Genomic DNA, 115,682 nt, shown 5'->3' on the forward strand with positions numbered 1-115,682 from the left:
GGTCTATTCCGTCCTCAGCAACTCCTGCCTTAGCCCAAGCTGGGGCCTACCTGGTAAACACAGACCCATTAGTCAGCTCCCCTAGGCACCTTCTGAGGGTCCCTGAACTCTGGCTGGACTCACAGCTGAAGACCCCAGAGGGGGCAATCGCCAGCTGTGCCCAGGCTTCTGCCCATGGAAGTTAGAAAGAAATCAATATGTATGCAGCTCAGATGGGTGTTACCAAGATGCTGCCGCACTACATCTCTCTAACGCGGAGGTGTGAGCTAAGCCCAGCCCTCCGACGTGGCCTGGCCTGCCGAGAGTTCCCTACATCTCTCTAACGCGGAGATGTGAGCTAAGCCCAGCCCTCCGACGTGGCCTGGCCTGCCGAGAGTTCCCATAGCTCCAAGACTGGAAAGTGGGACGATTCATCCTCCCCAGTGCTGGAAGGAGGTGCGGGGAACAAGAGGGGGCTTTCCTGGCCTGGCTTCAACCCTGGTGTGAACCGGGCTGGACCCTGGCATCACTAGGGGAGCTGTCAAAGGTATGCTAATGTCCAGGACCAAGCACAGAGATCCTGCATCGAATTGGCCTGGAGAACAACCTGAGCACAGAGACTTCTGCAGTCTCGCCAAGTGGTTCTGAAGTGTAGCAGGGCTGAAACCCACTGGAGCGGGTTCAGTCTTTATGCCTGATGTGCCGCTCTAATCAGAATCCCTTGCCCAGATCTAGAAGAAGACGGTTTTCTTCCCGATGTACTGAGTCTGACAGAGAAGTCACACTTGGGCCAGTCTAAGCTCCAGGAGGTAGAGACTGTGTTTTGTTTACCAGCGTGTCCCTTATGGGTGCCAGTGGTTCTGTCGTGGATCCGTAGGTCTCCGACTTCACGGTATATGGAAATCACCCCTTAGAGCATAAAACTGCCCCATTCCCTATCATGGGTGCTTGTGAAATGCATGTGCTCCACACCCCCTATGATTCTGATATGCAGCTCAGGCTCAGAAGCTACTGCAGCGCATACGCAGGGCTAACCTCAGCTTTGGCCCACCTGAGAGCTCCTCTCTCTGACCATCCTGCCCCCTTTGAGGATAAAGTTAACTGCTGGGAAAATGAAGTTTTCTACTCACCCTTCAGCCTGTGACCAGCACTACTCACTTAGCTTTATATGCAAATCTGTCTGGAGTAGGGCTATCAGATTTAGCAAATAAAAATATATATTACATGGGACACACCTATACTAAAAAAGTATTCATTGTTATTCGGAAATTCAAATTTAACTGGGTATCCAGTATTTTATCTGGCAGTCCTGGTCTGGAGAAGAAGGAGGCTTCAGACGGAGCTGATGTGCAGGCTTGGGGGTGGGGGTGGGCAAGGGGGCTAGGGGGTGTTGGGGATCACAACTCATCTCCCCAGTTCCAAGGAGGAAGGCAGCCCTTCCATGGCCAGGTGGCTGGGTGGCGTATTCCAGAACACATATGTCCAGGTGGCACCCCTTCCAGACCATGACAAAACCATCCAATCTACACAACAAACGTTTTCCACGGCTGGACACCTTCAGGTTTATCATATCATTAAACCTCCTAACAGCCCAGTGAGATATTTTATGGTTATTCACTTTTCATTGAAGAGCCAAGATGAGTTCGAGTGACTTGCTCAAAATCACACCCAAAAGGGATCTGAACCCACATCTCCCGGCTCCAGGTGAATTTTCTCACCAAGACAACTCACCCAACCCACAACCCTGCCTTCACGTCTGGCCTAACCAACCGGTGTGAAAGAGGCCATACGTCTTAGAAGATGCTCTAGTTCCGGGCTGAGGGGCGGAGACCTTGGGCCCAGTCTGCCAAGGTTCGAATCCCACCTCTGCCACTTCCGACTGGGTACCTCTGAACCCCTCAAGCCCTCCAGGCCTCAGTCTTTCCATCTGCACAGTGGAGCCCATCAAAACAAAACCTATTTCCTAGGTCTGTGTGAGGATTAAATGCTCAACCAGCTAAGGCACTGAGAACAGGGAGTTTTCTTGTCTCCATAACAGGCTTTCTAATAAAAGAACTTAGATGAAGAGAGACTGCCTTAAAGCGTCTATCTCGGAAACTCTGGTTCCACAAAGCAGGCAAAAGAAAAGTAAAGATGGTCACAGTGGAAGATTCCTTTTGGGAAAATCAAGGCGAAATGAAGAGACTCTGAGGTCTTCCCTTTTTCTTTTCATTTTCGGGAAGTAAAATCAGCAGCACAGTCTCCTTGGAGAGAGGCCCCTAATCCGGCACCAGAGCATTAAGAGGAAGGAATGAGTTTGCCAGGGTCAGTCGCACAGAACGCTCCCCACGTGAGGAGCACAGGCCTGGCCCACTGTGCCAAGGACAGAGGCAGCCGCACTGCTTCTCAGTAGAGTGACATCCCTCGGTGGATTCCCTCTTACCCTCTGCAGGACTTCCAGGTCCCTACCATTGCGCGCCAGCCCGGGGTGTGTGTGTGTGTGTGTGTGTGTGTGTGTGCGCGCGCGCGCGCGGGTGCGGGTGTGGCGAGGGAGCGACACCCGCCAGTTCTGTGCTAAAAGATGGTGTCCTTCCTTCTCCCGAGGGCTGCGCGGCCGCCCACCCCGCCGCCCCGGGGCTGAGCGAGGCGGCTGTGCTCTGCGGCAGACGGCGGTGCGCGCTCCCCGCCCTGGCTCCGCGGCTCTGCGAGCGGCCCGCGCGTCCTCCGGGTGCAGCATGCGGGCGCTGTGACGTTCTCGGATAAATGCCGTGTAACTGTGTAGGCGAATGGAGGCTAAAAATAAGAACGGAAAATCTATCATTAAGGTATCATTGCGCCAGCGCAGCTATTTGAAGCCCGCCTTCACAGGCTTTGGGGGAGGGGGGGTATTTGCAGAAAACTCCCAGCCGCGGCTCGCCAGGCAGACCTGAGAGCGCAGGGGCTGGCGGCAATTCTGCCAACGCTCAAAACAGTATGCAATAAGCCCTCACCTTCCTCCGCCCCATTTCACCCCCCCCGCCCCCTGCTGTGCCGTAAGGTTGCTGGGGAAGCGGCCGGGGGTGCGGCTGGATGCTGAAAAGAAACGTGACCCGGTCGACTACGCCAAGATTAGCTCTCTCAAATCTATTTAGCGATCTCCCTTCCTCGGTCCACTCCGAATTAGAAAAAAAATAAAGTCCCGAAAGGAGGGTGGGGAGCCGCCGGAAGAGGAAAAAATGACAACTGGGACTTAACCCCGGGTTGACAGCGCGGCGCCAAGACGCAAACTCCCCGGGCTGGCGACTCTCTGGAGTTCCATCGGGTTAAACGAAAATTGATCTGATTTGTTTTTAAACACCCGAAGGAGAGATTAGCAGGGAGGGAGAGGGTGGGCAGGATTTGGGTTTGTGTCGGTGCGCGCGCGCGCGCGCATCTGTGTGTGTGTGTGTGTGTGTGTGTGTGTGAGTGTGCGTGCGTGCCCAGGAGGGGGGAGGGGGCGCCAAGGTGCAGCCTGCGCGCTGCTCTGCGCCTCGGCGGGGCTGCGTGCGTGTGTCCCTATCCGCGCTGCCGAAACGGGGCCCTTCGAGGGATCGGCGTCACATGACTCCGCCTGCCCCTCGCCAGCGCGCAGCTTGCCAGTCTGTCCCTCAGTTTGCCCGGCGCTCGGGGAGGGTCGGGCCGTCATCTCCCGGGGCCCCGGGCCCCTGCGGAGCGGAGGAGAGGTCCCGGCGGGGAATGGCACACCTGGATACAGAAAGCCGAGGCTCGGCGCCCGATCCCGAAGTGTAGACCTCGAGGGGTGGGGGTGGGGTGGGGGTGGGGCAGAGCGAGAGGGAGCGAGCGAGAGAGCGCCAGAGGGAGGCAGCGCGCGGCGCACACGGACGCGGGGTCGCGGGCCGCCGCGCGGGGAAAATGTAAGCGCGCGTGGGGTCTCGCCGGCCTCCGAGCACCATGCAGAAGGGGATCCGGCTCAACGATGGCCACGTCGCGTCCCTGGGGCTGCTGGCGCGCAAGGACGGCACGCGCAAAGGCTACCTGAGCAAGAGGAGTTCGGACAACACAAAATGGCAAACCAAGTGGTTTGCCCTGCTGCAGAACCTGCTCTTCTACTTCGAGAGCGACTCGAGCTCGCGGCCCTCGGGACTCTACCTACTGGAGGGCTGCGTCTGCGACCGCGCGCCCTCCCCCAAGCCGACGCTGTCGGCGAAGGAGCCGCTGGAGAAACAGGTGAGACGAGCTCGGCGGCCGGAGCCCCCCCCCCCCACCCTGGCGCCGCCCGGACCGCGGCCCCCGGGGCGCAAGGGCCATCGGCCGGCCGCTGGCGCCCAAACTTCGGTCCCTACGCGCTCGGCGCCCTGGGCGGAGGAGAGGGCTGGCCCCAGCCAGGCGGGTGTACCCCCCACCCCCACCCTGGGCGAGCATCGGGAGCAGGCACTGCGGGCCAGGATTAGGAGCAGGCGGCTGAGTCCAGTGGGAGGTGGGCGCAGTGGGACCGAGACCCGAGATGGGCAGGGAGACCCGGTCCGAGAGCGCAGACGCAGAGTATACATCGGGACCCAGGTCTAGTAAAACACAAAACTGCGTCCGTGTCCTCTCTCCCCGTGTTCCCGATCCCTGAGAGCCCCGGCCGTCGGCCCCGCGTGGGGGAGGTGTAATTCCCGGCGCCCAAGAGTGGGAAGGATGAGACCGAGGCGTCCGCTCGCAGCGGCCCCCTGCCTCGCAGCAGCTGCGGGCGAAAAGGAGCCTGCGCTCGCTCGGTGGAGCTGGGGGCTGCGTGGCCTCAGGGGTCTGTCTGTTCAGCGCCACCGAGCGGTGTTGGGCGGCCAACAGACCCCGGTCCCGAATGACCCGTTGAGGGGTTCCGAAGACCCCTCTGATGCGCTGTGGCTAGGCCAGGTCTGCTGCGGAGGCCGCGGGACAAGCAGGCGCGTCCGTCCTCCCCCGCCCCCTGCGCCGCCGCCGCCCCCGCCGCAGTCGCGGCCACGGCGCTGCCCGCGCGTTTGCGGAGCTGCAAGGCTGGGGGGCCAGGCCTGGACCTGCGGGGGCCCGGGTGAGCCCGGCCTTGGTGGGGAAGTGGCGAAAGGGGCACCAGCAACGGCCGGTCGGGACGAGAAAGCGAATTTTTTCAGCTTGATTAGCTCTCCGAAGGCATCTGGTCCCGCTTCCTGCCTCTGCCGAGATAAAAGTAAATGACAGTGGATCTTGAAAATGGCACTGCTGGGAGAGACCTAAGATCTGTGGGGCCCAAATCAGCCGGTTATTGCCTAGATGGGGGCACAGAGGCCTGCAGAGAGGGATTCACGTGCTCGGTGTCATACCAGTAGTTACCGCCAACCCAAGGTTCTGAGAAGGCAGCTGAGGTCTCAGAAGCTATTGCTGCAGGCAGACTGGTCATGATCAAACCGGCTGAAGTGAAAGCGTGGCTTGAAGTCACTCTCCTAATTGTCAGGAGAGAGCTCAAAACCAGCACACCTGTGCTCCATTGCCCTCAGCTTATGGGTGTTGGGAGATGTTTTCTGGCAGCTTGGGAATTTCCAAAGGTGGGTCTTTAGGAATGACCAGCCACATATATGCAGGGGGTCCCCAATGGCAAAACCCAGAAAAGAAAAAACTGCACCTTAGGCTTAGAGCACAGGTGGGGCCTACAGGACTCACCTGAGCGAGCCAGACCAGTCCAGCCCAAGATGCTAGGCTCAGCCCTTGATAACTTGCCCCTGACCAGCCTTCTAGAACATGGCCAGCTCTCACCACCTCAGTCCACTTGGACCTACCAGTGACCTCCAGCCAGAGATACCCCACCATCTTCATCCCTCAGTTCCCTACACCAGAGCCCAGAGCAGAACACCTGGGCGGGAAGGGAGAGGGGATTTAAGGAAGCCAGGCTGGCACTGGGCTCACTAGATATGAAGTCAGTCTGGCCTGTGGTCAGCCACAGCCCTGAATCTCAGCATTGCCACTTCCTGGCTGTGCAACCTCCCTTAACACATTAAGTTTCTCTGAGCCTCGGTTTTATAATCGACAAAATGGTGATAATAGCATCTACCTTCATGGAGTTTTGAGAACACCAGATTAAGTAATGTTTGTATGAAGCGTGCTCATGACACATTTTAGTTGAAGATAGAAAAAATTGGGTTGCATCTAAATTATACTCCCAAGGGCAGGGAATGAAGGCCTACTATTTAGGTCCAGGAATGTCAGAGCTGAAAAGAACTTCAAAGATTGTTCAGCCCTTCCCTCCCATTTTACAGATGGGACAATTGAGAACTAGAGAAGGGAAGGGAGTTACACAAAGACAGGATAAGTCAGACCTAGAATTCATCCAATGGCTAAGAATTTCTGAAAACAAGATTCCGCATTGATTCCAAAACATTTAACTCTTGGTGCAGGTATTAAATCATTGTGGGAGAGGCAGGAGTGCAAAACCATATTCACCCGTATTCAGAGCCATCAAAGATCCTCAAACAAGTCTGCAAGCCCTCCAGGCCCCAAGAGCAGAATGGGGTTGTCAGTCTAGGGCTGCCCAGCTCAGGTGCAAATTTCTGTCAAGAACTCACGTTTTGTTTCATGTGCATGGATGTTACTTTCGACTCTAGCGCAAGGGCATTGCTCACGTGGAAAAGCAGATCCTTCTCCTTTGGCCTTTGGTTTTAGGATACATTTTCACCCTGATCCCAGCAGACAGCTTCCTGCTCGAAAGTCCAGGGATGTTTTCTGAAGGAAGAGAAACAAGTCTTGGCTGGGAACCCCCATGGCAGGGTCCAAGCACGTAGTAGATGCCCAGGAAATGCTTCCAGTGCTGAGCTCACTGGTGGGTCATGTGTACATTCTACATTTCAAGTCCTGAGGACTGACGAGGTGCCATGTCCTGGGCTAGTTCCCAGGTGAAGAAGTTGCACCATCACAGTCCAGGAGACACCCCCCGCTGGAAGACAAAGGCAGGTAACGATGAGCTTGGTGCACGGCGAAGATGCTTCACTAGAGGGGCAGGCAGGGTGTCCCAGGGGCCCAGGAACTGAGCAGCAGACCCATGCCAGCATGGTACGTTCTCAGCTGGCTGCTGCTAGATTGGTCTGACTGCCTCTGGTGTGGCTCCAACATCCCGAAGCCCTGCCTGGGTTCCCAAGACCTCATGAGCTCAGGCTGGCACAGCCGTGCCCCGTGTGCCCACTGGCGGCTGGACATCATCTCCCTGACGTCCCCACTCCTCGCCCCTGACGTCCTGTCCTCCAGTCCTACAGCCCACACATTGAAGGCCTGGGAGCCTTGCACTGAGAGTTTGGGTCCAGCTCACCTAGAGGTTGGCCCTTGGTGTTTCGTACTCTGCTTTAGCATGGAATCACACCACACTGGCTTTTCCCACCCTCATACCAGGGACCCAGGAACCAGCCAAAGCGACCCCAGCGTCACTCTCCACACCCACCCTGGAGTGGTCAAAATGTGAGCGCTGGGCTGATTCACTTAGGACAGAGATAGGACCAGCCCGAAGGGATGCAGACCTCCCCGCTGATGTGAGCAGAGGCTCCGGAAGCTGGAGACCACCAGCCAGTTGCCCAGCGGTGGCCTTTTCCTAGAGTCAAGACTAAACCCAGCTCTTGGCCGTCCTTTACAGAACACATGACCAGTGAGCCTGGTGAATTTAGATCAGTCATGGCCCTGAAGCTATGCGTGTGGCCACCTTACACATGAGAAAACAGTCTCCTCTGGGGTCACCCAGCAGGGTGGTGACAGAAAGGAGACTGGGTCTCTGGTTTTGTCTCTCTGCGGCCATGCTCTCTGCACCACACAGCCCAGCCTCCTGATACATCACTTGTGTAGCACATCCAGCCTCGAACCCATCAGCAAAACATAAACCTGAACTGTGGGAGAACAGGTTGGGCTAAAAGCACCACCTGCCAGACAGAGGCGCTGGTTTCAGCGTGGCACTGACAGCTCTCATTATGCAGTCCTCGCACCTACGGGAAGGCCACCGAGGCTGCTCATGGGCCCCAGAGCCCAGCCCAGCCCCAGCAGGCATGAGATCTCAGATTAACCACGTGGGGTGCACACCTCCCCACCTGTCCCCCAAATGTTCCTAGAGCTGATGTGAGATTAAAGAGGCTCAGTTATTTTTCCTTGAATGGGACAAGTCAGAACCAGGTCTTTGGCCCTTTGCTTGGTGCCAAGTGGGGTGAGGGTCCGAGACAGCTCACATGTGCACCAGCCTCCACTAAAACTTCAGTCAGTTCTCTGTGCAGTGAATCGGTTGGCTCTCTGTGCCAGGCCTGTGCTAGGTTCTGTGGATGCAGAGAAGAATAAAATTTAACGCTTGTCTTCAGAGTACTCACAACTGAGCGGGGAGCTCTCCTCTAGATCCATTTCCCCAGTAGTCACCAAGTCCTGGAAACTTTCCTTCTGCCCCCGGAACTAGCATTTTCATTTACAGCACTCTTGTTTTCATAGCACGTATCGCTTTCATAGCACTTAAGTTGTCTGTGATTGCTTTGTGTGTCTGGCTTGTAGTTTGTGAGCAGTCCTCTTCCTCCACTGGAAAGAAAGCACCAGGAGAGCAGGCAGCAAGCCGAGGCAGGAGGCAGGAGACTGAGCAAGGGGCAGTTGTAATTAAAGGTGCTGGTGAGAGATGAAGGGTGACAGCCTGAAAGGATGAAGGAACTGGGTCTTTATGGTAAAGACTTTACCAAGAGATTCTCAGGGGAAGACTTGGCAGGACTTGCCATCCAATCGGATGTGGCAGAGGAGCAGAAGGGCACAAACCTGGAGTCCGCATTTTGGCCTTAAGCCATGGGGCAGATGCAGCACTGCAGCTGAGAGAGGAGAGGAGAGGAGAGGAGGAGGAGGAGAAAGCATGGAAGCAGTGGAAAATGATGAGTCCCATTTGGGGGAAGTCAATTTGAGATGCTGGAGGGCAGAAAAGAGTTTTAGGCTCTCCCAAGGTAGAGTGAAGATATTTATTCCAGACACAAATAAAGCCCCACAGGGGAAGCTGGAGGTGTGTGCTGAAGGGAGTGGGGGCTGATTGAAAGGACATGTACAGAGGCTTGGCAAGTAAATGTCCTACTGCCCAGGGACTTGATGGGAGTCCAAAAGCTGCCAACACCCAAATGCTTCTGTGAGGGTGATTGTCGTGCAGGGAGGGAATGAAATGACGTGGCAGCCAGGTAAACCGCAGGGACCGAGTGGGCTGGCCCAGGACAGTGCCAGCTGGCCAGAGCCTTCCTGTAGTTCTGGAACCTGCCTGCTTTAGGCACGGCCTGGCTTGGCGTGTCAGCCTTTGCTTTCTCATCTCCAAGTGCGGCCACTGATGCGAAGGTCAGTTCCTGATTCGGGGGACTCCGGCTTTGCAGGGCGGGTCCGCACTCATTCTATCATTTCAGTTTCCCAGAACACTGCCAAGCAGGTGCTGCCATTTTTATTTGCAGCACGCTTTCACGGACAAAGGGAAGCAAGTCCAGAGGGGTTCCCGAGGCTGCTCAGCAGAAGTAGCCTTTGAGTTGTCTCTCCTTCCTGGGACTGTGGACGATCCATTCCACTCCCCTAATCACCAGTTTTCCTGCCTCCTTCTGGGGAGCCCTGGCAGTTCTGCCACCATCACAAGTGGGGAGGCCCAGAGATAGAGCCCACATCAGTCGGAGCAGCTCCACTGTTCAGTGCTTTGTAATTAGAGCTCCACATAAGATGTCATCTCCATTGATGCTTTCAGAAGTTTAGCACTCTCCAAAGTTGTTGCTAAATGCCCTTCCGTTTTGACATGCTATGAAAGCAGATTCATATGCACATATAATCTTGTAGCAGGATGCTTCAAAACACTAGGCGAAAAACAGTGGACAGCAGCGCACACCATTTGCCGTGCATCTACATCTGTGCGTTTCTGACATACGGCACCTCCTGTAACCATCCCAGCAGCCCTATGAGGTCATTGCTGTCATCCCTGCTTTAGAGATGACCAAACTGAGGCTCAGAGATGCTAAGTAACTTTAACAAGGCTGCAGAGTGAGTCCGAGGCAGAGCTGGCCCGTGCACCCAGGTCTCACTCCAACACCTGAGCTCGTCAACCACAAACACACAACGTAGAGGCTCGGGGTCGGTGGACTGTTGGCTCTCACCACCCTCTAGCAATGCAGATGGAGGAAAAGAGCAAGTGGAAACTGGCAGCATCACTCAGGTGACTCTTGTGAAGGTGGCTTTTGCTTTGTGTAGGGGAACCCTTGCAACTCTGAACCCCACGTACGTCAAGGAGAAGAGCACCTCACGCCCCGTGGTCCGGTTTCCCTGGAATCGTGGGAGTCTGGAGCCAGAGCCGAGGCTGGCATTTCAGCCGTCGCCTGCGCACACACAGCCAAGAACAAGGCTGAGCCCCCTGGTGTCTCTGCAGGAGCACTGGTGACGTTGGGACTTGACAGGAGTCCAAAAGCTGCCAACGCCCAAATGCTTCTGTGAGGGTGACTGTCGTGCAGGGAGCAGCTGGGAGGCTTGGACAGCCCCACCCGCGGTCCCCCACTCGGAGAGGGGGGCACAGCCCCTGCGATGCGCGGCCTCCCTTCCCAGCCTGCCACCTCGTTCGCTGATGGAATTGCTTTGCCTCCAGGATGAGGCAGCGTTCGGTAAAAACCAGGGGTTTTGAGCAACACTGATCTGGCTTTGAATCCTGGCTCTGTCCCTTCCTCGCCTGGGAAGGTCTCCGTGCCCCTCGGAGCCTCAGTTTCCTCGCCTGTGAAATGGAGGCCGCTCCGGAGCCCAGGGCATGGCAGTGCCCCAAGGGTTAAACTAAGTGTGGTCTGGAATGCCCAACCCCGAGGGGCTGTTGGTGAACTGTGGCCTTCACGCTCCTGGTGACACACTCCCCCAGGTCACCCGGGGCTCTGGCAGTTTCTACCCACTGGCCCCTGACGCTGGACAGAAAGAGAAGATGGTAAATCCTAACTCTAAGGCCCTGTGGATTCCCAAAAAAGAGTCTGAGCAAGTATGCACCTAAAAGAGGAAAAGCGATTGCACGAGCCTCGCTCTCCTGCTTCCCTGAAAGCCAAACCACACTGGAGCCCTGTCAATCTCACCTCCCGAATAGCTCTCGGATCCAGCTCTCCCTCCACCCCTCCAGGCTAGGCTGCCATAAGCTCGCATCTGAACTTAGACAGCGGCCTCCAAACGAGTGTGCCAGTCAGGACAGACTGGGTTATGCCGCAATAACAACCTCCAAAATTTAAATTAACCCGCCAGAGGTGTATTTCTTGCTTTATATCCCACAGGGTCAGCAGAAGGGTTCTGCCCGTTCTGATCACTCAGGAGTCAGGTGTGGTAGAGGCTTCACCCAGATGCCAGCAGAGGGGAAGGGATGTGACAAAACTCTCTCCCTGGCTCTTTAAGTTTCTGCCCAGGGGTGATCCACTGTCAAGCACAGTTCGCTGCACAAAGCACATCCCATGGCCTCCTTTCAGAGGATGTGGGGGACGCACATACCTGAAAGGCAGAGAGCCAGAAATGTTGGGTGACCAGCACTGACATCCACTGTCTCCCCACAGTCACTGGGCCCCCCAACCCATTCACCTCACTAGAACCCGAGCGATCTTTCCAAAATGTGAACCTGCCACATCTCACACACACGCACGCACACGTGCACACACACACAGCAGCCAGGGAGCAAAGTTAGTGGCAGGCGGCAGAGGACCCCCGCTTACCTTTCTTTATGAATGGTAACTTCTCGGTGACTCGGTCATCCTTGTCCAGGGGGCACAAGGAGAACTTGAGCCCCTGGGCTTCCCCCGAACCCGCCAGGAGGACAGTTTGAAGCCTGGAGCAGCATTCTGAGAGGGTCGACGCTCCATTGATAGCATTTCGCTCAGCTCAGGTTCACGCTGGTTTCCCAGGGGCCGGTGCCCTCTTCGGGGCGCAGTGGGGACAGGGCGAAGAAGGTAAGCACCTGCGTCCACTGGGTCTGGAGAAAAGACAGCTGGTAAATGGACAGTGACAGCCTAGTGCGGTCAGTGCTGGGACAGGGGGAAGCCTGCAGCAGCTGTGGGGCCCAGGGAGGGCCCCTCGCCCCGCCGGAGGCGTCAGGGAAGGCTCCACAAAGGAAGGGACATTTTAACCAGGGTGTGTAGGTTGCGAGGGAGCCATGGCGGCAGCCTGGGGTTCGAGGGCGGGAAGCCTCGCCTCGCAGCCCATGGGTGCCCCCATTGTCCACCCTTCTTATCCAGCCCTCACTCGGATAGAGCACTCTTTCAGTTTGCAAGGGCCTTTCCATGCTTAGCATTTAATTTCCCCACGCGATAACCCTGCGGTCACTGGGGATCGAGGGTGGGGCTGTGCAATCCTTGTCGCGCAGATGAGACCCCGATGGATGAGTGTCACACTTTCAGCACATCCTTTCCAAGTGCCCACTTTGTCGCAGACTCTGAGCTCTCGCTGCTCATCCACATCAGGGTCAGAACTTGAGTCAAACTGCTCTGTCCTCAAGATCAGTGGACATCCAAGCCAATCATTAAATTGGGCAATTTATACCGTAAAGACTAGATCTTACTCGTCTAGACCCTAAAATAAAAACCTTCTAAAACTAATATTAAAAAGACAAAAACAGAAACGTAGTATTAGAAGAGTGAATGAATGAGTGAATGGTTGAATTTTTAGAAACATTCCTAGCCAGAATTCCAAAAACCCATCTAGAAATTCAGAGAACCCAGATTAGACTGACTTTTTCTCTATCAAACTCTATGAGTGAAATACAATCCACTTTGCTGAAATACCTCTTGGCTCTCCCCGAAACTGGAGAGGTCAGTGAGCTAGCCTGAAGAGTCCTGGTCAGTGTGTAGCGCTCGCCCTTGTCGCCCTCCCACTAGCCACACTGCTTTCCACTCCAGTGACCGTTCCCTCCTGATCACACCTGCAGGTGGGGGTCGAGGGGAGGGAGAGGCAGCTGGAGTCTCAGGAGGAGGTGCCGGGTGGGCAGAGGTGAGGAGACACCATGTCTGCAAAGCTCCCCGTTAGCCTGCTTACAGGACACTCACGGGCCTGTGGAAAGACCCAGGCCGATTCACCACTTGTGTCCAGGGGCTGGTTTAGAGAGACCAGCACACTGGTGATGGCCTAGAGGGCAGGGTCCCCACCAGGGGCTCCCGTGCGCTCTCCTTGGAACCTGGATGGGTTCAGTGAGGCCCCCTCTCCAGGAGGCCGGAGGGGCGGGGCCTGAGGGGGCACACGTCCTGGTCATCGGACCATGCAGGACGCAGCTTGGAGAAGTCTGGGGAATGGGTGGTCGGCAAACTCCTCAGCGGTCACTCTCAAATGCCACTGTCGTCTTTTATTCTAAAATTGTAGAATCAGTAATGCATTTGCAGCGTTCAGCATTCAGAAGAACTGTCGTTCCCAGTTTTCTATGTAACTCTTCCAGAGAGCTTGTATATACATATATGCAGATGAGCGCTATGCAAATATATGCATTTTATATATGATGCTTATACAAATTGTAACATAAACAGTATCCTGCACTGATTTCCTTGCTGTATTGTGGCCGTAGCTGTCTGTGAATATAATAGCTGTCTCTTTTCTACAGCTGTGTTGTATTCCAGCATATGGAAAGTTGTTTATTTTACTAGTCTCCTCTCTAGGGACATTCGGGTGGCTTTCAGTCTTTGCTATTAGAAAGAGGATAGCAGTAATAAAATGCCTTTGTGCCTGGATCATTTCTAAAAAGATTTTTGGCGGAAACTGAAAGGACAGACACGTCCGTCCTGAATGTCATACGCTCATTCAACAAACCTCTGCAGAAGAGGCTGCTAGGAAAGCGAAGGGCAGGCTGACTGAGGTGTGAGGAGGGGAGTGGTTGAAAGATGTTCCGACTGCACCAGCAAGCTGTGACGGTCACCAGGGCCTCTTTTGCCCCATGGCCACAGCTTCCAGGTTCTGGGATAATGTGCATTAAAACAGGGGCTGTGTGGCGGGAAGCTTTGGGCAGGCAGAGGCCCCAAGCTAGGGGCCGGCTGGCTCAAGGCTGATTCTGAGAGGGAGGTGCTCTCACGGGACTTTCCAGTCCTGGCACTGCGGTCACTTCCTGGGTCCCCTCCCCACCACCCCATCCAGGCAGGGGTGCAGGAGGGCAGGCAGTGTCGCCTCCAGGGGGCCAGTGCCAGGCTGGGTGCAGAGCAGAGCAACGCGTGGCCCGGACCCCAGACAGCCCTCGCATCTGGACAGGCCTGAGACAGGCACCCAGCCTGGGGACAAAGCAGTGACCGGGGCTCCGGGAAGCCTCAGGCTCAGGAACACAGAGGCAGAGGTTGGTGGGGATGAGGCGCCTCGGAGTAATTAGAGGGCCACAAAGGGGGTGCGGACTCTGTGAGAAGCCACATCAAGTGAGGGGGGTGGGGCGGGGTAGCAGGTCCTTCCTGGACTGGTCAGGAGCTCCAGAGGGGCTAGTAGAGGCCGACATTTCCATCGAGCCAGGCCACCCTGGGAAATCCTATGCCTAGTGGAGCCCTCCATGCCCACCCCATGTGCCAGACCCTAGGGGAGGCTGCCAGGGCTGGAGAAGGCACCGGCACTGTGGGGCTGCTCTGGGTCTCCGAGGCTTCAGAGAGGTCAGGTTGGCACTCAGAGCTGTCGTGGTGGGCACGACGCAGGTCAGGTTGGCACTCAGAGCTGTCGTAGTGGGCACGACGCGGGTCAGGTTGGCACTCAGAGCTGTCGTGGTGGGCACGACGCGGGTCAGGTTGGCACTCAGAGCTGTCGTGGTGGGCACGACGCGGGTCAGGTTGGCACTCAGAGCTGTCGTAGTGGGCACGACGCGGGTCAGGTTGGCACTCAGAGCTGTCGTGGTGGGCACGACGCGGGTCAGGTTGGCACTCAGAGCTGTCGTGGTGGGCACGACGCGGGTCAGGTTGGCACTCAGAGCTGTCGTAGTGGGCACGACGCGGGTCAGGTTGGCACTCAGAGCTGTCGTAGTGGGCACGACGCGGGTCAGGTTGGCACTCAGAGCTGTCGTGGTGGGCACGATGCAGGTCAGGTTGGCACTCAGAGCTGTCGTGGTGACGCAGGTCAGATTGGCACTCAGAGCTGTCATGGTGGGCACGACGCAGGTCAGATTAGCACTCAGAGCTGTCGTGGTGGGCACGACGCAGGTCAGATTAGCACTCAGAGCTGTTGTGGTGGGCACGACGCGGGTCAGAGAGAGCCTTCTGCAGAAGTCCAGAGATCAGAGCGGCTTCCCCTGGGATCTCCTTTTTTGTTGTTTTTTTTGCATGGGCAGGCACCAGGAATCGAACCCGGGTCTCCAGCACAGCAGGAGAGAACTCTGCCTGCTGAGCCACCGTGGCCCGTCCTTCCTCTGGGATCTTGAGAGTAAGAGAAAGAAACAGGTTCTGGGGAGCCCAGGAGGCCGTTGAGGGGAAGCATGGATGGATGACCTGAGAGAAGGGAGGGAAGACATGGCCAAATCGCTGGGGTCCAGGCCAGCGCACGCACACACACACACACCTCACACACATATGCGCATACATGCCCCCCCACGTGCACACGTGCAAACACAGCTGGGCCCCCCCAGGCCCCTCAAGCACAAGCCCTTCTCTGAGTTGGGACAGCAGGCAGCAATGGCAGAGTGGCCTGGCTGAGGCACAGTCTGCTGGGACCTCAGCCCCCAAGATGAGCCAGAAGGGAAGGAGCCAGGGCCCCGAGGGACGAGAAGCTGGCTCTGCATGGCTGGGGCAGCAGAGTGGCCCCCGGCGAAGGGTGGGAGCTGCCCAAGAGTGATGGCATCCATCCCTCGGCTGGCCCCAGTCCTCCTGGGAGTAGGCAGTGAGCAGCGGCCATGCAGTGGGTCTGAATCTCGGCCACTCGGGATGAACCGGAGGGGACGGGACTGGAGCGTGGGGACCAGAAAGGGGGGACCTCTGCACAACTATTCCTGTGCAGTGGCCACACCCGTTCGGCAGATGAGGGCCACTCTATGCCCAGGCCAAGGCACAGTGCCAGGCTCCAGGGATGTTTCTTGGTCAGGAATCGTATTTGGAAGGTACAAAGCAGCTTAAACACAAATAAGGACTATCTTGGAATAATTACAGGGGCATTAATGGGATCCCAGGAGATGACATATGTCCGGTCTCCAAGGCCTGGACCGAGGTCCTCTCTCTCCCCCTCCCTTGCCCTGCCTCCTCTCTCTGCCCCTCCCTTGCCCTGCCTCCTCTCTCTGGTCGCGTGTGGTCTACCATCTCTGCTGCTCTGAGAGACACTTTTGCTTCCCTCTTTGTCTCTTTACATGCACTTGCAATTCAGCATGCACAGCTAGTTGAACTTGTCCCCCCGTCACAATTCCACGTTCCTGGGAGCCCCTGGAGGGGTGTCTGCTGGGATACACACTCCCAGCTTCCCCAGGCAGCTTGCCCAGGACCCCGGGTTATAAGGAGGATGTCTGATGCGCAGGGGGGTCGGTGCCTGGGCTGCCAGTGCAGGGGAACCCCTCTAGCCTGGGTGAGCATTAGAAGCAGCCGGGGAGCTCCCGAAAACACCAGTGCCCAAATCCTGCCCCCTCCACTCTCCAGGTTCTGTTTTAGTGGATCTGAGGAGAGCCTTGAACATCAATATTTTTGTTAAGTGTCCAGATACTTCTAATATGCAGCCTGGATTGAGAACCTTCGCTGTAGGAGGAAAGACAGAAAGTCATTACAATGCGATTTGATGATGGTTTTGATGGAGAAGGACAGGGACTGTGGAAATACATGACAGCGTGCCTGAGAGCCTAGAGAAGGACCAGGAAAGAGGGAGTTCAGCCAAGTCCTGAAATACGCAGAATCCTTCCCGAAAGGACTCGGCTTGGCTGGCTTTGGTGGCGGTCACCAATAGCCATTCAGTCATGGTGTCTGGTCATAGTAGGGACTTAGGAAATATTTGTTGAATTAATGAGGAGGAAATCGATCAGGAAGCAAAAGGTAGCAAGACCTTTCTTTTCCATTACTGACAGTACACATCTTGGGTTTTCCAAGGCAAGTATTGTTGCTGTGCCTGTTTGCCAGGGAGGTACCTCGGCCTTGGGGTAACAGAGCAGCTGCCCTAAGTCCCTCAGCTCTTGGGACGTCACCTGCTCCATCCAGTGGTAAGGTCAGAAGTCTATATTCTTGATAACTCATGGAATGTGGGTTCTGATCCTAGTCGGCGTCTCAGGATGTGGCTCTGCATTTCGCCAGGGAGTCCTAGGGGTCCCTCGGGCTGACTCCAGAGCAGGGCTTCTTCTGATCAGCAGAGGGAACCAGTCGGGACCCAGGTGGGCTGTGTGGTCACATCGCCATCCAGATGGGGCTCGGTGCTGTCCTGTGGTCACCCTGAGTCCCACATGTGGCTTCGCGTGCATCTCCTCGACACTGATAAGCTCCGAGGCGGTTCTCTTTGGTCTCTGCATCACTCTGGGGTGCCTCAAGATGTGGTGGTTTCATAGCAGCATCCTCGTGGCCCCCAGTGCAAGTCTGCTTCATACTCGGCAACCTGGAGGAACCTCGCTGGCCTCTGCCCAGCCGTATAACTCTGGGGAGTCCCCAGGGGTGGTACAGCTTCCTGGGGTGGCCTGGTGTCTCTCTTTCGGATTGGATCTGACCCCAGCTGGGGTTGTAGGACCATCCCAGGAGCTCTGATAATATCCAGGGTCACTGCCCCTCTCTGGAAGAGGCTCATATCAAAATTATGACTTATCCAGGAGCCCCCAGGAACACCCAAATCCCATCCTGGACCACCACTCTTGGGAGGTCGTCAGGCAGGAGGCAATCGCTGGTGATTGCACACTCATTGATTGCCGTGCTTGGGCTCCCAGGCGGAGCTGTGGTGAGCTAGGTGGGCCCATCGAGGCTGCAGAGCTTGCGGCCAGTGCCAAAGCAGGCGGGTACCCCCATCCTCCTGCCCCGCCCTGAGTCCACGCCCCAGGTGCAGCTTTTACTGCTCCTGCATCAAGAGAGCCTGTCCCCAGTCATGCCGGAACCAGGCAGGAGGGAGCACAGGGCAAGGAGAGTGAGCTTCGGGGCCAGAGGACATGGGTCCTGGGCTTCTGGGGGCGGGCAGGGGGGTGGGGAGAGGTGTCGGAGACCCTGGAGCAAACCAGTCACAGCTAGGGGAAGAGAAGAGAACCAAGAAGGCAGAGCCAGAAGGTGCGGTGTCAGGGCTGCTTCTGAGACGGGTGCAGCAGCCCTGCCCAGCTCACCTCGGCTGCGCTGTGGAAGGGGGCTGGGGGAAGGGGGCAGAGAAGACATGCTGGTGGGGAGCAGGCCAGAGAGGCGAAAAGCAGGACCAGAGAGACCCAGAGGGAGAGAGGCGCACAGGAAAAGAAGATAGAGTGTAAAGAAAGGACAAGCGAAAAGAAAGGAGAAATGACACGTTTCCAAGACCAAAGGAGCAACAAGTGGACTCCTCAGAGCAGCAGACCATGCTCTGAAACTTTGTCCCCACAAGCACTTCCATCCCAATCCGTCCAGAGGCAGCCCGGCTCCCTCTTGAGGATGCAGTGGTGGGATACAGTCTCATCCTAAGGCCCTGGGAGGAGCTTTCCTTGGGACCACAGCTTCAGTTTCAGGTATCTCCAGGCTGTCATCCACCTGCCTTGCATCCTATCTCCCTGCGGACACCACACATGCATCATCAGCTTGGCCTGACTGGGGTGGCTGCTCTGGGTGTGCAAGGGGGGAGGGGGCTGGGAGGGTGGAGACCAGCTGCAGGTGAGAGGTCCTGAGTCTCCCTTGGGGAGAGCCAGCCCTGACCCTTGGCACGTACCTGTGCAGCCACCAGTGGCCAACAAGGTGGACAATTCAGACCTTCGGCAGCTTTACAACTGTTCTTTTGATGTAGCTTGTCCCCTACTTCTGAAATGGATCAAGGCCTGGGCACAAATCATATTTTTGCCCTGAGCCCACAGCAGCACAAAGCAGCCAAGAAGCTACCTCCCTTTTGCAACTGGGCTCAGCTGTACTGTCCAACGAGGCTCACCAGGGAGAATTGTGTTATAAACACATTGATAAATGACAATGACAGCTGGCATTTGTTGGCTGCCCACTTGTTGTCAGGTGCTATGCTACCTGCTTTGCTGGCTTAAGGTCACTTGACCCTCAGGCCAGTTCTAATAGGAAGGGGCTCTTCCTGTCCCTGCTTTAAGATGAAGAAACTGAAATGAAAGCAATTAAGCAACCTGCCCAAGGTTCCATGGCTAGTAAGTCATACCAGTAATAACATTCCCCCAAAGAAACACGCTGCTGATGCCTTCCAATTGTTTCACCCAAAACATTTAGGAATAGGAACCACCATCCTCCTTCCCCACCCCTTATTATCAAAGCCATTTCTTACTCCCAAAATGGAAATAAAGTTACCCCAAATGGAGTTTTGCCTTTCTTGGCCTCACATAGAAATTAAGGCTGAACTAAAGCATCTCTGCTCCCTTTTTCTCCATACCTACTCAGTCTCCGCTGTCTGGGGGCTGGGTGGACTATGGGCTCCTTGGCCCAAAGTGGGACACAAAACTGGATGATTCCATCGCTCATGTGCTTTCCATCTCCAAAGTTCCAGATCAGCCGAGCACAGAGAAGACCACAGACCCGGCTTCACCAAATCTTTCTCAGTCCAGGGAACATAAAGGGCCCATTTAGAAGCAATAGAAAGTCCCTTCTCAGCCATCAGCTGAATGAGGAAACCCAGACATTGGTGGAAAGATGTTTGTTCATTGTGGATCACATGCGGTTTGGGAGGTGTGCTGGTTTGAAGCTATTATGTATCCCAGAAGAGCCATGTCCTTTAATGTTCATTCAGTGTTGCTAGGTGGGACCTTTCTGATTGTTTCCATAGAGCTATGACCCACCCAATTACCACCCGTTACCAATTACCAATTGGGTGGTAATTTTTGATTAGATGGTTTACATGGAGATGTGTCTTCACCCATTCAAGGTGGAATGGAGCCCTTTAAGAGGGAACCATTTTGGAAAAAGCTAGCAGATGTCGCCATTGTGCCGTCCCAGCTGAGAATCCCAAATGTCATCAACCTTCTTGAACCAAGGTACCTTTCTCTGGAAGCTTTAATTTGGACATTTTACAGCCTTGCCTTAATTGGAACATTTTCACAGCCTTAGAACTGTAAACTTGCAACTTAATAAATTCCCCTTTTTAAAAGCAAAAAAAAAAGTCCCTTCTCCACCCCATTGGCCCCTAACTCGCTTTTTAAAATCCCTGGGAATTTACAACCTTTGCTATTTTCACACCATCACAAAAAACTTCCTTTTCTCTCTGATCTTACTGCTGCAATAGAACCTGCTTCCCTGGAGAAGTCCACCCAAGCCCTCAGTCCTGGCTAGGAATGGGGAGGAAGGTGGGCCCCACCTGGGCACAGAGAAAAACGTCTCACCAGCTGTGCCAGCCCCTGGGATCTGTTTGCTTGGGGTGAGCCTGCCCTGGGGCTACGACAATAAGCAACACCGGTCCCGGATCCCATTCCCCAGGGCTAACTAGCTCGGGGTCTCGCCCTCCCCATGTGGCCCCCTGTCCCTGAGAGATGCAGCCACACTCGGTGCCCAGCAGGGCTCAGGATGGCTGTGGGCAGTGGTATTGCTCATCCTTTCTTTTTTCCTCTTTTGCATGGTCAGGGACCGGAAATCGAACCCGGGTCTCTGGCATGGCAGGTGAGAACTCTGCCACCAAACCACCGTGGCCTGCCCAGTATTACTGTTATTATGTGCCCAGTGAAGATCCCCATGTGTCACGGGGCTGGGCAGCCATGTCCCCTTCTTTCATTCTCCAACCATTTATTGCCACTTCCTAGACCCCAAGCATTTTGCGTGGGGTTCTGGGGTCCCCTACGGAAGCAGACCCAGGCCCTGGCTCCAGCATTCCAAGGCCTGGGGGGTGCCCACGGGACTCCAAGGAAGGTGAGGCCTTAGGGAGAAGGCTAGCGGATAGAAAAAAGGGGGCCACAGACACCCCATGCCCCAGGCTGAGATCTGGACAGGCTTCTCCAGGGCTCAGGATCCCTCAGGCTTCCTGAGACCAAGGGGACAAGGAAGCACCCAAGCCCACCCAGAACTCCAGGGAGAGAGCCAGTACTCACCTTTCCCCACCGCATGACTCTCCCCCTCCCTCTCTCTTCCTTTCCCCTCTTCTCCCAAGCCCTGCTCCCCCCACACAGCCAAGTTTCATTCACTCGGCAGCCAGGGTTTGTTATGACTCAGAATCACTGGGTGGAATTTGACTTAGCCAATACCATCTCCTAGTCAGTTGGCCAATGAGGCTGCACGAACCCGATGTCCCAGGAAGGTTCACGGTCACCCGGGAACAAGGCACTTACCCCCAGCACAGGTGGCCGGGGCAGGAGAAGCTCTCGGGGGCTGAGCGTTGCTGAGCTTGGGACTTTGTAGTGCTGTCCCCTGGCCAGGCGTCCCCCATTAAATAGGGATAATAGGTTTCACCCCTGCAGAGGTGTGTTTGCATCCAGGCAACATCTCACAGCGCCTGGGTGGGGCAGCCCTGGCATTTCCCCTTCCCTCCCTCTGGAGCTCCCCAAGCTGCCCTGACATCCAGCCCTTTGGCCCCTGCTCTTCACATGCTTAGGGCATTGCCTAGAGCTCAGCTGGCCATGCGCAAATGCCCCCCACGCCCTCCCCTCCACCTGACAGCACCGCACCCCAACCTCCAGCCCTTCAGCCACTCAGGCTCCAGGCACTGTCCCCAAGGAGGATGGCAGGTAGGAACCTGTTAGCAGCCCAGGAGAGGCGCTGAGGCCACAGAGCGGTCAGGTGGATGGACTCAGGGGCGGGCTGGCACCTGGCAGGGGAGCGGAGGGGAGGGAGTAGAGTAGCCTGCGACAAGCTCTCCACAGCCTCCGGGAGCCGCATTCCTGGTCTGAGGGACAGAGAGCTGACTGCCCCCACCCCACCCCCCCCCACCCCCCGGCGCCAGAGGTCCCTGATGGCTGGGTTCAGGCCCGGGGGATCTCCTGGCTTCTTACCTCACCGTTAGATTTCCAGCCAGAGGTAGGATTGCACTTGCAGTGCGAAGGGTGGCCCGGAACCATCTTCTCTGCAAAGTAGGGCAGGCTGGGAAGGAGCCTCATTTAGGAGTGCGGGGCCGTGCCAAGCCCACCATCACTCCTGCAGCTCCCAGAGCGCCCTGCTGGCCTGGGAATGCTCCAGAGCAGCCCCTTGGGGTCCTCCCTGACCCCACCCCAAGCCCAGCAGCTCAGGGACCCTGGCAGCCAGTGGGGAAGGAAACCACCCCTGTCCCCCAAACTTGACCTGGTCTACAAACGGGCCTCTCCAGCTCTGGGGCATCCCCCAGTGTGCCCCACAAAGGCCCTTGTGGAGCCAAGAGTGCCTTGTGTCTGAGTTGGGGCCCGAGTCTCGCCTGACTGTGGGTCCCTTGAGGTAAGGACCTTGCTTCTTCCTCGTCACATCCCAGTGCCAAGCCCAGGGCTGAGAGCAGGTAGGTACCTGGGTCCTCTACTAGCTTATGCTGTGTGACCGTAGGCAAGTGGCTCACCTTCTCTGAGCAGCAGATAATAATACCTATTCCACTTGGTTCATGTGGGAATAAATTAGATCATGGAAGACAAGTGTTTGTATGTTCATCGTCTCTCAAAAGATGGGGAACAGTGCTAGGGAGCCATAGTATGAGTTAAATAGCTAAAATAGTCCTGCTTTTAACCTGCTTGCTTCTCAGAGGGGAAAGGGGTATCCACTGGAGCTGTCCAAATTCAGTTATTTGAGGCTGCAGCTGACATTTCATTCTATAGCCCCAGTTATCTGTTTCCTAGGAAACAAGCGAGAGACATTGACTCTGCAACATATCTCCCCCCTTACACACACACACACACACACACACACACTGGGTGCCACCTCAACTGACAATTAATAGAAATACAGTAAATGTCAGTAGAAGCTAAAAATAGTTTACGTGCTGCTGCTCCCTGCCGCTGGGCACCCGGGCACAGAGGGCTGGCCCTGTGGCAGGCCTGTCGCTGCATCTTCCAAATTCTCAGGCCTGAGGCCCCTCTCTGCACCCCCATCCTGCCCCTTTCTCCCTGGCTTCATCAGACCAGACTCAGGACGCCCTCGTAGGCCGACCCCGCATCTTGCTCGTGGACCCTCGCTCTGAGTGGTCTCTCTCCAAGCTTCACTCTCTGCCCTGAGCCTGGTGTGTGTGACCTTCGGCTGAGGCTTGATCCACCCTCCCACCCCACTTCTGACCCCCTAAAACCTGCCCTTTTCCCTGCCAGTGTCCCACCCCAGTCTCTGTCCTCACACCCACCCGCTGCTCAATCCAGAAACCTGGGGGTTTCCCAACCACCCATCCCACTCTCCTGCCACCCCATCAGTCCACCCAGGCCCCACCCAGCTGCCCAGCTCCATCTCTGGCCATCACCCACCCCGCCCCCATCATCCCTCATCCCTTCTGCACCACCCACCTCCCACCCCTGAAACATGCCATGAGCCTTAGACCCCTGTGTCGCGTCCTCCATACACTTGTGTTCACCTGAAATAAAAGCCAGAACAGTGCTGCATCCTCTGGGAAGCCCTTCCTGATTTCCCTGATTCCAACTAGCAGTTTTCACGTGCCCCCACAGCCCTTTTTGCTGACTTCCATTACAGTAGTGATCACACTGCATTAATTATAGCAAACGCTTACACAGTGCTTACTTGGTGCCAAGCATTGTTCTAAGGGCTTCATGTGTATTTAATTCATATAACAGCATTGCAGGTATGTGTGTGTTGCCTTGCTTCTCCACTTCCCTGGGAGCTGTGGGGGAGGGGAGCGGGCAGGCAGCACAGGTGACTCAGCTGTACATCACCTGCACCAAACCCAGAGGTGGCACACGGTGGCACCTCATAGCGACCGGGCCTGTTCCCTCATCGCTGTAACCCCAGGACCTGGAAGAGTGCACGGTGTTTGTAGAACGAATTAAATGGATGCTGGATGAACTGGCACCCAATTCCCAATGGAAATGTTCTCTTGCTATGTTTTTTTCTGCCTTCCTTCCAGCATACCTGATGGTTTAAAGCTGTTTTCGTCATAATTTGTTGGCAAATCGGGCTTGGTGGGCTTTACTTCCTTACAATATCCTAAGCATGGGTGCTGTTAGATCGTGCAAAGCCTGTTTTAATCAACTGCTAAATAGAATGGCATCCCAGTGATCACAGACCGCAACTCTGTACCTCGCTGCTGCAGCCACGAGAGCTTTGCAAGCAGCCAGCTTGATGGCAGGAGAGGATGCTGGTCCCACCAACACCCTAGTAATCAGAGCTCTTTTCTTCTCGGTGCAGCATTATTTCACGGTTAACTTCAGCCATGAGAACCAGAAACCCCTGGAGCTGCGGACAGAGGGTGCCAAGGACTGTGACGAGTGGGTAGCGGCCATCGCACACGCCAGGTATGGTCCCCTCCCCAGGGCAGGAAGCCCCCCCAAGCCGCAGTCCAGGCAGAACTCGCCAAACCCATGGGCCCTACTCTTGAGCAACTCCAAGCCTCAGGAAAGGGGAAGATAGGGAAAGAAGGAGAGGAGGAGAGATGGACAATTTTAAGGAGGACGTCTTGAAAGAGTCCACCCTAGCTCCCTGAAGTTCTGGGTTAGTGCCGTCCTGGACTGCACCAGAGAATGAGAGGCCCTGAGGAAGCACTGCAGCTTCCCACCACTGTGTCAGCCAGATCAATCTTCTTTTTATAAAATGGGACATTTGTAGGAGTTGGCTGGATCAAAGAGTTTTATAGTGCACCAAAGTCTAAGGCCTCCAGGATTTTAACCCAGATACAGCCACCACTTGGCTGTGCAACCATGGATCAGTCCAGTCCCCTCTCTGGGGCTCGGTTTTCTCCTCTGTTAGCTGAAGTTCCCTAAGCACCTCCAAATGCTGATGTTCAGGGATTCTAGATCTGCTCCTTGCCACATCCCCAGCAGTGCATGAGCTTCTCTGGAGGAAAGTCATTGGGCCAAGTGGGGAGTATAGCAAAAGGAGCATATATGCTGCAGGGAAACTGGGGACTCAAGATGAACTGGGTCTCCTTTAGATCCTGGAGAGACTGTGGACTTGTGGCGTGAGGTTCGGCCCCAGAGCTAACATTGCCTTGGCAGAGCTGAGGATTGTCTGGGAGCAGGGCACCCACGCTCACCCTCCTGAGCGGTGAGACCGTATGGTCAGGGTGGATGATGGTATGTTTCTCCCCACTAAAACATGGACTCCTGAGGGCAGCCCCAGGTGTGACTCTCTGCATCCCCAGGACTTTATAAAAGCATAGACAAGCTGCTCGGCAAATGTGGGTTGTAGGAAGGCAAAGATGAGTGGAAAGATGGAGAACAGATGTTGAATTTATGCATGGATGATGAATGGGTGATGAATGCTGAAGGATGGATGGGTGGGTGGATGGATGGGTGGATGGATGGGTGGATGGATGGGTGAGTGGATGGATGGATGGATGGATGGATGGATGGATGGATGGATGGGTGGATGGATGGGTGATGAATGCTGAAGGATGGGTGGGTGGAAGGATGGATGGGTGGATGGATGGGTGAGTGGATGGATGGGTGGATGGATGGGTGGGTGGATGGATGGGTGAGTGGATGGATGGGTGGATGGATGGGTGGATGGATGGGTGATGAATGCTGAAGGATGGGTGGGTGGAAGGATGGATGGGTGGATGGATGGGTGGGTGGATGGGTGGGTGGATGGATGGGTGGGTGGATGGCTGGGTGGATGGATGGGTGAGTGGATGGATGGATGGATGGATGGGTGGATGGATGGGTGATGAATGCTGAAGGATGGATGGGTGAGGGATGGATGGTGGATGGATGGGTGGGTGATGGAGGGTGATGGATGGAGTGGATGGATGGGTGGAGGATGGGTGGATGGATGGGTGAGTGGATGGATGGGTGGATGGATGAATGCTGAAGGATGGATGGGTGAGTGGATGGATGGGTGGATGGATGGGGGTGGATGGCTGGGTGGATGGATGGGTGGGTGATGGATGGGTGGGTGGATGGATGGGTGAGTGGATGGATGGGTGGATGGATGGGTGGATGGATGGGTGATGAATGCTGAAGGATGGGTGGGTGGAAGGATGGATGGGTGGATGGATGGGTGGGTGGATGGGTGGGTGGATGGATGGGTGGGTGGATGGCTGGGTGGATGGATGGGTGAGTGGATGGATGGATGGATGGATGGGTGGATGGATGGGTGATGAATGCTGAAGGATGGATGGGTGAGTGGATGGATGGGTGGATGGATGGGTGGGTGGATGGCTGGGTGGATGGATGGGTGAGTGGATGGATGGATGGATGGATGGGTGGGTGGATGGATGGATGGATGGATGGATGGATGATGAACACCAGGACCCTCCCTTGAGCCTTGGAACAGGCTAACTGGCTAGAAACCCTTACTCTGTTCATAGCACTGACCTTGGCTCCAAGGTCAGTCCATCTCCATCTCTGTCTTCAAAGTATATCCAGTCTAGCTATGGGGACCAGGTTCTCACACATGAACCAATAGAGTCAGACTCTGTGTGTGAAACTGTTGAGAGAGAAAAGAATTTAACACAAGTATTCCCCCTGGGATATCACAATGTCATCAGGGAGACATTAGACACATGCACAAAACACTCTGGTGTATGAAGGCTGGAAATGCAAAGCACCATAGAGACGTTACTTCCATCTGCAGGGAACAAGGGACACCTGGGGAAGCTGGAAATGGGGTGACATTTGACCTGAGTAGGGAAGGTAGGGTACAGATATAATGAGTGTAGATTAGAGCATTTCAGCTTCCACCCGCCCCCCTCAAAACCAAAACAAAATACTGTAGAAAGGCACTGATACAGGAAAGAGATTTTCAAGGATAACAAAGGGAGCAAGTGCTTAATGTAGAAACAATTGGACACTGGGCTGGGACCAGCTCATCGTCGGTCCCAAACACCCCGCTGAGATGTTCACCCTTTCCAGGGAGCCATCGAAGGTTTTACGTGGGGAAAATGACATGGTCAGAGGGAATGGAAGTTGCTGGTGCTATAGAGGATGGACTCATGTGGACCCCAGCCAGATTCAGTGTCCCCAGCAGCAAGGCCGAGAGAATAGTAGGGTTGCTCTGAGGACCACATGAAATTATTCATGTGAAGGAACTTTGTAAGCTGCAAAGCATTCCAGAGTTCTAATTTTTTGTACATTCTGATAACCAGGGCTAGATTGCTTTAGAAAGCCAATTAACACAAAATTTTCTAGCCACCATGTGATAGCATGCCATACACATTAAAAATGGCTAAAATGATACAGACTGACAATAGCAACTACTGGAGAGGAGGTGGGAACTGTCATACATTGCTGGTGGCGGTGTAAACTGGTACAACTGCTTTGGAAATTTGTTAGACAGTTTCATAAGAAGTTGAACACACACCTTACTCCATGTCCCAGCAATTCCACTTCTTGGTAATTATTCAGGAGAGATGGAAACGTGTCCACAAAAATCCTTGTATGAAAATGTTCTCAGCAGCTTTATGCACAATAGCCAAAAAGCAGAAGTAGCCAAGATGCCCCTCAACAGGCAAATGTATAAACAAATGCTAGTTCATCCAAGCAATAAAATACCACTTGGCCATAATAAGCTACAGCTACATGCAATAAGATGGGTGGGTCTCAGAACCAACATGCTGAGTGAAGGGGGTCAGACACAAAGTAGTACATGCTGTGTGATTTCAATTATATGAAATTCTAAAACAGGAGAAACTAACCTGTGATGATAGAAATCAGAACAGTGGTTGCTCCTGAGGTGAGGGATTGGCTGGGAAGGGGCATTAAGGAACTTCCTGGGGTGATGGAAAATTTTTATATTTTGATCAGGATATAAGCATTTGTCAAAATGGATCAAACTATACACTTTAGGTCTCAGCTTTCTACTATACGTACATGAAACCTCAAATGTAGGTGCAGAGTTTCTGTTTGGGGTGACGGAAGAGTTTCGGTGGTGATGGTGGCACAACATTGTGATGTAATTAACACCACTGAATTGGGTCCTTGGAAGTGGTTAAAATGGGAAATCTTAGGGGGTGCGAGGATAGCTCAGTGGCAGAATTCTCACCTGCCATGCGGGAGACCCGGGTTGGATTCCCGGCCCATGCAGTTCCCAAAACAAATAAGCAAGTGAAGAAACAAACAAAATGTGCTCTGTGACCCCTGGTAATGCAGATTCAGCTCCGACCAGGAGCCCACCCACCCCGGAAGGGGAGCAGCCAGGGGAGTAGAGACCCCTTACCTTTGGACAAAAACCTTGCTATGCTCATCGTCCCTCTGGAAGCCAGGGGGACATCCTCATGGGTTGTCCTTTCCTGCCAAGCTCTAGGGTCTGAGTCACCCCCCTGGCTTCAGAGAAGTCTCCCCTCTTCAGACCGTGCTGGGGGCATGTTGGTGGTGGCCATTAAGGGAAAGGAGTGAATTGCCTCCAAATAATCCCTGGCAGCTGATGTGGCTCTGCTGGAGCCTGTCGGACCAGCACCAGGAGTCACCAGTTACTGGCCATTGGACTCTTTTCTGGGGAGCCAGTTATGGGACTAAAAGGGGAAACTGTGCATCGTTCTTAACTGTGCCACGAGTTTTATTTAACCTCAAACTTCACACATCGTGTGTGTGTGTGTGTGTGTGTGTGTTGGGAGAGATTGGCTCTCTTCCACAGCCATACTGAGTATTAAGTATTTTTACATATTCCTAATTTAGTTTGTATTTACATATACATAATAGATACATTCTAGATGCAGAAATGAACACTGCTGTATTAGCATCATGAACAGATAATGTGCTCTCACACGGTATGTATTCTAGTATTACGGGTGTAGATGCAGCCGTGTATAAAATGTAATGTGGGGGTGCAAGGGTGGCTCAGTGGTAGAATTCTCACCTGCCATGCGGGAGACCCAGGTTCGATCCCCAGCCCATGCACTTTCCAAAAACAAAACAAAACAAACAAGCAAATGGACAGGGGCTGGGGGCGGGCAGGGCCTGTGACCACGGAGGGAGAAGGGCAACCATCGTTAGAGCTCGCTGTCTGCAGCACCCTCTCGGCGGGCCCTATACTTCCGGGGGGGAAGTATAGGGCCGAATCTCACAGGAAGGAACTAACATTATCCCTGAATTACGGACGAAGAAAGGGCTCAGCCAGGACACCATGTGCAACTCAGAGCGAGTGTGGACAGGGCTGGGCCGGAGAAGGGCCCGAGGGTCCCAGCCCCCAGCCCCCGTTCCAGAGGGGCCTAGAGACCTCTAAGCATTCCCTTCAGCTTCGTGCCTGCCTTTCCCATTCCCCGTCCCTGCCCCAACCCAGGCCGGGCGCTCCCCTGGGATCCCGGGATCCCCTTCCCAGATCCTCTTTGCCCGCTGGGGCTGGAAGGAAGGGAGGCAGGCAGTTTCTCCCCATCTCTGGCACCTTCAAATGGCCGCTCTGTGGTGTGAGTTGTCAGCAGGGGGCCAGGCCTGCAACACAGGACACAGGGCAAGTCATTCCCCCTGCCCAGCCTTGGTAATCTGAGGACCTATCTCTGCTGGCGCTCTGCAAAGCTGAGCTGTCCCTTTACGTCCATCCTGGGCCCACTTCTTCCACCCTCTGCCTGTCCTTGGAGACCTTCTCCCCACCTAACGATCCAGTCCATCGCCCGTTACGTCCCTCCCTGCCCCCACCCAAGGCTTCTCTTTGATGAACCTGTGCTCAGAGCACCAATCAGGGGTCCTCCACCTCCAGGAAGTCTTCCCTGATTACAAGTCCTCGCTGCTGGCCCTCTCCACAATCCTACAGTACTACCAGGCCATGATACCGCATTTGGCCCTCAAATATACTGCACAGGATCTGCAAACGGCCCCAGACTGTGAAATGTATGTGCCCAAATCCTTTGTTGATCCCAAAGGACGTGACACATCTCTTCACCCAGTTATCTATCCACACAGCAAATGTTTACCAAGCGCCTTCTAGTACCAGCCATTGTGCCAGGCAGACCCAGGGGGCACAGGAGGGGGCAACGCAGACATGGCTTTGCCTGCACAGAATGCAGAGTCCAGTGGAGAGGCAGACAGTAACTGGTATTAGAAGCCCAGGTGCTGAGGGGACACAGCATGCAGTGTGGAGCGGGCAGAGCCAAGGAAAGAAAGAAGATGGGGCTCGCCCAGGGTAAAAGGGAGGAAGGAGACACATTCCAGGCAGATGATCTACTTGTGCAAAATCCTAGAGAGACAGACACAGGAGCAGGGGTGGGGGGAGAAACAGACATATGACAAGCTGGAGGAAGTGGAGCTCAGAGTGGGAGCCAGGGTCTGGGGAGGAGGCTGGAGCAACCAGGGGCCCCCACAGAGGCTACGCCGAGCGCCCATGCCGCACGCCTGGGAGTTGGGACTGTGTCCTAATTGCAGGTAGGTCGGTGAGCCCCTCTTCCGGTCGGGTCTTCAGCATGAGGAGAGTGTCCTAGGCAGCATGTCCCTCTGTCCCTCCGCAGCTATAGGACCCTGGCCACGGAGCACGAAGCACTGATGCAGAAGTACCTGCACCTGCTGCAGATTGTGGAGACAGAGAAAACGGTGGCCAAGCAGTTACGGCAGCAGATCGAGGACGGCGAGATTGAGATTGAGCGGCTGAAAGCAGAGGTGACCGTGGGCTGGGCGCGGGGAGGGGCTGGATGCAGGGCCTGAGCCCCGGGCCTGACGCCTCAAACCCTGGGCTCCTGCAGGGTCTGGGGGGGGGGCTGGACCTTCAGGGGTCAAGGCCCCTACGCAGGACCTTCCTGCCACCTCGTAACTGCTACCTGCAGCAAGGCCCGTCAGCCACTCTGTGCCTCAGTTTCTTCACCTGTAGAAGGAGACTTTTAAAACTTACTGATGAGACCCACAGCCGCATTGACTAGGGGTTCCCTGGGCATCCACCTGAGCCCCCAAAGGGCACAAGGTCCTTGGGAGGCCATTAGGGTGCTGGCTCCCAGCTCAGTGCCAGGGCAGCCCCTTCCCTCTGCCTACCACAAGGAAAGCCCCACGCAGCTGTTTAGAGGCCCTGCTGTTGCTAGGTTAAGTCTCCGAGAGCCTGGCTAGCAAAGCACAGTCCACGGAGTGATGCTTTAGAAGCCTGTTAGAAATGCAGGCTCTCAGGCCCCATCCCAGACCTTCTCAATTAGAAGCTGTAGTTTAACAGCATCCCAGGTGACTCCCATTTACAGTAAAGTGTAAAGAAGCCCTGGTCTGCTGGTCCCTTAGGGGCCCCGACCATCTGTCCTCTCCCACCACAGGGTGATGCCATCACTTCCCAGCTCCTCACCTCACCACCTGCTGGGATCCAGCTGGCCACTTCCTACAAGTACCAGGGACTCTAAGCTGAGAAGAGAAAAATGCAAACAGATTCCTGGGATCAGGGCTGGCTGATGGCATAAATCTGCATAATTTATGCCATAAATAAATGGCATAATCTGCAGCCATTGCCTCAACCTACCCTGAGACAATGGGGTGCTGGCCGGGCTGACTGTTTCCACCCCTACACTGAGGCCCCTGTGGAGGGTGGAGGGTGATGGTGCAGTGCAGTCTCCTCCTGCTGATTGACTGGTCACAGCCCCAGGCAGTGGGCAGCAGAGGGCAGGGGGCAGGGCCAGGGAGGGGGAAGTTTGGGGGAGGTCCAGGTGTGGCGAGCAGGCAGCCGAGCACCTGTTCTGGGGGGGCAGGTCCACACAGGAATGGAGGCTCAAACCCCTGTGTGTTCTGTCAACCTTCACTTACAAAATACAAGTTTAAGGAGAAAATTTAAGAATTTCAAGATGGCAATCCCAGAGCTTTCCACCCCAGGCACGGGGCCCTCCTAAGCATGAGACTCTGTCACAAGTCGGTGAAACCAGCTGTGTTTAGAACGTTCAGAGGTCTCAAGCCACCCTCGTCCCATAGCAGAAAAGCTCTGAATTGTTCATAGTAGCATCAGCTTGGAACTTGAGGTTCAACAAAAATTTCCGGTTCAACACACCTCTTCCAGCCCAGCACTAGGCACCTTCTGACGTCCTGGCAGGACCCATCACCCTCGTTTTGCTTGAGGAACCAGGCCCAGAGACCTCAAGTAACCTGCCGAAGCCCATGGCAGCTGGAAAGCAGCAGATCTGGGATTGGAACCCAGGTCTGACCATCTGCTTGCCCTTCCTTCTACTCTCCTCATGGCCCTGCTCCCAGCTGCCTCGCCTCTAAACTAGCTGACTCATTCTGGACCCAGTCCTGCTCTGGAGACAACTCCTTAGATCCGTTAGCCCACTGCCCATTCCCCAAATCCAAACCAAACCCCTGAGAGGGATCAGGGAAGGAGCCTGGCTCTAGTGCCAGACTGCAGGCTTCGTGACAGTGGATGTCAGGGGTCACTCATCATTCATTCACTCACTAACCACCTGACTACTGGCCTCATCCTCTTCCCCAAATGCCCTCCTCTCCCATCCCCCCAGACTCCAGCCAGCCTCCGACCGCTGTGCACAGCTCCACCTCGGCCTCTGCTCAGGCTTCGCTTCTGTTTGGAATATGCCCTTCTCATCCCCAGTCTTCCCCACCTCATGAAACCCTACCCAGCTCAAATGCCTCCTCCTTGGGGACTCCATCCCCTGAGTGAGCTCGCTGTGCTCTGCTCCCATGGCTTTCTGCTCCCACCCTCAGCACAGCTCAGGAGAGCCGTCTCCACTGCTGACTGTCCCCCGATCCAGCCTGGCCTTTATCCCTCCCCCTCGTGCCTGGCATATAACAGATGCTCAGTAAGGGCTTGGTGAACGAAGGGGCGTCAGGCTCCTGATATTCCGTATCAGACCTACTGTTAGGGCCTGATGGGCGGGCAGTGTGATCATTGCTATGCGGTGTGGACCCGAGTCAGGAAGTGGTCGCTTTATAGCCAAGAAGGATGTGTCCTTGAAGAGTTCCAGAGGTTTGTAAACTAGAGAAGGCACGGGTGCAAAGGGCGAAGCCCTCTCACTCTGGGGAGCAGAAAACGGCTCAAATGTGTGTCTTGAAGTGACTACAGAGGCCCACTTGGTGGGAATTTGAGCAGTGCGTCCAATCTTTTCCAAGGCAAAAGATTTCTTTTAAAGAAAGCATTGGAAGAAAGACCAGCTTGCTAAAGCTCTCTGACTGTGGTGTCTCTCTCTTGCCCCCCTCACTCTCACACACACATGCACACATCCTGCAGGTTAAAAACATACGTGTTTGCTCTACTTCTTAGGATATGAGCTCCAGGAAGGTGGAAATAGAGCTCATTTCTAGGAAGTACCATCAGGTACATAAGATTAGACGATGCATGTTAAGAAGTGATGGTGTCACCTGGATGGTACCAAGCTCTCACGGCCCACCTTTGTCTGGTATCCAAAAACAAAATCCCTCTAACCCCCATCCCACATATTCCTGAGGATTTCCAGGGAGGACTTACATTCCCCTGGCCACCACTCTTTCTCAAATTTGCTGTCCTTATTTGACACATTGTTCCCACCACAGCCTCTTCTCAGTCTTTACTGCTCTTTTCCACTTAAGTAGTTACTTCATGTGTCGGTCAGGGTGGGCTAAAGTATGCCACAGTGACAAACAGCCCCAAAATCTTAGCAACTACTGTAAGAAAGTCAATTTGTCATTCACATTGTATGCCCACTCTGGGGCTCAGCTCTGCAACATCCTCACACAGAGTCAAGGATATAGGCTCCCGGGGCCTCTACCATCAGGAAAGTTGCCAGTTGCATGGCCGGGGAAAGGAACAGAGCAAATGACACATGACATGTCTGTTCACAAGTTCAGGAGGTCTGGGAAACACAATCCCGTCCTGTCCAAAAGGGAAGAGAACCAGATATGAGCAAAAGCCCTTGTGTCTGCCAAGCTCTTACTCCACAAGCTCATGACACAGGCTGTCGCATGTAGCAGACCCTCCTAAAGGCTGGATGCAATGGAAGGATGTGCTCCCACAGAACACGAAATTGCTTTAAAATGAACTGAAGATGGCCCTGCCTTTCCTTCCATGAGGATTTCTTGCTGCCTCCTTGCCTCATATACCCACATGCTGTTCACTGTCATTGTGTATAATCTCTTTCTCTACCAGGCCCCTCACCCTGCACCCGGGGAGGTGCTGGAGCCAGCTCACACCAGCTTATAAGAGCCGAATGTCAGATTTTCAAGAATCTTGCAAACTGGTTATTAAACCTTTGGTAGCTTGAGGTAGGAGTGTTTACACCACAGAAATGGGCAAATGCTACAAGTCAGAGTGGTCTTTTCGTTTGTTTGTTTTTCCCCCAGAGTGCTGGTCAGGAAGCATTTACTAGCACACCACTGTCTACATCTCGTTTCAGACCCAGCTATATAATTTGCAGGGCCCGGTGCAAAATGAGAATGTGGGTCCCTTACGATGGCAACATTAAACCAAGCATTGGGCCCCTCTGAGCATGGGGATCTGTGCAAATGCACAGTTTGCAAACCCATAAAGCCAGTGCTGCTTCTCCTCCCTCTCACTCTTCCAGCCCTGTACCCTGCACCTCTTGCATCTCTCTACTTAGGTAATAGGAAATCATGCTCAGTGCCAGCAATTTTATTATGCAAAGAAATCCACCTCTGTCATCGTCTTTTCTTTCCCATCTAAATAATCCTATCAGCACCCACCTTTTATAACCAAAAACTCCATCGAGGACACATCTACCTCTGAGAAGAATCCTTCCCTCCCTTAGACTGCTCGATTTAGCACCATTCCATTGGCGTAAGAGCTATTTTCCTCCTTTTCATGATTGGAAGTATATTCGGAAAGCCGAGGCAGGCCTTAAAGGGCAGGATAGAGGTTTAGAAATGGACATTTTATGGGTTGGGAAGCAGTCACTCAGACTCCGAGAAGACTGACCCTGAAAGAATCTGCAAAGTTCTTTGGTTCAGGATTTAAAATAAACATTTAACCATGAAATCTATTTTGCAAACAAGCTTCAACATGGAATGCCAATATACAAAATAAAAAACCAGGGGACTGCTCTGAGGGAAGCAGGAGACGGCAACCCTGACCTGTCCCAAACAACACCTTCCCACCTCCCCTCGCCAGGGCCCCCTGTGCTTTGGCCCCTGCTTCCCATCTCCTCCTTCCATCCCCATACTCCTGCACCTCCTACCTAACACACACTGCCCTATCACACCCCTGTACCTTTGTTCACATCATCCCCTCCTATCCATAGACCGCCTGTTGGACTCCTATTTGTACTTCAAAACCTGTTCTGGGAAGCCCTGCCGCTTCCATGGGCAGTGCATGCGCGCGCTGTTCCTGCTCAGTCTTGGCTAGCTGGCCAGCTCTGTGGCTGCCTGGCCCTTCTTAGGCTGGAAGTTGCTCAGTGCAGGGATGTGACTTATCCATCCCCAGCCCTGTCTCCCCAGTGCCCAGCACAGACACACCCTCAGGACACACTAATGCTGCTGGCACTAAGGGAGACGTGGATGGCACCTGCTGGGCCTGGAAGGGGCCAGAGGAAACCAAAGAAGGCAGGAGAGAGCCCTGAGTTGTGCGGCAGCTGTTTGAAAAGCAAGAAATGCAGAGATCTTTCACAAAACCTTGGCTGTTAACGAAATGGAAAAAAAAAAAAAAAGCCGTGGATTAATTCCACCGTCAATTACCGCACTTAGTAAACGCGTTCTGCATTAAAGAAAGAATCTTGGAGAGGGAAGCAGGTTGGGGCAGGAGCCACTGTGCAGTGCCCAGAAAGGGTGAGGCAGAGCGGGACTTGCCTCTGACAGTCAAGGAAAGCTGTTCTGCAGGCGGCAGGTGGGCAGGGACCGGCCGAGGCCCTGGGCACAGAGCCAGGCAGGGAGTTTGAAAGGCCAGCCTGACTCCAGCCTTTGGGTTGGGGGGGTGAGGCAAAGGTCTACCTCTCCATGGCCCCGGTGACTAGGGTCAGCTGAGCAGAGCCTGGAAGTCCACCTGCCAAACAAGTGTCCAGAGCAATTCATGGCACGCCCCCACCCCAGGGCAAGACCTCGGCAGGGCCACCCATCCCCCACCCCCTACCCCCCGCAGGCACATAACTCTCTGGACCTTTGCCCCCACCCAGACCGATCTTTAAATAAAGGCTCCAGGGCCACCGGTGTGGCCTGTGCATGTAACAAAGCGGCTGACCTAATTACATCTACTTTTCTCCCGTGGTCCCTGCTGAGCCCGTGTCCTGGAATGCCTCTCTCTGAGAAGAGTGCCATCAGTTTTAAATACAGACTCCTTCCGCCACCTCCACCTCCCCCTGCGCACACCCTGCCGCCCTAAAGAGAAAGAGGGTGTGACGTGCAAATTCCAAACCTGGTAAAGAAAGCAGCCTGGCGTGGAGGTGAGAATCAGCCAGCAGCCCCAGAGGGAGGACTTGATTGGGCATCTTGTCTGCGCTTTCCACTTGAGTGTGAATGAGTGTGTGAGTGTGTGTGTGTGTGTGTGTGTGTGTCCCTCCACCCTGCCCTTTAGTTACAGATCAAAGAATCAGCCTTTATTTCCATGTGCAAATGTCCCCAGAGGATGAGAGAGAGAGAGAGAGAGAGAGAGAAAGAAAAGCCCTTCTCCACGCTGAATATTTCTCAGGGAGATATTTTCAGCCACTCTTCAAGCCTAGGCTGGGGTAATTTTAGCAACCGGGGAGTGGAGAGCCCGGAACTGTTCCGCTTTGCTTTCAAAGTGCTCGATTCGCTCAATTGTGCGAGCCCATTCATCCTGCAGTTCAAGTGGCCTTGAGGGGACAAAGCCACGTGTGCTGGGGAGAGACGCACCAGCTTTCAGGCGGTGTTTGTAGAATCCCCCAAGCTCCTATCTTTAGATGCGTGGGGCTCCGCGACTGCAGTGTTTTCCTTTGGTTGAGGTTTCTGTGGCTGCTGCGGTTCTGATGTTTTTTTTTTAATGCACTTGTTTGTGTATCCACCAAGTATGTGCTGAGTGCCAGTCTCCACGCTAAGGCACGGGGACAAGAGCGTGAAACCCACAGGGGTCACAGCAGAAGTGAAAAGGTAGATGGGTGACCCCAGCACTTTAATGGAGAAGTCCACGCTACTTGGGGGGAGCCCAGGTGAAGGGGTCCAACAAAGACTTGCAGGATAGGGGGGTGGGGGGAGGCTCCACCTGAGGAGTCCCAGGGGCCCCAGTCACAGTGCGGCTGGAGGCCCCCCTCTTCAGAGCACCACCCCTTTATTTTGTTCTTGCAGCAATGTCGACCTCTCAAACGTTCATTGCAAGGGCTGCCTCAAGTTTTTCTAGGCTTGCAGTTTCCAGGTTGTGTTGCAAAGATCCCTCTAGTTCAGGAAAGTGATTTGGGGCTGCCCAGCCCACCTGACTTCACCTGGAGCTACGTGCCTTTATCTAATTCATATGTTGGGGTTCCGGTAAAGGGATGAATGCTTGGGGGGAAAAGAGGCGACAGAAAGGAGGAAAATCACAGATTTCAGCCAAACGCTCTCAGCTGCCGAACGCGGTGCCTGCAGCCCAGAGAGGGGAAGGGCCTCCACGGGGGTCACTCAGCAAGTCAGAGCACTGGCCCAGTCCCTGTGCACGCAGGGTCACCCATATCTGAATGAGACGGAGCTGGAGACACAGGGTGTGGCATCATCGGTTGGGGGGAGAAGAGGCAGGGTGCTGTCTCACCACGGGTGGGCGTGCTGGAGGCCGGCGGGGCTCGGCCGCTGGCGCCCTCCCAGCAGCTGACAAGTGTTTCTGTTGCAGATCGCAGCCCTGCTGAAGGACCGCGAGCGCACCCAGTCCACCCAGACGGCACCCTCCCAGCAGCTGACAAGGGTTTCTGTTGCAGATCGCAGCCCTGCTGAAGGACCACCCGGACGGCGCCCTCCTGACAAGGGTTTCTGTTGCAGATCGCAGCCCTGCTCAAGGACCGCGAGCGCACCCAGTCCACCCAGACGGCGCCCTCCTGACAAGGGTTTCTGTTGCAGATCGCGTCCCTGCTCAAGGACCGCGAGCGCACCCAGTCCATCCGGATGGCGCCCTCCTGACAAGGGTTTCTGTTGCAGATCGCAGCCCTGCTCAAGGACAGTGAGCGCACCCAGTCCACCCAGACGGCGCCCTCCTGACAAGGGTTTCTGTTGCAGACCGCGTCCCTGCTCAAGGACCACGAGCGCACCCAGTCCATCCGGACGGCGCCCTCCTGACAAGGGTTTCTGTTGCAGATCGCGTCCCTGCTCAAGGACCACGAGCGCACCCAGTCCATCCGGACGGCGCCCTCCTGACAAGGGTTTCTGTTGCAGATCGCGTCCCTGCTCAAGGACCACGAGCGCACCCAGTCCACCCAGACGGCGCCCTCCAATGACGAAGACAGTGACATCAGGAAGATTAAGAAGGTCTGTAGCATCCCTCTGGGCTGGCCCCCTCTAGGGAGCCGTCCACAGTCCACTCACTGTCCTACCCTCACAGCGGTGCCACCTACTCTCCTCAGCTCCATAGACGGAGCCAGCAACCCACTGTCCCCGAACAGCGTTCCTTCTGCTTGTCCCATGAGGTGGGATGATTCAGCCCCATTTTACAGATAAGACAATCAAGGTTCCACTAGAAGTGGTAGACGGAGCCGGGACAAGAGTCCGGGCCTTGAGACTCTCCACCGAGAGCTTCCCTCTCCGAATCACCAAACCCTCCGGTGCCGCCTCTGGCCCACCCCTCACTTGCACACACACACACCTTCCATGTCCGGCACCACCACCTCTCACAGCCGCCCTCACACACACACCTTCCATGTCCGGCACCACCACCTCTCACAGCCGCCCTCTTGCACACACACACACCTTCCATGTCCGGCACCACCACCTCTCACAGCTGCCCTCTTGCACACACACACACCTTCCATGTCTAGCACCACCACCTCTCACAGCCGCCCTCTTGCACACACACACACACCTTCCATGTCTGGCACCACCACCTCTCACAGCCGCCCTCTTGCACACACACACACCTTCCGTGTCCGGCACCACCACCTCTCACAGCCGCCCTCTTGCACACACACACACCTTCCATGTCCGGCACCACCACCTCTCACAGCCGCCCTCTTGCACACACACACACCTTCCATGTCCGGCACCACCACCTCTCACAGCCGCCCTCTTGCACACCCACACACCTTCCATGTCTAGCACCACCACCTCTCACAGCCGCCCTCTTGCACACACACACACACCTTCCGTGTCCGGCACCACCACCTCTCACAACCACCCTCTATACACACACACACCTTCCATGTCTGGCACCACCACCTCTCACAGCCGCCCTCTTGCACACACACACACCTTCCATGTCCGGCACCACCACCTCTCACAACCACCCTCTTGCACAAACACACACCTTCCATGTCCGGCACCACCACCTATCACAGCCGCCCTCTTGCACACACACACACCTTCCATGTCCGGCACCACCACCTCTCACAGCCGCCCTCTTGCACACACACACACCTTCCATGTCCGGCACCACCACCTCTCACAACCACCCTCTTGCACAAACACACACCTTCCATGTCCGGCACCACCACCTCTCACAGCCGCCCTCTTGCACACACACACACCTTCCATGTCCGGCACCACCACCTCTCACAGCCGCCCTCTTGCACGCACACACACACCTTCCATGTCTGGCACCACCACCTCTCACAGCCGCCCTCTTGCACACACACACACCTTCCATGTCCGGCACCACCACCTCTCACAGCCGCCCTCTTGCACGCACACACACACCTTCCATGTCTGGCACCACCACCTCTCACAGCCGCCCTCTTGCACACACACACACCTTCCATGTCCGGCACCACCACCTCTCACAGCCGCCCTCTTGCACACACACACACCTTCCATGTCTAGCACCACCACCTCTCACAGCCGCCCTCTTGCACGCACACACACACCTTCCATGTCTGGCACCACCACCTCTCACAGCCGCCCTCTTGCACACACACACACCTTCCGTGTCCGGCACCACCACCTATCACAGCCGCCCTCTTGCACACACACACACCTTCCGTGTCCGGCACCACCACCTCTCACAACCACCCTCTTGCACAAACACACACCTTCCATGTCCGGCACCACCACCTCTCACAACCACCCTCTTGCACACACACACACCTTCCATGTCCGGCACCACCACCTCTCACAGCCGCCCTCTTGCACACACACACACACCTTCCATGTCCGGCACCACCACCTCTCACAGCCGCCCTCTATACACACATACACACACACCTTCCATGTCCGGCACCACCACCTCTCACAGCCGCCCTCTTGCACACACACACACACCTTCCATGTCCGGCACCACCACCTCTCACAGCCGCCCTCTTGGGCCCCCAGCAGACCCAGCATGGGAGTCCTATAGTCAGCCCAGCTGGTCTTGCCTACTTCAGAGACTAGAAAGGGCAGACATGCATCTCGGAAGGCACCAGGGGATCTACCCCGTGGCCAGGGTACTGACCAGCAGCAGGGGCCAACCCATAGCAGGGCTGGCAGAGGGAACGAGCATGCTGTGTGTTTACAGCTTTGCCAGGCTTGGAACTGGAGCCCGACTTACCCCAAGACAAACAAGTAAAACCAGCAGGTCCTTCCCATTGAGAGCATAAAGGGACCCCAAAGCCATCCAGACCAGAAACTGCAAACTGCTGTCCCGTGAGCCAAATTCTGCCTCCAATGGGTTTGGGAGTTTTGGCCCACCATGCTCTTTTGCTTTTTAATGTTGCCAGTGCTTTAAAATCCAAACATTTCACATAAAAATCTGGATCTCAGGTTTCTTGCAAATAGAAGGTGACGACATTCATTAAGCACTTTCCATGGGCCAGCCATTCTAGGAGCTTGAGTAGATTAATTGGAACCTCACTTAAAAACCCTCTGAGGTTTTATGAGCTCCATTTCACATATAGGGGAGCTGAGGCAAAGAGAGGCAAGATGACTTGCCCAGTGTCACACAGCTAAGTATTTGCAGAGTCACATCAAACCCTGGCTGCTTCGCTCCAGAGTCCATATCTTCAGTCACTGGGCTGTCTGCCTCCTGGAAAAAAAGAAAATCCAGCAACCCCAGGCTACCTCCCACCCATGAGGAAAGTCAGCCACTGTCAGAAGCAGCTGTCCCCTTCATTATGTCCCCACCCATTCAACTTTGCACATTTATTGGGCCTGTCCAGCCTCTGCAGGCATTTGAATTTGTCAACCAGGTCTAAACTAAGTCCCACCCAGGCAGGGACACCCGGGGTTTCCTTCTTTGCTTTGGCCCACTGGATGCTCACCCCTCCAATTTTAGCAGCTAATCTGGTTGGAACATTTTGTTAAAGACCCTCTGAAATCCACCTCCCATCACTTGTTTTCACCCTCCGAGAGCCTCAGAGCAAGGGCCTTCCTCTTTGAGAAAGCCTTTCAAACTTCAAAATAACTGCTTGTCCCAGGTGAGGCCCCTGGTTTGCGTATGTGGCAGTGCCCCTTTCAGGGGACAGTACTGTGATCGGTCCTTGGCCGGCCTGTCAGCAGGCGATCCTTGCCCCATCCCAGCTCCGTCCAGTTTCCACTGCTCACATCCCCGTATGGGCTCTGCTGGCACACCCCTCAGCAGTCAGATGGCAGGGAGCTAGGTGGCCCCGTAAATGAAGCGTGTCCATCTTATAAAATGACTGTACATGAGAGAGAGAGAATGAAAGCCCTTCCCCAAGTTGTTGCAAAATGAGGTCACTCCAAGCTGCCTGACTCCAAGACAACCGAGTGAAGTGTTTGTGTTCATTTTCCCACTGAGGCAGGAGAGGCTCTGGGCAGGCGCTGGTGCTCAGAAGCCCTGAGGAGGCTCAAGCATGAGATTAACTCATTTTCCACCTTCTGTTCTATTTGGTAATTGCCCTCTCTCCAGACGAGCCTCAATTGGAAACTTCTGGGCTTTCGGACCAGTCATTAGACAAGACAATGTGTGAACTGTGCCTGGCGCAGCCTGGCAACCCTCTAGCCCCAAGCCACCTCCCGTTATGGAGACTTGGAGCCACATTTTAACCCCGTCTGCAAATGCTTCCAAAGCCGCAGCCAGGGATCGGTTAAAAGGCAGAGTCTGACCCAGCCGCTCTGGGGTGGGGCCGGAGAACCGGCAGCTCTAACGGGCTCTCAGGAAAGGTTGGCGCGATGTGTCCACGGAGCCCATGGCCCCATTTTGCAGAGTGGAAAGTCAGCTCGCAGGGAGCCCATGGCTTGCCCTGCAACATGCCCTGCAAAATGTTCTAGGCTGGTCCAGGTCTGAGATCGCCGCCGCCCGCCCAGCGAGGAGGTGGGGGGACAGTGGTCCCTGCCCGCAGGGACCAGCCCAGCCCAGCGCGTCTAACAGGAGACTCCGCCCCCGCCCCTCCCCCGCCCCCGCTCCCCCCTCCCCCGTCCCCGCCTCCTCCTCCCCCTTCCCCGCCCCCGCCCCGCCCCCGCGGTCCCGGCGCCCAGGTGCAGAGCTTCCTGCGGGGCTGGCTGTGCCGGCGCAAGTGGAAAACCATCATCCAGGACTACATCCGCTCGCCGCACGCCGACAGCATGCGCAAGAGGAACCAGGTGGTGTTCAGCATGCTGGAGGCCGAGGCCGAGTACGTGCAGCAGCTGCACATCCTCGTCAACAACTTCCTGCGCCCGCTGCGCATGGCCGCCAGCTCCAAGAAGCCCCCCATCACGCACGACGATGTCAGCAGCATCTTCCTGAACAGGTGAGCCCGCGGCCCTCGGCTCCAGCCCTGGTCGCTCGGCTGCGCGTTGATGCGAGACCCCGTCGAGTTCCCGCGAAGGGCCCGTAGGGAAACTGAGGCCCAGAGAGGAAGGCAGGGTCGCAGAGCTGGACGTGCCAGGCCTGACCTTTAGGAGGTCTGAGGCGAGAGCGTGCACGGAGACCACACACTCACGTCGGAACCAGCCGTCCCTAAGCAAGGCGTCTTTGAGCCCTGGTCTGCAGGCAGTTGGGGTTGTCACAGCTGGGGGTGCGGTTGCTGCTGGCCTCTAGAGATGCTGTTAAACTTCCTGCGGTGCACAGGACAGCCCCCCACCCCCCAGGACAGAATCACTCTGCCCCAAACTGTTCACAGTGCTGAGGTTGAGAAACCCTGGTCTGAATGTCTAAAAGTTGTAAATCACACTGCAGAGTGCCAAAATGTGTTCTGTTCCTTTTCCTTGATGCTTTCATACTCGCCTGAAGGTCAGTTTTGAACTCAGGACCCTGGGACTCCTGAGGGGTCTGCACTGTGCCGTTCTCCCCGTGGGCTCTGTAAAAGGGTCGCTTTTCCCAGCTGCTGAGGCTCGACAGTAAGCTGGGGGGTGTGGAAGGGATTAGGCTCCTGGCTGGTCTTCACCACCCATCTCCTTTCCAAGGCTTTGCTTGGAGGATGGTTTAAAGGTGCTTCCTGGTGGGCAGTAGGATTATGGAAACTAGATGAAAGTCACGCAAATGAAAATAAATAAGCAGACGGCCCCTTACAGACGATTCGCATCTAGGAAACAGAGGAATCACCAGGCGTCCATAGATGTCCATTCAACTGCCTTTCTTTTCACATGTCCATCATTTGGTCATTTCACTCATTCCAACATGCCCTTCGCCAGGCACCCTGCATGGGTGTCCTTGACCCTGGGTCATCTGCCTTGTGCCTCCTCTTCTCCCATGTCTTGCCGATGTGGTGTGACAAGTCAGAGGACCTGGGGACTCCCCAGAGGAGATGGTAGAGGCAGCGACACGGACAGCAGAGGGATCTGATGCCCAGGTGTGATGTCAGGGTGGAAAGACTAAAATCATTGTGTGGGGCAGGGCTGACCTGTGGGCGTGGATACTACAGACAGAGAAGCAGATGGTGCAGGGGTAGACCCACAGGCAAAGAGAAGGGGGACAGTGGGGGGTGCAGAGAAAGAGAAAGCAGCGGCAGGCCGGGATAGGGAAGCAATTTCTGGCCTCACGAGAGCTTCTAGAAGCCCTGAACCACTGGGTCTGGCGATACTGCTTTGGATATACATGTTGAGCCCAATTTTTAAACATTAAATGTTTCTATTCATTTATTAAAATAAAGCTAATATTATCTTTTTATGAAATCAGAAAACATTTACCCCAGAAACAACTGGGATTTAAGACCCTGTGACCTGAACTTTGTCTAACAAGGGTGAAAAAACCTTGCTCCTTTCTGAGTAAGTCTAGACGGCCGGGCTGGGTTTGCAGATCCTGGCCTGGTTTTGGAGCAGAGGCTCTCAAGTGTGAGTGCACAGGGCTGGGCCTGAGCCCCGAGGTTCCTCGGGCTGGCGCCCTGGAGGCCCCTGCAGGGCCTGTTTCCCCTTCTCTGCACAGGGCCTAAGGTTGCCAGTTGTCTCTCTTAGTCTCGGTCGCAGCAGCCTAACTCTACAGACCTTCAGAGCGTGGTCTGGGCAGCACTTGAGCAGCACTACAGCAGGTCTTGGGAACGCCTTGCCCTGGAACGGTGCCTGCCTCTGAAGGGCATCGGACGTCAAAGGAGAACAGCCATGGAGAGTATTTAGCCTGCTGCCCGCACATGCCAAGGCTCTGTAAGAGCCGGACAGTATTATAACAGTAAAACTCATGGTAACACTCCCTGCACAAATTCACATCTAATGTAGAGGGAACACTTCCTGACTCGTTTTATAAAGCTGACGTTATTCTAGTACCAAAACCAGAAAAAGACATTAGAAGAAGAGGAAACTACAGACCCGTATCTCTCATGCGCACAGAAGCAAAATTTTATTGAATGGAAGCCAGCAGTATATAAAAAGGATAATACATCACGTCCAATCAGGGTCCATTCCTGGAATGCAAGGCTGGTTCAACATCAAAAAATCAACCAGTGTAATTTATTGTATTCTATTAATTGATTAAGTAAGAAAAACCAAATGGTCATATCAGTACTACACATGGAAATCTGATAGGGTTGTTTCTGTCCTCTGCCCTGGCTCCCATCCTCTAACGGGGCAGACCAAAGTTCTTTCCTTCCCCTGGGGCACAGGAGTAGGGGTGTGAAAATGCCTGCTCCACGCTTCTTCTCATCTCAGTATATGACCAGTTGGGTACAGCAGAAACTTTGCCATCTTAACCTTCATGCTTTTTGTGAACATAAAGAAAGTTGAAATTATTGTTCCCTTGACCTTGTAATCACCACACCCAACATTTTGCAGAACTGAATGCTTTAGGCTAACCTTGCCGCATGACTGTGGTGCTTCCTTGTACCTGCTCTGTGCCAATTTCTCAGTAAGCTCTTGGCCTGCCAGGTTTCTCACCCTCCTAAACTTCCCCATAAGGCCAGTGCCAGGGCTCACAGAGGTGAAGCGACATGCTGAGGGCCACACAGCTCGTCAAGGGTGAGTGGTATTTCACATTAGAGCCTGTGCCTTCTTCTACTGCCTCATTAGATAATGAGCCAGAATCCTCTGCACTCCCTTTCCCCATTCCCAGAGTGGGGCTCACTACAGCATGTGTCTTCAAATGCACTGTCGCTCACTCGCAGGTTAGAAAACTTTCCCTTGTGTGTGAGCCCAGCCTTCCACTCACCCTAGGTGTTGGGGGCAGGACAGAACCTCCTGGTCTCCTGCCTCGGACCGCCACATAAGATCTGTGTAGCACAAGCCATGGGCAGAGGTCAGCCAGCTTATGAGAAAGCATTTCCGCACATAGTTTTTCCTGAATTTGCTTTTAGGCTGCAATGTACAACTGCATTAAATGCAGATCTGGTGAACTAGTTTTCTTGTTTTTACTAAAAGAGGTCCTTGGGAAGAGATAGGCCTGCCCCCATGTTGGCAGGTTCACGGAGGATTTGCAGAGCTGGGGAGGGTATTAATTGTGTGCTTTGCAAATAGGGGGAAAAAAGACCTTTGAGCTAAACATCTGCAGCAGGCTTTGTTTAGCCAAGACAATGAGCATACTGACTTTGGCTATTTACCCGTAATACAGATTACAATTTATTGCTGGGTTCTGGGAGCCACAGACTTTGCCCAAATGAGAAGCAGCCTGCCCTGGGGTGAGGGTAGGGGGTTGCTTTGTATGTCCATGCCTACTCTGATCGATTGGCAGTGGCTGCTTGGAGCACTGGGTTGAGGAGGTCAGTGAGGCCGCTATCAATTGGTCATGTCTGCCATGGACTGGGGCGTGAGGAAGGGCAGGTGCTTGACCCCAGCATGACTGGCTAAAGTGGCAAGGTGGGAGACACCTGGATTTTGGCCTGGCCGAGCCTCCTATTGCTTTAAACTGGCTTTGGACAAGGCCTGCCCTTTTCTTGGCTCAAGCAGGGAACAGAGTGAGACGAGCACTTCCAAGTATGTCCTGCACACACGCCACTCCCTCTCCCTGGAACGGGCCTCCCATCTCCTCTCCTTCGGACAGACAGCTCTCTCCTACCCTTTCAGACCCAACCCTGCTGTCATGTCCCTGACTACCTCCCATTTCCCCCTCCTCATGTGCCCTCGTGGAGTATGCCCAGGGCCCCTGTGCTGCCCCTTTTGTAACATTCGTCACACTTAAACAGTGATTTGTTTTGCCTGTAGATTCCCCAACTAGACTGTAAGCTTACTGTGGGTAAGGGCAGGGCTGTAGAATACAGCTGCACCGGTCCCTAACCATCCAGGTAAGCCAGAGATCAGCAAACTCCCTCTGTAAGGGACCAGAGAGTAAATATTCCCAGCTTCTTGGGTCATACAGTCTTATCACAGCTGCTCGGCTCTGCCAGTGGAGCCCAGAAGCAGCCATAGAAACAAATCCGAATGGGCGTGGCTGTGCACTTATTAAACTGCATTTATGGACACCAAAATTTGAATATCCTATAGTTTTTATATGCCACAAAATATTCTTTTGATGTTTTTTTCAACCATTTAAAAAATGTAAACACTGTTCTAAGGTCACACGCCACCCAAAAGCAGGGGTTGGGTTGAATTTGGCCCATAAGCCAGAGGACAGCAACCCCAACTAGGCTAGAGTATGGATGGTGGCCCCAGAATTGAAGGTCCAGCACCTCTGCCAGGGACTTTTTCTGTTCCTATCACTCTGGAGTTGGATGTTGAGATCCCCACATCTGGCCAAGTGCTTTACACCAAGTAGGAACTCAGCAACTCTGTGTTGAGTGAATGAATGAACGAACGGTCATTCTGAAGTGTGTCAGCGCGATTCCACCTGAAAGGTTCATGTAGTTTTAGGGGAGCTGAACGGCGCATTCCCCCTTACAGAGTCACATAAACAGCATTTTTAGGGTAAGTCATTGCTATTTAAACTGCTACAGAGGGCGAGCCACGATGGCTCAGCAGGCAGATTTTTCGCCTGTCATGCCAGGGACCCGGGTTCGATTCCTGGTGCCTGCCCATGCAAAAAATAAACAAGTAAACTGCTGCAGAACATAGGAAAAATGAAAAGCTTCCCGCTTATGTTTGCTGAACTTGAATTTTTAAAAATAGCACATTTGCACAAGTGTATACGCATACACACATCCCACAGATAATTCACTCTCGCTTAATGAAGAGAAGAGCTGTGCCAACAAGAGTGGAAGAAAGGGTGTTCTGAGCACCGGGAACAGCCTGTGCAAAGGCCCCGAGGCAGGAAAAAGCTTGGCAAGGTCAAGAAACAGAAGGACACCAGAGCAGTAGGTGGAGAGGGAGTGCTAGGGACAGGCAGGGGCAGTCCCTGCTGGGCTTTGAAGGCTAAATTGAGGACTGGGCCATTACCCCAGCCTGAGTCCGGTGGCCAAGTGGAGAATGGGTAGGCCGGGAGCAGGAGTGGAGGCAGGGACCAGCCGTCTGTTGGTGACAGTCCAGGCAGAGCTCCAGGGGGCTGGCAGGGGCGACGGAGAGAAGAGAACAGAATCAGCAGCATCTGAAGGACTGAATGTCAGGGTGAGGGAGTGGGTGGCCACAGATAATTCCACATTCTGAGTAGCCGATGGGATGAGAAACTGACCAGCTCTGTGGAGGAGCAGCTCTGTGGGGGCAGCCCCAGAGGTCAGAGTCAGCAAGGAAACTACGAAGCCATTAGGAATTCAGGTTGTTAAGAAATAAATCATAAAAATCAATATTTTACCTCGATATCTACAGTAGCCTCTTTGAACACATAATATGAAGCTAGGATCCTACTTAGAACAGCAGCGAAAACATAGAATAGCTAGGAATGAGCCCAGTCCTTAAGAGATGAGGGACTAAATGAAGACGTCAGGAAGGAGAGATCTGTCTGCACTTCCTGGGTGGAAAGATTCTATCCACACTTCACCCAAAATATTCTATAAATTTATTTTAATTCCAGTTGAAATATAGCTTAGCAAAATGATGTGAAAGTTCAACCCAAGGGAGAAATACTTAGAAAGAGACAAATCATGTTCTAGAGAAAAAAAATGAAACTTTCTCTCCCTATATATATATAATATAGAAATACATTATAAAAGTTAAATATAGGGCGGGCCACGGTGGCTCAGCAGGCAGAGTTCTCACCTGCCATTCCAGAGACCCAGGTTCGATTCCTGGTACCTGCCCATGCCAAAAAAAAAAAAAACGGAGGCATCATCAACTACACATATAGAATTTAGAGTCCAAAGATTCTCATGCTCCTGCTCACGTCTGTGCAGCGCTGGAATTTAAGGTTCCTTTCCTTCGGGATGCACCCTGAAGAGTGGTTTGCTGGAGCTGCCTGGGAGTCTCAGCTGCCTGAAGTTTGCTGTGGCAGTGTGCAGGGTCACCTCCATTCTGCTGGCCTTGAGAAGGATGAGGGCAGCTCCCCCAGCCCCATGCCACCTCCCACGGGGTACACGGGTCCCCTCTGTGCACCTTGCACGCTCACACACCCCTTGTTTGGTCCCTTGCTGTTGGACTTTTGAAGGGTCTTCCTGAGAGGGATCTCCCACTTAGATTTTTCTGTTAGGTTCCCGCTGGATTCAGTGTTTATGGAATTTACCTTCTCTCTGGAACACATGGTAAATATGGTCTGTGAAATATAATAGAGTTGCCAGCTTTGCTTTTTCACCTGATTGGCCTGGAGGCCTCTCTATCTCTATCTCTATCTCTATCTCTATCTCTATCTCTATCTCTATCTCTATCTCTGTATCTCTCCCCCACTCCCTCCATTCTCCTCCCCTTCTCTCTCTTACCTCTCTCACTTCTTTCTCTCTTGCAGCCTCCCCCTTTTCCTTTTCTCTCTCATGCCCTCTTTCTTCCTGCCTTGCCAATTTTGTCTCTGCCATCATCCCCTTCCCTGCAGAGTGGGGGGTGTACAGGGCATTTCAACCCCCCTGGGGCCACAGAGCTGGTCTCCCTGGAGCCCCTCTGTGTGCAGATGCCGTGCTTCCACCCAGGCCTCCTTGTGCAGCTCCTCAGGGAGGAACGAGCCGAGGTCTCCCAGCCCCCTGCTCTTGCTGTGCAAAGACAGTGAGAGCTCGGGCAGGTCCAGGAGGTCGCCCTCAGAGAAGGTACCGGCTCCTGGGAGAGGGGACAGCGCCACTGGGTGACAGCTCCTCACGGTGGAAAACAAACAGGCCCCGGAACAGCCCAGTAAAGCGCTGTGCAAGCACCAGAGTAGGGAAGGAGCAGAAATCAGGTCCGCCGAGGATGTCACCAAAGGAGCAAAGAAAGATAACATTCCTGGAAGAGGAAAAGAGGCTCAGAGGCTCAGGGACTGACCCTGTTTCCCAGAGAAACTCACTTCTTCTCTCTGGGCCTCGGTTTTCCTGGCTGCAGATGGAGTGAGCTACAAAATCCTTTCAGCTTATCATGTCTACTTCAAATGCAAGTCCCTAAACAGCTTGGGGAACATCCAGGTCCCCAGAGAGATATGAGTCAGGGCCGAGGAGCAGCGGCAGAATACAAGTGTTGGGAAGGCAGGCTGGGTCTGCAGGAAATAGCAGAGGCTGGCTGCCGTCTGTTTTCTCCGTGCTCTCCCAGCTTGTCTTGGGAGAGGAGGGACTCAGGCTGTGTTCTGAGACCAGCTGCTTGGGAAGCTGTGGGAGGCGAAGGAGGTGCTAGGAGCAGCCCAAGGTAAATGTGACTGCCTGGGGAGCGCTCGGAGCTCCAGTTTCCCAGCTCTGTGCTAAGCTGCTGATGAGAATAAGTGTCCTCCAGGCAGAGGCTTTGCAAGCAGGGAGGCATTGGGTCTTTTGGCTTCTCTGACTTAGATTCTTAGAAAATGGGGCAGTCACAGGGATAATGGGGGAAATGAGCATTTGCTGAACACCTGTTAGACACCAGGCACTGAAGTGGACACTTTAATTGATGAGTAAGGGCCTGAGGTTCAGAGACGTTAAGCAACTCATTCAAGGCCACACAGCTGGGAAGGGGCGGAAGGCGGATTTGAGCCCCACTCTGTGTGTGGGTCCCGAGGCCTGGCTCTTTTCGCATCATCAGTGTTTTTAGTCTGGCATTCTTCCAGGGTACCCCCTCAGGTGGGAACTTTGCCCAGGGGACCTCGTCGCCCATCAGACAGCACCGCTCCCCATCCCTGTGTCACCCACGGGTGGGGCCACCTTCACAGCGAGCGACCTGCACGGTCGCACAGGGCCCCACACCTGGCTCATTAATACTCCTAATAATTGCTTAACGAGGGCCCGGATTTTCATTCTTGCATGGCCCCCATAACTTAGGGAGCTGCTCCTGCTGACCAGGTTCACACACACTGCCCCCCTGGAGAAAGGGTTTGCTGAGGAGGTGGCAACCTCTGCCCTGTGCCCCCTCACCTCCAGCACTGCTGAAACCCACGCCCCAGGCGTGGCTCTCTCTTGGCCAGCGCTCACCCTGTGCGTTCTCTTCCAGTGAAACCATCATGTTCCTGCACCAGATCTTCTACCAAGGCCTGAAAGCGCGCATCTCCAGCTGGCCCACACTGGTCCTGGGTGAGTAACCCCAACCCCTCAGCGGCCCCAGCAGTCCTGTCCCATGAGCAGTGCCCCTCTGGGGGGGCTCCGGTCACCCTCAAGACTGGGCGGCCATTTAGTCCTTCCGGGGTGTGACAGAGTGGTCCCCTCTCTTTCCTGCAAAAGAAAGGCAAGTTGGCAAAAGCTGTATTTCTAGGAGGAAGTGGTTTGGTTTTTTCCTTGGTTTCTTATCTACATTTCCCTCTCCAAAATAATGCATACGTACTGATTTAAGAACATTTGAAAATCTACAAAAGTAGAGAAAGTTTAAAAATATCAACCATAATCCTGCTTCCCAAAGATAACTGCTATAAACAGTTTGTCTGTTTTCCTCCGAGTTCTCGTCTATGCACAGACCTCGGGTGGTGTGTGTTTCCATGTTCCGTAATTGCAGACATAGTGAATATAGAGTTTCAATCCCGCTGCTTTTTTTTTTTCACTTCGCATTGTAGTAGAAGTGCTTTCTCATGCTGAAAGCACCATTTTTGATGGCTACATAATGCTCTAACACCCAACAGTGGTCCCACCATTGATTTAGCCAGCTCCCATACAGCTCTTGAGATTGTTTCCAGCTTCAGCTTATTCTAAATAACCATCCCTGCACTCGAAATGTTCTCCATATTACAGATCATTGCCTCAAATAGGTTTCCCAAAGTAGAATTAATCAAATAATGGACAGTAACGTGCAAAAGGCTCTTGCTTCAAGCCTGTTGAAGCAATTGTCGAATTTCTCTCCAAGAATGCAGCATCAGAAAGCACAGCCATCCCAGCACCGGGTGTTTTCTGTTTTTCCTTCATTTAGCAATTAAAGGTGATTTTTTGTGTCACTGCCAAGGAGACAGGCTCGGGAGGTGAAGGGAAGGCTCAGACCGCAGAGCCAGACCCAGCCACACACCTGCCAGAGCTCCCCCACTCCGCACACCTGCCAGAGCTCCCCCACTCTGCACACCTGCCAGAGCTCCTCCATTCTGCAGCTGTGGAGTCTTCCCGGGTGGAAAGGGGGGGTTCTTGTTTGTGCCACATGGGCATGCTTTTTTCCGAGACGGTAAGAGCACCAGCAGGAAAGGGCCTGCGTTGTCTGCAGTAGCTGTATTGCCGAGGTCATCCACCACCAGTGCCCTTTCATGAGCGCTCCCATTTCTCGTTTATTATGAGGGAAGCTTTTTTTCTTTGGGTGGTTCCATCTACCCCGACGATTGTTGAAGGGCACATTTGGGGAGATGGGTCAGGCTTTTAGAAGGACAGCGTATTCCCAGAGGGACCTAAGGAAGGCAGGAGGACCCACCTGCCTAAATCAGAGGGCACAGGGCTGAGACCCTCTTAGCAGACGGGGGCAGAGACTCGTGGGGGAAGGGGCTTGGGGTGAGGAGAGCCCTAGGGCGGGATGGTCAGGGGACACAGCTCTGGTCCCCCACTGACTCACCTTGTGAGCTCAGAGGGTCACTGGCGGTCAAGGGGGAGATGCCGAGATGGAGGTCAGCTGGGGTGTGGGGACAGGGGACGGGGAGGGAGAGGGAGCTCTGGAGCTGGGATGGCCCTTCAGAGATGTCTGGGGTGAGGTGGGGCGGGGGCTGCCTCTGTACCTCCGCGTGGACCAGACGTCGGATGGGATGTAACTTGGGCGAGGCAGCTTCCTCCAGCCCCGCCGAGAGCATTCCAGGGTGGAGCCCCACGGGGAGCCAGCAGCCCACCTGGAAGCTGAGGAACGGGCACCGTCATCCCCGGGGGGGGCGGCCTGGGGGGCCCACCCCAGCCGCGGCCACACCTCCTCTCTCTCTCTCTGGCCCTCAATAAGAAGGCGTCGGGCTAAACAGGGCACCCTGTCTCTACCGATCGGTGGTTCTGATGGGGGCGCCGGGGCTGGAGCTCACCTCCAGGCGGGGGGACCTCTCGGGGGTCGGGGCTGTCCCCGGCGAGCCGGGGCCCAGAGGCCTGACCACCGCCGTCCCCGCAGCCGACCTGTTTGACATCCTGCTGCCCATGCTCAACATCTACCAGGAGTTCGTCCGCAACCACCAGTACAGCCTGCAGATCCTGGCCCACTGCAAGCAGAACCGCGACTTCGACAAGCTGCTCAAGCACTACGAGGCCAAGCCCGACTGCGAGGAGAGGACGCTGGAGACCTTCCTCACCTACCCCATGTTCCAGGTGTGGCCGCCGCGGCCCCACGGGGACGCCCACCCGGGGCGGGGGGGCTCGTGGCCGGCTGTGGCCCAGAGGACCTCGAGCAGGAGGACGCCGCCCCTGACACTCGCCCCACCCCGCGGCTGCCTGGAGAGTGGGGAGAAGCCAGCCCCTGCTACCCTGGCTGGTGTGGGACGAGTGACCTGTCCGGGTCCCCAGAGCAGGCCGTGTGGGAAGGTGGGGTGTCAGCTCCGAAATGCAGCCCCCCTGCAGCTGCTGAGCTGTACCCCCGATGGCCACCACACACACGCATGCACACGCACGCACACACACGCACGCACGCACACACGCATGCACACACGCGCAGGCACGCACGCGCGCGCACGCACACACATGCACACGCACACACACACACGCACACACCAGAGCCCGGCTGGACTCCTCCCCCAACTCTCCTCGTGAAGTTCAGGGATTAAACCACTGTTCTCTGCCTCTCTCTCTCTCTCTCTCTCTCTCTCTCTCTCTCTCTCTGCATCCCTTTATGACGCTGCTCCCTCTGTCTCTTTCTTGTTGCATCCATTCTCTCCCTGTGTCTGTCCCTCCTTTCCCCTCTGTCATGTCTCTTTCTCTGCCCCTCCCTCTGTCCCCGCCTCTGTCCTGTCTCCATCCCCCCCCGCCCCCGCAGATCCCCAGGTACATCCTGACGCTGCACGAGCTCCTGGCACACACACCCCACGAGCACGTGGAACGCAACAGCCTCGACTATGCCAAGTCCAAGCTGGAGGAGCTGTCCCGGTGAGCCTCGCCCCGCGCGGGCGAGGGCCGGGCTGCACGTGCCCCACGGAGCCACGAGTTTGCTGAGCCGCGCCAGAGAGGCTCAGGTTGGGGCTGGGACACTGAGACGGGGGCCCAGCCTCCCCACTCGAGTCCTGTAGAGCTTTCAGCTCAAGGCCCAGTGGGCACCGCGGGGTGGGGGTGGGGGGTTGGCACGGGTGGGTGCACGGTCCCGGGCACGCGTGGGGAAGGTGTGCGTGTGCAGTCCCTGGCACACGGGTGGTAGGCTGAGTGTGGAATCCCTGGCCCATGCGGGGATGGGGTGGGCGAATGTGCGGTCCTTGCACCACCCCCCCATGAGCCCACCTGTGGAGCTGGGCCCTGCCGACCCCCTGTGTTCTCCAGCGTCAGCGGGTCAGCACCTTGCCATGGGTGCCGGGAGGGGCTGCTGGGCTGAAGCCCATGTGTGCCCAGGCGTTGGCCAGGGGCTGCATGGGTGCTGGCCTGCCGGGCTTCAGAGGCCCCAGTCCCCTAGGCGAGGCCCTGCCCTGCCTTCTCCCCACCCCCAGAACTGCAGAGGGGACCTCCTTCCACACGCACACGAGAGCAGGCGGCCCCGACCACCCGGGCAGGGAAGATGCTGGCCCTCCGCCTGCGTTTGAAGGCAGAAGCAGCAGGACTCTGTGCTGGACTAGATGTGGCCAGTGAGAGAAAGGTTGGAGCCAAGGGTGGTGCTAGAGGTTGTGGCCGAGCTGCTGTCAACTGAGAGGGAGAGAACGGCAGCGGGGCAGGTTTGGAGGGGGCATTTAGGAGCTCTGGGGGTGGACATGTTAAACTTGAGAAGCTCAGACACTCAAGTAGAAACGACAAGAAGGGGCTAGGATATTGGAGTCTGGAGCTGAGGAGAGAGGAGTTCGGGAGCCTGGAGTTGGTATGTAAGGGCACTGGACCAGTGAAGTCACCTAGTGAGTGAGTGTGAAAAGGACCGAGCCCGTGTGCACGTCGTGGGGGGTGGGGGGCCTTCAGTTCAGAGACGGGCTGGCTGAAGCTGCGAAGGGGGTGGGGCTGCAACATGTGGGCTCCAGCCCCCAGCCCGCCAGCCTCGCAACTCCGGAACAGCTGCCTGGGTGTGGCGAGGGGCAGCCAGGCAGGCTGCAGCTCCCTGCCGGGCACAGGGAGAGCTGGGCCGGGCCAGGCCAGGATACTGGCTGTCCCCTCCGTTCCTTCTAAGGGCATGATTGCAGAGTCACCCAGCTCCCCTGGGGAGCCAAATCCCGCACCCTGACCCACGGGAGAGGGGTTGGGCCTCGTGCGAGGCATGGGATGGGCTGTAGGCGGCGGGTGGAGGCCAAGGCCCTGGTCCCCTTCGCCTGGGATTCTGGGTGGGCAGCCGGCTCCTCCTTTGCTCCATCTGACCACTGGCCCTGGGCCTGAGCCTGGCCCTGGCAGCACATTGGTTTCCTTATCTCTGACAATGGTGTGTTCACCGTCCTCATACCTGCCCAGGGGAACTGAGGTCAACTCCCCAGTCCTTGGGAAGCCATCAGATGGCCATGCCCCTCCCCTGGCCATGCTGCGTGCCCTCCTCTTCTTCGGGGACGGGTTCCCCCACCTCAGACCTCTGTCCCACCGTTCAGTCCTGAACCCCCATATCCCGGGGTCTCATCAGTGAGCCCAGCCTCACTTCTAGTTCTCCCAAGAACCTCGGGTTCTGGGGATGCATGTGCCCCCCAGCCGGGCATGTAGTGAGGGGCCCCAGCACAAAGCCTGGCATGGCGCCAGAGCCGCTGCTGAGCTTTTCACATGCCTGATGGGAAAACGAGTCTCGCTATTTTGGATTCATCCTCTTGTATTTTACCAAATACTGTGGCCCCCTGCAAAACCTCCACCCTAATCGAGAGGAGTGGTTCTGATTACCTCTGGCTGCTTCCAAAAGCACGTCGTGAGGAAACATGCATGGCCCCTCCCGGGTCCTTTCCAGAACAGGGCTGGGGCTTCTGAGGAGGGCGAGCGGAGAAACTGAGGCTCCTCTGCGAGAGATCCCCATCCAGATGCCCCGGTCTGCTTTATTAAAGCGCCGATTTTGTAAGTTAAAGCCTGAAATTCTTGTCCTAAAGCAAAAAAAATAGCGTTTTTGCGCGTTGTGCAATAGCGACAGTGATGGCCACTCCCTATGCTGGGCCAGCCGTGGACCAGGCACGTGAGATGCATCCCCTCCCGTCCTCTCCCCAGTAGTTCCCTGATAGGAGGCTCAGAGATGTCAAGTCCTTTCTCTTCGGTTAGTCACAGCTTCGGCTCCACCAGCGGGGTCCTTCATTGTTGTGGGTTTGAATGGGGTCGTGTGGTTGCGAGGACGGCTGCACGCATTGTCCCCTGCCCTCGTGGTGGTCTTAATTGTGGAATTTCAGGCATCAGCAGGCAAACAGGAGGTTTTCTGCTTGGCTTGGAGGAGGAAGGGTACTTTTGCCAAACAACCCCCCCAAAATCACTCACCATCTTCTTAAGAGTCCTGGAAACCCGTCAAGGCTCTTTCCAAAGTTGGCAGATAGCGCCACCCTTTCCACCCGGCGCTGTTTTTGAAAAGCAGTTAGATGGCGCCACCTTCAGTGTAAGAGGGTCATTGCAGTAGTCAGAGGAGGGCAAATACAGCCATTGGTACTCTCAGTTGGGGGCGGGGGTGTCCTGCGTCCCTCCCACACGTGCCAGAGCTTACCGAAATAAACTGAGGTCATCCTCCTCGAGGCAGCGGATGGGCAGGCGCTCCAAAAATAAGCCATTCCAGGGCCCAAAGGACAATAAAGGGAAAACCGCATGGAGAGCTGTGAAAAGAACAGGTGCAAAGGTCCTGAGGCAGGAGGGGGCTTTGGTTTGTTCTGTGGGTGGAAATAGGGCAGCTGTGGGATGGGGGCCAGGTCATAAACACAGGGTGTCTCCTGTACTCAGATTTCCCTCCCAGCGCTGGCACTGGCCCCTCTGTTCTGCATGGTTCAGACTTTAAATTCAGACACGTCTGCTTCCTACCTGCTACCCTTTGTCCCCTTTGCTCTGAAATAAGAACCCGTGCATCACGAATAGAATGAGGTCACACCTGTGAGGTGCCCCACTCGCAGTGGGCAGTCAGAGCATGCTCCCTTTCCCTTCCTGATGACAGGCGCCACCCAGAAATCCAGGGTGCCAGGCTTTCTTCTCGGGTGTAGCCAGAGATCCGGCATTCCCTCCTCCCTGGGAAATGGGGGCAGCTCGTCTTTAACTGTATTCTCACCTCTGCCTGCAGGATAATGCATGACGAAGTAAGCGAGACGGAGAATATCCGGAAGAACCTTGCCATTGAGCGCATGATCATCGAAGGTTGTGAGATCCTTTTGGACACCAGCCAGACGTTCGTGAGACAAGGTAAGGCCTCTGCACCTTACCTGTCCCCAAGGTGAGCACCACGGAGGCAGGGGGGCAGAATTAGGGAAAACTGCCTGTTGGCTTGGCTGCCACATGCCAAAACCTGCCAGCGTTTTTGCAGAGTATTTTGGGGTTGCTGGTGAATGTGATAGCTACATGTAGATGCAGATATTATTGGTTTCACAGTTTTCTCCTTTCCAGATATAAACGTAATTCTACCCAGATGGCCTTGGTTTGTCTATTGTATGTCATAGTAAATACCGACATGTCCTTTCAGGGGAGAAAATATGGGTTGGGGGATGGGAATCGGTAACAATGACTCAGAGGCCTTCTCAGCATCCGGGGGGCATCGGTATGGGGTCAGCCCATCTGTCCTTCCCTTATCTTCCTTGGCCTCTTGGGCAAGGCCATGCTCACAGTTGCTTTCACCGGGGCAAGGCCTCCCCCACCCCTTGGCCTCTCCTTACCTTGGGAGCACGTTTGAGAGGCAGGTGAGAGGTGAGGAAAGGCTCTTTGGGGCTCTACCAGATTCAATTCTGGGAGTTCAGAGCTGGGATGTACTGAGGGGTCGCCTCCTTTGAGTTTCTTGTCCCGTGGGACACTCAGCTCCAGCCCAGAATGTCCCAGGGATGACCTCCAACCTGAGAATGGACCTCCAGTGCCCCCTCCACCTAGCCCTGGGATTCTCAGAGCCAGTGGAAACTTCCAGCACCTCCCACTGGCCTGTGCAACTGACCCTGTCCCTGCTGCCCTTGGCAAGGGCGTCCCCCTTGGCATTTGTGTTTCATGCCACTGTGTACCAGCCCTGAGCCCTCCTTCACAGTTCAGCCTGAGGCTGCTGAGCCCACAGCCAGCCCGCCTGGCTCCCCCTGAGCTGCATGGGGTGCTGTCTGGGCCATTTGCAGGCCCCTGTGTAGAAACCCCATGCACAGTTGGCTTGGAAGTGGCCTAGCACTCACTCTTCCTGGGGTGGGAATTGTCCCCACAGACCAAGAATCTGCGCCATTGCCCTGACCCCCAGCATCTCCCCCCACCCCTCGCCCACCCACCGAGAGGGTGGGTGGGCCCTGGAGACAAGACCCCTTTTACTTGTTCAGTTGCATCACCAACACTGGTGCCTGCCCTCTCATGCCAGGGCCACCTCTGGAACACCTAGAGAGCCAGCTCCAGTCCCACCATCCAGAAGCAAAGAGTGCGGTGGGAGGGGGAGGTGTGAAGAAGGCAAGGCAGCAGCAGTTTCGGGGCAGGGGGTGGGTGTCGGCGGGGCTGGCATGGTGGCCTGGAACAGGGCTGAGGAGCGTCCGGGCAGGCTTTCCGAGGAGGTGGCAGTGGAACTGAGCCCTGAGGATAAGTAGAGTTTACTAGCTGTGGATGGAGTGAAGAAAGGGCTTTCCAGACCGAGGAGCAGCGTGCAGGGAGCCAAGGAGAATCCGGCTCGGGGCAGAGGAAGGAGAAGAGGTGGGAGGGGCCTTGGATGCGTGAGTCCTGGGAGCAACAAAAAGCTGCGAAAAGGGTTTGAGGTGGGGAAACCAGTCCTGCTGGGTGCGTATTAGGAATGGAGAGAGCAGAGCACGGAGGGCAGATGGGTTTCATCGTGGGCACCTCCTCTGCCCACGGATGTCAGGAAGGGTTGTGAGGCTCCGCCTGGGCTCTGCACGAGAGTGGTGGTTGGTTGGTAACATCTGCCGCGGGTGCGCCCGACAGCACGCGGACGTTTTATTGTGCTGATCGCTCTGGGCCTGTAGCCAGCTCCCTGCTTTTCCAGCCTGCTGCTGTCCCTAGAGCCTGACTCAGCTCTCGTTCCCAGCACGCAGGCCATGCGCTTTAGGGCTCTTTTGTTTGGATGGTCCTGGCCCCCAGCCGGGACCCTGCTGCAAGGGGTCCTGCACGCAGCTTCTCTGATCACCTTCCACCCCGGGTCAGCCCTCAGGAGGGGCTGGGAACGCCTTCCTGCACCGCCACTGCCGCTGGCATCTCCACCCCACATCCACCGTGGAAGGCGGGTCGGGGTCGAGGGGCCTCCTGACGACGGGCTCAGAGTCTCCCCCTTCCCCCGACAGGCTCTCTCATCCAGGTGCCCATGTCCGAGAAGGGCAAGATCACCAGAGGGCGTCTAGGGTCCCTGTCCCTAAAGAAAGAGGGCGAGCGACAGTGCTTCCTGTTTTCGAAGCACCTAATTATCTGTACCAGAGGCTCCGGTGGGAAACTTCACCTGACCAAGGTAAGGACCGCAGGAGAGGAGCTCCCAGGGGGGTTGGCTGGCCCTTGGCAGGGCATCCAGAGAGCAGGCAAGGGTACCTGGGACACACGAGTGACCACACGTGTTCACATGCACATGCACAGGCACCCTGGCTTAGCTGGCTGGTTGGAATGAGCAGACTGTCTCCTGAAATGAGACTGTGAATTTCAAAGACCCCAAAACACCTGGAAAAGCTCTTAAAAGGCCCATAGTGTGTGTGTGTGTGTGTGTGTGTGTTGAGTTGGGGTCAGGAGGGAAGGGCAAAGGAGGACATGTGGCTGAGGACTGCACAAGAACTTGGAGTCTTTTTTGCATTGCCCACAAAAATGGATTTGCAGACTTGGCCAGCTCTACCTGGGCCAGCCCATCCGGGAGACCTCTGAGAAGCTCACAGGACCTGCCCTCCAGACCCCGTAGCTTGCAGGAGACCCCACACACTCTACTAACCCAGAAGGTAGAGGGGAATGAGCATCTCAAACTCTCCCCTGCTGCCCCAGCAGACCCCAGGGCCTTTGCTCACGCTGTCCACTCAGCTGCATAGACCTCTTTCTCCCCCGCAGACCCCCTCACACCCGTCAAGGTCTGCTCAAGCTGTACCCCTGCTGGGAAGCACCCCAGGCACAGTCCCCTCCACATCCCATTTTCCTGAGCTTGGCCTCTGAACCTGCCCTCCCTGTTCCTCGGTTCCTCATCTATAAAATGGGAGAACTTTCTCAGAGAGCATCATAAGGATGTGATGAGCTAGTGATGGACGTAAATTTGCTCTGTGTAAACTGCAGAGTACTTACCTCCGAGAAGCTACAGCCTTCCCAGCACACACCCATCCCTGTGGAACCTGCTTCAGCGGATTTCAAGTCTGAACCTACCGAGGTCTGGGAACGGCCAGGAGAAGCCCTTAACTGAGCCAGAGCATCCGAGAAACAGTCTTCCCGATCCTGGAGGCCTGGCCCGAAACCTCCTGCAGAGGGAGCAGCTCAAGCAACGGCTCCAGGGAAAACGCTGCTTATGTCGACAAATTAGTTGACTAGCTGCACAAGGGAAAATTAATTTACAAATATTGAATCCTCCAGTGTCCACCAAATTATGTATCAAGGAAAGCATTCATTATTTATTAGCTCTGGAGTTTCTGCTGTGAAGATGTCTGTCCAGGGCTGGGGTGGGAATGGTTCCGTCAGCAGGTGGGAGTTGGCAGGGGCAGGGTGGACCGGAGACCGTAAGGCAACTTCTTGTTCGAAAAGTAAAGCTGTTTGGTATTGTGTGTGTGTGTGTGTGTGTGTGTGTGTGTGTGTGTGTGTGTGTGTGTGTGCGCGCGCGCCCCCCCGCATGAGTCTGTGTGTGTTTGGGATTCTTTGGTTGGTTGGTTGGGTTTGTCCTCATTTGTTTGTTGTTGTTGTTAAAGTCTCAGCATCCTGGTGAAGAACATGGAGTCAGAGTCTTGCTCTAATTCCAGCGCTTGCTTAATCATTGTGCTCCCTCGCTTCCGGGAGCCACAAGTTCAAACACAACTCACTTCTCTTTAAATATGACAACTGGGAATAGAACACCTTAAATCCTTTCTAAGGGGCATGCTACAAATCCGTGCCACAAAGACTTAAATGTACAAAAAGAATCAAGGACAGCAAAGTAAAAACGTCAGAGCCTGATGGGGCTTTCACGATTATCGAGCCCAGGGACACCACTGGATTGAGGAAGGGTCACTAGTCCCAGGCATTCACCCTGGGCTGCCAAGGAGCAGGGCCGGAGAAGCAGAACCCAGGATTTGGGGGCCCAGTCTGAGGTTCTTTCCAACCCCCCTCTCCTCCCACGTGGCAGCCGGCCTATCAAAGCTTTCATTGATAGGTAAGCTGCATCTCTACTGTTATCACGGTTTGTTGTACTAGCTATCTATTGCTGTGTAACAAATTACCCCCAGACATTGTGGCTTAGAAGAAGACACATTTACTTTTTCACAGTTTCTGTGGGTCAGGAGTGCAGGAGTAACTCACCTGGATGATCCTGGCTCAGGTCTCACGTGGGTTTGCAATTAAGATGATCAGCTGCTCAGACGTGGCCTCTCTCTCTCTCTAAGCCAACTCGGCAGGTGAACTCACTGCCCTCCCCCTGTCTATGTGGGACGTGACTCCCAGGGGTGTGGACCTTCCTGGCAACATGGGACAGAAATCCTAGAATGAGCTGGGACTCAGCATCAAGGGATTGAGAAAACCTTCTCGACCAAAAGGGGGAAGAGAGAAGTGAGACAAAATACAGTGTCAATGGCTGAGAGATTCTAAACAGAGTCAAGAGGTTCTCCTGGAGGCTATTCTTACGCATTATATAGATGTCACCTCTTCAGTCTTGTTGTATTGGAGTGACTAAAGGGAAGTAACTGAAGCAGTTGAGCTGTGTTCCAGTGGCCTAGATTCTTGAAGATAATTGTATGAAGATACGGCATTTAGAATGTGACTGTGTGATTGTGAGAACCTTGTGTCTGATGCTCCTTATATCCAGGGTATAGACAGATGAATAAAAAATATGGATATAAATAAATAAATAAACAATAGGGCGGACAAGGGGTAAAATAAATTGGGTAGACGGAAATACTAGTGGTCAATAAGAGGGAAGAGTGAGGGGTATCATGTATGAGGTTTTTTTTTCTTTTTATTTTTATTTATTTTTCTGGAGTGAAGCAAATGTTTCAAAAATGATCATGGTGATGAATACACAAGTATGTGATGATATTGTGAGCCATTGATTGTACACCATGTATGGAATGTTTGCACGTCAAGAATGTATGTTTGTTAAGTTTTTACGATAAAAATATTAAAATGAAAAAAATTAAAAATAAAAATAAAGGATGATCAGCTGGGGCTGAAGAGCTGCCAAGGCTGAGTAGGGCTGGACACCGCTTTCCCAAGACGGCGCACGCACGTGGCTGTCAGCTGGAGACCTCGGTCTGCATCCCTCGACGTCTCCTCCCAACATGGCAGCTGGCTTCTCCCAGAGCAAGAGAGCAGGAGAAGAAAAAGGAAGTCGTGAGGCCTTTTATGACCTGTCTCCAAAGTCACTCACTATCAGTTCTGCTTTATTCTTTTAACCAGAAGTAAGTCACTAAATCCAGCCCCCGCCCTAGAGGTGGAAAGTTAGGTTCCCCTTCTGAGGGGAGGAGTATCAGGAATTTGTAACTGCCGTTGTGGTTACTCTGCCTTCTCGTTCCAACTTCAAGAGAGCTCACCCAAGAGATGCTCACACACTCAGAGAGGGGAGGCAGTTTTTTCCAGCTCTCCAACAATTGGAAACCAGTAACTGACCTTGGTATGGGATCAGGGCTCCCGTCTCCGGGCCCCACCTCTAACTTGCCAGGAGAGCTTGGGCAGTCATTTGCCTTCCCTGACTTCATTTCTTCACTCTAAAGTGAGACTAGCAATGCCAGCGATGGGTCCGGGTCTACATGTCTCTATTTGTAACACCAGGAGTTTGGCCTAGAGCAGGGGATTTCAAACTTCTGCAGATTTAAGGCTATGAGGCGATGTTTGGAGATTCGGAGGGGGCAGGAAGAGGCCCAGCAGTCCAGGTCTGTCCGTCTTGCCCACAGCCTGACCTCCATCCTCGTTTGGGGAAGACCTCTCCGAGACACTCCCATTTGATCCTTCTTCTGTGAAGACAAAGTCCTTCAACTTGAATAGCACAGTTCCCAGCACACTTGGCGTGTGATCTGTGCATACGGACAGGCGTGTACGTGGATGGCCTTGCAGGCTGACCTTCTGGCATTCCTGAACCACTTACCTGCCCCCGATTCAGAGTGGTCACGCTGCGCTTCTCCCTTCCAGAACGGAGTCGTGTCCCTCATCGACTGCACCTTGTTGGAGGACCCGGAAAACATGGAGGAGGAAGGTGAGTGAGGGTGCATGTGTCTGTGCACACGTAGTGACGCGCACACTCGCACGTGCAGAAAGGCTGGGTCCAGGGAAGGGAGGGAGGGTGCCGACGCATGATGGCCCCTCTCCTGGGCGCAGAAAGGCTGGCCCTGGGGTCTCTAGAGAAAGAGCTCCTTGGCCCAGCAGGTGAGGGCAGCGATCAGCCTTCTCGGGCCCTTCATGACCCTTGGGCCTTCGTCCCAGTCATGCCAGTTGGGTTCAGGGGACCTGGCCTCTCGGTGGGCATCCCCATGCCGCCTGCAGGGGACCTGGCCTCTCGGTGGGCATCCCCATGCCGCCTGCAGGGGACCTGGCCTCTCGGTGGGCATCCCCATGCCGCCTGCAGGGGACCTGGCCTCTCGGTGGGCATCCCCATGCCGCCTGCAGGGGACCTGGCCTCTCGGTGGGCATCCCCATGCCGCCTGCAGGGGACCTGGCCTCTCGGTGGGCATCCCCATGCCGCCTGCAGGGGACCTGGCCTCTCGGTGGGCATCCCCATGCCGCCTGCAGGGGACCTGGCCTCTCGGTGGGCATCCCCATGCCGCCTGCAGGGGACCTGGCCTCTCGGTGGGCATCCCCATGCCGCCTGCAGGGGACCTGGCCTCTCGGTGGGCATCCCCATGCCGCCTGCAGGGGACCTGGCCTCTCGGTGGGCATCCCCATGCCGCCTGCAGGGGACCTGGCCTCTCGGTGGGCATCCCCATGCCGCCTGCAGGGGACCTGGCCTCTCGGTGGGCATCCCCATGCCGCCTGCAGGGGACCTGGCCTCTCGGTGGGCATCCCCATGCCGCCTGCACGAGGGCCCACTGAGCACAACGTGGGGTTGGACCCTGGGCTGAGCTGCACGGGGGAGGCCGGAGGAGGCTCAGCCCCATCTCTGTCCTCCAGTGGGAAGGGATGGCAGATGCTAGGACACGTGTCAGTGACAGAGGGAAGGCAGGGCTGGGGTTCCCAGGAGAGCAGAGGGGGGACCTCAGGGTGAACGGAGCATTTGAGCGGCAGACCAGAGGGATTTGGACAGGGAGCTGGGGGGAGGGGGCAGAGCCTGCCTCAGCCTGGCGGCCTTCCGTATGATTTCTCTCCCCAGGCATCAGGGCTGCGGATGGGCTCGTTTTTCTAGGTTAGGGGCTGGTGTCCATAGACTCTTGATTGAGCCAATGTCTATTCTCATCTCCGTCGCCCCCCCCCCCCCAGCCCCGAGCCAAGGCTCCGAGGTGACCTCTGGCTGCCCTGAGCTGTGCTAGGAGGTGGGCACACCTGCAGGACTCACCATCTCTGCCCCTCCCAAACGGGGGCCTCAGCCTGCTGGTCCAGCCTGGCTCAGGGTCTGCCAGGGGAAGGGAAAGGGGGTGATCTGCCCGCACACTTGACACCCCACTCACAACACGTACACACGTGCACCGCTGCACTGGGCTCTGCCCCCTGCATGTCCCTCCACTGAGGGCCAAGCCAAGCAGCTCCCCAAGGAAAGAGTAAATGTTTCCCAAAGCTCGTCTCCTCCTGGGCCCCAGGACAAGCTTCTCCAGCCTCCCCTATTAGAGACCCACCCACACACGGACACCCCACTCCTCGGAGAAGCCAATGGGCATCCCATCCCTGAGCCCCCACGCAGAAAGGGCTTCTCTGCCAAGCAAGGAACACTAAGTCCTTGGGGGCAGACCGGAGAGGACAGGACCTCCGAGGCAGCTAGTCCCACTCTCACTGCACAGGGGACCTCTGGAGCCCCGGGACACACAGCCAGCTGGGGCCTGGCTCCCTGAGGCTCCCCCAGGGCAGCGGCTCTCCCGGGAGCTGCTTCTCTGCAAGCCCCCAGCAGACCTTCAGAAAATTCTACCCCAACTAATGTGGGTGCATCGAAAGGCATCCCTAAACTGTGATACTGGTCATTCCGGATAAACAACTTCAAAGAACTCAAGGAACTTTTCAGGCTAGGAGCAGTCATAAACGTACTTAGAATTTACTTTCCCTTTGGGGAGCTCTAAACTGAGCTAAATGTCTAGCCTAGACTGTAAAATTTAAAGATCTCGAAGTTCTCAGTCTGGCCCCTGAAGGCCCCCCCACCAGGAGGTTGTGCACTGGTCCTGGTTTTGCCTCTGCCCTGCGTGGGGATCTTGGATAAATCCTCACTTGGGCCTCCGCTCCCCATTGCTGAAATGAGGGCAGAGGGCAGACCCCGCGACACCTGAGGCTCTCTGAAACCACAGCTGTCCCTGCGTGGTTGTAAGCGACTGCTGCTCTCCAGGTGTTAGCGTTTCCATGTTGAAACGGGAATTCCCTACCTTAGGGGGAAGAGGATTTGAAGGCCTGGTGTCCCCCCAGTGCAGAGCTTTCCCCAGGTGGTAAGGCAGGGAATGCTGTCCACACAGAGGGCCCCCACACCCCTTCTGTTAACTTCTTGCTTTGTAACTGGAAGCCAAAGGACCTGGCCAGGACATAGAGCATTTGGATTTTAAGATTGGGGTGGAACCAAAGGATTCTCCACCCTTTACCGTCATCCTTGTGGCCTCATCCAGACAAGAAAAGGCGGCGTGGACCAGCGACATCAGCCAGGTGAGCCGGGTCACCTGTTCTCTCAGGCCCCACCCGGAAACTGCATTAACCCCAGGGCTGAGCTCGGCTCCCTGTCCCATCCACAGAGCCTTGGGCCAGCCTCCAAGTAGGGTCCAGGAACCTCTTCCATCTGAATCACCCAGAAAGGTGATTTTAAAATCCAAATTCCTGCTAGAACCAAAGCTCTGATGCAAGACCAGGAATCTGCATTTTCTGTGAACGTCAGTAATATGCACGAGAAAGTTTGAGAACCCCCAGTGTGGATGGGTATTAGATGTAGTAGGGTTTGGAGAGAGAGAGAAATGTCTAGGGCAGCTCAGCGAGTCAGAGCGGGCTCTTGAGAACAAGCTCAGTGTCAGCGCGGCACGGCACGGGGGAGGTTTAGCCCCTCCTCTGCCTGCGGAGAAGAGAAGAGAAGGCACAGCAGTGGTGGGTCACCCTATTTGGAGCGTTAGCCAGAAAGCATAGACTCCCCGGTACCTGTGAGCGGACCCAGCGGGCCTGTGGTCACCGGAAGTTGAGGAGATGGGCAGAGGACTCTGGGAGAAGAGGCTGTTGGCAGGACGCAGGTCGACCCCGGGATGGCCCCTCCCTTAGCCCAGTGAGGGCTGGTTTTGGGGACCGGAGACTCCCGGCACCTGCTCCTGTGCCATCTGCCTGAGGTAGATCAGCTGCCAGCCGGAGAAAGAGCAGAGCTAGGCAGAGGCTCCCCCGTACCACGCAGGTGCTTTGGGGGTCTGTGGCCAGAGAAAGCAGGAAGGACAGCATGTTTGGGTTTGTCCACCTCCCTTGCTCCCTGCCTTCTGGTTTTATGCACCACCTCCTGCGCCCCTGGATGGCCGGCTCCCTGCCCCGCTTCCCGCCTGCCCCCCAGAGGAGTTCGGCCAAGCGGGGACCACGAGCAGCACGGACGTGCTCTTCCAGAGTCTTACCCACATGTCTGCAAAGAACCCGCACTCCCCTGGGGAAAACTAGAAATTTCGGGCATGTGCTTGGCCTGTCCCACGCACTGCCGCTGGCCAGAGGCTCCCATTCGTGGGCCTGGAGGGTGGCGGGACCAGGACCGCCCTGGAGCAGGGTTGCTGGGGGGGGGGGTCATCTGGCCATCCAGGTCGTGCTGCAGCGGCCCTGGCCCCCCGGGGCCCTCCCAGGGCTCTGACCCCCTGGCCTTCCGCAGTTGCCGCTAGACCCAGAGCTCAGGAGAGTTCTACGCTGTGAAGGTGGGAAAAGGCTGGGAAATGCAAAGTGGCAGCAGTTTACACTGCAAGGCGTTCTCGGGGCCCACGGGGTTGGGGCGATACTTGCAGGCACCCACCCCTCCCCCGGCACCCCCACGTCCTCCAAACCTGCGGGTCCTCTGATGCGCCAAGGGGCTCCCCCCACCCAAGCCATCCCGCCCGGCTGGGAAGAGACCTTCAGGCAGAAACATGAGGGCTCTGGGCATGCATCTTTTCTTTTTGTTTGGCTGGGTGCTTTTTATTCCAAGCAAAACGAGGATTTAGAATTTTTTCAAAGCATGAATAAAATGTTCGATTATCTGCTCCCCTCCGGCGAGCAGCCTTACCGTTCCCAGGGCGAGCCGCACACGTGGCTCTTTAATATTTAAGACTGTCGGCAGCATCTGAGCAGTGGGCCGAGGGCAGAGGGTGTGGCCAGCCCTGGGCTGCAGGGAGGCAGGGGAGAGCCTCCTCCCGCCCTGTGGGGCCCTGTGGGTGCCCTGTGGGTCTGTCCCATCCTGGACCCCGGACCCAGTGGGTGCCAGCGAGGTGGGGGTCACCCATTTGGGCAACAGCCCGGTGAGTGGGGCTCGTCATGCCACCTTGCAGAGAGGGACACTAAGGCCAAGGAGGCCGAGGAAATCCCCAAGGCCATCAGCTGGGACTCGAGGCCAGAGTCGGGGGTCGCTCTGAGGGGACGCTGCCCTTGGCTGGACGCTCGCTCTCTGGGTGCGGCCGCGGCCGGGGTCAGCCAACAGAGGCTGACGCTGGGTCCCCCTCTGCTTGCAGTGCGTGGATAACATCCGGTGCAACGGGCTCATGATGAACGCCTTCGAGGAGAGCTCCAAGGTGACCGTGCCGCAGATGATCAAGTAAGGGCTGTTGTTTCCGGGGCCCGGGGGAGGCGAACCCCTGTTTCATTTTTATGAGGGACTTTTTTTTTTTTTTTTTACATGGTCAGGCACCTGCTGAGCCACCATGGCCCGCCCTTTTTTTTTAAGTTTTATTGTGGTAACATATATAATGCAAAATTCCCCATTTTAATCATTTTTGAGTGGCTCAGTGGTGTTAATTGCATCCAGCAGCCTGGTGCTGCCGCCCCTACCATGCGTTACCAAAACTTCTCCCTTGCCCCAGACGGAAACTCTGTCCTACTAAATTGCAACGCCCCTTCCCCCTCCCCAAACCCGCATAACCACTGATCTTCTTTCTGTCTGTATGAATTTGCTTATTCTAGATATTTCACATAAGCGGGATCATGAATATTTATCCTTTTGTGCCTAGTCTCTTTCAAGCAACGTGGTATCTTCAGGGTTCCTCCGTGTTGTAGCATGGATTCCTTTTCGTGGTGAAATAATCTTCCGAGTGTGTCTGCACCCCATTTTGTTTATCCATTCGTCTCTTCACGGACGCTGCGTTCCTTCCATCTTCTGGCAGTTGTAATGCTGCTTTGAATGTTGTGTAAATAGCCATCTGAGTCCCTGTTTCCAGTTCTTTTGGGCATGAACCTAGAAGTGGGATTGTCGGGTCATATGGTAATTCTATGTTTAACTTTTTGGGAAGCCACCAAACTGCTTTCCATAGCAGTTGCCCCATTTTACATTCCCATCAGCTACGTGCAAGGGTTCTAGTTTCTCCATTCCTTAATTTCTCTGTTATTGTTCTTTTTATTGTAGCCATTTTAGTGGGCGTGGATCTCATTGTGGGTTTGATTTGCATTTTCCTCATGATGAGGAATGAGATATTCAAAGGGCTTGAATAGCTATTCAAGTCCTTTGCCCATTTTTTAAAGAATTTTTTATTAGAAAAATCATGCAGAAAATACAGAGGTCCCATAGACACTCCTTCACACCCACAGTTTTCCCTATTATTACACTTGGCATTCCTGCGGCACCTGTGATAAAATATTATCATAATTGGGCTATTAACTCTGGTCCATAGTTTACATTAGGGCATCCCTAGTTTTTAATGGGGTCAGTCAGAGGGAGGGGTAAGGGGTATAGTACATACGACTTTCTTTCTTCTGAAAAGAACTCATACGTACTATATGAGTCTTTTGACTGCTTGTATTTCCATCTACCCAATATATTTTACCTTTGTTTCCTTATCTTTTTTCTACCCCTTACCACTCCCTTTCATTGATCACTGGCACTTCAATCTACTAAATTTATTTTGACATTTGTTCCCTCTATTATTTATTTATTTTTAATCCATATGTCTTACTCATCTGTCCATACAGTAGATAAAAGAAACATCAGACACAAGATTTTCAGACACACAGTCACATTGCGAAAGCTGTATCATTATACAATCATCTTCAAGAAACATGGCTACTGGAACACAGCTCCACATTTTCAGGCAGTTCCCTCCAGCCTCTCCATTACAAAGGGTATATCTATATCATGCGTAAGAATAACCTCCAGGATAACCTCTCGACTCTGTTTGGAATCTCTCAGCCACTGACACTTTGTCTCATTTTACTCTTTCCCCTTTTGGTGGAGAAGGTTTTCTCAATCCCTTGATGCTGAGTCTCAGCTCATTCTAGGATTTCTGTCCCATGTTGCCAGGAAGGTCCACACCCCTGGGAGTCGTGTCCCACGCAGACAGGGGGAGGACAGTACCACATTTTTCGTGTGTGTTTTTGGGTGGAGGAGGCAGGGTGCGTGGGCCAAGAATTGAACCTGGGTCTCCCACAGGGCGGGCGAGAATTCTCCCACTGCACTCCCCGTGTACCCTGCAACCACTTTTTATGCTCTTTGTTTGGGGAGCTCAGCCCACGAAAGTGGTGCCTAGTTGTATTCCCAGTCCATAGAGAAGGCAAATAATTCATTCTCACAGAGCTTTGTGCTCTCTCCTGCCTTTCTCCAGAGCCCAGAAGGAAAGAGAGAACGTCTTGCACTCTCCATTTCTGGGTGGGTAAATGTTTTTCTAGGACACCTTTCACTGAGGGGACAACCCTTCAGGGATCCCGGCTTGACTTGGGGAGTGCATGCCAGCCGCCTGCCTCCCACAGTCCCAGGCCTTGTCTCCTGTCCCTTTTAAAACCCAAGACACTTGGTCTCCAAGAGCAGCAGATGCCCTGACGGCAGCTGAAATGTCACCTGGTTTTCAAATATCTCTTCGTTTTTGGCCCACGTGAGGGGTTTAGGATACAGCTAGGAAAAAGAAGTTGCAGCCTCCTCTTCTTCAGTGTCTCCTTCTACAGCCTCCCTCATTCCCGTCGTCAAGGAAACTCCTGCCGTCGGTTCCCGGGGAGAGGGCGGTGGGTGGGCGGTGGCCCTCGTGGAGAAGACAGCCGGGGGCTCCGGCCCCTTGAGAGCCGCGTCACCTGCTCCGCCCCCTCGCTCCCCAGGTCCGACGCTTCGCTGTACTGTGACGACGTCGACATCCGCTTCAGTAAGACCATGAACTCCTGCAAAGTGCTGCAGATCCGGTACGCCAGCGTGGAGCGGCTGCTGGAGAGGCTGACGGACCTGCGGTTCCTGAGCATCGACTTCCTCAACACCTTCCTGCACTCCTACCGCGTCTTCACCACCGCCGTGGTGGTCCTGGACAAGCTCATCACCATCTACAAGAAACCCATCAGCGCCATCCCCGCCAGGTGGGCAGCCCCGCGGCCGCCGCCCCGTCCTGCAGCGCATGGCTCCCGGGCCTCGGCTGTGCAGCCGCGCGGGGCCTAGGAGGGTCCCAGCGGAGGGGGAAACGCCGGCCCCGGGGAGCCAAGCCGGCCTCTGCCAACAGGCAGGAGGGGGTGACCCGCCTGATGCTGCCCTCACCCCCCACTCCCTGCTCCCCACCTCTCAGGACCCCTCTCTCTGTACAGTTCCTCCCCTGCTTGAAGCATAGGGTCCTACCCTTCTCCAAAGGATGATGCTCCCCCTACCCCACCCTGTACCATCCTCCCCATTTGAAAACAAGAGCGAAGGAAGGAAAAACTGCATCCTGTCTCGGGTTAAACTGCACCTCTGCTCCAGGGAGAAAAGTGGGGGCCCTTTGTGGTGTGCTTGGGGCAGCAGAGTGAAGGGGGCTGAGTCTTCACTGGCACTGCCCAAGCTGGAGTCCAGAGAGCTGAAGACATTTGCTCCAAGGCACAGCAAGTCTGCGGCTGTGAGGGGACTCGAACTCAGGGTCCCCGGACTCAGTGAGCCCACTCAGTGGTCACTCCTGTCTGGAAATCTTAGTTTGACAAAAGCTTTTCCCTCAATTGCACCAAATAAGGCCAGGCCCCACGCGAAGCACAGAGGAGTCGGTGTCAAATCAAACAAGGTCCCGCTTGCCTTGGGAGGGTCGTAAGGAAGGCCGTGATTAGTCCTTCTAATCACGTGGGGCATGGATAGATTCAGGGACCCGCCCTAGGCCCCTGGTGGACCCCAGCGCTCTTGGAGCAGTGCAGTCAGGAAACAGAGGGGCCAGCATGTGCCTCCCCTTCCTGAGAGGCCCCTGCCTGGCCTCAGTCGCCCAACTAGACACTTCCCCAGGTAAGCAGTGGTCAGAACCTGCACTGTATGGCTGTCAGGAGGTCAGCTCTGAGTCACGCCGACTCACCAGTGCTGCTGAGATGCCCGGGCTGGTCTCAGAGGTGAGCCCTGGACTGAGGAGGGGCCGGGGGCCTGGGGGCCTGAGGCGCTGACCTCCCTCCGCCAGGGCAAACCAGCTTCCCAGGATACCTGTTCTGCCCTCCACCTTCCCTAACTGGGGCAGGTCCAGTCTCGCTTTCACCCTGGACTCTTTCCCACCACCACGAGAAAGCAGGAGAAGTCTTCCCACTCAGGGTGGAGTTATTCCCCTGAGTAAATGACACCATTTCCCAGGTGGGCGGCCCTTCCTTTCCCAGCAGGGAAGGCAGCGCAGTGAAAAGAGCAGGTTCAAATCCCAGCTGTCAGCTCTGCCTCCTTGGCCGAGTCTCTTCGCTTCCCTGAGCCTCAGTTTCCTGTTTGTGAAATGGGAAGAAACCTGCCTCCTGAGGCAGTGGTGAGGAGTAAAAGAGATAAGAGCTGTCCAGCGGGAAACACAGAGCAGACCTATTCCCTGAACACGCGCTGTTATTTTCAGTATTACCATATGTGGCACCCTTTCCCGCCTGGCCCCCAGCCCTGTGCCTTATCGTGAGGGTGGCAGTGGTGTAACATGCCAAGGCCAGCCCTGCACGGCGGCCAGGTGGAAAGGATGCTGGGAGGCCAGGCTGCAGACAAGGCACCGTCTGCTCGTCCCTCAAGAACTCTTTCAGGATAAGGTCAGCGCTTGTGGGTGAGATGCCAGGCCCTTGCGTGGACGGGAAGGGGGTTCCGCCTGGAGGTCAAGGGGAACCCTTAGCCCCACATGTCGGATGCCGCTGCAGACCAGACAGAAGCAGAGGAGGGAGCATCGGCTGCACCCCAGCCTTCCGTGGAGACCCCACATCCCCACTCGCATTCACAGACCCTGGGTCACAGGTCATTTGATCACATCCCTTCGGCCCGCCCTCCAGTGCAAACCCACTTGCTCAGGGTCAGCCCCTGTTTCAGGGCTCATGAGAGCGAGGGATCCATGGGTGCTGTCCTCGCCCCGAGAGATGGGGGCGCGCGTGAGACAGGCTGGGCCTCCCCTGACCATTTAGTTTTCCTCTCTGCCTCCCCCCAGGTCGCTGGAGCTCCTGTTCGCCAGCAGCCAGAGCAGCAAGCTTCTGTATGGCGAACCCCCCAAGTCCCCGCGTGCCACCCGCAAGTTCTCCTCCCCGCCCCCCCTGTCCCTCAGCCGGACGTCGTCGCCCAGCCGCCGGCGGAAGCTGTCCCTCAACATCCCCACCATCACAGGCGGCAAGGCTCTGGACCTGGCCGCGCTCAGCTGCAGCTCCAACGGCTACACCAGCGTGTTCTCCGCCATGCCGCCCTTCAGCAAGCCCACGCTGGACACCAGCAAGCTCTACGTGTCCAGCAGCTTCGCCAACAAGATCCCGGATGAGGGTGATACCCCTGGCGAGAAGCCTGAAGACGCCTCGGCTCTCGGCAAGCAGGGTGAGCGGCCCTTTGGCTCATGGACCCTGTGAGGCTTGGGCCAGCCCAGCTAGCCCTCGAGGGCCCAGCTCGAGGTGCCGGGGTGCAGAGAAGCAGTTGCGGAGCTGTATGTGAGAGCCCAGGCAGGAATTCCAGGGCAACTTCATACTTTAGGTGGGAGTCACTCCCGCTGTCCTGATGACAGCTTGGCCTTCGTCGCCGTATTCGTCCATCTCTGCAGTGGACCTGTCCTGGGCACCCAGTCTGGGCCAGACTCCATTCGGAAGCCTGGAGAGACAGAGGTGGTCCAGCCGAGTTCCTGCACCACGGGATTCCCGGTGCTCCTCCAGCTGAGGAGCCAGCCCAGACACTGGGTGCCTGCTGTGTGCTGTGTTAGAGGGCAGTGGAGGGGCACGGAGGGTGGAGTCGGGACACCCTCAGGGGAGTCGGCGGAGGCTGCCTGAAAGACAGATTGGATGCATTTCCACAAGGAGGAAGGGAAAGCACTCTAGGTAAAGGGAATGGAAGGTACAAGACTGAGGAGCCAGAAAGAACACTGTGTGTTCTGGGAACCCAGCCTACCTGGAGTGTGGGGTATGGAAGGAGGAGCTGGAAGTGACAGTGGAGCAGGCTGGGGCCTCCCTCCTCCCACAGCCTCTCCTGACATTTGTTTGGGGGTTAGGTCTGGTTCTGATATCAGGTAAGGCCATACCTGGGCACCACCAACATCCTGTCTTGGCTACTACTGTGAGAGAACACACACGCACACACACACTTACACACAACCCTGGGCTGGTCAAAAGCCAGGCTTTAAAGAGCAGACCTTTGAAAAAGACTTCCAAGATGGTCAGGATTTCTCTCCCCTGAGTTGAGAAGAGGGGAGGCAGAAGACACTTCCAGCCAAGGGCACACACCCGAGCGGCTGCTTCAGCAGCAGCATTTACTGTGGCCCGTACAGTAAATGGGTGGCACACACAGCTGAAGTCCACGGCCAAGGCAGTGGCCTGCCGGAGAGCCCCAGATGCCATCCTGCAGGTACAAAGGTCCCAGGGAGTGGAATCATCTGACAGAAACGCACAGTGACTCCCCTCGATGAGGTCCAGTCTGTCCCATTATAAAATCACAAAATGTAATGCAGTCACATAAAATGTAATGCAGGATGATCCTGAGATAGCACCTGGTACCAGGCTTCTTGACCAGTGATCCGGGGAACCGTGAACCCCGTTTTTAATTGTGTGACAAACTGTGTGTAGGGTGTGTGTGTGTGTGTGTGTTCATGTAGGCATTCTTTTCTAAAGAAAAGCTATAGCCTTCTTTGGGTTTTCAAAAGGATCAAGTGTAATTCTGCTCGTTTTCTAGTTGTGGAAACTGAGGCTCAGAGAAGTTCAGAGTTTTTACCAGGAGCTCACCAAGCCAGAGCTGAACTTTGAGTATAATTTGTCACCTTTCCCCAAAGTGTTCCCAAGATTAGGGAGAATCTACTGAGCGTGGCCAATGGCATGGGGCAACAGGCACAAAGCAGGATTGTCCTGGGCAAACCAGGACAGATGGTCACCCTAAGTTCTCACCAAAAAAGAGAACAGAAACCTTGCTAGTCAACGTTTGGACTAGCTGTCACCTGGGAACTTTTTAGAAGGGCAAATTCTCAGGTCCTGCCCAGCCCTCAGATCAGACCCCGCATCCTAACACTGTCCCCAGTTGTGCCCATTAAGGTTTGAGAAGCTCATAGAGCAGAAGCCCTTGCTGGGTATCCATCGTGGGAAGGTTCTGAGAAGTCCTAAGGCAAATAAAGCTGTTAAACTCTGTTTAACTAGCGTATCCCAAATTTAGTGTTTTGCCTCAAAAAATTACAAATATGAATTTTAAAATGGATGAATAACTGAGAAAAGCAAAATCACTTTTCTTCTCTTCTCCCAGGCTCTGAAGTCTCTGTGAGGGAAGAGTCGGACGTTGATCAAAACCAGAGTGATGATGGTGAGACAGAGACCTCCCCAACGAAATCTCCAATAACCCCGAAATCGGTCAAGAGCAAAAATTCTTCAGGTACGATTCACCACCGAGAAGGACGAATAGATTCCCAGAGGATGGTTAAGACGAAAGCGAGGACAGGGCCACAGCAGGTCAGGTAGAGGTGGTCTGGAGCGCCCCTTCTGTGGTCACTCCTCCGGCCACTCTGCTGGTACTCCGTCTGTCCCTGCTCTTCAGCTCAGTGTCATGTTCCCCCATTCTCAGATGAGACCTCTAACTCCCCCAGGGCAGGTGGGCAGAAGGCCAGCCTCTTAGGACCCATGCATGAAGCTCCAGACTCAGAAGGGGCCTCCTGAGCTCCTACTGCCCAATAGGCCTGTGCTGGGTCCTTTCATTATCCTGACAGATGTGTGATGTGGCCACGCTAGTCCCATTTTCCAAGTGAGGAAAAGGACTCCGAGAAGTTGTGACGCTGCTTCCCCTCCCCGCGCCCCACCTCCACCCCATCCAGCCTCACGTCTCAGCATTGTGGTCCTGAAGAGTGACAGCGGGACTGTCTGACTTTTCGGCTCCCATAAATCACCTCACCACACATTCTGCCCAGTTGCCATATCATTCTCTGTCTGTCCATCGGGCATCCGTCTATCCATCCATGCATCCATCTGTCTATCCATCTATCTACTTATCAATCCATTTTCTCAACACTTGAGTGTCAGTCGTATACATTGTACTCCTTGAACACTTAATACTGCCGTGTACATTTCCTAAGAACAAAATACTCACTTCTGTGTCCACCAAAAGTGCAATATTGACAATGAAGCTTACAGTCTCTGTTCAAGTTTTCTCATATGTCCCCATCATGTCCTCGTGAGCCTTTTCTCACCCGTTGTTAGATCCCATCCAGAATCATAAATTGCCTTAAGTAATCGGTGTCTCTTTTATTGCTCCCTCTTTTTTTTGTTTTAATTGTGGGAACATAGATACAATATAAAATTTCCCGTCTCAAGCCCTCCCAAGCATACGGTTACATTGCGATACTCTCTCCATCTCCCGTTGCTAAAGCTTTCTCTAACAGCAATCCTACACCCATTTTGCATTAACTTCCCCTCCCCTAAACCCTCGGCACTAGCCACCTGTGAACTTGCATATTCCACAATATGCTTAAATGTAACGTCCTAGCTCTATAATAACCTCATTTACGTTGATCCCAACTTAACTGTAATAGTTTCCTCAAACTATGTTCCTATACCCCTCTGTCCCCCACCTTTAAATAGTTCCTCTCACAAATTGCATGTTTATACATTAGGAGTCCAGAACCACTGATTTATCATTATATTTTATGCATTTTCTTTTTAGAAATTTAGGAAGTAAAAAAGTGGAGTTACAAACCAAAAATACAATAGCATTGGCATTTACATTTACCCCAGGTAATGCAGCTTTGGTCAATTGTCTATGGTCCTTTCCTTTCCACCTGCAGAACTCTCTTTAGCATCTCTTAGAAAGCCAGTTTAGTAGTGATGAACTCCCCCAGCTTTTGTTTATCAGGGACTGTCTCAATTTCTCTCCCTTATTTTTGAAATTCAGTTTGGACAGATATAGAATTCTTGGCTGGCAGTTTTTTGCTCTCAGCACTTTAAAAATGTCTTCCCACTGCTTTCTTACCTCCATGGTTTGTGATGAGAAGTCAGCATTTAATCTATTTGAGGCTCCCTTGTACATGACGCGCTGCTTCTCTCTTGTGGCTTTCAGAATTCTATCTTTAACTTTGGCACTCGGCATTTTGATTATAGTATTTTGTGGCGTAGGTTTATTTGGGTTTATCGTGTTTGGAGTTCATTAAGCATCTTGGATGTGTATATGCATATCTTGTGTTAAATTTGGGAAGTTGTCAGCCATTATTTCTTTCAATATTCTCTGTGCACTTCTCTCTTTCTCCTCCTCCTAGGAGAAGCGTATACTGTGATATACTTGATGGTATCCCATAGGTTCCTCGGGCTCTACTCAACTTTTCATCATTCATTCTTCTTTCTGCTTCTCAGACTATAAGGATTTCAACTGTTTTATCTTCAAGTAGCCTTCAGCTGTGTATGGTTCCGTGTCTTAATTTCTGTCTGTCTGTTATTGTTCCCCATGCTCATCTCTCATTTTCCTGATTTCCTTTAGTTCTTTGTCCATGTTTTCCTTTAGTTCTTTGACTATACTTAGAACCATTTTCTTTAAATCTTTGTCTGCTATATCCCAGGTCTGGTCTCCTCCTTGATGGTTTCAAATGTTTTACTTTTCTCCTTTGCCTGGGACACGACTTCCTGTTTCTTTGAATGTTTTGTGACTTTTTGTTGAAACCTGGACATTTTGATATCTTAGTGAGGTACTATCACTAGTACTTAGACTGAGGCTTCTGTTCCTTAAGCTTATATCCAGCTAGTGTTATAATAGAGCTTTCCTTGATTGTCAGGAGCTAACAAAAAGAGAGAGAAAGAAAAGGAAAGATGAAGAAAAAAAAAAGAAAACACCTTTCCCATTCTTTGCAGATTAACCGGGGTGAGTGCTGTCCTTCAGAGCTTATCCATATGATGAGTTTAGAGAACAGCTCCAGGCCAAAGCATAGGGGCTGCCCTCGTCCTTTCTGGGCATGCATCTTATCTTGGACATGTACATATGGCCCTAGGAATTCCCCCATGTACATGGTTCCTCTTCGCAAGGAAAGTTTCCTCCTGGCCCTGGGTACTACACTGTATGTCCTACAGCCCAGCAATCACGTGCCCGAGGTGGCACAACGTGACTGCTCTCCCACAGCGTTCTGTAGGAAGGCTCTGTGAGCTGCCGTCTACATGCAGAGTAAGTTCTGGGACGGCAGGTCTCCGGGTCACCACCAGAAAGACTGGGCCAGACATACCTGCTCCCAGTGTACACATCACTCTGCAACCTCCAGAACCGGGAGCACAGGCTGGCTCCGTCCTGAGAAGGTAAGGCATGAGACGGGCACAGCCAGCATGCCACAAGGTCCCTCTTCTGTTAGAAGCCTTTTCCTTGATTTGGTACTTGCCCTGCCACTGCCATCCTTTAACTCTTTGCTGGAGCTTTTAGATATTTAAATATTTCTGCCAGTTCTTGCTGATTGTTCAAAGCTTCTGTCGGGGGCACAGAGCCCTGAAGCATCTCACTCTCTGCCGTCTTGATTGGGGTTGAGCCAAACATTGAGTTTTTAAAATAAGCCCTCACATGTGTCCCTCACAGCATAAGTATTGGTATTTTGTCCTGATTGTGGATTGCTTTTCAGAGACTTTCAAGATGAGGCTAAAGGTTTCTGAAGTTGGATTATACTACTATTAATATTAGAAAAGTATTATTAATAGAGTAACATTCTATGACATTTATTTAGCTTTTCACCCAATACAAAATACTTTCATCCATGTTATCTCCTTTAATCTTTATGTCAGCCTTTTGAAATAGGTATTAATATCCCCTTATCCACTTACAAGGCTCAGAGAGGTTAAGAAATTCGCCCAAGATCACACAGCTAGTAAGTACCGGGTAGGGGAGGCTTAGCCTTTCAATCCAGGTGGAGTGACTCCAACTCCAGTGTTTTCCTGTCATACCATGCTGATGAGCCTGTCGGTGTGAATTGTTGATGTCAGGCATTGGATGGGCTATGGATTAATCCCAGGTAGACCAGAAAGGGTAAGAAAGCTCAGCACGCCGTCCCCAAGCAGGCCTGTGCCAAGCTGGGCCTAACAGGTGAAGGGATTGGGAGGATCTAGGGAGATGGAAAGAGGGTCAGAGGGCCTTCATCGGAAGCAGAAGAGACAGGCAGGGCTGGGCTTTCCCGTCAGACCCCTTCACAGAGCTGTTAGCAGAACCACCATCCTTGGTGGCTCCACGCAGAGCCTGCCTGCATGGAGGCCGGGCAGCCGCAGACCCCTGGTTTTCTAACAGCCCAAGGGGCTGAGACCAGGGGAAATAAGGGTGGTTCTTTCTTCCCTGCAGAGTTCCCGCTCTTTTCCTACAACAATGGCGTTGTCATGACCTCCTGTCGGGAACTGGATAATAACCGCAGCGCCCTCTCGGCTGCCTCTGCCTTTGCCATAGCAACCGCAGGTGCCAACGAGGGCACCCCGAACAAGGAAAAGTACCGCAGGATGTCCTTAGCAAGTGCAGGTATGTTGGGCATGTGGGGTCTCCGCACCCGGACCTCCCTCAGGTCAGCCCCACTGGGTGAGGTCTGTGCCCGGGGAGGGCTCGGGCTGGCTGGTATTGGAGGCGTGGCCGGGGGCCCACTCCCCCACGTGCCCAGATCACCTTGCTAAAAGCACAGGTCACCCTGCTCATGGGCCCTGCCCTCAGAGACCACCTGCCTGGACTCACCGTTCTTGCTAACGGAGAGCCAGGCTTCCATCCTTCCATGACTTTCAGCAGCCCCCTACCACTTACAGAGGCCCTGGGTCACGGCCTCACCTCCCCACCCTTGACTCTGCATTCACCCGGAGCCTGAACCCCACAACTGAGCCAGGGCTACTGTGTGTCTCGGGCATGTCCTACCCTGCCCCTTCACCTCCCAGCTCCTGTCCCCACCAGGGCACCTTCCAGGCCACTCAGCCTGGCCTGCCCGGGGGAGAAGTGCGTATCTCCAGCTGCCCCAGCCCACGCCGCCCGAACTCACCCTGTACTACAGCTGACACTTTCAACCCACTGCTGTGCCCCACCCAACCCCCCAAAACAGATATCTTTTCTTCTCCAGGCCTTCCCCAGGGGCCCTTCCTTCGCACGCATCCGCTTTGATATTGGGCAAACTTCTACTCATGCGTTGAAGCCCACTGCCCTGGGGAACCTGTCATACCACTCTTCCAAATGGAAGGTCCCTCCCACCCGCCATTCCTATGGCGTTGGTCCTTCAGAAGAGGCAGGAGTAGGAGCTCCGGGGAGTTCTGGCCCCTGAGAAGGCAGCCTTAGTATCCCACGGGGAGACCCATGGCCTGAGAAGTCGTGACATCCGTCTCCCTGGTCACAACCTGGGCTTTTTGTGAAACATTTCCATACCTCCTGCCCAGCAGCCACAAGGAGCAGCCCCAGGCTGACCTACGTGGAATTTGAATCCAGATTAGCGCCAAGCACCGCTTCCCGCGCCCACGCGCCCACGCGCCCTCTCCCCCTCCGCTTCCCGCGCCCACGCGTCCTCTCCCCCTCCACTTCACGCCTTCTCCCCCTCCCGTCCCCATGCGCCCTCTCCCCCTCCGCGTCCCGTCCCCATGCGCACTCTCCCCCTCCGCTTCCAGTCCCCAGTCCCCACGCGCCCTCTCTCCATCCGCATGCTCGTTGCCAGGCTTCCCTCCAGACCAGAGGAACGGTGACAAGGAGTTCGTGATCCGTAGAGCAGCCACCAATCGCGTCCTGAACGTGCTGCGCCACTGGGTCTCCAAGCACTCGCAGGTGGGTGGGGGCCCCGCCTGGGCGGGCGCTGGGGCGGACCCTGCCCCCAAACCCTCAGAAAGTGGGTGCGGGCAGAGCAGCGCCTTCCGCCCACGAGCAGCAGGACGAGGAGACCCACTGCCCCACCCCGAGGGCACCTCTCTCTCTCTCCACCTCTGCCTGCAGCAGGGGTCCAAGGTGGGTTTGCACCTCCGGGGGCCCTGGCCTAGGGGTGCGGCTGACGGAGGAGTGGTCCTTGTTGGTACCCTAAGTTTGCCCAAGTGTCCCTCGGCTTCGCTTGCGCGGATCCATGTAGCCAGCCAGCGACGAGGAAAACTGAGGCAGGGCAGCCTGCCGTGAACAGAAAGAGCAACTGCAGCCCCCCTCCTCCAGCCTGGGCTGGGACTGCTGCAGGGCAGCTTGAAACGGTATGGCCAGCGCCGCCGTCCCATCTTCCCGGCAGGACTTTGACACCAACGACGAGCTCAAGTGCAAGGTGGTCAGCTTCCTGGAGGAAGTCATGCATGACCCGGAGCTCCTGACGCAGGAGCGGAAAGCGGCTGCCAACATCATCAGGTAGCTCGGACCGCCTCCTGGGGCAGGGGCCAGCCCGAGGCTGGGGAGGAGCCCAGGAACCCTGAGTGCCTGGGGTCAAACACCACCCCCCTCTACAGGCGGGCTCCGGAGCGGGTATCCACATGGCCTTCCGCCCCTCTCCCTGTCCCCCAACAGACCTTAATCTGCTTGAGATGAGAACTCCATGTGTCCAGCTGCTAGCCGCAGTCTAACCTGTGATGTCCGATATGGCAGCCACTGGCCACACATGGCTATTTCCATTTACATGTTAATTAATTAAAATTAAATGAAATTTGAAATGCAGTTGCTGAGTCACTATAGCCCCGTGTGGCTGGTGGCTACTGGGCTGGCCAGGGTCAGATATAGAACGGTCCCCTTGTGGCAGAGTCTTGTGGGACAGCGCTTGCTAGAGCTGTGAGAAGGGAATGTCCAATGAATTGCATCGAGTTAAATTGTTAGGTCCGAAGCCCTACGAGAGATCAGGGGTCAGGCAAATCCAGTGACTTGCTGTGTGACCTCCGGCAAGCCCTTTCTCTGAGCCTCAGTTTTCTCCCTGTAAAATGGGGCTGCATAGCATCCCCTTGGAGGGCTGTGGGGAGGCTCGACAGAGGGCATGCTTGGCCAGCATGCTGCTTCTGCGACACCCCAGTGGGGTCAGGTACTCGCAGGCCCTTGTCCAGCCAGCTTGGGCTACCATATCCCAGCCTTGCCAGGTATGAGCATTCAGGGAAGACCTCTCTGTCTCACTTTTTTTTTGCATGGATAGGCACTGGGAATCGAACCCGGGTCTCCGGCATGGCAGGCGAGAACTCCGCCTGCCGAGCCACCGTGGCCTGCCCTCTGCCTCACTTCTAGCCTGGCTCCCTCTGCCCCTCTGCCTCTGGGCATCACCTCTGCCCCAGGCTTTCAGCCAAGTCCTCCTGGCTTCTTCCCCACTACATTACCCACTTTCCTTTCCCCAGGCTGCCAGATCCCGTCATCATATCCAGCCCACGCGCCCTCCCGCCACCCCACCGCACAGGCAGGCACGCACGTGCCCACACTCAGCCCCCAGGTCCTTGGGGCTCCCACGTGCTCCTTCCCGAGGGGCCCATGGGCGTGTGCTGAGATCCGAGCCTGTGAATCCCAGTTCCGTCCCGTTAGGGAGCGTCCTTGATGCTGCCTCGAGGCGGGATGGGACGAGCAGGCTGTGGAGCTGGGAAGACTGGGTTGGCATTCGAGACCCAGCTGAGAGACGTCCTGAGCAAGTCATCTGTCTGGGTGGCCCTTTTCTCAGCTGTGGAAGAGGCATGATGATACCCCCCAGCAGAGCTGATAGCCAGTCGAGTGTCGCTCCCTCCTGCCCAAGTCCGGCAGTCCCCTGACCACTTACCCCGACTCAGCCGGGCTCTCTGCGCCCCGTCCCCAGCCCCCAGCTTGCCGCTCCCCAACCTCCACCAACTGCAGCCCCCGGTTCTCAGCAGAGCGTGTCCCCGCGCTTGAGCCTGATTTTGCGGAAACCTCATTTCCCACCAGTGCCTGGTGCTTCCGCTGCTCTACCGTCTGCCTCCTCCCTCACTCTCCCCTCAACACTGTCCCCCTCCAGAGCCTCTGGCCACCGTGCTGCGCTCCCCAACCTCCTGTTTCCCTCCAGTCCAGTCAAGGGCCCGCCAGCACCTCCTGCCCACCCTTGTCCTCCAGACCTGGAGCTCCCATCCCCTCGGCCAGTCCATGTGCACGCCGGAGCCCTGCTGCACGCCCAGCCTGGAGTTCTAGGGTCAGAGCAGGCCACCCCGCCCAGCTCGTGGGAACAGGCACACAGGCAGCCGTCCACATGGGGGGACAGAGCCCAGACAGCAGGAAGCTCGAGGACTGGGGCCCCACGCAGCCAGGAGAGTCCGCGGCTGCGTCCTGAAGGCTGGACCCTCGGGGAGAAGTCAGTGGAGAAGTTGACAAGCCGGGTTCCTGGCAGAGGGCGCGGCAGGAGCAGGGGTGCAGAGGCCTGCAGTGGCAAAGCGCTCCTCGGGGCTGGCACGGGTTGGGGCATGCTGCACGGGGAGGCCGGGCACAGACTGTGCTTCTGTCCACCAGGACCCTGACCCAAGAGGACCCGGGTGACAACCAGATCACACTGGAGGAGATTGCACAGACGGTGAGCTGGGCCTGCCCTCTCACTCGCTATTGAAGGCTGCCCCGCTGGCCCCCAGGATTCCCAGCCACACACCTTTTCTTCATCCTTCATCCACCCTCCCCCTCAACCCTCCCCCGCCCCCGCCCTTTGCTCCTGCTCTGCACGCTCCCTCCCCCTGGAAGCAAGAGAGCAAGAAGAATTGCAGTTAATAGAGTGTCCCCTATGTGCCTGGCACTGTGCTAGGCTCTGAAAGACTCAAGACACTCAAGAAGGCCACAGGCATCTACTGTTTGTCCCTGTGTTGCAGCTGCGGCCGCTGAGGCTCAGGGAGGGTGAGCATCCCAGCCGGGTCATGGTGAGGGCAGAGCTGGCACTCACCTTCAGGTCTGGCTGACCCGAAAGCAGGAACTCATTGCAGACCCACGGGCTGCAGCTCACCCCCTGCCCAGGGAGCGCCTGGCTCACCATGGAGGAATAGAGCTAGTGGGTGGCCTTCCAGACCGTGGGGGAATGGCAGGTGGATGTGCTCCCCGCGCCTAGCCAGGGCCCACCCGTTCTGCCGGCTCCCAGGATGCCACCACGAGCTTTTATCCTGGAGCCCTAGGGCCCCACCATCATGGGGTCACACTTACGCAAGACAGACTCGCTTTGGCCACCCAGAGGCCAAGATAGCACAGGCTCCTCAGCCCTGGGTGGGCTCATTCCCCCTGCACTGGAGACGTGCTCTCCAGGCTGCTAAAAGACTCCGTGTGAGGATTTAGAACTCTGGGCTCGGAGCCCACTGCTCCCCTCCCCACTCCCCACCCCTACCCCCATTTCCCAAGTATGGGTGGGGTAGCCCCAGGGGGTCCTGCCCCCAAGAGCACTGCAGGCCTAGGGCCCCAGGGAGCCCACCCATGCCCTCAGCAGGGGTGTTGATTGTGTACCCCAACCCCGGACACCCCTCCTCCAGGCTTCTGGGATCTCCCCAGCCTGGGGGCCAGAAGGCCCTTTTCCCGCCTGCCCTTCCCGAGGGAAACCTGCACCCTGCTCCTGGTTCCCACGGCCCGACCAGCACGTTGATCCCTCAAGAGCATGAGGCCCCTTGTCCCTTTGTAAACAGTCGGGGCATTTATAGAGTGAAGCACCGCTGAACTGCTCCCTGGCCCTGCCTCGCCCAGCGCCCACAAAAAAGCCTGTGTGGGCAGGTGCCAACTGGAGAGGCCATTAAGGGCCTCTGGCCACGAGGTGTTTTGTAAGTGGGTTCCTCTTTCTGATGACCCCACTGAAAAGCGGGTAGGGTGGCTGCCTGGCCAGCACCCCCGCGTGCTCCCCCTTCCCCAGCATGCCTTCTCCTGGCCCTGGGCCCACCCCAGACCTCTCCTAAGACCCCAGCCCCAAGGCCCCAGGGCAGGGCTCAGGAGGAAAGGGGGCTGAGTTACACTCACTTGCTTCAGAGGCCAGGGACCCCCTTGCTGTGAGCCCCCACACGCAGCCCCCCACCCAGGGTCCTCGCCCTGCAGCCTGGCCCCACGGGGGCCCTGCACTCGCATCCCCACATCCCCTCTGCATACCTGTGAGCAAAGACTGTGTGACACTCACCCCCTCTGGGCCTCTATATGCTGTTCCCCGCCCCGGTGACTGTGCCAGGAGAAATCTGCTATGCCACCCCCACCCCCACCCCACTGCAGCGTTCCACCAGAGACCCAAGGGGGAGCCCCAGCTCTGTTTCCCTGCCCTGGTGGTTTCCAGCCTGGGTTTGCCCTAGTGGCTAGCATGGGGGGTGCTGGGGGGCCTGGCAGGTGGCAATCTCCGAGCATGTTTGCGGAGACAATGGAAAGAGAGAGGGAGGATTACCTAGGACGGCTTGCTCGGGGGGTGGGGCTGGAGCCCCCTTCTCTCAGCACCTACGTTCGGGGGCTCTGGGACTTCCGGGCAGGGCAGACTGAATGCAGGAAAACAGAAGTACGGGGAGGCCTGCGATGGTCTCCTTTCATCTCCGCAGCGTGGCCCCATTCGCCCTCAAGCAGGGGATGGTCCTCGCTTGGCCCCGGACCAGCCACAGCTGGCCCTTTGCCCCCTGTCCCCTCTGACCTCACCCAGGATCCAGACACGAGACCTCGGTGTCTCTGCCCCGGCCACCCTGTCCCCTGAGAATGTCCCGGGTCAGGGGCCCAGGCGGTGGGCACCTCAGAGTGGCACCCGTGGGTGACCCCTAGGGACAGGTCACAGTAACCCCGGGACGAAGGCCGGAAGGTTCCGACACAGGACCGTTTGGCACTGTCCCACGAGTCCACATCTGTTAATAAATTTCGGAAGGAAATGTCAGGCCGGGGTGGACCCAGAGGGAACATGGAGGGAATCCGAAGTCACCGCCCGGGTGTCAGGCGACCTGGGCTTGGAGCCCAGCCACCCCGATTCCAGGGGACTGAACCTCCAGTCGCCTCGGATTCCTGCGCAGGCCCCAGGGTGGCCGCGGTCCCCTTGCAGGGTGCATGAGGCACCCCTAATGGGGCGGCCTCAGGGACCATCACACGGACCCCACACGCAGGCTTGCACAGGACTCCTGCCCTCTTGACCCCCTTCCCTAAGCCTGAGGGGTCCAGCCTCCGCCACCCCCCACCTCCCCTCCCACCGGAGTCCAGCTTGAGATTCCCAAAGCGAGGCTGCCAGAAGGCCCGTGGGTGCTCCTCCCGGACCTAACGTGGGACCCTGCTCCCCGCAGGCCGAGGGCGTGCAGGCTGAGCCCTTTGAGAACCACTCGGCCCTAGAGATCGCGGAGCAGCTGACCCTGCTGGACCACCTCGCCTTTAAAAAGATCCCCTATGAGTAAGTCAGAGCCCGGCGCTTCTCCCCTGCGTCCCCCCCACCCTGGAGCATGTGCTGCACACTTCCAAAGCCGCGTGAATTCTTGGCAGCTTGGAAATACGACATGCACGTGGCGGCAGGGCCAAGAAGAGAGGCCTGTCACCTTGCCTGTCCCGAAGGTCCCTTCTCCCCGTCAGCTGTGCGCACACGACGTCCAATCTTGAGCTCCTGTTCTGGAGGGCTTGTGTGTCCATGCGTGTGCAAATGTGCCTAAGAACAAGTGTGTGCATGTGAGTGTGAGTGCGTGCATGCTCACAGCCTGAGGACTCCCAGAGGCAGGCTTTGGGGGCTGCTCTGACTTAGAGAGAACCCTAAAAGAACTGATGTCATCGGCTCTAACCTGTAGTCAATCTCCCTGGGTGAGTTCCCTGTCCCTTATTTTTCTAATATGTTGTTTTTACATCACTGTAATTATGCTACTTGTGTTATTTTGTATCCCTCATTTTTCATCTAACAATATACCCCCATGGCATTCGTAAACATTTTTTTTTTTTTTTTTTTTGGTATGGGCAAAAAAAAAATTGAACCCAGAATTGAACCGGGGTCTCCTGCATGGCAGGCAAGAACCCTGCCACTGAGCCACCATGGCCCGCCCTATCTTATTTTTAATAAATACACAATATTCTCTAATATGGCATCAAGCCATGAGGTTGTTTTCAGTTTTCACTTTCATATTTAAAGTTGAGCTAAGCATCCTTGTAACTAAATATTTCTCTGAATTTCTGACCGTTTCCTTAGAATGCCTTCCCAGCAGTGGGATCACCAGATGGGAAGCTGTGACTGGCCTCAGGGCCTTTGATCCCTGCTTCCCAGAGAGGGGGCCGCTGGCACTGTCCCACGCCCTCGCCAGCATGGGTGCTGCCTCACCCAAATGGAGAGTGTCCGCGTCGGGGACACCTGCCTTGCATCCCGGATGTAGAAACAGCCATGATTCTTGTTATGGCCCCTCTAGGCACTTAAGCAGAATCTTTTTTCAAGCCCAGATTGCCTTCCCTTGGCCCTTAGTGCCCACGGGATGCTGCCCAGGTCACTGTCCTGGTCACTGATAAAGGAGGTGCTTCTGCTGGAAGTAAACTCCCCTAGACTAGCTTTCCACGAGGCGACCATTACCAGAACCCCCTGCTGGCTTGGCCTCTGGGCTCTTTTATCCTTTTATCTGACCCTTTTTTATGGCCTACTATCCACCCAAGTCTACAGATGAGCTGCTGCAAAATGATTCTAAAATGTGGGTTCTCGCATCAGAAAACAAGACCCATTGCAAGATCTGACGTGCCCACTCCACCTGCCAGTGTGTCCCTTTCCATCCCTTATTTCATCCTCACAACGACCCTGTCAGGACAGAATTATCATTACTCCCATTTTGCAGATCAGGAAAGTGAGGCCTCAAGAGATGAGGGGCTTGCCTGAAGCAAGCTGGTACATGGCAGAGCTGGGCTTGAACCTGGGTCCCTGCCTCTCCCTACAGGGCTCTGCAGAAAGCGCCTCCCCACAAGAAATGGCAACCTCAATCTGTAAGCAAAGAAATTATCACGGCAAACCAAACCTTACCGGATCTGGGTTTCCCCCTTACTTCCCACAGGGAGTTCTTCGGACAAGGCTGGATGAAACTGGAAAAGAATGAAAGGACCCCTTATATCATGAAAACCACTAAGCATTTCAATGATGTGAGTATGGGGTGGGCAGTGGCTCCCTCTGGCGAGTTTTCCTTTGGCAGGAGGCTGGGTGGAGAGCAGGCCACACGCCCAGCTGGAGCCAGGACGCCACGGTCCTCTCCAGCCCCACCACCACCCGGCCATGTGGCCTCGGGCCCGGCTTCACCCTAGCCTCAGTCTCTTCTCCTTTTTAAATGGAGCTGGCCACGGAAGGTCCATGTGAGGTGAGCCGGGATAGTCATGTAAAGACACTGAGCCCAGCGCGGGCTCTTACTAAGCCTCACTCAAGACCTGCGACGAATCCTTGGAGCAACCTTTTGATGAGTCTGCAACCAAGAGACTTTGGAAGGAAAGAAGTGAAGACCTCCTTGCTATACTTTTTTTTAAGCCTCATCTTGGCACAAGAAAAGCAGTATTTGGCTGGAAAATGACAACTTCCATCTTGTATCTTCATTACCCAGAAGCCTCTGAAAGCCCTGAGATTTGAGCTAGTAAGAGATGTCCTTTCCCCTGCGCTCCTTCTCGCCTTTGGTTTTGGGTAAGCTGACCCCACTGGGTGGCATCAAAGGCGGCCCACGGGCTGGGTAGGGACCAGGACTGGGTTTAGGCCAAGCGCTCATGAGGGACCCTGGTTCAGATCAGGATGGCCCAGTATCTGGCTTCTCCATCTCCTCTCCTCAGAGCCCCTCCCTTGGCTTTTCCAGAGGAACTGTTGGGATGGTACCAAAAGCTGGACCAGCAGGGCAGCCCGGCAGGCATAATGGGAAGGGTCTGGATGGGTGATCGAGAGGACCTAAGGCCGTGGAGAGCTTCACGCAACCACCACTCTGCCCCAGCTCCCAGAACCCCATCTCAGGGAGGCAGCAGAGAATTGGGGGAGCATGGTCTGGACCAGCAGCTTCACGGAGCATTTGCAAAGTTCTTTCAGTCACCCCCCTTAACGGAGTTCCTACCCTGAGCCTGGAACTGTGCTTTACCTGCCTCACACCAACTAAGAGCTAGGGGCTAGTGTCACCTTTTAGCTGTAAAGAGGGAGCTTCCAGGAGGGCAGAGGTCCAGCTGTAGCCACCAGTGCATGGTAGCTCAGGGCCTCCCATTGCTGCACAGCCTGGGCTCGGGGAGAAGACTCTCACCCCTGGCATCACCCCTCCTTTGCCCAGGCTCTGACCTTGGCAACCACAGAGACCCGTCCACTCTGGGCCCTGTGACAGCACTGAGTGGATTTGCACTCGACATTTTCATTCCTGAGTTTAATTATTGGCACAAGGAAAACACCTCTGATGGCCCGAGGTGGGAGCACATGATTCCACTCCTCTGGTCCCCGGGTCAGAGGCACTTCAGTCACCCACAGCAAAGGAGGGGCCCCCTGGCAACCACCCCTGCTTGCGTAATCGGCTATTGCAGCTCAGGGGAGCAGCTCAGGGTCCCCCAACCCTCAACACCCAGCAGTTCCTACAGTGACCAGAGCAGCAAAAAGGAGACCCAGTGGCTGTCAGAACAGAATACGTGATGGAGACGGTGTAAGGCCCCAAGAAACGTGTCTGAAGACTGGATTTGACCATTCCTTACCCACGACTTGAAAACCAGTTCCAGGCAGCAGAATTCTGTCCCCTTCCTTTCCCTGTCCCATGTGTGCCCAGGACTCAAGTAAGCAAGGGACTAGAACATGAAGTGGGCATTTAATGAGCGTTCACCGTATCCCAGGCTTTACACTAAGTTTCACAAATAGCGCCTCATTTAATCCTTTTATTCTCATTTTATAGAAAACCTGAGGGCCAAGGAAGTTAAATTTTACACAGCAGGAGAACCTGCTTTTGACCCCAGCTGCTTCCGCAGGCTGCCTCTTTTACATCCACCTCTTGTTTTTCAGATACACAGTATGTGTGTGTCCGCCAGAGTAATTATTACGGCATCCTGAAATTCTGTCATCCTTTCCCTGGCCCTGTTCTGCAACCGCTTTTCCAATCCTCTGCCTTTCATTCCTTTGTCTGAGTAAGTGGGATTGGCTGGGCTCTCCTGTACCAGGGTTGGAACTAAAGAGAGGCAAACAAGGAGCCCAAGACACAATGTTTAATGAGCCTCACGCTCTCGGGTTTGCCTCACCCTGGCCCAGACTTCTCCAGTGCAGCATTGAACAGAAATGGTGACAGTGAGTCTTGTTCTTGATTTTGAAGGGATTTTTTCCTAACATTTCCTCAAATAAGATGATGTTTATTTCTTTATCAACTTAAGGAAATTCCTTTCCTTTCCTGTTTGCTAATGGTTTTTACATGAATGAGGAGCGAATTCCATCAAGTTTTTTAATGCATCTATTGAGATGGTTTTTTTCCTTTAATCCGTTGATTCAACCATCCTTGCATTCCAAGGACAACCCTGATATATAGTCATAATGTATAAAATAAATAAGGGTGTAGTTTTCCTCCCTTGCATTGTCCTTATCTGGTTTTGGTGTCAAGGTAATGCTGGCCTCATAAAATGAATCAGAGGATGTCTTAGCTTCCCAGCTGCTAAAGAAAATACCATATGGTGGGTTGGCTTAAGCAGGGGGAGTTGTTGTACCCAAGGCTGGAAGGTTTGCTTCCTCCCAAGGTCGGTAGTTCTGGCAGCCAGCAATCCTCCAGCTTTCTCGGTTTTCCCCTTGCATAGTGGTGAAGTTTCTCTCCTGTGTTCCAGCATTCAACTCTGCCCCTCCACTTGACTTTCTCTCTCTCCGTCACAGAATTTCTTCTCTTATAAAGGGCTCCAGTAATCCGGATTAAAACCCATCCTGTTTCTGTTGGCCACACCCTAGCTGAAACAACATCCTCAAAAGGTCCACTTTACAAGGGGCTCACTCCCACAGGGAGGGGTGAAATGAGAACACGTTTTTCTTTGGGTTACACAACGCAAACTGCCACAGCAGGAATTCTTTTTTTTTCTCTCTCTCTCTCTATTCTCGGGAAATTAATAAGATTTGACAGATCTGTTGCTTAAAAAATTAGTATAACTCATAATTAAAACTGAGTTTGGTGTTTTCTTTAAGGAAAATAATTCAACCACCTCTTTAATTTAATTCAGAAGTGTAATAAGTGCACTATTTTGCATTATCATTTCTTTTTCAGTCCCAAACCATTCTCAAGTAGCTTTCCAGTCCATTCTTCCTGATGAACATCTTTTAGAAGTTCTTTTCGAAAAGGTTCTTTCTGAAAAGGCCCTGCAGCTTGTATTCATCTATAAATACTATTTTTCTACCCTCATTTTTATAGCAATATAATTGCATACACACATCCAGACACACATACAGGGAGATCCTACGGTTCCTACCTGCTGTGTAATTTCCTAATGTTCTTCTCACCCCAGCATCCCACCCTCCTGGCAACTCCAGATCCAACCTACATTTGATTTGTTTGCGCATATGTGACTATGGGGGGAAGTTCTTGGAAACTCTTCCACCTTATGTGTGAGACCCATGATGCGTCAGGGTGTGAGTCCTCTCCACAGTCTAGTTGTACGGCAGGAGCTCCCCCCACCGGGGTTGGCTTTTTGTTTATTCTTCAGACGGAAATGTAGAATCCTTTTGTCAAGTTCTCAAGAAAACTTCCATTGTACATTGGCTATATTGGGTTGCCTTAAGTTCATGTATTAGTTTTGAGAAAAATGTCATATTTACATTCCCGTTTGGGAATTTGATCTATTTCTCTATTATGCAAGGCTTTTAAATACTTTGGAAACTTTTTTTTCCACGTAGCACCCCACATCATTCTCATTATGTTCATATGTAATTTACAAATTCCCTTTGTTATTTTGAAAGTAATCTCTTTTTCAGTGTATTTGCTCATTGGTCACTGCTAATATCGAGAAAATCTTTGCATTTTTGTACGTTCTTTATCCAGCCACCCTCACGAGCTCTGTTATTTGTTCCAGGTGTTTTCAGTTCATTCTCTGGGGATTTTTAAACTGGCAGCCAGGTCATCTGCCAACACTGGTGATTTATCGTCTTTACGATACTTATTCCTCTGACTTTTTTCTGTCTTATTGTATTGGCGTAAAGATCAGTAACTTGATCGCTTCAGAAATCATCCGCAATGAAGACATTAATGCCAGGGTGAGCGCCATCGAGAAGTGGGTGGCCGTGGCCGACATCTGCCGCTGCCTACACAACTACAACGCCGTGCTGGAGATCACGTCCTCCATGAACCGCAGCGCCATCTTCCGGCTCAAAAAGACGTGGCTCAAAGTCTCTAAGCAGGTGCGGGCAGCAGGCGGCACCACTGCCTGGACCTGGGCTGGGGCTGGGCTGGGCTGGACTTGGGCTGGGGCTGGGCTGGGCTGGGCTGGGCTGGGGCTGGGCTGGGCTGGACTTGGGCTGGGCTGGACTTGGGCTGGGCTGGGGCTGGGCTGGGCTGGGCTGGGCTGGGCTGGGCTGGGCTGGGCTGGGCTGGGGCTGGGCTGGACTTGGGCTGGGCTGGGGCTGGGCTGGGCTGGGCTGGGCTGGGGCTGGGCTGGGCTGGACTTGGGCTGGGGCTGGGGCTAGACTGGGCTGGGCTGGGGCTGGGGCTGGGCTGGGGCTGGGCTGGGCTGGGCTGGGGCTGGGCTGGGGCTGGGTTGGGGCTGGGCTGGGCTGGACTTGGGCTGGGTTGGGGCTGGGCTGGGCTGGGGCTGGGCTGGGCTGGGCTGGGCTGGGGCTGGGCTGGGCTGGACTTGGGCTGGGGCTGGGGCTGGACTGGGCTGGGCTGGGCTAGGGCTGGGGCTGGGCTGGGCTGGACTTGGGCTGGGCTCGGCTGGGCTGGGGCTGGGGCTGGGCTGGGCTGGGACTGGGCTGGGCTGGGGCTGGGGCTGGGCTGGGCTGGGGCTGGGCTGGGGCTGGGGCTGGGGCTGGGGCTGGGTTGGGGCTGGGGCTGGGGCTGGGGCTGGGCTGGGCTGGGACTGGGCTGGGGCTGGGGCTGGGGCTGGGGCTGGGGCTGTGCTGGGGCTGGACTGGGCTGGGGCTGGGCTGTGCTGGGGCTGGGGCTGGGGCTGGGCTGGGGCTGGGGCTGGGCTGGGGCTGGGGCTGGGCTGGGCTGGGCTGGGGCTGGGCTGGGCTGGGGCTGGGCTGGGCTGGGGCTGGGGCTGGGGCTGGGGCTGTGCTGGGGCTGGACTGGGCTGGGGCTGGGCTGGGCTGGGGCTGGACTGGGCTGGGGCTGGGCTGTGCTGGGGCTGGGGCTGGGGCTGGGCTGGGGCTGGGGCTGGGCTGGGGCTGGGGCTGGGCTGGGCTGGGCTGGGGCTGGGCTGGGCTGGGGCTGGGCTGGACTTGGGCTGGGCTGGGCTGGGCTGGGCTGGGGCTGGGCTGGACTTGGGCTGGGCTGGGCTGGGCTGGGCTGGGGCTGGGCTGGACTTGGGCTGGGCTGGACTTGGGCTGGGCTGGGCGACTAGGCACCCACAGGTGGGCAAAACACAGGTCTGAGGACAAAAATTCCCCCGTGCAGAGAACCTCTTCTCCTACGTCACCTGGAATCAGATATCAGGTCCTACTTGAATAATTCATACCCCCTTGAATAAGTGGGACCTGTACAATAGCGGTTATTGGCCCCAACACTCTTCTCTTTGAGTTGGGGCAAACCAGTAGTGGTTTCATGCAGATCCCAGCCCAGGTCTGCAGGGCTCTGAGACAGTCATCAGATGATATTCAAGGCTGTTTTCAGGAGTCTAATTCCACTGGCCCTTCTGGTCACTGGAGAGTTAGTTGGCCTCTGCTGCCCACTGGATAGCGGGTGATCTTAAATGTGAGGCTTCTCTTTATTCATTCAGAACACGGTTCTGAGAACCCATACGATGGATTCCTCCTCTGGAGTAAGTTCCCTGCACTGAGGTCACTAGAGGGCATCACACTTAGAGGGCACAGTAGGGCACATAGCCCATTTCCTGGGTGCATTCGTTGGGTTCCACAGCCCCAGGCTGCACAGGCAAAGCACTGCCAACGGACAGGGTGGGTCTCCAGAGATCCTGATAATTCGGCAGTAGTGTCTGTGGTTCTACAGCAGCGTGGGCCAGAGGGGTCCAGGGTCTCCAAGAGGCCTGTCTCATTGGACCACTCTGGATTTCATACGTGTCCCTCTTATATTTCTCTTTTTATCGTCCACCCCTCACGACCCCCTCATGCCAATGGCAGGTCGTGATCATCCCCACCAGCCAGGCAGAAACCCATAAGTTCTTCCGATGTAGACCAGCAGCCAAACTCAGGACAACCATGGGCATCTCCATACCCTTCTACTGCCTCTTGGTCACTCCAGCCCCTGATTATAACAGGACTGCAGAGTACTCCGGGGGCGCCCCCTTTATTTCTCTGATCTTGCATCCCGATGAGGCTGGTCCTCTTACTTCTTGGCATAGAGAGATCCGGGATCGCGACACGGACAGTGGAAAAGGCCATTTGTATTAGTGGGCTCTTAGAAGGGAAGGAGGCTGCAAGCATGGGAGCTCAGGGCTGCAGGCACATCTGGCCACACATGGCACACCTGGCTGTGAACTTCTGCAGTGCGGGGTTGAGCAGGGCTACTGCAGAACCTTCAGCTCATCCCAACTGATCAGGCCAGGCGAGGTTCAGGCAGTGCTTTTGGCAGGACCTGAGGGGCCCATTCCTGGCCAGTATCTTGCTTCTCCTGGGCTGTACTAGTAGGACAGTGTCATCTTTTCCAGAAGCCCTCCAGGCCAGACTCCTCTTTCCCACCCCAGTGGGGGCTGCCTGATACCCATGCGCAGTGAATTTCTTGGCCTCATTCTCCAGCATCATCCTTAGCCATCCTGAAGTCTTCCGTTCTCTTTGGGGAGTGTGAATCGAGGGCAGCTAGAGGTCAGGGCACGTGGCTTTGACTCTTAAAGTTGGCCTGCGTTCTAAGATGTCATATAGGAGCCTGGAAGCCTGTCAGAGCTGGCCACATCGGACAATCAAAGGTGCTTCTAAAGGAACCTCCAGGCCTCTATCGGTGGAAGGAGCTGACCCTACTGGCTTCTCCTAGACCTTCATCTTGTGCTGTAGTCAGACATCTGCACAGCATCCTGGCTCCAAGGGTTTCTGGGAGACCATGGCCAGGGCCTGGTCTGTCTCTCTGCAGGTATTCCATGGACATAGGTGCCCCACACCAAAATGGCCACATTTCTTAGAGGGCCTGAAATATGGCCTCAAGCCCAAGCAGAAAAAAATAATGCAAGAAACAGTATATCCTAGTCTGGCCTAACCCTTGGCAAAAGAGTTAAGCTGTCCAGCTCAGTTTGGGATGTCTAATCTCTGTTTCCCTTTTCTTTTCCTTCCAGTCCCTCTCCCCACCCTCTGCAAGTGAAACTTTCTCTTGGGAAAGGATCTGATGATGTGTCTCCATAGGGTGGTACAGATACTGGTAGGGTTTTGTGTGTTACCTCTCCCAGGTAACAGTTGTATTTTACTAGGGACAGAATCCTCTCTTTGACTAGCAATATTTTTAGCCTCGTGCTCCAACCTCACCTTCCTGGTGAAGTTGAAAAGAAGCAGTCTTGGCCATCCTGAGGTCTTCCATTTGGGAAGAAGACAAAGATGGTATTTTGGAGGCCATGTAATCATATTTCTGTCTGATATGACTTCGAAAGCAGGCATCTTGCTTGGTCCGTGTCCTTGCATCAATTGCATATTCCAAGAGTCCCAGAACTTCTGTCCACGAATATCCATGCTGCAGCGGAAATGCCCCATATCCTAGGGCCTGGTATCCCCAGGGAGCATCAGTGGGTGGAAGCTCTTGGTCCAGCCAGAAGATGCTTGAACGGGGTCAAATTGCAACACCCTTTTGAGCAGCCGCTGCGTCTTCTAGGCCAGATTGCCACAGCCCTAGGAGGAGCAGACACACAGGGCAAGTAAGCACAGATGTGTGGAAGGAAAGCAAGGTGTCCCCAACTGAGAGTCTCAGATTGGTCCCAGGTGTATCCAGAAAAACCCAAACCAGAATAGCCTCTCTACATTTTCACAACCTCCAGGCACAGTGACACTTGACCCAGAGTTGTTTGGCCACAGGGGCCCTCCGAGCTGGCGTCTGGTCATCCACAATTCTAGACTATCTGAACCTGCATTGCCCTTAGGGAACACCCGGACCTACCCTTCCATTTCCAGATGCATAAGGGGAGGCCCAGTAAGGTGGGAGGTGACCTGCCTGTGGGCACACGAGGCTGGGTGACAGATCCCAGTCAGACCCTGGGTCTCTAATCACAGCCCCAGTACCCGGCCTCGAGCCGTATCAGGTCATTCCTCTGCAAGTGGATGGAAAAGAAAAGGAAAGAGGGGAGCAGGTCTCCGTTTGAACAGCTCTGAAAGGAGATGGAGTGGAGGATGGAGGTTGAGACCCTGGGGCCAAGGTTGAACCTGGCATCTAGACTTTCCCAGTTGTCTGAAAGACATCTCAGGTGAAAGCTGTCATTAGCCCTTGACTCCCTGTGGCCTGTGCTGTCCTGGCTCATGTCTCCTTTACCAGTTCCAGAATCAATTTTTTTTGCTTTCATCAGGTTAAGTCCACACCAGCTGGCAAGCTTCCTTTTCCTCTTTGATAATGGACTAAATGGTACCTTCTGCCAATCTTTACCCTTGAAGAATATACATCGATCTCTTCTTCGGTCAGAATGAAGAAGTAGATTGTCACTTTCTGTGCATAGACTTCTCAAATAAAAATCTGACCTATGCTTGGTCTCTTTAGCCAGTGTCCCAAACAGCTTCCTTCCCAGGCCGGCCAGCCCTTGGGCTGTTCTCCAGTATGCATTCTTGGCCGGTTTCTGAATTTTGAATGAAAGAGCTGGAAAGGAGATCACTAAATCATCTCACCATTTTACAAATGAGAGAACTGAGGACCCCAGTGGTAAAGGAGTTTCTTTCCCCAGGCCACCCAGTGTTCAGAGCAAAGCCAGACTCAACCCACTGCCCCCAGAGAGATCGTCTGGTCTGAGACAAACTCTGGTCCTTGAAACTTTGCCCCAACCCTTGCGTGGGCTGGGCCTGGCCTGGAAATTCAGCAAAGGGGAACCTTTGCCGTGGGGCTGTTCTTCACCATCAAGGCCTTTGCTTGTTTGATGATCAGAGGACTTACCACCTTTGTTCGTGATTCACGTATTTGGGTGGTGGTCCTGGTGTGTCAGAGTGAAGGTACAAGAAGGCGTCGCCTCCATAGGGTGTAGTCAAGAGAAAGCCCATGATGATGTCCTGCCGGACGTGGGCTCCTCAGAGTTGCCTGCCAAGCCCTTGTAGACCACCTGAGTCTTTCGTAGCTTTCTGAGGGCCAGAATCCATGTGCCACTTGTGAATTTCAGAGAGGTGCGTGCGTGACTCCAGGTCCCCAGACGCAGGGAGTCCCTGAATCCACCCTGCCCCTCCCAGGGAAAGGTGATCATGGGCCTCCCCCCTTTGCCCCAGCCTTGGGCAACATGCCGGAGCGTGGGCCAGAGCCGCGGGCCTCCCTGTGTGCTGTCTGTCAGTAAATGCTTCTCATTCCTTCTAGACCAAAGCTTTGATTGATAAGCTCCAAAAACTTGTGTCATCAGAGGGCAGATTTAAGAATCTGAGAGAAGCTCTGAAAAAGTAAGTGTGTGTCATTTTGTCGCTGTTGTTTTGTAAAGCATAGAACCGCATTGCAGAAGTATTCACGTGGCACACCTGGCTGGGACAGGAGATCTGTCTGTCTGTCTGTCTACCCACAAGACCCCTAGACGTTGTGAACCCCAAGGGTGGGACAGCTTTGTCCTCCACTGTCTGCCAGAAAGGTTCCACAGCTTTAGTGGCTTTCCCTGAGGAGGCACAGGAAACATGGTGAAATTCCAGCAAGCTTACTGATACTGAGAATAGTGGGATCCCAAACTCCTGGATTCTAAAATGCATATATGTATCGTTTTCAATTTCAGATTTCGGACATCAGGATATGTTTTAAAGTTAATATGTTCATTTAATGTGATTTTTTATTTGAGAAGCAACCATCCAGTATGAGTGCATTTTACAGACAATGGCATCTTGGACACTTTTCCCAAAAACAGCACCTTACAGTTTACACATAGCTTTCCTAGCCTTAAGTGCATTTAACCCCATCAGCAGACCCTGCAAGTGTGGGTTTCTCCACCTCGGCTCTGTGGAAAGTTTGACTCAAATGATTCTCTCGGGGGCTGCCCCGTGCAGTATAGGATATTTAGTGGTCTCTGTGGCCTCTCCCCTCAAGATGCCAGTGGCACCCTCCTCCATCCCCAGTTGTGACAACCAAAAATGTCTCTGGACATTGCTAAATGTCCCCTGGGGGAGCAAAATCACACCCCCCAGACCCCAACCCCTGTTGAGAACCATGGCTCTGGGGCAGATTCAGCCATCCTGTTCATAGACAAGGAAGCCAAGGAATGGTGGCTGGGCAGAGGACACCTGGCCGCAGTGACCGGGCCCCGGCTGGCCCCCAGCGCCAGCACTGCTCTCTCGCTTTGCCTCGGGCTCCTTCCCAAAACTCAGCCCACTTGTGCACACGGTGGCCGCACACTCGAGTGAAATGTGGCATCTGCTCTTATCGCTCCATGAGATGCTTGTTGGGCTTCTGTGCTAGGTCTCTGCCTCTGCCCTTCTCGCATTGGCTGTGACCCCATTGCTGCTCCCCTTGGTCACCTGAACAGATGTCCACTGGGGTGGCCCTGCCTCCCTCCCCTCACTGGCTTCTCGGGGGACCTTGGAGAGACTGGGAGACCCCTAGAGTCAGGTTCCTACAGCACCCAGGCAGGGACGCCTCTTCTGTCAATGAAGGATCCCATGCTCGCTGCCACTGCAGGGCCAGCCTGAGGGCCAGGAAGGTCAGAACCGCCCGCTTTTGACAGTGGCTCTGCCACACAGTCCTCCCGCCTCCTCACATCCATCCTGCCAGCCTCGTCTGCCTGTTCTTCTCGTTTTCTTCCTGCTGTTCTCAGTCTGTCCTTCGCCAGCTCCGTGTGCCATTGCCTTGACCGTCTCCACTTTGTGTCCTCAGATGGCGGTCCCACCCCTCTGTGCTTCCGCCTGGGCTCCCCTGTGGCCTGTGCTTGTGGGGAGCTCCCCCCACCCCGTGCTGTCGCCAACTTGTCCACTTGCCCTTGGGGCCTCTCCATCCGCCTGCTCACATGGCTTCTTCAGCCGCCTGCCCTGCCCTGCCCTGTGGTTCTGTCTCAGAGGCCCCGTCCTGGCTTTCTCGCCTTTTCCACGTGACCTCTGGGCCTGTGGAGTCAGCTGTCCCAGACTCCTCTGCTCCCTGCAGCCCAGGGCAAGGGGTCGGCCTGGGGGCAATCTGGGAGCCAAGACCTTTTGCAAACCAGGTGCTTGCCTTCTGGAAACTTGGGCCAAACCATGGGGGAGAAGACGGGAATGAGGAAACCTGGGCAGACTTCCCCTGAGGCTCTACGATTGGCACCTCGAGCAATGCTACCGTGAACAGTTGTGGGGAATGGGCAGGGGGAACAAGATGGCAGCCTGCCGGGCATGGCTGGTCCCCGGCCAGGCCAGGAGACCGGAGGAGGGCGCACAGTCCCATCCAGGTGTCCCAGGCATCCTTTTCAGCCTACCATTCAAATATTAAGTCTTGTGCCGGCATCCAGGCTCTTGCCTCCACCAGCCAAGACTTCACCCTACATCCTACGTTCCTTTCTCCCAGCCACTCTCTTAAATATCCTCTGGCCTGCTTACAAGCCTGGCTGTGTGCCCCTCCAGCCCCCTTCCCTGAAACCTCGAGAGTGACCTCCTCTCCTCTCCTCTCCTCTCATTTCCCACACTCTCCTCTCAGTGCTGCAGCCATCAGAGCATTCCCGCAGCTCCCCGCAGCCAACTCTGGCTGAGAACTAAATTTAGCAGTGAGACTCGGGCCTGAGCTATTCGGGGGTTGGTTCCGGATCTGCCAGCCTTGTCTGATCTCACCCCACCACACACTCGCACACCTGCACCTTTTGTCTTTAATTTGATTAAGAAGCCTTTGATTTTTGAAAGGAACAAAACCCTCAAAAGGGTTAGAAGCTGATGCAATAAAAAACTTTTCCTTTTTGTTCCTTTAAATCAAGGGTGGGACTAGCAGCTCAGGGGCCACTCAGCTAGCTGTCCCCATGCTGTTTCCATGAACAGCATGCAGTCCAGAGGCTGAACTTCATGAATCCCAGAGCCGCAGGGGCCCCAGGCAGGCGGACAGCTGTCTCAGTCTTCCCTCCCTGCCTGCGACCGTATAGCAAAGGCTTGGCCTCCTGCCAGTGACCCGACAAAGCAGTTAGCATCCAGGTAGCCAAAAGCAGGATTGGACTCTGCTTCCTGCATTGCAGTTTTCTGTTTTGTTTCAAAATGTTGAGTATTAATCACCCTGCACCACCTTGGACTGGGAGCCCAGGGAAGTCAGGCCCCACTGGCATCCCCTCCACTCCCCGGGTGCCTTTCGCGTGGGAGAAAGAGAGCCGCTCCCTGATCAGGGCCAGCAGAGGCTCATCAGGAGGAGGCAGCCGGGCTGTGCAGAGACGGGAGAAAGGCCATGGGCATGGATGCTCGTCACTGGAACATGCCTTGTGGAGCGGTGGACATCTTGCTTGCAGGAGCAAGAGCAGAGAATCATTGATCTCGGTGACTCCACTTGGCATGACCAGGAATTTCTGGGTAGAGAGAAAAATCAGGTTTGGGGGCTCCAGACCACGGGCCAGGCTGTGTGGATGCCGGGTGTGACCAGTTGCTGACACCCTCCCATCTAGCTGTGGCCCCGAACACCAGAGCAGTTCTCAGACTCGTGGGGTGGGGCGCTTTTGCTCAGTTCCCTGAAGCCTCAGACGCAGCAGCCTGAGGGCGCTGCCAAAAGAGGGGCCACCCTGGAGCAGTTCAGTTAGCTAGTTCCTTACCGAGGGTGAGTCCGGGCCCCCGGAAGAGGCCAAAATGTCCAGGTGGGAAGAGCAGGGGGCGGCCAGAAGTGGGATGTTTTGCCTGCACGAAGCTCCCAGCACAGTTCCCCTTTTGGTCAGCTCCTCGCTGTGGCTCAGTCCCCACACAGTGGGGTCTTCCTTCTGCTCCCCACAACCCTCTCCCCTCCAGGTGCCTCCTCCCCACCACAGCTGTGGCAGCCCCCAACCATGCTCAGCCTCCCTACACCCCTCCCCCCACTACGAAGGCAGGGAACTGGGAGGGGGAAGGCCTTGGGCTCGGGGGCCGAGGTGGACCTGTCGATCGGGAAGTCACCTCTGGGAAATCCACCTCGGGCACCAGAGCAGCCCATCCTGAACCCCACTTCCAGGTTCTCACGGGTCTGGGTTGACCACCCTGTAAGCCCTTCCGAGATAGCCAGGGTCCTTCCATCTCGTGCAGCCTCCCCGTCCCCCTCTGTCCAGGAACAGGATCCTGAAGCCCTCGGGTGACCTGCCATCACCTGAAGGCGGAGGGCTCGCCCAGAACCGGCCACCCAGCAGGCCCTGAGATCTTAGATCTTCTCTCCTCCAGACCCCCAAGCTCTGTGCCTCAGACCTGGAGCATGATGGAGAGAAAATAAAAAGCTGGGCCTAGACAATCATAGACGTGTAAGGGCCAGAAGGGTTAGGGTTAGGGTTAGGGTTGGGGTTATTCTTTTTGTTTGTTTTGACCACAGCCCACAGTAAGAAATACATTTGGCATTACAAGCAGCCTATAAAAATGTAAATGTAACAGGAACAGAAATTCACAAAACATTCTACCCTTATCCTGTGCAATGAATTCAGGTGTTTCTGTTCTAATCCACTTCTTTTTTTTCTCTTTTTTTTTAAAATCTGGGCAAAACCTACTAAATTGATTTCAGTACCCACAAAAGGCCCAAAAGCTATAGTTTGAAAACCATTCTGTCCACTGTTTCCCAGGTTGTCGGTGGCCATCTCCTTCGTGACTTTGCGTACCCAACTGTATTTTGTGTTCATTTAATAGTCTCCCTTAACTTAGCTCCCTTTAACAAAAAAAGAAAACTTTAGAGCATGACAGTAAATGGAAAAGCAGCCTACTTTGCCAAAAATGCAAAGTTATCATAAAACAGTAATGTGGTGAAAACAAAACAATGTTATGAAATTCTGGCCAGATACTACTATTTGCCGTCACTCCAATCTGAAGACCTGTCACTGTTTATTTAAAAAGGAAAAACATTGGGGGAGACGCGGTGAGTGTCAGAAGCCAACATCCACCAACACAGCCTCTCCCCTTGAGCACTAGCGGGGAAAATGAAAACATGTGTCTCACCATGTGAATCAATGTTAATATGATATCTGTGCATCATCTCAAATCAATCCTCAGACCACGTAAAATTGCCTTGGTGCCATTGTACAAAGGAAAACCTGAGAACCAGAGAGGGAGGGAACTGGCCTAGGGTCACACAGCAAGCAAGCCAGGTTTCTGTCCTTGGTCTACCGCCTCTCCTTGCCCCACCTCCACTAGAGTGGCAGTATTGCCAAGTCGTCCCCAGGAGACAAAGGTGGGGTGGGCAGGAAATGAGGGTCCCCTGCATTGCCAGCGGCAATTCCCCCCTGCTTCTGTGTGCCGAGCTGAGAGGAGGCTGCAGAGAGCACAGAGCAGGGAGTCCCACTGAAGGACTAAACAAGCCAGAACCCAGAGGCTGCTGGGTTCTGTCGCAGAATCACCCCTTCACCCTGCACTCCTCCCAGGGGCACCAGAACAAAGCACAGTCAACCAGGACAGTGCAGTATCAGGAATCACCAATCATGGAACCCCCAATTCAAGCCCCTCCCAGGAGCCACTTCCAGGGAGGTGATCTCAGAGGGCAACAGTCTGGTGCCCCAAGCCTGGTGTTTGGGTGGGTGGGAGATGCTGACGGGGCAGGAGGGGAAGTCACGGGTAGACGTCGCTGCAGGCCAGCTGAAGGAAAGCAGAGGTTAGGTGTCTGCGAGCAAGAAAAAGCAAGGGGGCTGGAGAGGGTGGCCATTAATGATTGGCAGGTATGGAGGAAGGACGAAAACTCCTGGGAGCTGGTTCTGGGGTTGGGTTCGGATGGGCGTTTTCGTGGAGAGACAGGAAGGGGTGGGGGGTGCTGGAAACAGCAAGTTGCTTGATCAAAGCCAAGGGACCCCATCTGGGACGGAGGACAGAGGTAGAGGGGAGCCTCCTGGCTGCGGGAGGGAAGGGACACTTGTCCAAGAAGGCCCGACCCGTGTGAGAGGCCCCGTTAGTACTCCCCAGCCCCGGAGAAGTGACCGTAGACCCAGGAGCATGTTGGTCTTCCTGGTGAATTGAGAGCCCTTCACCTCTAGCAGAGCAAAAAAGTGCAAGCTGGGTGTTCTGTTCTAGGTAGAAGCTCGTTTTCCTAAGTGGAAAAAAAAAACGTGTTGATGCCATTTGCTTTAAAGTTGTGACCCACCGTGTGTCCCCTACCTGGGAATGTACCTCACCGACCTGGCCTTCATTGAAGAGGGGACGCCCAATTACACAGAGGACGGACTGGTCAACTTCTCCAAGATGAGAATGGTGCGTTTCCAGCAGCGGGGCAGGGACGGGGGGCATCAAAACCCAGACTCAAGCCTTGGGACCACCCAAGCTCCGCCCGCCAGGCCGAGCCAGCTGGAGAGGGGCACCCCTTCGGGAGCCTGAACCTGCTTCTCCAACCAGCATTAACGGTTTTACATGCATTTCCTCCTTCAACCCTGACAGTGGGGGGAGGTACAGCTGAGCAGAGGTCAAGGACCCTGCCAAGGTCACCCCACAAATGAAGGGCAGAGCCAGGTCCAGCCCTGGTCAGTGGGAGTCTGAGGCCCTCACCGTTGTTTGCTCTGGTCTCCAGGCTTGGGCTTGGGCTGCAGCCAGGCTGGGGGGTGGGAGAGGACGTTGTCCTCTCCATTGGCTGGCATTCGCATAAACACTTGCTGCGGTGGCCACAGTAAAATCACTAGCTCATGGGCAGCACTTCCCAAGCAAGTAGTTTTCAAATATTCCTCCCCAAAATCTAGGACCTGGGGGTGGGAACAAGGAGACGCCTCTGAGCAGAGAGTGGGTTTTCTAGCCATGCCTTGCTTTCCAGTTCTCACTTCAGCCAGAAGGCCTGTCTGTCATGTATGTTGGGCTTCCACAAGAGCTTTTGTTTGATAAGTTTTCTTTTTCAAATGTAAATGTGAAGCACTGTGCTAGTGCCAGCCCCTGAGCAGCCTAGCCTGTCTTGCACACAGGAAGTGTTTAGAAAGTGGCAGGTGACGAAATTTTGCTAGAGTCAGAGGGTTTTGTCACATTGATGTTGGATGGCTTATGCGACGATTAAAGGACATTTGTTTTCTCTCAATCATGTAGCATAATTACCCTAGAGGGCCTTGACAGGTACCGCCCTTGAGCAGACTGCTGGCTTCAAGAAAACCATGATGCCCTAGTGGGGTCCTCCAGGAGGTCACAAATACAAATTGAGAGACTGTCTTCAGGCTTACCTGTTACCTTCTCTTCTGCAAGGTGGGAGTGGGCACGGAGAGAGCAAATTGTCTTCTAAAACTCTCCCTCTTTCCCACAGATATCCCATATTATCCGAGAGATTCGCCAGTTTCAACAAACTGCCTACAAAATAGAGCACCAAGCAAAGGTAAGCTGGCAGCATCTTTGGTCACTTGCTTTTTCTCAATTGCTCTGTCTGCCCCGCTTTCCTTCCTTTTCCCTCCATACCCAGCTACTTCCCTTTTCCATCGTGGTCCCAACACAGAAGCCCTCGCTGTTCTGTCCTGGGATTGTCGGTGAGTTCTCCCTTCTTGGCCTGTGCTAATCTCGCAACTCCTGCCTGATTTGACCTGCCATAGGGCTGTTCAGAAAATGATCAGATTTCCCCCAAGGCGTGGGAGAACTCTCAGGGAACAGGATTTATAACATATTTTGTGCAAGGATAGCATTCACGAGGCAGAAAACTCACAGATATGACAGACGCACAGCAAAAAGCCCCCAGTCTCCCAGCTCCCCTCCCAAAGGCCACAGTGTCACCAATTTCTCAGGTCCGCACAAACAGGAGCAAACTTCTCTACTATAGCATAGCGTGTGTGCACTGCCCAGCATCCTTCTGTTTTCCCATAAAGAATATATCATAAAGAGCATTCCCTATTGCGACGTGAGATGCTTCCTCGTTCTTTCTTACTGCTGCAGAGAAATCCCTTTATATAACCAATCCTCTGCGTTGGCATTTAGGTTCAGTCTCTTGCTGCTACAGGCAAGGCCCCAGAGTAATGCCCTGTACTTCTGGGACACAGGTAGAGTGAGTGCCTTGGGAGCGTGAATCCCTTGCCCTGCATTGATCTGGGGCCCTGAGAAGCTCACGCTAGAGGAAAAAGCATTTGACTCCTGGAGGAGCTATCCTGGTTGTGGGTAGGGCACGAAAGACAGGCTTGCACGAGGCAGGAAGGGCCCACCTGAGACGTGCGGAGACCCTCCAGTAGCATCAGCCAGGCCGGACCAGGTGGGACTCGTGGACCCCTAGAAAGGTCTGGAATTTGTCCCAAGGGCCGTGCAAGCTTTCAAGGGAGGTCACGTAACTGGATTTGCCTTTTTAAAAGATTGTCATGCCAGATCTCATTTCACTATTCAAACCCTGTGTTGTTAGCCCCATTTCATGAATAAAATAACTGAGATTTGCTCATGAGCTCCCAAACTTCCTACAGATCTACTGGCTTGCCATTCAGTGTCTCATCTAGTGTGCAGTTCAGGAAACATCCAGCTCCAGACACCCCCCGAAGCAAACAGGCAAATCAATTCTGTGTCGTTTTTCCCTTCAGTCTGTGACAGATATGTCCTTTAAGAATCTACCTGTTTTCTGCCATGTCCTATGAACTCATCTGTTTTGTAGCTGATAGCCAGACTAGAAAAGGAAAATCTGCAGGTTAATGAATTGGGCCACTTCTGCGTTGCTCTCTCATCCAACAAGTATTCAGCAAGAACACCCATAATGTGCCGGGTTCTATACCAGACGCTGGGGCACAGCAGTGAACAAAGCAAAAAGGCCACTCCTGTTCCTCGGGAACCTGCCTTCTAGAGGGAGATGGATGAGCAAAGAAGGAAAATATATATATGATACGTGGTTAGCATGACCATGGAGGAAAGTCGAGCAGGGAGGGTGATGGAGGGTGGAGAGAGCTCAAGGCCCCTAGAGTTGAAGGGATTAGAGTCCAGGGGACGTGGGGGTCACGGAATCCTGGGATTTGGGGTGATGAATAAAGGGCATGACGAGACACAACATCTCCTATGCAGTGTTCTGGTCTGACCTTGGCAGTGTGCTGGTAAACGTGAAACTGGCTCTGGGGAGAGAAGTGTGTGTGTTTGGGGCAGGGGGGTGCTGATTTGCAGCTTTTGCTGAATTCCATGGTGTAGATATTCCCAGCAGGCCTGATTTCAAGCTACTGACCAGGGGAGGGATCAAATGCTGACAACTGGCTGGCAGAAGCTGAACGGGCCAGCTCTGGCACGCCACCAGCTGAAAATGTCGATGTCATGAAAGACAGACATGCAGAGGCTACTCTTTCTGTTAAGAAGACTAGGGGACATGACATTTAAATGCAATATGTGAATGTGGAGTAGATTCTGGATCTTAAAAAAAAGCTATAGAGGTTCTTTGGAGGGCAGTTAAAGAAACTTGAATATGGTGCATCTATTAGATGATAATGTTGTATTGATGTTAAATGTCTTGGATGTAATGATGTTGTGGTTATATAGGGAAATATCTCTGATTTTAGGAGAAATCCTAAAATCTTATTTAGAGGGTAAGTGCCATGCCACTTATTTTGAAGTGGCTCAGCCAAAATAAAGGGTTACACATATATGCTGTTTCTGTGTGCTTTACATTTTTTGAAATAAAAAGTTGATAGGAAAACAAACAATACAGAATAGCAAAACAGAAGAAATATCTAAAATAGGGCTGTCCACTAGAAATATAATAAAAGCTATGCATGTAATTTTAAGTTTTCCAGTGGCTACATTAAAAAAAAGAAAGAAATAGAAGATATTAACTATACTAATATATCTAATTTAACAGACTATATCCTAAATATTTTCATTTCAACCCATAGCTGATACCAGTCAAAAACAGGGGCTTCCCTGCACAATGTGCTCAAATGACCGATTCCCAACATACCGGGGTTTCAAGAGAGAGTTTACTGCTAAGCACAGAGCAGGAGATGAGATGGCCTGTTGGCCTGAAAATCTGTCTCCCTAAACTGCAGTAACTCTGATGGTTGTATAGGATCAGAAGATGGACAGGTTTTAAGATAATGAGTACCATGGCTTGAGATGACAAAGTCAGAGATGATCCAATTATTGAATACACAGATCGATCACCTGCTTTGGTCACAGAATGTACGTGAGAAAATGGCAGCCTTAATAGGCTGATGGGTTAGAGTTTTAGTATTATAATGAGGTATAGGTCACTTACAGCTTAAAGTCTAAGCTACTGCACACGTCAGGCAGGCCAATTTTGGTTAGATACAGTTTTGCTTAGCAAGATAGTTTAGGAATTGGTTTAGTTCTGGGCTGACCCAGGTTCTTTCATTAATAAACATTAGGGCTATCTTTTGTAATAAAACTCTAAAGTTGAAGAACATGATTAGAAGATGCAAATATGCCCAGTCACCAGGTTTTTACAATCACAAGGTAAAGGTTATTAGTTATACAATCATTATCAAAGATTAAGACAGCTGGGTTACAGTTTGGTCATTCAGCTATTTTCCCTCGGCTATTCTAATATACTAGAAAGTAAAAAGAAATATCCATTTAATGATTCAGTAATCATAATCATTTGTTAATTCCTAACTTCTTGGTAACATAACATAAAAACTATTACTATTATTTATATTCTTTTTTTGTTTGCATACTAAATGTTCAAAAATCCAGTGTCTGTTTTATACTCACTGCACATTTCCATTCAGACTGGCCACCTTTCAGGTGCTCGGTAACCATAGGTGGCAGGTGGTTTCTGTACTGGACAGGTTGACGCTCAGAGAATGAGCCAATAGTTGTCTCTAGGGAGCTAGACTGCAGGGCATAGAGGCACAAGACAGAGGAAAGCTGTTTTCTTTATGACCCTTTCAGTGCTATTTGACTTTTAAACTACATAAAAATGTTACTTGAAAATAATACATAAATTAATTTTAAAATAAAAAGGAATGAAATTATAAAAAATAAAAAAATAAAAAGAATAGTCCTGATCTGGTGGGCAGGAGGGCAGGACCATTGGAAGGGTTAATGCACAGTGAGTTAAATAAAATGGAACCCATGGACTTAAAAGCACTAACTGGAGTGGGGCCGACCAGCTGGTGAGAGACCAGTTTTGATGACAGGTCCTTATGCAGGGTGGGGCTGCTGTGGACCCCAGAAAAGCCGTGTTCTTTGAGCCTTATGGGAGCTGACTTGTTGTTGGGTGGGACCTCTTGATTAGGTTTCCATGGAGATGCGACTCTGCTCATTCAAGGCGGGTCTGAATTAGCTTACGGGAGTCCTTTAAAAGGAGAGCATTTTAGAGAAAGCTCAGACACACAAACTTGGAGATGCTGAGGGAGCTGTTTGAAACCAGAAGCCCGAGAGAAGGACAGCAGACATCACCTCGTGCCTTCCCACGTGACAGAGAAACCCCGGACTCTGTCGGCCTTTCCTGAGTGAAGGCATCCTGCTGTTGGTGCCTTAATTTGGCCATTTTCATAGCCTTAGAATTGTAACTTGTAATTACAACTATAAGTGAATTAATAAATCCCCTTTATAAAAACCAACCCATTTCTGGTGTATTGCATTCCGACAAGCTTAAGCAAACTGACATTCTCCCTCCACCAATGCACAGCAGCAAACCAGAGACTCCTCAGTGTCTCCCGATTTCCCCAATTTCCTCCTTCTGCAGCATCTCACCTTCCATCAGCACCCCTGCACCACACCCTACCCTGCCTCCAAGAGCCCATAAGCTTCTCTGTTCTACCGGAGAAAAGCTGGCTTCAAATCCTGCCACAGTCACTCATGAGCTGTGGTACCTCTGCAAATCACTTACCCACATCACCAGTGAAGTGAGACTCTATTCCAACTTGGGTTGGGCTGGTTTTGATGATTCAATGTGATAACCTTTGTAAAAGTACTTTAAAAGATAATGCTGTCTGATGCAATGAACTACGGGTCCTCGGACAGGCTGGAGGGGCAGTAGGTTTCTTGTCTCACTGAGCGGGGGACTGGCTGAGCAAGGTGATTTTGAGGGCTTGGTGTGGGCCCCAGTGAGGCTGAAAAGATGATCATTGGCCCTTGGAAAGCCAGGCCAGCAGGCACATAGAGGAAAGAGCAGATGTGTTTAAAGGCAGCGGTTTTCAAACTTAATTGTGCATCAGAATCAAGTTGATCAAAAAGAGATTTTATTACATCTGAGTGTTTAAAGTAAAATGAAGGTCAGTACTGTATTTACTGATAGTGTGAAATTGGCAAAACAGCCTTTTGAAAGAAATATTTTTGAATGTGGGAAGAAATCCCACTCCTGGGAATTTATGCTAAAAAATCAATTGAGGGAAATGCTATATTCATATATTACAGAATGAATATCATCACACATCCAGCAGCGGGGGGAAGAGTTTAATTAAAATGTCATATGCAAAATGATGCAATATTACAACTACAAAACATTATAACATTGACAATTATGTTATAGAAACATAGAAAGTTTTCATAATAGTAAAATTTAAAGCATCCCAAATGTCCATTCCATGGTTATAATTATATAAAAATCTGTCTGAGTCAAGAACTGGAGACCACACATAAAAATTAAAATGGTTAGGTTGGATGGTAGGATTATGGGATTTTTATTCCTCCAAAAAATTAATGTTGTCACATCATCTCTTCTATAGTAAAAAGTACTGTTAAGACCCATCAGCATTTTGGGGGCTGTGTTTGTTATTTGAGGAAAATGCCTTGATACCCTCCAGCCTGGGCCACAGAGTTGCCACATCGACCAGAGAGGGCATTTGTCCAGGAGACAGTGTGATCACATCACTCCCCTAGATGTCTCAAAAGTGACCTGCCCCGTTCTCCTGATACTTTCCTTCAAGCTCCAATGCAGTACAAATATATGTAACTGCTCTTTGGACTTCTTCCATTACAGCTTTTAGGGGTGGTATTTGCAGCCATCTCACACTTAAGTAAAACTTCTCAGGAAAACAGATCTTGACCATGGTGTGTGAAAGGAACTAACAAGAGGACCAGGCTGGCACAGCTGATTCCCAGGGAATTGGATGAGTGGAGAGCTTTGTGCTCTGGAAGGGGCTGTTCACATGAACCTACTAGCTAGGTTTAAAAGACTGGTTTATTTCACATGGTAGGTAAAATTATCAGTGGGGATGGGTTAACCTAGACTGTGATCTCTTCCCAGAGATATTGGATTTGGGCCATTTATCAGCTCTAATAACCATTTTATCTGCCACAAGCATACCTGGCAACAGGTTCCGCCTCTCACAGAAGCAGAGATAATCAATTAGCCAAAACCTCAAGCCACAAAGACTTGATTTCTGTCAAGCAGCTATCAGAAGACTCTCAAACGTGTAATAAGAAATGTAATTTTTTTTTTCCTGTCTGCTTTGACTTTCTTTGGGAAAATGCACCCCCAGTTCCATACAGCTGACAAATACATAAGCTTTAGAAGGTCATTGGAACTGAGGGCACCTTCTGAGATGCCATCTGGGACCTCTCATTGCACATCTAATGCGCAGGAATTCAGCAGAGCACACTTGGAGGGGGAGGGGAGGGGGAAACAGGAGGAAAGAGGATAATTTCAGTCATACAGGTCACTCTTCTGACTTTCCTCTCTAAGAATTTGCCCCAGAGTGAGGCAACGTGGGGAGAAAAAAGGTTCTTCCCTCACGCAGCCTCACTTCCCACTTGCCTCTCTTGGGGCGACCATCTCAAAGTACTGCATAAGCCTGATATTTAAATCTGTTTTTCCCAACCTTTTATTATGAAACTTTTCAAATATACAGAAACATTGAAAGAATTATGAAAACCCATCCACTTAGCACCCCGATTCTACAATTGACATTTTAGACATATTGTTAATGAAATATGGGTTCAGAACACTCCATCTAGTTCTCAGCCAAAGAATTGGCAGTCGAGGGTAATTTTGTCCAAATATGATTTTAATATTAATATTAAGATGTTCATAAATAATAATATTAAGACAAAACAACTGCTTAACTCTGATTTTGCCTTACGTACCGTGACCCCCAGATAAGGAAGGGTGCCTGGCTCCCGTGAGACATCCGTTTTCCAAATTCCATTGTAATTTGGAGAGCCCATAACCCTGCCCCTCCTTACTCTCTTTTTCCTTTTTTCAGGTAACCCAGTATTTACTGGACCAATCTTTTGTAATGGATGAGGAAAGCCTCTACGAGTCTTCTCTCCGAATAGAACCAAAACTTCCAACCTGAAGCTGCACAGCCCAGACGCAGCCACTCCCGTGTACACTTGCTCTATGAAATTGTACATATTTGTCTGGTCTCTCTCTGGATTTCCTCCTTGAGTACGTGCTTCTCCAAGAACACAAATCCATTCTTGTTCTTAGATTCCTGTAGAACCGGAATATGAATTTCTGCACTGTTTAAGACTTCGCCAATCCATTCCACCCCCGTCTCCTGCAGTGCCTGTTTCTGTTAAGCAACTGCACTCTTAGTCTGTCCTTCCTGGTCGCTGAGTCTTCTCAGAAGGGAAAACAGCCCCTGCACTTACATGAATCTTAGGTACCAATCCTGCTTCCGTCCTTCCCCAGCCCAGGCCCCTGGGCTGAGTTGGCCACCCAGGTATCTTCCCGGCATGTTCCATATAGTTGTTAAGAGCTGGGTAGGGGGTGGGGGGGAGGGGGAGGGGGAGGGGCAGACCATACCCTGAAGTCCGGTCATTGACCAGTCTTTCCGCTGATGGTGATGCCGATTTCCAAAGCAGCTTTTTCAGCCAAAAAAATCGCAGGTCTGAAAACTCTCCGTTCATCTCCCAGGCACCTGGAAAGGAGGGGGTCCCCTCTGCTGAGAACCGTGCCATTCTCGGCACCCTCGCTGCAGTCCCATCTGGGTCCCACGTCACTCCCTGCTCTAGGAATAACAACAGGTAGCATGAATAGCAGCCTCAGAACAAACCAGACGAGGCCCTAGGATTTCCCAGGGGAAACTGAGTCACAACACCCAGGCGCGTCGTCTCCTGCCGGCCGCCGGCCGGGGTGCACTGGAAGTTGGGACACAAAAATGTCACTTTTACTCTTTCAGCCGCCTAACGGTCACTTTAAGCTTATGTTGAGATGCTTGAGTCTGTACCACACTGTAGAATTAGAAAACCAATAACCAAGTGTTTTTATTGCATATACTGTAGTCCTGTCTAAATGCCTTCTAGCAGGAATATAGTACTGTAGTGCTTATTCTGTGAATATTACCATGTATTTTTTACACTGTACAGTATAGAAAACACAGGTTAACTCAAAAGTGGCAGGCATGCTCCACTTATAACAAACAGACAACTTTTTGCTGTAAGCAATACCTAGTGGTATGAGAATTCTATTTCAAGTCCTAAAATATTTCAACTTACAGCTTGTTTGGGAAAAAAAAAAGTTTCCATTTTTGTAAAAATATATGTTTCCTGATTACCTCTTGCTAATAAATCTATTCTATCTCAGGGTGAACAGGGAGTTTCTATGTGTTTCATTCATTCACTCAAGGAATATTTGCTGCGTCCTTGCTCCTTACTGAGCTCTAGATGCAGAGGTGACAAGAATGCGAATCCCTGCTTTTTGGGACCTCACAGACAGGTGAGGGGGCCTGCTCCAATCATCGATTGCACCAGGAACAAACTGCTCCAGAATTTAGTGGCTTAAAAGAACAGCGTTTATTATTTTTCCCAGTTTTACGGGTCAACTGGGTTCTTATTTGGAGTCTCCCGGGATGTTACGGTCACCCAGCAGCTGGGTTGGGCTTCGGTGGAAGCCTCCACTGGATCAGGTATCCAAGATGGCGCGCTTATGGCTGGGCAGTGGGGAGCTGCGTGGGGGCCATAGGCTGGAATGGCCACATACGGCCACGTGTGGCTTGGACTTCTCACAGTATGGCCATGAGAATCAGGTCAAAGCAGTAAGGTTTCTTGGGACCAAGCCTCAGACACCCAAATACGTCACACCCACAGTGTTCCATTGGCCAGACCAGTCACCCAGCCCAGCACCATGACAGGGGAGGGGAATGAGGCTCCCCGGAGAAGGAGAACAGGAGCAACGGATTTGCAGCCATCTTCAAGGTGCTAGAGAGACGGAGCACAGTCACGTGAGACCCGCTGTCCCAGAAAGGCCAGTGTGGGGGGTATCAGTGGGGAGACTGGGAAGAGCTCCACTGACATGGGGCGGGGCATGCGGGGTGCATGGACGGTCCTGGCAGAAGGCCAGACACACCGGAGAACGCCCGTGTCCAGGGAATGCTGGCATGCTCATTTCGGTGCAAACGGTTGGAGAAAGGCTGGAGGCAATCAAGCTCAAGGAAGCCAGGAGCAAGGGATTCCAGAGAGGAGAGGGCGGCCGCAGGAGTAGGGCCAGTTGAGACTGAGGAGATGCTGTGTGGCTGCAGAGGAAGCACCCTGGGGAGCCATAGGGCCCTGCGGTGGAGCCCCCACCCCCTCCTACAGCAGCTGCATCCTCACAACCACCCATAAAGGGCCCACCCAGAGCACATGAGGCCTGCTCGAGGCATGTGACCCGCAGCCAGGGGCCCACCTTAACCGCCTTACGGTTTCCTCCAGGCATTTCCCACCCGCCCCCCAGCCCCCACCTCGTGCTCGGAGTCCCAAAAGGGGGTGTAGAGCGGAGAAAGTGAGGGCTCTGTAGAGACAGGGTCTGGTTCTGGTTGCCAGCTTCTACTGCTCACCTGCCAAGTGAGCCCAGCCAGGACACCAATCCTTGCTGACCCTCAGTTTCCTCATCTGTGCAACGAGAATGCAAATAGCACCTCTTCATAGGGTAGGTTTTAATGAGCTAATGTAAATGAAGCGCTTAGCACAGAATCGTCAGGGGGTGGGAGGGTGAATGGGGTGCAAATGGGTACAATGAGGACAGGTGCTTTGTTAAGCAAAGACTGCTCGACTGCTCTGACCGTCTCTCCTTCAAGGGCTGCTCAGGTCTGGCCTCAGCCACCTCCCCAAGGCAAGGCCTAGCAGCTGCAGACCTTTGCTGAACGCAGCTGCTCCCTCCCCTGCTCCCCATTCTCTCTGCTCTTGGGGAAGAAGCACTAGAGGCACCCCCTGGCACCCTTGGCCTTCCCACTTCAGAGGGGCCCAGACTGCCGCCAGCTTCTCAGGATGGAGCCCCCAGGCCCCTCCTTTGCTGTGAGCAGACCCTGAAGAGATGGCAGCACCAGAGATGGGGACTCAATGTATTTCTCCATCTGTTCAAAATAGGAAGGCAGGGGGGCTCCAAAGCAAAACCCTCCAGAACAGTAGTTCTCAACAGAGGACGACTTTGCCCCCCAGGAGACATGTGGGCATGTCTAGAGATGTTTCTGGCTGTTACAGTTACAGAGAGGGGGGTGAACTCCCGGCATCTCGTGGGTAGGGCCCAGGAAGCTGCTAAATAAACACTATGCAATGCCAGGGGGTTTCCCACCGCACAGAACAATCCAGCCCAAATGCCAGTAGTGCCTGAAAATGCCAGACTGCCCTGGTTCAAATCCCAGCTTCCCTGCTTCCCTGCTTCCCCTGACCTTGGCCTGTTACGTAGCCTCTCCATGCCTCCATTTCCCCATCTGTCAAAACAGGGACAATGACGCCCACCTCACAGGGTTTTGTTGTTGAATGAGCTACCACACGAGGAGACTGGCACATGGCACATGCTTCATAATCATTAGCTGTTCCTCTTGGTACCTGGTATCAGGCCCCATTTCAGGCACTGCAGACTCAGTGGTAAACAAAGCAACCCTGCGTGCATTCTTGTGGGTGGAGCGGTGGATAAAAAATTTAATGTTACCCAAGGCAGAGTGATAAGTAGCATGAGGACAAGCACGTAGGGTGGGTGTGACAGAAATTGACTGAGGCCAGGTCATCTAATCTTAAACCAGGAAGATGCCAAACTGGGACACCCATCTTTAAATAAATTGTGAGATTACGATTCCTCTGAGGGCACATGGCAAGTGTTCAGGTTTGGTGACTCACCGGGCACGTCGCCAAAACATCCAGCTTGCAATATACCATTTAAAGGAGAGCTGAAAGACCAAGGAGTAATGACAAATAATATTTTAATGCAATGCTTTACAAAGTTCAAATTCATGTTAAAAAAAAAAACCCATGAGGAACCAAATGTCAAAATGTTACATAAAAAGCAGGGTCAGGATTACTGATTTTTCCTTTGCCTCAGGCCCCAGTAGGGCTCCAGGGCTGTGTGCCCGTTTCTAAGTGGAATCTACAACGTCTCTAATTCCAGAAAGGAAGTAGCACTGCTGCACGTTAGAGACTACTGCTTCATAAAGAGGGGCTGGGTATGAGTGGCTACGTAGCTTGTTTGTTGTATTCATGTTGGGGTGCTCTGGTTTTTATTTTGTCTTGTTAGTTTGTATGCTGTACAGTGGGGGTCACATTTCTTGTGATTATCCTGTTATTACAGCACCATTTGTTGAAAAATTTTTTGGGGAGAAGGGGTACACACATGGGCTGGGAAGCAAACCTGGGTCTCCTGCATGGCAGGTGAGAATTCTACCACTGAACCTCCAGGTGGTTGGTTCTTAAGGGGTCTTTCACCCCAACTCCATGACGAAGTTGTAAAATCCAGCACACAAAGGGAAGATGGCACATTGCACACCAATGTTTATAGCAGCGTTATTTACAATTGCAAAGAGATGGAAACAGCCAAAATGTCCATCAACAGACGAGTGGCTAAACAAACTGTGGTATATACATACGATGGAATACTATGCAACTTTAAGACAGAATAAACTTATGAAGCATGTAATAACATGGATGGACCTAGAGAACATTATGCTGAGTGAGTCTAGCCAAAAACTAAAAGACAAATACTGTATGGTCCCACTGATGTGAACCGACATTCGAGAATCAACTTGGAATATATCATTGGTAACAGAGTCCAGCAGGAGTTAGAAACAGGGTAAGATAATGGGTAATTGGAGCTGAAGGGATACAGACTGTGCAACAGGACTAGATACAAAAACTCAGAAATGGACAGCACAATACTACCTAATTGTAATGTAATTATGTTAAAACACTGAATGAAGCTGCATCTGAGCTATAGCTTTTTTTTGTTTGTTTGTTTTGTTTTTTTATATATATTTTTTGTATTTTTTATTTTTATTTTTTTCTCTATATTATCATTTTATTTCTTTTTCT

The 115,682-nt window shown here is 54.0% G+C and overlaps 1 protein-coding gene across 6 annotated transcripts; it reads left to right on the forward strand.

Moving 5' to 3' along the window:
- The first annotated feature begins 3,805 nt into the window (after positions 1 to 3,805).
- On the forward strand, positions 3,806 to 111,164 carry RASGRF1 (Ras protein specific guanine nucleotide releasing factor 1). Of its 6 annotated transcripts, none has more exons than XM_077128550.1 (27): positions 3,806 to 4,164; positions 24,186 to 24,292; positions 30,373 to 30,520; positions 38,108 to 38,200; positions 42,296 to 42,549; positions 50,594 to 50,673; positions 52,649 to 52,842; positions 53,504 to 53,613; positions 56,867 to 56,985; positions 59,046 to 59,206; positions 63,031 to 63,094; positions 65,531 to 65,667; positions 67,674 to 67,756; positions 70,237 to 70,485; positions 72,504 to 72,877; positions 74,774 to 74,899; positions 78,812 to 78,982; positions 80,145 to 80,251; positions 80,694 to 80,806; positions 82,877 to 82,937; positions 85,621 to 85,724; positions 87,343 to 87,427; positions 91,446 to 91,643; positions 96,880 to 96,959; positions 102,713 to 102,830; positions 103,855 to 103,923; positions 110,663 to 111,164. In XM_077128550.1, the coding sequence occupies exons 1-27, from the start codon at positions 3,889 to 3,891 to the stop codon at positions 110,753 to 110,755; spliced, it is 3,774 nt and encodes a 1,257-aa protein (XP_076984665.1). In that variant the 5' UTR covers positions 3,806 to 3,888; the 3' UTR covers positions 110,756 to 111,164. The 6 variants fall into 6 exon arrangements, with proteins under 6 accessions (XP_076984665.1, XP_076984666.1, XP_076984669.1 ...); XM_077128551.1 differs by lacking the exon at positions 110,663 to 111,164 and adding an exon at positions 107,749 to 108,005; XM_077128554.1 differs by lacking the exons at positions 96,880 to 96,959; positions 103,855 to 103,923; positions 110,663 to 111,164 and having other exon boundaries at positions 102,713 to 102,810.
- The last annotated feature ends 4,518 nt before the right edge of the window (positions 111,165 to 115,682 follow it).

The sequence above is a fragment of the Tamandua tetradactyla genome, chromosome 14 (assembly GCF_023851605.1).
Source record: "Tamandua tetradactyla isolate mTamTet1 chromosome 14, mTamTet1.pri, whole genome shotgun sequence".
Classification (NCBI taxonomy): domain Eukaryota; kingdom Metazoa; phylum Chordata; class Mammalia; order Pilosa; family Myrmecophagidae; genus Tamandua; species Tamandua tetradactyla.

Excerpts from the sequence above, each read along its gene's own strand:
- RASGRF1 (XM_077128550.1), top strand. The coding sequence starts at position 3,889 with ATGCAGAAGGGGATCCGGCTCAACGATGGCCACGTCGCGTCCCTGGGG. Across the intron at positions 42,550-50,593 it reads AGCAGCATCTTCCTGAACAG|TGAAACCATCATGTTCCTGC; the intron begins GTGAGCCCGCGG and ends GTTCTCTTCCAG. Across the intron at positions 65,668-67,673 it reads GGACCAGCGACATCAGCCAG|TGCGTGGATAACATCCGGTG; the intron begins GTGAGCCGGGTC and ends CTCTGCTTGCAG.